General features: G+C 35.6%; 5 protein-coding genes, 5 long non-coding RNA genes and 1 pseudogene across 27 annotated transcripts in view; 4 read left to right on the top strand and 7 right to left on the bottom strand.

The window, feature by feature from the left end:
• Positions 1 to 8,184: 8,184 nt before the first annotated feature.
• Positions 8,185 to 11,897, bottom strand: LOC130728046 (cationic peroxidase 1-like; annotated as a pseudogene).
• A 14,946-nt stretch (positions 11,898 to 26,843) lies between these two features.
• On the bottom strand, positions 26,844 to 31,321 carry LOC130728045 (uncharacterized). 10 transcript variants are annotated; one of them, XR_009015538.1, is made up of 6 exons: positions 30,920 to 31,321; positions 30,757 to 30,845; positions 30,556 to 30,657; positions 29,572 to 30,402; positions 28,028 to 29,317; positions 26,844 to 27,209 (listed from the first exon to the last, which is right to left on the bottom strand). It is a non-coding gene; the product is annotated as an uncharacterized LOC130728045 (long non-coding RNA). The 10 variants fall into 10 exon arrangements; XR_009015536.1 differs by having other exon boundaries at positions 30,757 to 30,836; positions 30,920 to 31,320; XR_009015542.1 differs by lacking the exon at positions 30,757 to 30,845 and having other exon boundaries at positions 29,572 to 29,765; positions 29,856 to 30,402; positions 30,920 to 31,320.
• A 114-nt stretch (positions 31,322 to 31,435) lies between these two features.
• LOC130728044 (uncharacterized) lies at positions 31,436 to 33,190 on the top strand. The gene is made up of 2 exons (XR_009015532.1): positions 31,436 to 31,777; positions 32,458 to 33,190. It is a non-coding gene; the product is annotated as an uncharacterized LOC130728044 (long non-coding RNA).
• Positions 33,191 to 33,478: 288 nt separating this feature from the next.
• LOC130728043 (cationic peroxidase 1-like) lies at positions 33,479 to 36,554 on the bottom strand. Its single transcript, XM_057579372.1, has 4 exons — positions 36,257 to 36,554; positions 35,024 to 35,215; positions 34,656 to 34,821; positions 33,479 to 34,032 (listed from the first exon to the last, which is right to left on the bottom strand). The coding sequence occupies exons 1-4, from the start codon at positions 36,461 to 36,463 to the stop codon at positions 33,647 to 33,649; spliced, it is 951 nt and encodes a 316-aa protein (XP_057435355.1). The 5' UTR covers positions 36,464 to 36,554; the 3' UTR covers positions 33,479 to 33,646.
• Positions 36,555 to 43,087: 6,533 nt separating this feature from the next.
• Positions 43,088 to 46,175, bottom strand: LOC130728041 (uncharacterized). 6 transcript variants are annotated; one of them, XR_009015529.1, is made up of 5 exons: positions 44,824 to 46,175; positions 44,628 to 44,736; positions 44,295 to 44,464; positions 44,162 to 44,209; positions 43,088 to 44,087 (listed from the first exon to the last, which is right to left on the bottom strand). It is a non-coding gene; the product is annotated as an uncharacterized LOC130728041 (long non-coding RNA). The 6 variants fall into 6 exon arrangements; XR_009015531.1 differs by having other exon boundaries at positions 43,088 to 43,855; positions 43,977 to 44,464; XR_009015527.1 differs by having other exon boundaries at positions 43,088 to 43,550; positions 43,977 to 44,464.
• A 411-nt stretch (positions 46,176 to 46,586) lies between these two features.
• LOC130728039 (uncharacterized) lies at positions 46,587 to 51,553 on the top strand. Of its 3 annotated transcripts, XR_009015524.1 has the most exons (4): positions 46,657 to 47,264; positions 47,344 to 47,589; positions 51,207 to 51,267; positions 51,389 to 51,553. It is a non-coding gene; the product is annotated as an uncharacterized LOC130728039 (long non-coding RNA). The 3 variants fall into 3 exon arrangements; XR_009015523.1 differs by having other exon boundaries at positions 46,661 to 47,264; positions 51,207 to 51,553; XR_009015522.1 differs by lacking the exons at positions 51,207 to 51,267; positions 51,389 to 51,553 and having other exon boundaries at positions 46,587 to 47,264; positions 47,344 to 47,671.
• Positions 48,375 to 49,203, bottom strand: LOC130728040 (uncharacterized). The gene is made up of 2 exons (XR_009015525.1): positions 48,914 to 49,203; positions 48,375 to 48,863 (listed from the first exon to the last, which is right to left on the bottom strand). It is a non-coding gene; the product is annotated as an uncharacterized LOC130728040 (long non-coding RNA).
• A 4,510-nt stretch (positions 51,554 to 56,063) lies between the features above and the next one.
• LOC130732266 (non-specific lipid-transfer protein 1-like) lies at positions 56,064 to 57,264 on the top strand. Its single transcript, XM_057584354.1, has 2 exons — positions 56,064 to 56,488; positions 57,005 to 57,264. Exons 1-2 carry the CDS (start codon positions 56,139 to 56,141, stop codon positions 57,012 to 57,014), a joined length of 360 nt encoding a protein of 119 aa, XP_057440337.1. The 5' UTR covers positions 56,064 to 56,138; the 3' UTR covers positions 57,015 to 57,264.
• A 4,355-nt stretch (positions 57,265 to 61,619) lies between these two features.
• Positions 61,620 to 63,054, bottom strand: LOC130732265 (uncharacterized). Its single transcript, XM_057584352.1, has 4 exons — positions 62,886 to 63,054; positions 62,654 to 62,782; positions 62,339 to 62,509; positions 61,620 to 62,082 (listed from the first exon to the last, which is right to left on the bottom strand). The coding sequence occupies exons 1-4, from the start codon at positions 62,961 to 62,963 to the stop codon at positions 62,008 to 62,010; spliced, it is 453 nt and encodes a 150-aa protein (XP_057440335.1). The 5' UTR covers positions 62,964 to 63,054; the 3' UTR covers positions 61,620 to 62,007.
• Positions 63,055 to 70,800: 7,746 nt separating this feature from the next.
• LOC130728038 (EP1-like glycoprotein 3) lies at positions 70,801 to 73,619 on the bottom strand. Of its 2 annotated transcripts, XM_057579370.1 has the most exons (3): positions 72,753 to 73,619; positions 71,450 to 72,085; positions 70,801 to 71,341 (listed from the first exon to the last, which is right to left on the bottom strand). In XM_057579370.1, the coding sequence occupies exons 1-3, from the start codon at positions 73,152 to 73,154 to the stop codon at positions 71,072 to 71,074; spliced, it is 1,308 nt and encodes a 435-aa protein (XP_057435353.1). In that variant the 5' UTR covers positions 73,155 to 73,619; the 3' UTR covers positions 70,801 to 71,071. The 2 variants fall into 2 exon arrangements, with proteins under 2 accessions (XP_057435353.1, XP_057435352.1); XM_057579369.1 differs by having other exon boundaries at positions 70,814 to 72,085; positions 72,753 to 73,617.
• Positions 73,620 to 111,080: 37,461 nt separating this feature from the next.
• LOC130728037 (alanine--glyoxylate aminotransferase 2 homolog 3, mitochondrial-like) overlaps positions 111,081 to 115,715 on the top strand; it is a 7,169-nt gene continuing 2,534 nt past the window's right edge. Inside the window, exons 1-3 of the mRNA XM_057579368.1 lie at positions 111,081 to 111,464; positions 111,576 to 111,806; positions 113,927 to 114,097. Coding sequence (XP_057435351.1) covers positions 111,204 to 111,464; positions 111,576 to 111,806; positions 113,927 to 114,097 — 663 coding nt within the window. The 5' untranslated portion in view covers positions 111,081 to 111,203. The remainder of the gene's footprint in view (positions 111,465 to 111,575; positions 111,807 to 113,926; positions 114,098 to 115,715) is intronic.

Below are 115,715 nucleotides of genomic sequence, written 5' to 3'. Positions count from 1 at the left end.
AAAAAAAAGGTTCTCAAAAATTTTGAACACAATTTACACTTTTAAATTTCCAAAACAAACTACCAATGCATATAATAACTAGTATTTGTCCTCGAATGATAGCTCAAGTGGTAAGAGTTATGAGATATACAGGTTGAGAGGAAGAGGTTCAGTGATCAATTACTGGATGGTGCAATTTATCTTTCCGATATACCAAAATATATATATATGTAAAGCTCACTTGATTTATAAGTATTAAATGCATTAAACAATGAAATTAAACAAATTAAATTTCTATTCAACATTTAATATAATGTAACTTTTGAAACTTTTTGTTTTTTGACTTTACACATGCCAATATAACTTTTTTGAAAAATACATGTAGCATCTATAATTGAAAAAAAAAACATAATAATTACATGCCAATTTTTTTGTTTTTTGACATTACACATGACAATCTGCATCATATGACTTTGAGAGAAATCTTAACCGCATGATAATTTCTTATTATAATTTTTAAAGTTAAAATTACTTTATTGTGGATATCCAGTGTAAAAAAATATGTCATTATAACTTATTTATGACATTAAAAATTTATTACTTGATTTAATATATTTCAAATTTACATAATAATTTTTTATATTTTTAAATGAATAAAATATTAAACTACTTCAGTGCTAATTATTTAATATCAATGATTAGGGAGAAATGCATGTGTGTTTAATAATAAAGTTTTTGTTGTTGAACATATATGAGACTATTGCTTGGTTCGTGTGTTTTGGTGGGTCAATGAGAAGTGGAATGACTGTCCATATGATTTGGAATAGTTTGCTAGAGGCTTTGAGCGTATTGAATGACCACTGAAACAAAAGATGCCACGAACAGTGTATTGTGAGCCACCGCCAGCAATTGTTTTGAAGTTTAATGTGGATGGGGCGTCGAAAATGAATCTAGTGGTCAGTGGTATTGGCAGAGTTTTGAGGGATTAAAGAGGAGAGATGTTAGGTTACTTTGCAAAAGGAACTAAAATGTTGTGGCATGCGGGCTTTTGACGAAGGTTCAAGTAATGTTACATGCTTTGTTATTTTTTCCAACAATTTAAATTTTCAAATGTGGTGGTTAAAAGTGATTCCTCCTTAGTGGTCGGGTGAGTGTCTAAGAGAGATAGAAGGTCATTGAAATTGAAACATGTATTTAATCATATAGATCATCTGATATCTATAATCCAATGTGTTGGTGTAGTGTATGTATTGCGTGAGGGAAACACTGGAACAAACTTTTTGGCAAATCAAGGGTGTGGTAGGGAACAACATATATGGGTCTATTGTGATCTAATGTAATTATCTAAATGAGAAGGTTGTTCTCAATTTGTTGTGTTTCAATAAAGTTTTCTTAAAAAAATATATCAATTATTAAATTTGAGTAATATTAATTATTTAGATTTAGAGAACTCTAATTCTATTGAATGAAATGTCTCACCTCCATTATTATTTAATTTATTATATTTTGTAATAATCATATATAATTTTAAAAATATTATAAATAAATATGTGCAACGCAGGGTATTATTTCTAGTTAAATAATATTTTGTACCCGTGCTGGTCGTTTACAAATAAATAATGATACAAAACAAAAAATATAGCAAATTTAATAAATGATGTGAATATATAGAAAATTTATGCATATGGTATTTTTATGTTACTCTGTTAATCTGGGATTCCAAGAACTTTGGGGGATCTTCCATGGTATAAGGATTGCCTTAGCAAGAGGATTCTCCAAAATTTACATTGTGAGAATTTGAACACACTCCCATGTAGGCTTTTCAAAGGAAGACTTCCACTAGACTAGGCATGTGATTTGGTAATAACATTACAATCTATTTTTTATATATATTTATATATAAAACAAAAAAATCGATCACTAATGATAACATTATAAAATTCCTTATAAAGTATTGTTTATCACGTAAAATAATTAAAACCACTATCGCAAAGTGAGACTTCCTCCGTCCCCTATTATAAGTCACTTTTTTTTTGAGATTTTTTTGTCGCAAAATATAAATCACTTTTCAATTTCTATAAAACATAATTATTTCTTTCCATATCTACCCTTACGCTTAATGCTTCACATTAAAATAATTTTTTCACTTTTCAAAATTTTCTTTGATTTTCCCTCAAAAGTCCGGTGGGACAACCCCTAGAGCTTTGGCTAAGGCTATCTTTGTAGACATTTTTTATTATTATAATAAATAAAAATGCCTCGTACTTGAATTTTTAAAAAAAAAGACCACTATCATTTAGAGATAGTGAAATATTAAGAAGGAGAGATAATTTTCAATGAAGGCAATTCAGGATAATTATTCAAAACAACTACAAATGTATTGCTACTAATTACTTTTAACTATTTTTCTTAATTTAAGAGAATTGAGTAAAAGTGACTTATAATAGAGATGGAGGAGTAATAATTACTTGTGCTCTTTATTTTAATATATATCATATTTAAAAATAATTTAAAATAAGTAATGTGTGCACTTTTTACTATGAATAAAGTGTAGAACCTATGTTTTTCATGATATTTTTAACTAAATAGGTATTTGTGTCATGAAAATAATTTTAGCTAGTATTGATAATTTTAAATTTTTTATAAAATACAACGAGTGAAGCAATCGAACCAGTGACTCAATGGTCAGACCAGTGTCCCATTGACTCAGTGCAACCCTGACTGAGTCGATCATTAGGTCGAGTTTAATAACACTGATTCATATGTTTCGTCCCGTAACATAGCACTTCAATTCAATTAATTGTTTAATTACTACTATAAAAAAAATTGAATATTAGAAAGAAAATCCAAAGAAGTACTCCACACAATCTCACAAAATGGAAGGATTTATTGGAGTTGACTGACTTAGGGATAAATACAAATCTCAATAAAATAAAGAAAAGATCCCCCCAATCAATCAATTGCATTCAAGTTGCAATCAAATTATAAAAGTTAAGATCACAATCTGTAAGGCTGCCACCGGAGTTCCATTTTTAAGATGGTCGAAAGGGATTGAACACAGCTATTCGGCTCGAATTTTGTTTTCGTTAAGTATTTCAACAAGTAGGGTGATGAGATGTTTGGTGTTTAATTTGAACGCCCCTATGGCAACATTTAGTGTTGAAAGAAAATAATTAAAGAATGGTGATGAGATGTTTGGTGTTTAATTTGAGCCAAATATTAAGAGAAGGAAATATAACATTTTGTTAGTTAGCAGGAAGCATGTAGAACGTGTGTAGTTTCGGGTCTTGAGATTTGAATCATGTGACTTAATAGTATTTGTTTTCCTAGAGCTATTTGATACTTTGGCTTATGCGTTTTTGTTTTATTGTTTTGTTTCCTCTCTATAAATATATTATATTGTATGATTTGATTTGATTATGATCAATTTGATTTTAAAAGTAGTGTAGTCTTATCAAGCAATAATACTTGGTTGAGAAACCAATTTTCTCTCCATCTTATGAGCCATAGTAAATATAAGAGAGAAATGAGAGATATCATAGATGATGTAATAAAATACAAAAAGAAATAAAAATAAAAATGTGTGAAAATAAGAAAAAAGAGAAAGAAAAAAAAAGTATGAATGAATCAATATTCTAGTAGTCTGATACGATCTAACTTAGTTTAACATAGTTTTAAAATTGGTATATTTTTTTTTGTTACACAGGAAAAGAAACTAAGCAATCACATTCAAACAAAGAAGAGGAAGAGGAACCTCAAACCTTCCAAGTTCCAATCCCAACCCTCCCTCAATGCGAGCTCAGCTTATGCGTCTGCCACCATATTCTGCACTCGGGGAACATGAACGAAGGTCACATATGCCAAGTCCTTGACAACAAATCTCGAATGGAAATAACCTCATCCCTAGGCCAATAGTCCTATACAAAGGGGGAATGTGTTATTGCTTTGAAAATTAATAAATATTTATTAACAATATGATATTTAAAGCATTGATAATAATTAATGCTGAAAATTATATTACTTATTAATATTTTTTTTATCACTTTCCTTAAAAATATATTTCGAATTTGGTGTAAAATATTTATGACAAAATAATTTGAATTAAAGTAGTATTTTGTGGAACATCCACCATTATTATTAATATCAATAAATTAATATATATATATATATAAATAAAAGTATAATTGACTTGACCTATACATTAATAACAATATTAATTAGTTATTAATAAAATTTTACATGAATAGTTATAATAATTACTAATTTGTTTTCCGATGTATAAAAACATTACTAATTTAAAAAAATTAGTTTCACAAATTTTAAAATATTAATAATTATTATTATCTAAATTTTCATTATTAATGCAACTTAAGAAAACAATTTTAAAAAAATAATAATAACAAGTAAAAGTAAAATTGACTTGACCTTTACATTATAAAAATATTAGTCAGACATTAATAAATTTTATATATTTTCATTATATTAAATACTAACTGTAAGAGTTTAGATGAGTTTCTCATTATATTCATGACAACTTGTGAAAGAATTAAAAATAATAACGATAATAATAAGTAACCGTAAAATTGACTTTACATTCACATTAGTAACCGTTATGTGTTTCGAACTTTAACAAGTACACTAATATTATACTTAGCTTCTAAGATCACCTAAGATCTAAAGCTAAAGCTTACTAATTCTCTCAACTTACTAATATGCTAATAGCTGGGTTTTTCAAGTGTCACAAAAGTCAATATGGGTGATGCTCCAACCCAGGCCAAACCAATTTTTCGTATGCTAATTTGGAGGTAGATGTTTTACAACCACACCAACCCCCAACTAAACGCTACGGAATCTATTTGGATGAGGAATGATATTGTTGAAATTTCACAATTGCAAGCTACACCCATCAACCACAGGTACACAGAAGTGTCTCGAATCGATGAAACTAAGCCTTATATAGACTTGCTGGATAAACCCATCAACAATATGTCTGTTAATATCATTGATGAAAAATTGAATCTAAAACTAAGAGACTGTAAAGCTCTAATATCCATCATTCCATTAAATCCATAGAACCATAATCTTAAATTTCACTTTTTCATCAGCGATATTAACATACACATCAGTGTTAATGGATTTATCCAGCATGTCGATATATGGCTCAATTCCATCAATTGGAGACACTTTTATGTACCTATCATGTATGGGTGGAACTTGAAATTGTGAAATTTCAACGATACTATGTCTTATCCCAGTAGATGCCATAACTTATTTTTGGGTTTATTGGTGTTGTCAACCAACATCATGCAAGTTACCATACAAAAATGAGTTTGGTCTGCAGTAGGGCATGACCTAAGGTGTTGGTGGTGATTCATGAAAAACCATGCTATAACATAGTGTATAGTTTCTTGTAAGAATAGAAGCCTAAAAAAGTTAGGTTGAAAAAGTTTATGTATAGAGTCTCTGACTTAATGTCTCCCTTGAACAATATGAAAATAAAAAATGGGCATTGAAAAAACAAGAATCAAAGAATACTTGGTTGCACCAATATGCATGCGATATTTTCCTTTTAATTGTTATGAATGGGGTGTTATTCATAAGCGAAAAGAAGAGCCTGACTAATGTTGAAAAATTTATCAGATCAATCATGATGGTGGTGGTTTTGGGAAAGGGTGTGGGAAAGCATTGTTGGAGCGATTCTTAGCATGTGCGTCTGCCACCATATTCTGCACTCGGGGAACATGAACGACGGTCACATACCAAGTCCTTGACAACAAATCTCGAATGGAAATGATCTCATCCCTATGCCAATAGTCCTATACATCGATGTTATTTATAAGAACCTCCATCGCCTCAAAACAGTCCATGTACGTACGTAGCACACCACCTCCCGGTAGCCAAGCTCCCAAGCGTGCAAGAGGCCCCTTCGAGCTGCTCGTAGCTCTGTCTAGAACGCATCCCCAGCACCCATACACTCTACGAAACCAGAAACCTATCACTCATCCTTATCCCGGATCACCCCACCTCTGCCCATCCTCCATATTCCTTGTTGGCACTCCCATATGTATGAAGAGTAACATTGTTAAACCCATCATTAGTTATCACCGAGGGCTTTGGCACCATCACCAAATTTCAAACAATGGCGCAAAACAGAGCATTGTTGGCCAGTTGTAGATGAGCAAACAACCAATGACGAAAGCAAGCCACCTCTAGACAACAAGGAAGGGCTGACAGAAACATACCATGCACCCCCACTGGGCCCGGAGAGTGACGAAGAACATGCTCGAGGTCCTCGACTGGAGCTTTACATCTGATACACGCTACTGAGGTTGCAAGGGTACTGCGAAGTCGTTCATATTGGCGAAAAGCGCCCGTCTGCCACAAGCAAGATTCAAAACCGCACTTTCTCTGGAGCATTAGCAAGGAGATGATATGCAGAAGCCAAAGTATAAATTCCATCTCTTGTTCCCTGCCATAGCAGCTTATCCTCCCCGGCCAGTACACTAGTCACGTGAACACGCGGAATCTCCTTCCACACTTCCTCTTGGAGTTATGTATACAAACCATCAAAACACCATATTCCTTGGTGCTAGACACCCGCCACCGTCATCTCTATATTAGTAATATGCACAAAGAGGATCTGAAATATCCGAGCCAGTTCGAGTACCAAAGCGAAGAGCTAGCAGCCCCAAGCCGCGGGCCAAACCCATGAACAACTAAATCCTTAGCCTTAACGATTCCTCGCCACACAGACAAATCCCTTGGTTGAGCTCGCTCAGTCAAAATAGATCCTGATCTGAAATATTTATGTGATAAGACTTGAACCCACAACTTCTCCTTCTCATTCATGAAGCTATGAAATAAATTCCCCAAGAGGGCTTCGTTGTTCTTCCGTGTATATCAAACTCCCAAACCTCCTTTGGCCTTTGACCGTGCCACGTCCTCCCAAGCAACAAGGTTCCAACTACGGTGATGGCCACCCCTTCCCCAAATACAATTGCGGATTATCTTACCGACGTGCTCACACACAGACTCCAGGAGCCAAAGTGATTGCATATCATGCACTGGTAAAGAAGAAAGCACTGATTTCGCATCCAATCAAGCATGTCCAGAATAGTATGCATCAAAGGGTTTTGTACATTATTTGTCATTGGAATCACTCCGCCAGATTCGTCGTTCTCGTCGTTGCCGTAATGTTCGGGGGTGCCAAAATGTTCTCGCAAGGATCTAGGGATCCTTAAATCTAGAATTTGTGTAGCTGCTTTCTTAGTCAAGAAGATAACCTGTCTTACCAAGCTTTGGGTCTAAGCCTTCTATAGTGGGGCTAATCCCTAACCTAGATCTATTACATCATGGGGCTTACAATTGTTACATAAGCCTTAGATCTGGTCCGACCGAGACACTGACGACTCGTCACAGTAAATAAAGGGCCTCGCGCCCATTCCCTATGAGTTTCCTAAACTAGGGCGCCAACATAGGGCCTGACACCATATCCAATCCACATGGCACAAGACGTTGGATGAAGTGCGTCTTTATCAGTACTCGTGGATCCTCTTCCCTTTCGCTCAAGGCGTGGTGCCCAATCTAGTCCATCGATCAATGCTAAAAAAGACACGAGCTGAGTTAAGTAGTATAAACTAAAACAAATAGTTTTTAATTGACTTTGTCAATGTTTTTTTATTTGGAAAACATAAAATAAGACTTCTTTAGAGACATAACAATACTAAATTGAAAATTCACTTGAACAATCAAGTTAATAATACCAATGCTAGCTGGACCAAAATCATCGTAGTCCATACATTATAGTAGTAATATTGATAGTGATATTGTATTTATATATAATTACCGTTGAGAAAGCATTGATTTTGACCCTTATAATGATATTCTTCTTTTATTTTGTAAAATATAATATAACTGCAATATAATAAAATAATTATTGATTACGTCAATATTATCTGTCCTCTTTTGGGCAAATGATTACATTAAAATTAATACACAAAGGAACCCCACAGCCTAGTTTTTTCGTTTTTTAAATCACCGCCACAACCTTGTACTATACTTATAATATCAATTATCAACCAAAATATTTGATTTTTTTTTCGACCAAAAAAAAAAGCTATTTGATTAGTGTTAGACGAGACACATCTGGTCATCTGGACCATTCCTCCAGCTGTTATTGTTCTCCTGCTCTGTGGATGTAGTTGTTTAGTTTGTTGCTTTGTTTGTTTCTTTCCCATTGTAACAAAAAAAAAGACGAGACACATCTATAAAAGTCACAGTTTCCAAACGAGTTTGCACCTCTTAAACACAAACAAAATATAAAACACTTATATATATATAATACCAGAAGGCCCAAATTTTCAGTTGGTCTTCCTACAGTTGGTCCTAATCTGGCCATTGGACCCAGTGAGTGGGCTTAGGTTCCCCATTTTAACCATTGCATTGGCAAAGTCAGTTCTGAAACTATCAGGATCAGTAACATAAGAATTCACTTGTTGACCAAAAAAAAAAAAGAATTCACTTGTGAGTCCGTGGTTCCTCCGTTGAAAAGCTCTTGATCTGAGTGTAATAGACCCTTTTGGCTCTGCAGATTCTTGAAGTAAATATTGTCAAAGGTGATTTCACTGGTGGTGTCAAGAGGGGACATATTGCTATTACTACCTACGCTAGGACAATTTCCTTGCAAGGATTTTGCATAAGAGGAGTCTATGTTTGTCTCGTCACGCCTCGCTTTCCCAATTGTGTGTGATCCTGAAATATTTCATAAACAAAAAGTTCAAGAGTATGCTCTGTAAAACTAATTATAATTAAGATTTGATCTTAGGCATTTTAATTTATATTGGTTTTGATGCGTGCAGGCCCAAAACTATACTCAAGGTCAAGGAGTGTTTTAAGATTTATGGTTGTGGCTGGTTGTGTAGTGTAGTTCAAAAACCTTAAGGTATTTAGACTTGGAAGTTGGAACACTTAAGTATATATACACTCATTTACTAGTTTGGTGAACCCATTGATGTTTACTACCTTCCTCACTCCCCCTCAAAACTAATTGGAGTAATCGAGTTACTCGTGCTTTGTCTCAGCTTGTACTCAGGCGAATCCTGAAAAGTTATGCTTCTTTTATTTGTACCAGAGTCTGAAGAGGCCATGACTTTTTTTATGGGAACTAAATTTCCCACCTCAAGCAACCAATTTCCCACCCCTCCCCAAAATTTAATACCCTAAAATACCCCTTCTTCAAAACTATCCTCTTCCACTTCTAACTTCCCACCCTACTCTTCATCTTCTTCAAACAACCATTTTTCCTCCCACCACTCCATCTTCTTCAAACTCCCTCTCCATTCCTCTCACTCTTCATTCCCTCTCATTCTCCATTCTCTCCCACTCTTCATTTCCTTTTCATCTTTCTCTTCTCTTTCTTTTTCTCTTTCTTTTCGTTTACTACGCTGTTAATTTTTCTTCTTCTTCTTCTTCTGAGATTTAAGTTGTTCCGGGAATTAGAACTCGGAACGTTCCGGGAAATATAACCCGGAATGCTTTTTGAAATTGGATTATGGTAGTTCCGGGTTTTAAAACTTGAAAAGTATAAAATAGGTTACGGGAATTAGAACCCGAAGCGCTTTTCAATTGGGATTATGGTTTTTTTGGGTTTTAGAATCCGGAAAGCATAAAATAGGTTCCAAGAAGTAGAACCTGAAAGTTTTCAGGTTTTAAATTCCCGGAATATTACTCAGAACATGTTCCGGGAATACAAATCCCGGAATGCACTTAATGCCAGGGGCACTTTGGACAATTACTACATTAAAGTAGGGTGTTAAATTGGTTGGGTGGGGTGCCAAATTTAACACCACCATTTTTTGATAGTTTAATTTTTTTTTTATGCGCCATTTTTTTGGTTTAGTTTTATTTTCCAGACTTTTTATTTTCTAGGTCCTGAATTGTTGGTCAAGTAAAGTCTGATACCACTTATTAGATTTGAAGCGATGAGGCCCAAAACTAAGCTAAGAGTCTGGGAGTGTTTTGGGATGGGTGAGTGAATGTGTAGTATAGTCTAAAACACCCAAGTATATATTATATATACATTCATTTAGTAAACCCATAGATCTGGGACTATTACTTTCACCATTTTATAAGCCAAAAATTGAATTAACATATAAAGAACTATACAAAGATCACAATATGTACCCAAACTAAATTACATCATAACACCTAAACTATGGACATAACCAACCAGCTAGAATGTTAACAGAACAAAAAATGTACCTGAAAGAGCAACCATTTCTTCAGTTATGAAACCTTTGTTGGTGAAAGCAGTGATAAGGCCACCTAAATTTAAAAAGGGTGCTGGCAAGTCTGAATTAGCAGAGCTGAAACTTGCTGTAGTTGAATCTCTTCTTCCCAATAGCACACTCCAACTAGGTCCACCAAGCTGAGAAAATTATTTCATAATATTACTCTCAAACTCCTTTATGGGCTTTATATAATTTTTCTATTTCATTGACTTCAAACTAAATATACTTACAGAAACAACTGAATCTCTTGCTGCTACAGCAACGATATATATCAGCACATGATACAACACCAGGGCATAACGTCTCAACTACAGATTTGATGTTGTCTATAACATCATAGCCTCTCACTGAATTATTGTTTGGAGCTGCTGTCTTCTCACCTGTGAAACTCGTTGTGTCATCCAATAGTATTGATGCATCACATCCCTGAAATAAAAAACAAAACCACAATATTGAGAACAAAATGAAAAATTGATTTTCTTGAGAATTAAATAAAGTTATTATGTTCCCTTCTAATTACTAAAGACACTGGAGCTGATCATCAAGTATTGTTGATTAGATCCCCTGCAGTTTTAAAATTAAATATCTGCAAGATGTGCAGTGTTACATCTCACCATTCAAAATCATCTTTTTAAAATTAAAGAAGTTAATATTGATTTATATTTAAAAGTTTACCTAAAAGAGTTGTTTTAATTTGCAGATAATCCTTATCCGTATCTAACTAATGAACTAGTCTTTAGAAAAAGATCACTATCGTTTGCAGTTAAAAAATGTAACTGCATGGGTCTGAGCTACAGAGAAAGTTTAACAAATATTAAAAATAGTAGATAAATATATAATTTAGATTGAAATGAACCTTTGGATCATAGCTGCACCACCCTGCAGTTATTTCACTACCCTAGGGATCTAACTTGTTAGCTAGTGGAAAAACTCAACCTTTTATACAACATTATATATACATGTTTGCTAGTGCATACGTATGGTGAAGTGTGTCTTTTGCATATCTAATAACTGATTAATTATTTGTGTATGTGAAATTGTGAATATACGTACATCGGTACATGCATGTATCTTTATGCTCAGCTAATACTCCTGATTTGGATACAGGAAATTATTAACACAGGATAGTGTGGCATACAATTGACATCCACATTTCTAGTATCGTGACGGCCAAAAATGTGTTTTCGTGTTTTTTGAAAATAACTTCACGAATTGTGAAGTTTAAAACTACCACAAACCTGTGTCAATTGTATCTATCGCAGCGTACGGTATACATATTATTAGATCAAGAATTCAATAGTATACGCTAAAAAAAAATATTTAATAAACAAAGAAGGAAAAGTGAAAGTGTTGACTTGCTTGAACAAAACAATCATGGAAATGAAGACGAAGCAGAGAGGCTCCCATGCGAAGCTCCTTGGTCACAGCAAGGGCTACTTGTGTTTTAATGGCTGTAAGCGCAAGAGGACACGTGTTGGCGTAAGAATTAGAAGACAACTGAGCTGAGCCAATCCCAATAAGGCAAAAGAGAAAGAAGAAACGAACTTCCATGCTTGGAAGGATCATGGCAATTAATGGAGTTTTTCTAATTAAAGCAAGATGGAAAGGTTGAGAGAGTGGCTTATGATTAGTGCTAGCTTGTGATGGTTTAGGCCTAATTGATGTGTCCTGTATTTATAGTTGCCTTAAACTAGTGTGTATCCTTTCTCTTGTCAATATGTTCAGCTACAAAGGATTAAGAAACTATATATTGATTCCAGAAAAGGAGGAACTGACCTAGTAGGTGTTATCTGTCACAATAATAATTTAATTTAATTGAATAGTTAAACAGAATGCATTGCATGTTTTCCTAGTATATTGACCTGTATTTTTTTCCAAATAGATTGAAGTGAAGGGTCAAGGGTGTTCCAAGGAAGGTGCGTGATGTTATGTGGAAGCTTGTATAAAATAAGTAGCCTCCAAAGTAAACATAGATGGTATCAATTTAGAAATGGAGGAAATAAACGTTATGTATGGTTACAGATTATAAGGAGGAAGACATTCAACACTTATTAGTGTGGCATCTAAATTAAATTTGGAATGATTCCTTCGGTTGGTGGGGAAATAGCACATTATTACCATTTTCATGTGTTGAAATGTTTTGGATAAACCAAATGCACTACAATACTTCAGGCTTGGGTCGCGGCAGCAAAACCGCGATCTTATGTGAAAAAATTGTGGGTGAAAACTTAAGGCACAGTTTGGTTACGGTCTCCTAAATTATAAAAAAACAACCATTTTAGCAATAAAGTTTAACGTCGGTTCCAACAATGATATAAAATATGCTCATTACTGTAAGTCAAACTAAGGTAAAGCGCTAATTTTACGTTCCATTCAACTTAAAGATAAACCGACGCTAAGTAGCGCCAACTCACCAACCATTAGCGCCGATTTCGTAATCGAGGCTCTAAGAACCAATAAATTTTGCGCTGGCCCACCATCCATTAGCGGTTATTAGAGGCCGACGCTAAAATCACCGACCAAATTAACCAGTGCTAATTGGAGTCGATCCCTATAAGGTCGACAAGTTAGCATCGGTTTGATGGGCGCTAAACTTTTATGATTTCTCCACCCTTTCGTCTTTATAACCTCCCACTTCTCACACTCTCCAAAACCTTCTCACTCTCAAACTCTCTCACTCTCTAAAAAATGTTGCTGCTTGTAAGACTCAGACTTTCAAGAGAATAAACCTATTTAATTTTCCGCTTTTATGTTTTTATTCGCATTTGCATAATATTGTGTCTAAGAACACTACTAAAAAAAAGCTATTTAGCGACGGGCAAAATCCGTCGCTAAATAAGCAAAAAACCGTCGCTAAACATATAACGACGGACCTGCATCCGCCGTGCAAAAGGGCGTAGCTAAAAAATTAACGACGGAATATGATATCCGTCGCTATTAGTGACGGAAATATACCGTCGCAAACGTATTACTTTCCGTCGCTAACGTGTTTACATGATTAACGCATGTTTCCGTCGCTATTAGCGACGGATGGTTCCGTCGCTATTTACGACGGAATATATATGACGTCGCTATTTGCGACGGACCGTTCCGTCGCTATTTAAGACGGAACGTAGCTTTCCGTCGCTAACTTCCTGTAAAGTTCCCTCTCTAATTTATAATTGTTAGAGATGGACAAAATCCGTCGCTAATTTCCCACTGTGTAAATGACAAAAAAAAAATTTTTAGCAGATTTTTTTTTCCCTGTGCAATAACAATTCAATTTGAATATTTTCCCCAAATAGAAGTAATTCAAAATATAGGTGCCCACTAGGGTGGACCTTTATTATTTTGGTCCACCGGTGCACCATTGACTTAATACCGTTAGATCTAAGATTCCTAGAATATTCTTCAAATGACAATAGAAGGGTAAAATTGTAAATCGACCCCCTCCAAGTTCAACAGAACTGTAGCACCACTGGGTTGATCCTGCCAAGAGCCTTTGAAATCCTTGCAACGGTGAAATTGCTGGGTTGGGTTTCCATAAATCGAAGCAGATTGAAGCGGAGCTTGCTGCCTCCGAAGCATATCTTGCCATCGATCGAAAAACCAACCTTGGTTGTTGGGAAGAGAGTGGAGGGAGAAAGGTTGGGATTGGCGTTGATCTTGCTGGGTTTGGTGTTTTCCCCCTTCTAAAAATCTAACCTTTTTTCATCTGTTTTCAATTTTTGTGTTCTGATGCTTCTTATTCAGTCATTATGATGATAGGGGCAAGAAAGATGGAGGCTTTCTTGCAACTTCAACAAAAAAATGGGAGGAAGGTGAAGATTCAGATTGGTTTGTGAGGCTGGGAAGCAGGGAGAGAGTGGGAGGGAGAAGGAGTGGAAGGGACAAAGTCTAAAACATCTCTGTTCTAGTTCTATTTCTGGTTAGAGATGTATGGGTTAGTTTGCCACTGTTTTTTTTTTCTGGTTGTTTTGCTCCTGGGTATTGCCTTTGCTAGTTCAAGGAAAGTGCATTGAGGGTGTGCCTTTGCATACCAGGTTGGGTTAATTTCGTTGAAATGTTCATCTGGTATTCCTTGGATGCGTGAACTTATATTGGGGGAAATTTTTGTGGCTTTATTTGGGAAAAGTATTTAATCCTTTCAAGGCACGGATTGTATCTATATGTCCCTCTCATTCAGATGTGAAGAAGAGATGGAGCATTGGGTGAGTGGTTTGTTTAGGAAGAAGTGGACACAAGAGATAGTGGCCTTGATGGTGGACTGGTGGCTGGTTGGGAAGGGGAGGAAGAAGAAAACGGAAAAGACAGGGAAAAAACCAAAATTGCCCTCTGGTCCACCGGTGGACCAAAATAAAATTAGCCCACCCTAGTGGGCACCCAAAATATACTATTGATTTGAAGTTTCATATTTAAGATCATGTTCATCAACATACATAACCATAGTAGTGAATCCATACATAGTCATGGTAAAATGTCAAGTATAATTAAAAACATAGTATCAAATACATATATTCATCTAAATCAAATGCCATCCAAATCATCCTCTAATTCTTCATCATCTATGTTATGCTGATTTGTAGGTGATTGTTCAACAGAGCGTGAAGCCATGCTTTGAGGAAAGCTCTCCAAGAATCTGTCCAAGTTTGCAAATTTTTCATCATATGTCTCCATTTTTCCCTTTAGCTTCTTGTTCTCCTCTGTTAAAGTAGAAACAAGATTTCTCATTGTCTCATACTCTGAGGGTGAGACGACATGAGATGACGTGGCCTTAGAACGTTTGAACTTTACAGCCTCTGCACCTAATCCATAAATCCGCCCCTTCTTGTTCGCACCCCCAACAACCTCCAAGTAGATTTCATCATTTGATTTTTTGTGGGCACCATCTTCATTCTCCTGTGAGTCTCTTGCAGCAATTTGTGTTTCAAAATCAACGTTCACATAAGATTTAGATATTAGACATCATGAAAACTGAAAACTACAGCAGTAGGACGACTTGAAAAATCTCAGCCATGTTTAGATATTAACATCTCAGCCATGTTTTGGATGACAAACAATCTGCCTGTCAAATACATGCAGCTATTTTTGCACCTATAAAAGGGCTGTGCAAAACTAACAGTAGCTAGACCAAAAACAGGCAGGGAACACAAAAATTGCAGCAACTTATAACATATAATTGCAGCCCACAAAATGTTAGATAAAGATGGCTAATTAAAGAACAAAGATATAGTAACTTACCGCAATCTTCTCTGCTACTGGGGAAACCCATTTTGTGGGATCATTTTTGAGTTTGTGAGTGATTTCAAATAATTCCCAATTTTAAGTTTTCTTTTCACTCGATTTTTCCTGCATAAAAAATGTAAACTTGTAACTTATCGCACATATCCAAGAGACACTATTTGTGTCAAAAAAAAGGTAAGAGTTACTTACTAATCTCCTAAAGTGCTCAGATGAAGGAATGGATCCTCCTGTATGTAGGGGACCACTAGATGACTTTCTATTATTAGCATTTATTGCTGCCTTTCTCTTCCATTCGGCGTCTTCCTTCCAATTTTGTTCCATCACCTTACGGTTTTGCTCGGGAATCTAGGTTCCACTATCTCTCTTAATACGCACCCTATACAGTGAGTCCCCTAGCCCAGTAGATGCTTTATGGTCAAAAGACTTCCGGATTTGGATGTCATGCTCAGGTAGCCATCTAAACTTCCTCTACATAACAAATATTCCAAGAAGGAAATTTGGTAAAACAAATATGAAGGCAGATTGTGATCAAAATCCCTACATAACATACAAATATGAAGGCAGCTAGACCAAACATATGAAGGCAGCTAGACCAAACATATATCGCTTCTCCTTACAAAACTTACAACTTTGCAGCATCTCATCTTCTTTATAATACAACATACAACCCCCCGGACAACATTCAATCTTCACACATGCTAGCCCTAGTTCAGCAACTGATTTCTTCGCATGGTATAAATTTTTAGGCATACAATTACCATCGGACATTGCATCACCCATAAATTGCACCCATTCATTAAAGCACCCCTCAGATAAACCATAGTCTGCCTTCAAACTTAGGGCTTTTAGAGAAGCTGACAGCATAGAATATTTATCACAACCATCCCACAGAGAAGAATTTGCGGCGTTCAGCAAATTAAAGAATTGAGATGCTTCAGCGTTAGGATCTTCGGTCATCATGTCCTCTTGCTCAAGATAGTTACCAACTACTGGTCCAACAGCATCCATCACCAACTGCTCATAAGTATTATACATTTCCCTTGGCCCACTATTACCGTAGTAAGAGTGATCATCAACCATTGGGGGCATTTGAGGAATAGGTTCTCCATGATTTGTCCAATGGTAATAATTAGTCATGAAACCTTTCATACATAGATGGACTTTCACCAAGTCTGTTTCTTGAAATCTCATGCACTTGCATTTCTTACAAGGGCACCTGATTTTCTGACCTCCGGCAACAAATTGATCTTGTTCACAAGCATACTTAATAAAATCATTAATTCCTATAATGAATTCTGCAGTCACATGCCTATCACAATCCAATCTATTATCCATCCATCCATCTCCTAATGGCGACGGATTATTTTCCGTCGCTAAATTCCGTCGGTAATTCGCGTTTTTTAGTAGTGGAAAGTGCTTGAATTAAATCAAAGAGCAAACAATATTCATGAGTCACTTAAAATAGAGTTATAATTCGATTGATAAATTCATGTTGCCACTGAAGAGTTATGGTTATGTTTGGAAACATTTGAAAACAGTACGCTGCCTTAAAAACCATAATCATTTTCAGAATATTATATTATCAAATTGGTAAATTGGATTTTCCTTATCTTTATGATGATATGTGGTTGGTTCCGTGTATTTTGACTGTAATGTTGCTAAGGTTCATTTTCGATGCCCCGGTAAAGTTTCTTATGCAACGTGGAGGTTTTGTATAAGAGAGACCGCTTTGGGAATTCTGAACAACATGGAATGCTTTCGAATGTTGTGAGGATTCCATTTTTTAAAATATTTTTTTTCGATACGACGAAGTAATATTGGGTTGTAAATGAGACGTTCCGGCGTCGCACCTCACGATATTTTCAAGGCTAAGATTAGGGACAATGAGGGCGAATAGTGGCTAGACCATATGGACACAAAGTTGAGACAAATAGTGTTGCATGTGGATTTGAAAATCTTATGGCTTGGCCGTCCTACTCCATCATCTCTCACCATCATCATTTGGAACTTTTCTAAGTGAGAAAATTAAAGGGAAAGAAAGAGAAAATCCAAGTAATTCTTCATCTTCTCCATTTGCCTCCCGAAATCGCCCGACTACTACAACACCCCTAAAGGACTCCATTTCTTCTTCTTTTGATGTCATTATCTTAATAGAAAACGTATATCATCTCAAGAGATTGCTATTAATGGTTTTTGTTTCATGAAATTTTTGAGTCTTGTAGTTCATACTTGGTTATAAACTTCTTTAGTATTCACAAATGTTGAAGCCTCTTGTCATAAGCTTCATAGTGATGTATTTTGTTTTCAAAAGTTTTGACTTTTGGTTCTTGAGTAATTTCTAAAATAGTTTTCTTTCAAAGTGTTTTTTTAATGTTGTATCCATGATGATGATCTATTGAACCATGTTATTTGTTTCTAAAGATGTTGAGTTTTTGGTTTTTAGAAAATGTTGAAACTAGAGTTTTGATCAAAGTCCTTTTATTAATGTTGTTGTTGAGGTCATGAGCATGATAGAAATGTATTTTGTTTTTTATAAAGATTGTGAGCCTAAGGCGTAGTCATGAATTTTGATGTTGTTTTCACCATAGATTTACTTATTTGGAGCCTATGTGATACTTAATTTTTGAAAACAAGTTCATCTTGATAATTAAAAGGGTATGACCGAAACATTGTGCTTGTTAAAAGGTAGGAAATTTCAAGTTAAGCTTGTTTTATGTGGTAGGATGTGTAGGAAATGGTGTTGTTGTTAAAAAGTTTTAAAAGAAAAATGTTGGTTGTTTTGTTAGTGTGGCCATGGGCTATGTGTGGGGAATGGATGGATAATTTTTAAGTACAACTTGGTTTTGAAGTGTTAAAAACATCTTACAAAATTAGAGAAGTTGCAAAAGAGTTTAAGGAAAATTTTCAGGTGTTTTTTTGGGTTTGGAACCATCATCAAGGGAAAAAGAAGAAAAAAATTCTGAAGTTTAAAACTTTGTTTTTGGGTTGATAAATGTGTCACAATGATGAAGGAATTGCAAAAGAATTTTGGTGAGAAAATATTCTTCGGGGCTGTGAGCTCTTTGTGGAAAAGAAAAGAAGAAAAAAAAAATATTTTGACTTGAAAAGTACTCCCTCCGTTCCCTATTATAAGTCACATTTTTTGAAAAAAATTTGTTACAAAATATAAGTCACTTTATAATATCTAGGAAGCATTAAATAGTTTTTTCCAAGTTCACCCTCATATTTAATATGAAAGAGATGATAAACTTTAAAAGTATTAACATGGAGAGAGAAAATCATAGGAAAGTAAATATGGGTAATCTAGGAAAGTAAATCATTTTTTTTACAAATTTATTACTAGTAACTACTTTTCTTAATCTAAGAGAATTAGTTATTTGTGACTTATATATAGGAACGGAGGGAGTATATGTTTTATGGAATAGGAGTGGAAATAGTGAAGTTGGTGCAAAGTTTTGAAACGACCTCAATGAATTAATATCCTAAATGCAGTTTAAGGATCCCAAGGAGAATGAGAGGAAAATATCGGTTTAGATGCTTTTTGATGTTTTGTAAAGAGATGGGTAATTAACTTTTAAAAATTTCTCTTTAATTAAGTCAAGAGTTTTCTTGGGTCTAATTGGTTTATTCAAGTGTTTAAGAACCTCTTCTTCCCTTTTGAATTCCTTTAGGGATTCTAGTTGTACTGTATTTTATGTGTTAATTCGTGGTTGTGCCTCTGAAGCTTCGAGTTCCAATGGGCTATGATTAGGAATTGCGTTCTGATATTGCAGAAGTGAAGGTTGATGGAAAGAATTGAAAATAGGAAAGTAGAAATGTATGGATATCTAGTGGCTATGTTTCTTTGTAGCCCGGTTCTGTTGTGCTGCCAGTGTCCTGTTTCTTTAGTTTTTGCTTCCTTTTTCTTTGTATTACTTTGGGTTGGGCTTGAAGGTTATAAATATGCCAGAACACTATCACTTGGAATGAAGAGGGTTGTGGTCATAAGTAATATGAAGAATCCAATTGCCACTCATTTGAAGTGAAAGTGCAGGGTGAAATTTGATCCTGAATGAGATTTTGCTTCTGATATTCCAAAATTCGCATTGGAGGTGAGCGAAAGGAGGAGGAGAGGTTTGGGGGAGAGGAGTGAGATGTGGGGAAAGGGAGGAGGGAGGTGGAGGGAGGAGGAAAAAGAAGGCGGCAAAGGGTAATGATGGGTGGGTGAAAGGAAGAAGAGGAAAAGGATGAAAAGAGAAAGCAGAGTGAGTGACTAAAAACAAGAAAATCATATATATAGGGGAGAAATATATCGCTAAATACCCTAAAATCTGTCACAAAATTATCAACGATGGATTTTGTCACGAAATCAAATCCATGGCAGAAATTAGATGCTAAATATTTAGACAAATATTTTATCTTCCGTCCCAAATAGCGATGGAAATATTCCATCGCAAAGTATTGAAACTCCGTCACTAACATATTAAGTAGTTTGATATCAATTTCTGTCGCTACGAGACTAGGCATTTTCATGGGGGATTTATTATTTATTTTTTTAAAAAAAAGTAAAAGAAACCGCATTTAAGATAGCACAAAGGGTACTAAAACCTAAATACAATTGCGAACCCCGATCTCAAGCAGCCAGATCGATGAGAGCCCAAGATGAGAGCCAGGCAAAAGAAAATAAAGATCAATGGAAACAAAAGGAAAAGGAATTAGAGACTAAGGTGAACGATAGACAGATCCCTTTATCACGTCCATCTAGCAAGACTCAGGAAGGAATACAACCCGCAGTTAGCCTCATATTCCTTATTTTCATGGAGGATTGTATTTCGTGGAACAATCTGCGAGGGAGATTTTTTTTGCCTTATATTCCTTGTCTTTATATTAAATGCAAGCAGTTCACAACACGCCAACGCCAGTATATACAACACCCCAAAATTTAAATGCATTGATCTATGTAGCTTCTATAGTACATGAAATTCTTACAAATGAATCAGTTTCAGCTAATTGTGAAGATGAATGAACAAATAAATCAAACAGGGGCATATATATATATATATAGTTCATCAACATCATCATCTTACCTATTATGAGATATATCCACACACACACAATAAAGACTAAATGTCATGATTCTTCGCTTCAATCATCTTATTTATATTTTTTTAGTGACGGAATTCTTCCCCTCTCTGCTTGGCTATAGAAATGTCCCTCTCAAAATAGTTTCCAAAATTTAGCGACAACTTTTGCTACGGAACATTACTGATGAGGGAAAAAATTAGTTGTAAAATATCTAGCTAAAACAGAAATATAGAGACAGAGTTAGTGACAAATTATTAGAGAGAGAACTAATCCGTTGCAAATTCCCCCGCTAAGTCACAAAATGGCAACTTCATAATGGTTAATATATCGCGATGGTTATTTTTCTCTTTCTAAATTCGGTCGGTTAAATTCTGTTTTTCTAGCCATGACAAAGAATAAAAAAAAGATAAAGTGAAAATGGAGCTAGAGAAGAGAAAAAAGAAATAATTAAGGAGAAAAGAGAAAATACATATGAGATGTTTTTTTTTTGGAAGGCATACATATAAGATGTGATAAATGATATAATTAACTGGAAAGAGAAATATATATAAATGAAAATTAAAGGTAGAAATGAAATGAAACTTTGAATGAATTATAGCTGTAAAAACATGTAGAGTTAAAAAAATAAAAGTTTAATTTCTATGCACTGACCGTCAACCAATCAGATTTCAAGTGTGAGAAAATCTATCTTTTTATTTAATTTCATTAATTGACGTGACACATCCTTAAAATCTAATTGATTGACGATGTAAAAAAAATTTACATCATCGATGCATTATCCTTTTTCTAACAAAAAAAAGTACTCGTATGATTAGTGAATAACATGCAAGAAGGCGAATGCGACTGTGCCAAATTGATGATACATTGACATGAGTTTAGATTTGGACCTTAAAAAGATTGAAGGATCTTTTGTAGAAGATTTTGTTATATAGAAACTCAAGCATATTTAAGCTAACTTCTAAATGTAATATTTATTGGAATATAGTAAGAGGTCAAAGAAGCCAACATGTTGTCTGGCTTTTGTGCACAAATTAATCAAACAAATTGTCAACGTACTTCGTCTCTTCTGAGTTCTGACCAATAACGCGTCCATGTTTGAGAATGAATCGTGCGCACCACCCCCACGCAAATTATAAACATGACAACAACATGAGATGATAACAAACGGGATTCTTAACTAGTTGGGAATTATTATTCAGACCCCCCCACAACTATTCAGATCCTTCATTAATGTATGAAAAGTCCTAAATACACTTAGTGAAAAAAAAATATAAAATAATCCTCACTCTCTTCACATTCTTTCTCTTTCCTCTCTCCTTACCTCTTTCCTCTTTCTTCCACCGCCACCACCCACCGCCACCCACCGCCGCAGCCGCCACCACTGCTGCCACCACCGCCGCTGCCACCACAACCTCCATCTTTTGTCGTTTTTGAAAATATCCAACTTTAGGGAGTTGTTTCTGTCGTTTTTTATTTTTTTCTGCAAATAAACGCACTTTAAAAGTGCGTTACACACACACTTTAGAAGTGCGTAGTTAACGCACTGTTAACGTGCGAAGTAAACACACTTTTAAAGTGTGTTTTGCTGCAAATTTGTACATAACTAATATTAGATGATTTTTAAAAATCGTGTGACTACTAGAAGGTGTAGGAATTTGGAGATTCTAACTGCATATTTGAGCTTAGAATGATCCTATTACCTTAACTAATAAGTGACAGTCCAAAATTCCGTCCAGAAATTAAACATGAAAAAAAAAGAAATATTTGTATTGCGCTCGCACTTTGAAAGTGTGTGACTATCGCACTTTGAAAGTGTGTGACTATCGCACTTTCAAAGTGCTATAATGACAGACTTTCAAAGTGCGAGGGAAAAAAATTTATAAAGGGCTTTTTTGGATTTTACAAATTTATCAGGGTCTGAATAGCTGTAGGGGGTCTGAATAACAATTCCCTAAATTATTATAGCCATTTTCATTAACATTCACTTTCTTTTAATCTCATTTTTATCTATTTTTTTTGTCTTTCATTTTTCTTATCACATTATTAATCATGTTTCTCTCTTATGTAATGATAGTTTTATCTAGCTTTTTCTTTTTTTTTTAAGTTTATTTAGCCTTAAAAGCCGATGGAATTGGGGGTAAAAAAATTATTTTCAGTAAGTTAAGTCAATTGTTATAAGCATGAATGGAAGTGCAGTTATGTACCAAAAAAAGAAGAATGGAAGTGCAGTTGCAGCCAGCTCACTTCCATATACACGTTTTGTCATTCAGTACGTGATGATTTCTTCTTTCCTAAAGTTATACTTAGTTTATGATGGGTCCTTATGTACTTATTTTAGAATAATCAGGAATATACCATGTGGCTGGAATTGTTTATGAAAAACGGTGTTTTCAAAAGCTCTTCAATGAAGTTGAAGAAGTCATTATTTTTCAAAATGACTAGTTCAAACATGCATTATTTTTTTTTATTAAAAGCACACAAATATTTTGATTTGATTATGTATAGATCTTATTTCGAGTTTGTTCAAGTATAAGCAGAAGTCTCTGGTTCGAGTTGATCCTGTGAATGCGCTGAACTTATTAAATACTTGGTTGGAAGAGCTTTAATGCCAATAGAGGTCTTATCCACCTCGAACATGATTGCTGCAAGAGGATTGATATATGATTTAAATGAAAAGTATATTTAGATCTTTTTTCGATGCAAATATAAATTAAAGAACACTTATTAGAACTTATATGCTAAAAAACAATTGAATAAGTTCTAATAAGCGTTAAATTAAATTTGATTTTAGTCCAGTACATATATGACTGAATCAAAATTGGTCTCTGGAAAATATTCGCATGCCTTTTGGTCCATCAATTTTTTTTATTTGAAATAAGAAAATAATTTCACATTAATTTTTTCTTGTAAATACATTTAAGACCATTTTGAGGAGTTTTTTCCCCATTGCAAAAATCTAAACTATTTTGTGAGGGGCGAAGGTTGACGAAGGAATGTGATGGGAAGAGACATCAAAGTAAGATAAGGGGCAAGGGGCGACATAGGACCATGAGGGAGAGGGGAAGGAGAGTATGGAAAGGGGCGACAAAGACGACGACCAAGCATGGAGAAGGGCGGAAAAAGGTGAAAGCTAGAGTATAATGAAAATAAAGTTTGGGGAAAAATGTAGAAGAGAGGGGCTTATAATGAAGTTTGAGTGGAGAAATCAATGATTATTAGCGTCGGTCTGGCTGATGCTAAAGTTCCCGCCCATGAAAGGGTTGCCCACATGTGGAATTAGCATCGGTTAAGCAAACTATAAGTTGGCCACTGAATGTAGCGTCGACCTTTAGTTGTCGCTTTTTGATTGCGGACAGTCACTACTTTGCTTAGGGATATTAACATCTGTCTAAACGAACTCTAGGTGCTACTTAGCATGCAGACGCAAAGTAGCGTCGGTTATCTCAATGCTAATTTGAAATGATTTTTTCCTTCCGCTTACGTTGGTTTCATGGACACTAAAATGTAAAATTTAGCATCGGTGATGTGGCTGACGCTAGCTAGTTTTGAATGCTAAAATAGCATATTAATTCTTGTACTTCTATTCAATATATTTCTAATTGCCTATAAAAAAATATTAATTCTTGTAGTTAAATAACATTGACACTCCTAGATTTTCCGCAAGGGTAAACCGAATTGTCATGGCTAGGTGACTCTTGGAAAGAATAGGGAATTTATAACATGGACGCGCGTGCTCTCCAAAAGCGATAATCCCTAAGACTCCGACTTTCTATTCGGCTTCATAAGCTTCTGATCCATGGTTATCTACCACTTGATCTTTCCTTTCGGAATGATGTTCCGAACACTTCGGCTTATCAGTCGATGGAGATAGGCTTCCCCCTATGGCTGAAGAGTTCCCCGTGGAAACTAATGAATTGGGCATCAAGTTTAGTTGAGGTGGCCGTGGCAGAACATACACCACATTTTTGGATGTCAATTCCAAAACCAAAGGCATCGCTTATGATTTCGGCCATATTGCGTTCTTATTGTATTGAAGTATTTTGCATGCTTCAGGTAAGTAGTAATCGTTTCTGAGTATTGTCATTTTGTTTCTGCCATCATGGTCAAATATTCATATTGGCATCCCTCTTCCTTGTCTTAAATCTAAATGTTTAGTACCTAACAATTCATAAGTTTGTTTTGACGATAATAAGATAAACGTTATAAAAATATTAACTAATCTTGCACAAAATAGCGATGTTTTTAAATTTCAACAACTATATTTTCAAGTATTATTTCGTGTTAGAGCCTATACAACATCGTCTAACAAAGTTGGAAGACATTGCCTCACAATCAAGTTTGCATTTTCTTACCTAAATGTGTGAAGACATCATCTTATGTAGTGCTTGTATCGTATATGGTCTATCATCTATGGTCCAGAATGTTCATACATAGGGCATCACACCATGACCTTGTTCAAGTCAGAGTTTGATGGTGACTTCTATCTCAGTGATTGAAAATCATCTTTTAACTTATCCTACCACCAATGGACAAAGAACATACTCTCTCCGGTCAGCTATAAAGCTTTGACAAAAATGGAATGCTTCATACAAGGATCAAGTTAAACTTGTTTTTATAAAACACTAGTACTTTTTACCCGTGCGATGCACGGGGATATTCATTTTTGGGTTTTGTGTATTTTTTTGTTAAATCTGTTTTTTTTTTTGAAATATATTTTGTTGATTAAAAGATATGCATTTTATTTTAGAATTATGAATTCTTTTATTAAATTTTGGTTAAATTTGTTTCTTTTTATTAAATGTTTGTTTTTGTTTTTGTTAAATCTGTTTGTTTCACCTCTAGTGTTTTTACCTGTGGGATGTACAGGGATATTCATTTTTTTTTGTGATTTTTTTTTTAATTTGTGTTACTTTTTTAAAGATATTTTACGGATAAAAAGATAAATTCTTTTTTAGATGTAAGAAATCATAAATTTGTAAGTTTTTTGTATTGAATGCTTGTTTTTTTATTTTTTTTTAGTTGCTATTTATTTCAAGTCTTTTGTCCTTGTTATCAATTTTTTAATTCTACAATTTTCTTTTTACTTTTTCTATTTATTTTATTGTTCTATTTTCTGCTTTATAATTCAAAAATTAAATGTAGTACCATGTTTAGATCTTTTTTATAAACTCTATATAATAGTAAGCACATGTTAATGGAATTGTAGAAGTGGTAAAGTTTTTGCCCAATGGATTTATTTCCTCTATTACAAATATAAACACTATGAATTGTGGTGAAATATTTTTTGTATTTGGTGATGTATTTTTTATTTTTAAATTACATTTCTATGAGTACATGAAGTTTCCTTTTATAAATTATTTTTTATATAATAATGGAAATCATATGTGAATATGGTTGTAGAATATGAAAGGTTTTATTACCATTATTAGGCAGTTTCAAGTTGGACTTAATTGTAAGGTTATAAAGTTTTAAGCTTTAGAGGGGCATAAACCAAAAAATGGGTTTCAGATCCCTTTAAAATCCTGGTTCGTTAGTTTAGGTCCCTCTAAGGACGGAAGGTGACGGAAGGAGCTAAAACCTTAGGGGGCGTTTGTTACATTGGTATGTAAAACATTCCCGGGAATGATGGGTGTGGGAATGCAGATTCCTTTGTTTGGTATAAGATTAGGAAAAAAGATACCCAGGAACATTCCCGGGGAAAAGATTTTAGTTCATTTCAGCAACTCAGGATTCCTGGCTTCAAGGATGGCTATCTTGCATTCCCATGGGAATGGAAGTTATTTCCCACTAACAATAATTTTTATTTCAAATTTTATATTTTTAAATATTTTAATTAAATAAATTTTAAAAACATACCTGGGAATTGAATTTATCAACCAAACACTTTTTTAAAAGATGCCCGGGAATAACATTCTCATCATAATATTCCTGGGAATCCACTTACCCGGGTATGATTTTTGATAACTTGTAACAAACGCCCTTATTTTCCAAATAAATTTTTTGAGGGACCTAAACCAAAGAAACCTGATTTTAGAGGGACCAAAAAAATATTTAAGCCTTATGTTTTGACACATTTTTGTGCTTAGTAACCAAAATGCATATTTAAGACATAATTTATTTTTCATATAATAATAGAAAGCATATATGAATATATAAGATTATTGAATATGAAAGGTTCTTGTGATATTTTAATTTGGTGTTAAATTCAGAACTAACCAATACAAAAAGAAAGGAAACGAAAAACCAAATACAGAGAATCTCTGCGTTTTTGTTTCCACAAAAAAGAAATCACAGAAAAAGCCAAGTTGAATAGGAAAATCTTACATATTCTTACCCTATTAATGCTATTGAATAGAAAATCAGAAGTTACTTGTCATGGCTTTAACAAAGATGACTATGGAAGCCCATTTAAGTGCAAAAAGGAAGATAAAATGGAATGACCCTTTTCACAAATACATTTGTATATAAAGAAAAAATGCAGAAGAAAATTGTCGTAGTGAAAACCTCTTATGCTCTCATACTCATTTTAACATTTCTTGTGAGTTCTCAATTCACCAACATCATACTTGACTTTTAAATGCTCTTCTATGGAGATGAAAGTCAAAAGAAGAGGAAACCTTCAAGCTCTAAAGCCTCCAATTAAAGGAGAAGATTCTGCAGCAACAAAAATCAAGAGATGATTCCTATCATTATTTTATTTGAAAAAATTAACATCAACATATAAGCACCCAAATTTGAACAGAACAACAAACACTACAGTATATGCAATTTTTCCTAATGACAATTAAAAGCATGGAATTTGAGTTGAAGAAATGCAAATGTCAAGATATCAGATAAAACACCTAAATGAAAAAAACAATTGTTTAAGCTAAACACAATGTTCAAAAGCATCAGAAAACAAAATCGACACCCCCTAGAACTCGAGCTTGGCCCCCCTCAATTTCTTGTGGTTGTTGACATGAATTTAGTCACAGCCTGTGCAAGTTCAACTCAAGTAATGTCAATGCACCATCATTAAGAAAACTTAAAATTTTCTCATTGTGACTCACTTCTCTAAACTCATGGCAAACCATGATAATGATGAAAGTTAACTATTTTTTTTTTTTTTTGAAGTTATGAAAGTTAACTATGGACTTGAAATGACACACTCCTTCTAGAGTGCAAATGGAACCCCCCGGATACCTCTTGACGCCAGATTAAATAAAGTCCTTTGAAACTTATTTCTTTCCTCTATTCTCAACATGAAGGTAGTAAAGCAGTAAAAGAACATTGCCAGAAAATTAGAGACATCTGAAATAAGAAAAGACATTTTCAATTTCCACTACAGCAAGACAAATAGAAAAAATATCCCTTCATAAATAAATACAAAAATCTCATTAATCCTACCTCTCAGTGTGAAATACACTCAAAAACTAAATATATAAACTAAATTTAAGCACAGATTAGCATTCAATTTAGGTTGTTGAGAGTACCTTTGGATATCACGATGCAGTTGAGGAATGACCATCAGACAGGAGCAGAGCTTGGCTTGACTTCCATTGACGGATGGAAAGAAATCTTAGAGAACTGCATAAGGAATCATGGAAGGAGGGTGCCCTTGCTCAAATCCACTTAATTAGAAAATGAATGTAGAAGAACATGGGGAAAAACTGGCCTGGAAGACCATAAATCATCCTTAACACAGCATTACAGACAAAATAATGACCTTTGCAACTCCTCTTAAATCAACACATAGGTGAATAGCACATAAATAGTTCGAGAAATATAGCAATTCCTCCTTGTACCTCAGGTCACACTAATCATGAAGCCTTTGAATTGATTCTTGTTTGTTCACCTTTCCTAAAGGACAAAGACAATCCAGGCCAACAAAACAGCAAATAAAGAAACACTTATATATTACTCCAAATTAAAAGAAAACAAATAAAGAAAACACACACACACTCATGAACATAACAACACTTGACCAAGAAAAAACTCTTCGTATAAACTGCGAAATATTATACTAATTATTGTTTCACACTGTTATTTGTGGTTGATTTCTCATTTGTGTATACTTCAACACACTCAAGTCTCTCATATAGTCAAATTGCTAGCTTTCATAACACAATCAAGAATATTATCCATTTCAGCAAAATTTTAGTAATAATTAAGGATTTTTTGTGCCTCTACTGTTTTTGAGAAAAAAGAAAAGAAAAGAAAAGAAAAGCTATGCCTACTGGTTTGTTGAAGTAAGTCATTCCAAAGGGATCAGATTCTGAAGGGAAACCTTGTTCTTCACCGAGAGAGCAACATAACAGAATTTGATCATAAGAACTAAGTGTGACCTTATGGCAATTTATAAGCCTAGCCATAAAACATAAGTGAATCTCCTTCATACACAAAGGAGGCAAACATCTAATTAATCTCTCATAGATGAATTTGCAAATTTGATAGAAAGCTTCATATAGGTTCAAACTGCATTATAAGTTTGGGGAAAAAGGAACCCTCATCACGTCATTAACTGCAAAGGGCACAAAAGTCATGTTAATCAAAGTATTCACTATAGATTTTGTTATAAACGAATTTTAGAGAATAGTAAACTTGGTTCTCCTAGTCTGGTAAAAAGGTCAGCAAAAGCAAGAATTAAGCAACATCCAAACCATTATTCATAAGTTATTTGTTTTCACATCTACAACTAATGCTAGTTATAAGCATCTGATTCTGATCCTTCCAATGCTGCTCCATTACACCAACTGTTGCAACTTGGTTTGAACGAAACATCCCTATCAGGTTGTCATATCGAGTTATCGACCATAAGCAGCAATTGAACCAACATGTATAAAAACTATCCATCCCTAGATATAAGCAGAAACTTAAGTTTTAAAATTTATTTAAACAAAACAGACCACAGTATATGCACAAATCGGACTCATAAGCCTACACACTACACAGAGTAAGCAAACAGTCATGAATCATCTGTAGGCTTTCTGAATAAGAAATATTGCAGAAAAAATGAAGAGAAAGGAAACAAAATTACCTTCAAAGAAATATGTATCCTAGAATAGAACCAAAGCACTGCAACAAAGAAATTCATACATAGATGTTATGCAGCGAGCAAGATATCATTCAGGTAGCACAGGAAGGAAACTGAAATCGCAAACCCAGGGTAAGCCCCAAAGCATGGAGAAACGACGCATAGAGCAAAAACGTAGACTTTCTGCAACTTTAACCCTGGCAAGCAATAAACATCAAGATTAAAAAGAATGGGCCAAGAATGAGATCGAGACAGAAAACTATGTTTGGTGTTGCAAAATCAGAAACCATGTTTGGTGTCACAGGAAAATTAGCATCAACCCCACCACCTCCAAATGACCAAATGCACTATGTTCCATTTTCTGATGATCATAACCACCACCATGTTCCTCCTCCTCACCGCACAAAATAAATCTAACGAAAGAAGTTCCTTGTCATCATATTGCTAAAATTAGTTCAGGAGAAATGAGAACAAATAAGAAAAAATGGAACAAATTATTCTAGTTGTAATACTGATTTAGTAGAATGCTTTAAATCAGGGGAAAAAATATTACAAATCTGCGATGGGGATACATGAGAATATTGGAATATAGAGCCCGAAGGGATCTGAAAAATACATACTCATACTTCATCATATTTTAAGGATATCTTATATTCCATTCCAGAAACAATAATGACCAAAAGTTCAAATCAAAACAGTGTAGTAGATACCTGAACAAACATGCTCCTGATGCAACTTTTGCTTATATTAGGACCACCATGCAGCCACTTGACCCTGATCACTTTTCCATTTACATAGAATAATTGTTCATCTTGATTACAAACTATAGAGTTCCTGATTCATAAAAAGTTAAAAATCAAATCCATAATATGATGACAGCATGTCACATGTGTGCGTATGCTGCTACATGTCTACCCCTTGTTAGATGTTTATATCAACAAAAGTGAAGAAAAAAGTTGTTGCAAAAGGAACTCAGTGATATCTTACCTCATGAAAACCTTAACAATCCTACAAATTCATCCATGAAATCCCTTCTCATTGAGGACTGGTAGTAGGAAAAAACTCAATGAGGCATGAAATTGGGGCTATCTGGATGCAAATAGGAAATAGAAAACATTGGGTCAAAATTCAGCAGAAAGATAAGTTAGCTTCGCGGGGTAGAAGAGCCACCCAGTAGAAGCGATATACCTTATGTTGATATTCATAGAGTAGAATCAAAAGACCAAATATATGTGTAAATGTGTAATATACTGCAACAGAATAAAATTCTGCAAAAGCTGGAAGATGAACATGAGATTTCTATTAAAGCAAAGATAAATATAAAAAGGAGTGTCATTCAAGATTGCTTTACTGATTCAGAGGCAGTGAATTGGATTGAGATGCAAATCGGTGGCATGGAGGGGAGCGAGGGTTTGAAAGATGTGAATTTGATGCAGAAAACCCTAATTCTCGAGACTTGAAAGTAGTAGCATCAAGGAGAAGGAGATATATGGCATAGAGTTTGATCCCAGATTCAACTGCGTTCTCGTTCCCTCATCCAAGACCAGCGCCTGCATTGTCCTCCCTTGGTCTCTACAGAGCGTCGTATATAGAAGGTTCAGAACCACGAAATGGGGTTTAAAGAGAGACCGACAAAATAAAATTAAGGAACCGTTGGCAAAGTTTATTATGGAGAAGAAAGGTTGAGGGCGTTACAAAAGAAAGGAAATGAGAAACCCAGAAGAATGAATGAAACGGTGGAATAAACAAGAGCAGCAAATTTAAGCTCAAGTGTTGCCACAGATATAAACGGCCAGGATTGAATCTTAGCAAAATAATGTGTATTTTTACTAAAATATCCATGCAGAAAATTCAATTGGCTTGCAATCAAGTTTTAAATTACTAATTTGCCCTTAAGGCTGCAAAAACTCTCCCTTTATATAGTTTATAGATAGATATCGCTTGTACTACCTTTATGCCACAGTTTTTGATTCCATGAAGGAAACGTTGTCTAATTAAAAAATGTCCCCCCTGAGATTTTATATTTGCACCCAGACCCCCACTTACTCTCTCTCTCACACTCACAGTCACGCAGTCACGCTCTCAACCTCTCACTCACGATTCACGCTCACCCGTCACCAGTCACCACGCCCTCACCCTCTCGCACGGCGCACCACCACCACCGACCACCAACCACCAGATCAGCAGAGGCTCTGCGGCTCTACCCTAGGTATGGCTGATTTCCCTAACCCTAAATTGATTTCCTTTCTCTTCTCAAGCTTGATTTCCCTAACCCTAAATTGATTCCCTTCTACCCATCACCTTAGCTTGATTCTCACTTTGTATTTTGTAGTATATTTGCTATAATCATAGGTTTTAGATGTTCTCAGTTTATGAGGCTAATGGGATTTTACTAAAGTTATGTTCTTTGCAAAGAAATTTTGAAATTCTACTATGGGAAACCAAAATTTGGGATTGGGAGTGTAAGGTACCAGACCAAGTTTATCATTCATATTTCTATTGTTCATTTTTGTTAGATTTCTATTCTGGGTTGTTCTGAATTTTATGTGTCTGAACAATCTTTTGATCTTCTTTTGTTTAATTGTTAAAACAAGGAATAAGCACAGGGCTGCTTGCTTTGTCATAATCAGGCTCTCTGTTCATTTGCAGCCACATTTTAATTACAGCTGCCACTGCCTAGAAGGGGGTTTAGAATTCTGTTATTGGAAGAGAAGTTGATTCATTTTGTGTAACCGTTGTTTGTCTTTTGCTTGCTTACCTATTTTAGTTAAGCAGTTGAGCTTCTTTCTTGTAATATGCTTATACGTTGAATTTTGTAGGTATAATATTATGTTATGGTTTAGTTTGTTACATAACACAAAGTAACATTTGGAGTTAATGGCTATGCAGGAATTCTTCAGATGCCTTGCTATATGCCATACTGTGCTTCCCCAGGGGGATGAGTCCCTTGAGAAGATCTGCTATCAAGCTGCATCACCTGATGAGTCTGCTTTGGTAATTGCTGCGAAGAACTTCGGTTTTTTCTTTTACAGGTTCAGACTTCTTTACTATGTTCTAGTTTTCTGTATAATGCTTGTATCATTGTGCCTCACCTATCTTTATGAAACAAAATTTATTCTATCATTTAAAAGGGTATGTGTTTTAAATGCCCTATCCTCTGAAGCCTCTTATTTGAGAAAATTGGTAAAACTGTAGCCTCTTATTTGCTGAGTATCTCTAGAGATGCCCCTGTAGATGCTTTGGATCTGCGCTGCACAGAGAATTTTCCTCTGTTTGAGCATTGCTTTCTCAAGATGGGACTCCACAATCATGTCTTTTTTACAGTTTGAAGGGAAAACGGATTCATTGTGGTTCTTTTAGTACTTTAATCCTTTGTACTACTTGTTGTTTTTTCTTTACTTATTTCTTTACTGTTGTTATCTCTTGTACTAGCCTTGTGCTCATATCAATTAAATTTGGCTTATAAAAAAAATGAGCTTCTCGTCTGGTTCAAGTGTTCAAGATTTGGTAAATTTGTCAAATGAGTTTGTAATACTTTGAACTGATTGAGTTGTATAATTTTTGAGTTGTAGTATGATTGAATTGTATAATTTTTTAGTTGTAATCTGATTGAGTTGTATAATTTTTGTTTTTCTTACTCATATCCTTCAGTATTTTGAACTTTCAGTGTTTTACTTTCATGTAAAAGATCCCATAAAACTTGATCATTATATAGTTCCATTGATGATTTGTATTCCACTATTCATCCCGTGAAAGAATATCTCTGTATGTATTACTTGTTTGACTTGATGAAAAATTTGAACCCCCTGACCCCGGGGTCCTGGATCGGCCACTGATCATATATAATTATCATACTCATGTCTAAATGGTATAAATTAATTGGTGGAACAGAAAATGAGAAATCAAACCGGAACAAAAGATCTCAATCCATAGTATTGATATTGATGCTGATATTACAGTTGAGAAAGCATCTTATCTTATTTGTTCCTAATTAAAGTGCAATGATGCTTGATTGCAATAACTAAAATAGCCAAGTAACCTTGCACTACACTTTTATAGCACCAGAAGGCCCAAATGTTTAGTTGGTCTTCCTACAATTGGTCCTAATCTGGCCACTAGACCCAGTAAGTGGGCTTAGGTTCCCCATTTTAACCATTGCATTGGCAAAATCAGTTTTGAAACTTGCAGGATTGGTAACATAAGAATTAACTTGCGAGTCCGTGGATCCTCCATTGAAAAGGACTTGATCTGAGTGAAACAGACCCTTTTTGCTCTGCAAATTCCGGTAGTAACCATTGTCAAAGGTGGTTGGGCTAGTGGTGTCAAGAGGGGACAAATTGCTATCACCACCATTGAAAGGACAATTTCCTTGCAAGTTTTTTGCGAAAGTGGAGTCTATGTTGGTCTCGTTGTAAATCCTTGTTCTGAAGAATAAACACCTCGCTTGCCCAATTGTGTGTGATCCTGAAGTATTTTATAGGCAAAAAGTTCAAGAGTATGCATAGTTTGTTTTTATTGGTCCAAAAGAGTATGCATAGTAAAACTAATTATAATTAACATTTGGGCTTGTTTTTCATAAGCCCAATGTGAAAAAAAAGTGTACAAGTGTACCCAAATTGTTATAAAATAACACATAAACTATATCAGAGCATCTCCAATGAGAGTATGTAATGTCAAATACATACTCCCACCAATATTTACTACCATTGAAGCAAATTTTTAATTCTAACATGACTAGTGAGGGTATGTGAGAGTAGATACTCAATTTAGTCATGAAAAGTGGGTTTGCATTTATTATTGCTTAATGTAAAAGGTTTAAATAAAACTTGCAATTAATAAAATAGTTTTTTTATATAAACTTTTAAGAGTTATTGGGTTTGAGTAAAAATTAATAAAATATGTAGATGATGAGACATTATTGAGAGTCGTAAAAAGTAAAATGTAAATACTTTAGTGAATATCATGGTTAAAGATGCTCTCAGAACAAAAACATGTAAAACCAGAGAACACCATATTCTATAAGATAAGATAATGTTCGATAACATTTAATGTTTAATAAATATGCATCTATATATCAAGCTAGTTACCTGAGAGGGCAACCATTTCTCTAGTAGTGAAGCCTTTGTTGGAGAAAGCAGTGTTAAGGCCATCTAAATTCGAAGATGGTCCTGGCAACTCTGAATTAGCAGAACTTAAACTTGCTGTGGTTGAGTCTCTTCTGCCCAATGGCACAGCCCAACTAAATCCTCCAAGCTGAAAAAAATCGTTCAACAATATTAGCATCCAACTCGATTATAAGGGTTTTGTTACAATAACAATTCTTATAAATAGTGCAAATACCTGATAGATACCTAATTTTTCTCACTACGAGGTTTGTGAGATATCTTTAATGTATGAAAATTTATAATCATTTTCCTTTTACTATATTCTTCTTTGACTTAAAATTTATACTTACAGCAACAACAGAATCTCTTGCTGCTACGGCAACAATGTCAGCACAAGAGACAACACCAGGGCATAAGCTCTCAACTTTAGACTTGATGGTGTCTATAACATCATAGCCTCTTACTGAATTAGCATTGGGACCAGCTGTCTTCTCACCTGTGAAACTAGATGTGTCATCCAACAGTATTGATGCATCACAACCCTGAAATAAAAAGCAAAAACTGTGTAATTAGAACAAAATGAAAATGATTTCTCTAAAGGATATTAAATTAAATATTGTCATTTCCCTTCTTGCCAAAGAAACTTAAGCATATTATTGATAGTCGATCGACAAGTATCATTCAATCTCATCAATAAATAAAGCAAGGCTTTGCAAACATTTGACACAACTGTTTGCTAGTTGAAAAGTCAACCTTTTAGCCACTATTCTGATGTGGCTCCCACGTTTTGTTTAAATCTTTTAAGGTTAAATTAATGTGCAAGACGAGTGTTTTTATTTTTCTGAAAAATTCTTAAGATATGTTTTTGTAATTTCAGTATTTAGCAATTAACTAGAAATGGTTCAGTTAATACAGCTTTCAGATATACCTAAGAAAATAAAACATACCCTGCATATATAAAATTCGAACCATTATAATTATTTGCAAAGATATATAACTTGATTTAAGCAATCAGAAGATATAAATCATATAAAACAGTAGGAATTGTTTAAGAGTATATGTCTAAGGAGAAGAGTTATAAAACAAAAACGCGCGTGCTTCACTTCGCAATAATAGTAACAAAAACTATGTGTGAACAAGTGGAAAATATATAATTTCAATTTTTTTTGTTGCAAACACTCCACGTTCATTCTTCTACCACCCTAAATTTTGTTATTTGAGAATTTTTTTTAGAAATTCTTAAGAATTGAATGATAATGCACCGTTAGTGTAAATATATTTTATCCAGGCGTCCAATGATAAATTGACAAATCAGAAAATAATATTTTAATTAAATTAAAAAAATGAACATAAATGCTTTTAATATGTGACGCTTAGTTATTGAACTTCAGTGTAAAATATTTTTACACTTACAATCATTAAACTCAATTCTTAAACAAAACGCTTTAATAAATTATATATTAAATACGTAGTAACGTAGATCATATTTAATACGTGTCGATGCATTTTTAAAGGTATGTGGATATTTTTTGATACATTGGAAAAGTGAAAAAACGCAAAAAAGGAAGAGAAAGTTGACTTGCTTGAACAAAGCAATCATGGAAATGAAGACGGAGCAGAGAAGCTCCCATGCGAGCCTCTTTGGCCACAGCAAGGTTTACTTGTGTTTTAATGGTGGCAAGCACAAGAGGACACGTTTTGGCGTAAAAGGTAGAAGACAATTGAGCTGAACCAATCCCAATAAGGCAAAAGAGAAAGAAGAAACGAACTTCCATGCTTGGAAGGATCATGGCAATTAATTAATGGAGTTTCTAATTGAAGCAAGATGGAAAGGGTGAGAGGCTTATGATGTGTGCTTGTGGTTCAATTCATTAAGCCTTGATCTCACGTATTTATATGAGAGTTGTCTTAGACTACTTTGTACTTTTTCTCTTGTCAATACCTAAGGACTAATTAAGAAACTATATTTGATAATAGAAAAGGAGGAAGTGAGCTAGTAGGTATTGACTTCATCACCAATAATTGAGTTCAAAATTATTGTGTAGCCCCATATATATTTTGACAAACATTTGTAATTTGTGGCGATTTTTAACACTCACAAATTATAAAAAATTATACAAATTAAGAAATTTTAAAATTTATGGCGATTCAGCACAAATTATAGATGTCTACCAAAAAATATGGTGCATCAATCAGCGCCAAATAATTGTTGATTTTATATATAACTGAAAGCATTGCATTTTTTAACGTAAAACCCATCTCTCAATATTACAGAAGAGAAGTTAAATATATTCCTCTAAAACCTCCTGACCAATCCAAGCCAATGATATTGCACCAAGAGCAATAGCTGATTATGAATTCAATAATGTTTTGTTTATCAATTAAATCCACCTCTTTTGAAGATAGTGCAGAAATGAGAGAGAAATAAGAGAGAATGATGATAAATGATGAGGTAATTAGAAAAGAAAAAAGAGATAAGAATATAAATGTGTGGAAATGATATGAAAAAGAAATAAAAATGTGAATAAATCAATACCCATAATGAATTGGACTGAAACTGATGTTGCATTAACCCCTCAAGCCAATCCTAGCTCTCTTCCCAAAACTTATACTCTTCTAGTTCTTACTTCCTGGATCACAACATTCGTTTTTTTTTGCTAGTACCACACCACCGCAGTTGTTACCACCACCCGAATTGTTACTACCGCCGCCACTACCCTACAACACTACCGTCACCACAATACTCTCCACTGACATCATCTGCCATTACCCTCCACCTCCATCGCCACCACCACCTACCGCCACCACCACCTACCGCCACCATCCACCACTCCAGAACCACCGCTATCGCCACAACCACCTCCCTCCAGAGCTACCTCCACTCAACATCACCACCTTCCATCATCACAATCCGCCACCACCACTAGTACCGTTGTCGCCACTGTCGCCGCCAGCTGGCTGGCCAGCACCATCTTCACCACCAACTAACATTATCCTCATTTTTATGCTATATATCATTATTCAATATTTCATGAAACATATGATTATATTAATTTAAACAAATGGTATATAATTGTTATATAGTGTATGACCAAACGTTGCATATATTAAATTTTTATCAAGTCTAATACTCTCTGACACAATACTATCAGGCCTTATACTTTCATGTCTGATACTATACAACAAACCAAATTAACATGCCCTTAGAAATTTATTTATATCCTGTTTTTTTTTTTTTGAATTGTATTCTTTTCAAATTCTTTTCCATCAAAGAACATGTAAATACTTTAGAGTAATCATCAAAATTAGTCTCTATATTTATATGAGAATTTGAGTTTAGTTCCTCCCCTAAAAAATTTGGTCCATAGTTATCCCCACGATTGCGGCCAGCTTGATTTTCTACATATAGAATTAATTCATAACTAAATTAACAAAATTAAAAAAAAAACTCTTAATCCAAAATTAACTATACTAATATATTTTTCAAACTAACTAAAAAAACATAAAGACAACACTTCAATTTCATTAACCACATAAAAGTCAATTTGAGAAACATTTCCACCTTAAAAAAAATCCTTCATCTTCCAACTTAAAAAACAACCCAAAACCAAATCTAATTTCAAAAATGTAAAACCATCTTCATCTTCCTCTTCTTTTAACACTTCATCGTCAACTTGGGATTTGGAGTTTGATTCGTAGGATGAGGGTGATGAGAGGGGTATCGTCAGTAAGAATTCAAGGGAGGATTCAGAGTCCCTGCAATTGTTCCTTGCAACACCGATTAAATAGAGATTTGGAGTGTTTTCTTATGCATCTGATCTTCTTTTGAACTGGTAGGGATCAGATGAAGACACAAAGATGAAGAAAGAAAGGAAGAACAAGGAAGGAATGAGAGATGGACAGAGAAGATGTTAAAAAATGGCAAATTTTATGCCTTATTTTGGGTGGTTTGAAGGAAAAACTATTTGTTCGCATTCGCAAATCTGAAGACTCCGCACGTATAGACGTCACTTAGAAAAATATTTCAGACGAGTGTTAGCTTTTTAAATTATAAATTAATGACAATAACTACAATAAATGTGATGATGTGTCCGTAAAAAAGTGTGTTGCTAACACTCGTCTGAAATATTTTTCTCTACGCCCATGGATTTAAGGTGCCCTACAATTTTATTTTATTTTCATATTGGAATATAGCAAAGAAGGTCAAAGATGCCGACATGTTCTCTGGCTTGTGTGCCTAAATTAATCGAACGAGTTGCCCACTTAGCTATCTTTTCTGACTAATAACGCGTCCATGCAATGCTGAGAATGTGATCGCGGCCCACCACCATGAACATGAGTATGACATATATGATTCTTTGCATGTTAGCTAAGTCAATTGTTAAGCATGCATGCAATTGTAGTTCCAGCCAGCTCACTTCCAGATACTAATTGAAGCTTCAGAGTAGACTCTTTCATTTGTGATTAAGACACAGAAGTCTATCCGAATGTGTTCTGATGATAAACTTAAGGGTTTTTAAGTATATGAAATAATATGTCCGGAAATGCTATTCTCACATATAATTGGTTCTTGTGTAAATTGTATAAATACGTTTGGTAGATATTTAATATTTATAAAAAGAATTTTAAGCTTTATTTCATTCAAAAATTAGAAAAATTAGAAAAATAGAAAAACAGATAAATTAGAAGTGGGTAATTATTTTTAAATGCAATTTTCATTTGTATGGAAATGTTAGATTCTCATCTTTTTTTTACCTTAGAAATTAGGATAGAATGATGACAAAATGTTCTCAATTAACTTTTCACGAAATAATTTTTGTCCAAGAATAATTTTACCAAATACATGTATACAACATTCCCTGAAAATGTTTCAAAAGACCTCCCTCTTTCAAAAAAAATATTTAATTACTTAAAATGGTTTTTTTTCTTTGGCCACCAGTCTCCACGGGAAAAAGGGTCCCACGTGTACTTAAAATGGTTTAAACGATAATTAATTACATTTTTAGCTGAATTTTTAATTATCGTAATTGAAAAGTGTTAACTACATATATAATATTGAAAAATTGCCAAAAAAGTTTTTTTTTTTTCTTTCTTTTTCTACAAACTCACTTGGAAGAGCTTGTTTCTAAGATTATCTTTAATTTTATCTATGTGATTCTCTTTTGTCTTTTCTAAAAGAAAATTTTGAGGTTAAATATGTTTTTAATCTCACACTTATTAGCAATTTAGATCCAATCCTCGGTTTTCTTTACTAGATAACTTAGTAAGGAAACATTTGGTATTATTCAGTGTTCAAGTGGCCTCATGACAACCGAGATACAAGAAAAGTGTTTATCAGGGATCAAATCTGATGAAGAAATTTTAGAAGGACCAAAAGTTATAAGAAATCTATGTGGACAACCTACGTTTGATTATGATTATTACGTGGGCTGGTAACTAAGCAAAAAATATACTACATATACATTATGAAATCACAAGTCCTTATTTTGATTTTTTTAATAGGACGGAAAGCTATGAAAAAGAAATTAAGTGAAAAATTAAAATCCATCCTTATAGCTTAGAGAAAAAAACTTATTTAACCCATTTAATATTTAGTAGATGGGTTGGGAGGGAGGTTCAAGGATCAACCCTGGATGACTAAAATTTATCTTTCCGATGTACCAAAATAAATAAATGAAAATATTTAGTATATGAAACTAAAAATTGAATGACTATTTTTTTATATCAAGAGGTCAATATTCAATTTATTTATATATATTTTTTTACAGATGAAGGGCTATGCCCCAACAAAGCACAAAGTTCGACTCAAGAGCGATAACAGGATTATTAGGCACAACTTCTAAGTTATTCTCGGCAATGATTCTATGCCAATCTCCAAACGGATAGTTAAACAAGTGCAACTCCAAAGGAAAGCGAGTAGCCACTCGAGCCAAGTAATCTCCAAGCGAATTATCCTCACAATGAATACATGAACTTTCTTCAAATGAAAGATATATCGTGCCAAACTCGCAAACTGGTGCGAAATGTCAAGAGGAAGCGAATCACCTACATGGAATCACTCTCAATCGCCACTCTAGAAACCTGGTGACTCGTAACCGCCTCAATTGTGTTAAACACCGAATGAAGCTCAACTAGAAACACATTAGAGGTGACGGAGTTCATGTTCCCGCAGAAACCTGTCACCCACTGACCATAAGATCCTCCCAAAACACTGTCATAGGTAGCCTGATGGGAACCATACAAGGTGCTATCAACATTGAACTTCGACCACCCCTCTTTGGCGCCCTCCACAAAATCGCTCGATCTCGCTGGATGCAAGAATTGAAAGCAGAAACTCGTTCGCCATGAAACCTGGTTGTGTGTGAGACAACACCCGCAACCTGCGTCTCCATCCCAAGCGAGCAAATGAAACCCCAAAGACAAGAAACAACAAGTTGCACATTGTTTAACACAAAGTCGTTCTGAAGACGCCAAATAGCCCAAAGAGCTGTTGCAAAAAACCTTTAGCTTATCCAAACCTAGAACCGAGGTTCGCGGCTTAAGGTTCATTCCAGCCATGTCTACCAAATGCAGGTGAGGAATTTCGACCTAAACTCCGACCCCACGACCGATAGCCAAAACGAAGCTGCCACAATACAATCCCTGAACCGATGCAAGTAATCTTCTTGTAAGTCACCACAAAGTGAGAACTCAGGCGAATCTATTATATGTCTCTGATACCGCTAGAAATTAATTAGCAATGTGGTTCAAAAACTGGCACCAGAAAAACGCAAACGTGCTGCAGTCCCTTAAGACGCCACATTTTCTTCCAAATCTAGTTACCAAGGCTCCCGATTGAAAGACTTACAACCTAGTTGTACTCGGACTTCGTGGAGAATCACCCAAGGCTTCGCGAGCCCACACGACCTGATCGAAGCCTCAGGATACAACTTGAGCAGCATCAGCCAAAATCTCCTAGATAAAACCTGTAATGAATGTTAGAGAAAATATAGACTTCCACCCTTGATCCTCTTCAATGAAGTGAGCAAGAGGCAGATTGTTTATATCTGCAGGGACCTACTAAACTCCTACTTCCTTCAACACATGCCCCGATCCTAGCCACAAATCCTTCCTAAATCTCAAAGTGTTACCATTCCCAACCTTCCACCTACACCCCGAGTACAAAACATCCCAAGTCTTCCTCACTCCTTGCTAAATTAGGGACCATCCCATTACTACACCCATATTTTCCACGCAACACTCGTGCCAAAAAGAATCGCTTTGACTAATTAAACCCTACCCAATCTTCATCATCAAGGCTTGATTGAAGTCATACATCTTTCTAAACCCAAAACCTCCTTGATCCTTAGGGCTACACACCACATCCCACCCCACCACTACCAAAAACACGGGATTTAGCGGCGGTTATTTTTGCTTTTAGCGGCGATTATAACCGCCGCTAAAAAGGGTTAGCGTCGGTTGGAAAAACGACACTGAATATGGCGACGCTAAATTTTAGCGGCGGTTATATAGCGACCGCCGGAGCAACCGCCACTAAATTTAGCGGCGGTTTTACCAAATATTTTGCGGCGGTCATACTTGCCCCTAGACCGAAAACTGTCAAATTTTTCTCAGTGTTTAGCGGCGGTTTCAACCGCCGCCATTGACCAAAATGAAATTTTTTAAAAATTTCAGTGGTTGTTTCAACCGCCCCTGGTAGTGTCCTTTTAAAATCAATGCAGTACTACTCCTTTCAAATACAAAAAACATTTTATTTAAATTTGATTCTCATGGATAGATAATAATGATAAGCCAATTTACCTTATCAACCAGATATATAATGGCATCATTAATAGCACAACAGCCATATCTTAAAGCTCTCTTTCTCAGTACGGTGAATGAGCAAAATAGCCAGATCAATAACAAATGCGAGTAATCTTTATATGCATGTAATATAACCTATTTAAAAACTATATATATACTGGAGTATATATATAGTTTTTAAATAGGTTATATTACATGCATATAAAGATTACTCGCATTTGTTATTGATCTGGCTATTTTGCTCATTCACCGTACTGAGAAAGAGAGCTTTAAGATATGGCTGTTGTGCTATTAATGATGCCATTATATATCTGGTTGATAAGGTAAATTGGCTTATCATTATTATCTATCCATGAGAATCAAATTTAAATATAACAAACTGTATTCTCCAATACTATTTGGTGTCAATCTTACAACACATGATATAAAAATCAAAATAAAGATACATATCTAGCCGTGAATACTTCAGATTAATAATATAATATGCACAATCAAGCTTGAAGCATCAAATTATGCAGTACTAAACTTGAAGCATCAAATTATGCACTACTAAACTTGAAGCATCAAATTGTTACACCAAAATAGACTCTAGTCTCTAAAACTTCAAAAACTTAAACTCAAAATGCAAGGACAGTTTCATTCAGAATAAACACAGGAAAATATTCTACAAGTACATGCATTCCCTTATAGCCATGTTACTCTGCATTTAAGCCATATCAAACAATGAGAATCAGGGAGCAGAGAAAAGCTACCTGGTCAAAAGCTTTTATAATTATCAATCACATATCCTTGTATTGTATACTTTTCTAATCTCTTTCTTTGCTCTGGAGCATAACCACCACCATAGCTTTGAGCATAACTACTATAGTGAGGATTTGCGGCTTAAAATGACAATAATAATCATAAAGACCCAACCTTGTGTATATACCTTCTGAATGTGTGGGTTTGATGAATATCCCCATCTCAAGAACTCTCTGTAGAGATCACTAAGGAATCAAATCCAAACATTACAGAGAGTCAGAGATAGATCTCAGTTCTCTGCTCCTCTTTCATAATCCGTCACCAGCCTAAATTCTGTATATGTAACATAATCCGTTAACAAAATACCAATTAATATCATATCAAATTCACCTAGGACACAACCAAAAAATGAAATCATGTAACAAAGTCATTCACTCGATCTAGGACATTGTAATCAAACCATGTGGTCCCTCAGCACAAAGTAAGTACTATTTAGCAGAGCAGAAAACAAAAAAAAATGTGATAGAAAAATTAACAAGTTCTTATAATAATACTTGAACTATTGGTGAGTTGTCATTAACTTCATAGTATAATCCAGAAGGAGGCTCATAATTCTCAGGGAATGTACCAGGAAAGATCTAGAAGAACACACAGGCAACAAGCACACATAAGATGATTAAAAGAAGTATTAAATTTTTAGTGACACCAAGACATTCATACAACTATTAAAGGAGAAAGGAAAAAAAACTTGATTGACACCTGGGCGGACGAGGCAAGGCTCTTGCTACTCTACCAGATAAGGAGACCTATTGGTGAGATCATGAAAGCATCCATAGGAACCTTGAACAAGGGAAGTGGTTACCCTAGTAACTGAATAAAGCATAAACTCAAATGAGACATGAGATTTACATTAAGAATGAGCAAAGACAATCATAGCAACTTACTCGCGCTGCTTGGAATCCAAATGTGTACATTTATTGGCAAAGATGAACCTAATATTACCAACAAGCCAAAGAGAAATAAAGCTGATGGATAAGGCCCAAGGTATGACAAATCAGATATATGGGAAAACTATACCATAGAATCAGCTGCTTGCGCTAGTTCAACTCAATACTACCCAAACTATTGATGGTTGAGTTCTCCTCCCAAGCTCCAAACTCTTCCGCTAGTTCAACTCAATGCATCTTCTCCTTGTGCAGCTTGCTCACCTCTGTCCTTAGCCTCTATATATGCCTATCTTTCTCATCCTACAAAACCAAAGATGTTGTACCTAACATAAATTTAAGGTAGACCATAGGTGTTAGAAAAATATAGTGAAAGGTAAATTACTTAACAAATAACATTTAGGATCAGATATCAACAAACTAATTAAAACAAATAACATTAAGAATCAAAAATAAAAATAAAAACCTTCAAGGCTATCAATCCTGAAGTTGTTGTTCAAAATCCACAACTTAGCTTCTTACAACATGAGCACTTTACATGGTTCTGTTGGGAAGAAGCCAAATCTTGTAGATCCCTGTTAAGTGATATTATTTATTTGAGAATCCAAACAGAGAAATTTCAAACTGTTAAAGCTGATTATGATAAATGAACAGAAAATGACCTGCACATAGTAAAATTGGCAGCACTAATGAGTGATAGTACCGTGGCAACAATAAGCTGACTACTTATACTTTTTGAACGAATATCTGAAAAATATGTCATCACATCGATCATTATTCTAACACAAAATATGTTAAGTGAAAAAAAAACTTATCCTGCTAAAAGCAACTAGTAAAAAATACTAGAAACTTACTTTGAATTAAGTAATACAGTATATATAGTACAAGAGTTAAATAACCAACTCTGACTTAACTGTAACTAGCTTTACTACTATCACTAACAACAAACTAATGTTACTAATTACTTAATTACAATCATCAAGCCTAACAGGCACCCATGCCTTAAATTTACCATACACATCCTAACACATCAAATATGATAGCCAATATATTCAATATTGTGGTGAAATAAGAGTACTAATTATTAACACATTTTCAAATTCAGGTCCAATTCTTCTCTTGTCCAATTCTTGAACTGTACCATTCTTTCATACCCAATACAGCACATACAAATTCCAGCAAAAAGTTTCTATTCCATTTGAGGGAGAACAAATCAGTGAAAGAGATTGCTACTCAACAAGGACCTTAACAACAAAAATGGAATGCCAAATCAGATATGATGCTCTCAAGCACAACTTGTATGTTCTTCTTAGTCACTTTTACAAAAACCCAACATAATCAAATAAATATCATAATAAACCAAAAATTGAAAAGCTAAAAATTTGGGTGACAAACCCTAACAAAGAAAGAAGAAGAAACAAATATGTCACTAGAGAAATACAATCAGACTCAGACAATAGTTAAAGCTTGAGAAGAGTGATGCCGGTGCGGGAAGCAGTACAAATTAAATAAGCTTCCGTCAACGCCCCCTTTCTACCCCGGCGAGAATGAGGTGAATCCGATGGCGGTGGAATAGATCGACGGCGGGAAGTGAAGGTGAATGGGTGGCATGGCTCATCGATATACTCCATGCCTCTTAGGGGCTAGGGCGAAACAGAGATCGATGGGTTAGAGGTTAGGGATGGGTCAGAGGCTGGGCGGTGGGAGAAACATTGCAAAAGAGGGGAACATTGAGGCGGTGCAAATGAGAGGAAGGGAAGTTGAGGGTTTACAGAAATGTGAGGGAAATGGGAATTAAACCGCGTTAAAGGGCGAAACGTGATTTTTTTGCAATTAAAGTTTAGTGGCGGTTTCACTGACCGCCGCTAAAGCCCGTGTTTTCTGTAGTGCACTTGGCTAACCTTCCCCACCCCATTCTCCATCCCCAGATGAACCTCCTTTGCATTCCGTCCAACTGTTGACAAACACCTTTAAGCAGTAGCATAGTCTACATGCAATATGTCGGTAGGGCCGAAACCACAGATTTTGCTAGGGTTACCCGACAAGTTAACCTAAGAGTATAAAAGTAAATGCCTAGTAATAATAAATAAAATAAATTTTGCAAATATATGAGGATCAATGAAAATATTTTACTATGCCGGCCTTCTTTTGCTCAAATGAAAATTTATTATCAACGTGTGAATTAAAAACAATTATCTTTACTAGATAAATAAATAAAAGTTAGAATGAAATTTACTGATGGTCATTTCTTGTTAGTCAATAAGTGACTAACAGTCACTACGCCAGAAATTACTTACTAAAGCGCCTCTTTTAAAGCGTTTATTATGTCAAACGCTTTAACAGTTATGCATGTGTCTGCTAAAGCGCTTATATTTGAAGAACGCTTTAAAATATAAGATTATCTACAACGCTCCATATCAAAGAGCCTGTTAATAATGATCCCGTACAAGATAAAAAGTCTTTACAACGTTTCTATATCAAACACGCTTTAAAGAAAGTGTGTCCTCACAGCGCCTCACATAAATAAAGCGCTTTAGAAAAACTTCAATTTTTTTAAAAATAAAAAATTGGTATACACGTTCTCTCACATCCCGCACCTCCACTCTCCCTCATTTGCAGGTTGGTTCCAAAAACCCCCCAAACCTTCATTCTTTCCAGCAAGTGTGTTTGGGGGGAAAGAGGAAGCGAACCAGAACGGATTCCCGTGGAGGAACAACAGCGACGAACGTGGCGGCGCGTGAGAGGAGAAATAGTGGCGGATCGGAACCTCGCGAGGGAGAACGGAGTGTCGTGGCGGCACGAGAGGAGCAGAGAGAGGACGCGACCAAGAAGGAGGAGTGGAGTGTGGCGGCGACACAACAGATCCGACGAGGTGCGTGGCGGTGGCTGGAAGAGGAGCGTGGGGGAGGCGATTTAGAAGGAAGGAAGGAGGTGGTGACGGTCAAGAAGAAGGAGGAGGTGGTGATGGTGGAGCAGCCATGGGAGAGGAAGGGAGTGGCGGTTGTGGTTCCCACAGTCCTGACAACCCATCACTCCTCCTCGGCTCCTCCTGCAAAGGCCCCAACCTTAACGCTGCAACGGAGGAGTATAGATCAGCTTGCCGGTTGATTTTTGACCTCTTATTCTTGATTCAAGATTTCCCTCATATTTGTTCCCTTCGATTCATAATTTCTCTCTTGCAGGAAGCTCCTCACCGAAGCCACGATGTCTACTGCCTCACGCAAGCTTCTGGAAAATGAACCTGAGAACAATCAAGCTTGATTAGTGATTTCTCAGAACCTCCATCAAGGAGACTAAACACCTGACCTGAGCCCTGCCTCTCTCACCAAATGCAGAAGCACATCATTGATAACTGTTGGTCTCTCCTTTGGGGCGTTCTGCTGCAATATTTTCTTTAAATTGCTAACTCTCAATACAATTATCTATTTGTAAGTCCAGAACTCCCTCTTTGCCCACCTCTTTTATTTAAACAGTTGTTCTTAGCAAAATTAATACCAATGACTTGATATACATGTTATGCAGTTGTTCTTGTCTAATTTCTGCATCTTTTTTTTTTAATACTGAAAAAGTGTATTTATTAAGCATTTAGTGAAACACTTATGTGTCACCCGTCTCTGTCCCAAAGTACTAAAACTGGTTTCATCCAGGGTGCATCAACACATAAAATCAGGTTTGAGCATCCAATGACATCTACGTCATCGCAACAATTTTATAAAGATGTGAAGAACACGTTTTTTTTTTTTGGCTTAAAAGCATTTTTTGCCCCTGATGTTTCATGTTTGTGTAACTGACACCCCCCATCTATTTTTGTCCATGTTTGTACCCTTAATGTTATTGAAAAGTGTAGCGAGTACCCCTCCGTCAAAGTGACGTTAAAAAATTAACGGAAGGGGCTGACGTGGCTTTTTTTTTATTTTTTAGACCTACCACGTGGAAATAACGTTTGAAATTGGGAAAAAAAGGGTCAGAGAGATTCGAACCCAGACCATGTAAGTAGCAAAACCAACACTAAACCAATTGAGCTACATAAATAATTATTATATTTAGCAACACAATTTTATTTATATCATTTATACTCCTGTACACCTATACCGAGATCTTCTTCCCATCAAGCTTTTTATCTTCAATACTCTTTCCAAAATCCAAATCATATGAAAAATAATAAAAAAAATTCCCACAAAATCATAAAATAATTAAGTTCAAACGAGAAAAATTCAAGGAAATCCCTGAAACAATCTGTTGGCAACATAAAAGTAGCATTCTACAGTTTTAGGTCCAAGATCAATACAAAAACAGAATATCAAAACGATTCTAACACTTTTCCCTCTAGAATTTAAGCTCGTGAGGCTTCATGCTAGACTTCAAGGAGAACCTGGAACCTAGGTAAGCCTTCAGGTCTGGAACACTCTCGATGGCGTAATTTAACAATGGTACCAGCTAGTAATTTAACCTGAGAGTGAAGCCAAAATTAATTACAAAACTCAAAAGGGATTGATTTTGAACAGCTAGCGGATACAGTGAAGAACCAAGGAACAACCTCAGACACTCCTTGAGCTCTTGAAGTGATCCTCCAACGCTCCATCAATTTGTGCTTCTCTTCTCAGATCTGGAAACAAAATCCAGAAATCGAACTCATAAACAAACCCAGAGATCTAATTTTTCTGCAAAATCAAACCTTCTCAAACAGCCACCGCAACCCAACCTCACTTCATCCCTACCGCAAACCTTCTCAAACAGCCACCCACACCCAACCTCACTTCATCCCTACCGCAACCCACAACCGCAAATCGACCCCCACCCCCATTACGGAGACCTAATCCACAGCCTCACCGTCGCGCCGCTCTGCTCCACCGCCATCACCCAACGCCCACCACCGACTGCTGGCCACCACTGACTGCTGGCCACCACCGCATCCCACCCCACCCCCACCCCAAAAACCAGAAACCCACCCACCTCCAACCACCACCGCAACCCACCCCACCCCCTTCCCAGAAACCCAATCGGTAAACACTCAAAGGGAGTTTTACCATAAATTGGGGGTGAAAGATGAAGAGAATGAGAGAGGGGGGGGGGGAAGGATGATCTGAGATCTTTGCACATCGCAACTTGGATCTTCACACTCGCGGGCTTGATTATGGGTAGCTTCAGGTATTTGTGAAAAGGAAAGGGAGAGAAGAAATTTGCACATCCCACTTAGGCTCCTATCGTTTACTTTGGTTATGTCTGTTGCCAGAATGTGAGGTTTGGAGCTTTGGTTAGCAGTGGGAAGAAGATCTGGGTATAGGTTTAGAGGAGGGTAAATGATATAAATAAAATTGTGTTGCTAAATATAACAATTATTTATGTAGCTCAATTGGCTTAGTGTTGGTTTTGCCATGTCCAGAGCTTGGGTTCGAATCTCTCTCACAATTTTTTCCCAATTTTCAACGTTATTTCCACGTGGCAGGTTTAAAAAATAAAAGCCACGTCAGCCCTTTTCGTTAATTTGCTTTTCAATAACATTGAGGGTACAAACATGGACAAAAATAGATGGGGGGTGTCAGTTGCACAAACCTGAAACATCAGGGGCAAAAAATGCTTTTAAGCCTTTTTTTTTTATAAGCATGTGAAGAACAAATTAAGTTCTAATAACAAATATATATATATATGTGTCTTGAATTCCAGCACATGAAATCATTGTCCTTTATCCTTTCCTAGAATTTGTTTCTCCGTGTTTGTTAATAATCAACTTCTTTTTACATCATTAAGCCGCTGGAGCTAGATATCTTTGACACTGTCTCTTTCTACTGAGGTTTCTGTGATAATAGAAGTTCCATCTTGATGCTTGTTTGAAATGTCCCTTGGCTCTATGTTGACACGAGCAAGCACGAGAAACAAGATTCTCTGAGTTTTGGGGGAGCATGAAGTTAAAAACTCTTTGAAGTTTCATGGTTCAAAATTGATTACAAAATAGTTTCGTATTTTGGGTTTAAGTAACTTCTTCAAGTTGTTCAATCTAAAGAAGAAAAGGCCACAATTGGGATAGAGTTTGCTCATTCTATCATCTTTACACTGTCTTTGATCTCCAAACATGGATTCAAAAGTATCCAAGAGATTATCCAAGCCCTCGTAACTCTCCCCAACTGCCTTCAGAGCAAATACAATGCTCTCAACGGTGGTGCTCTGCATCTTTTTATTTATAGCATAGTTCTGTTGGATCTTCGGAGAGTGTTGTGTGCCAAGTCATTGAATAGTGGAGTGTTGGCTGTGTTCTAGGTCCAATTCGTGATCAGTTTGCTGGTTTTTGGTAGAAGTAAAAGGGCAAAAAAATTGCAGCAATGCTGTTGTTAATATGGATTGTTTGTAGCATAATTACAGTACCTTCACTAAGTGTTCGATGAAAGCTTCTTTTGGATAGTATTAAGCATTTGGATTCTACTTCATGGTATTTTTAGGGATATGCTCATAAATGCATAGCTCTGCCCTATTGATGTTTTTTATTTTACTTTTGTATTCTTTTTTTAGGTAGATCTCTTTCCTACAATTCCGTTACAATCCTATCCTTTTATTGATGGATGTCTTATTTTATTACCCCCTGCAAAAAAAGAGTAATCAGTTATATCCTCTAATTGCATTACAGATTCGGTAATCCCGAGTGCATAGCCATCTACGTTGATAATCTCCCTCCTCTTCTTCCATATCTAGTTCTTATTAGACAATGAAAAGGCATAGTGTCTTGTGTGAATGCATTTTTTCTATCTATATATTTATCATGGTATAAAGTGTTTTGTGGATACATCCTCTTGCATCTATTTCCAATTATATGCTAATCTGATGTGAATACTTAACGTGTGGGAGTCAATCTATCCATTTCATATCTTGTTTAGTTCTCTTTCCCATTCAAGCTATGTTCTCATTTTAATTTCACTCAGATCTATTTATCCACCTTTCATTGGGCTTTTTTTGTCTTACCTTAATTGAGGTGATCATTTGAATTTTGAATCAGTTAGTATTAAATTATTTCATTTTGGAGTTGTAAACATCAACGTACATCTTTGTTGAACAGGCGGATACCCTTGTTTGCCAGTTGCTGCGATAAAAATGGACTTTCTGTTGATATTCATCTGGTATGCGTTATGAATTGTTATGTGTTGATGTGTAAAAATGGACTTATGTTCTTTTTCAATAGATAATTCTCATGTTAGCTAGAATGTTACAATTTTCATTTCTTTATTTTAATGGTAACAGGGGCACATTGGGAAGTCTTGTAAGGGTGTTTTTCTTTGTATTGTATTGGTGAAGCAAGTAAATTTGTGGTGGTAGTGATTCTAGTTAAAGGAAATAGAACTTCCTAGGTCTTGAGTCCCCAGAATATGTCTTCAGACCGCCCATAAATATATATATGTTTAACAAGTGCTACATCGCTTCTGTATAGGAATGTTTTAGTATGCACTTATATTAAAACGCTTTTTGATGGGAACGTTGTAGTAAACACGTATATGAAAGCGTTTCATAATTGAAGTGCTTAGTAGAAGGACTTATTAAAGCGCTTCTTTCTAAAATTCGCTTTAGTATATGCATTTACTAAACCGCTTCTTTTATAAAAGCGTTGTAGAACATGCCATGTTCTACAACGCTTTTTTAGAAAAGCGCTTGACAGTACTAAAGCGGTACGTTCTACAGCACTTCTTAAGCGTTGTAAAATCGAAAAAATAAGCGCTGTAAAATGAAATTTTTGGTGTAGTGAGTATTATATAAAAAGGAAATTGTTATTCAGACCCCTCCTATATCAATTCCAAACTCCCCTTAAAGTGCAAAAATACTAAAATACCCTTAATGAAAAAATTAAAAAAATTCCTCACCCCCTCCACACATTCTCTCTCCTCTCACCTCTTCCTCTTTCCTCCACCACCACCGCCGCCACCACCACCACCACCACCACCACCGTCACCACCACCACCGTCGCCACCACCGTCACCACCACTGTCACCATCACCACCACAACAACAACCTTCATCTTCTCCTCCTCCTCTCTCTCTCTCTCTCACTCTCTCTCTCCTCTTTTATGGTCTTACAGTTCGTTTTTAGAAGTTTTTTTTTTCTGCAACCTATCGCATTTTGAAAGTGCGACCCTAACAAACTTTCAAAGTGAGACAATTGTCTCACTTTCAAAGAGATGACTCACTTTGAAAGTCAGACACTGAGACATGTGTCTTACTTTGAAAGTCAGACAGTTGTCTCACTTTGAAAGTGCGTCAAGTGTCTCACTTTCAAAGTGTCTGAGGTGTGATATGGGTCGCACTTTCAAAGTGCATTCGACAGAGGTATTTTTTGATTTCTAAAATTGTTTTGGGTACAAATAGATTGGGGGGTCTGAATAACAATTCCCTATATAAAATTATATTTATCTTACATCTTAATAAACATTTTATATTCCTATTGGTTAAATATTACTTCTCAAATCCCCTTCTTGTTAACTTTTACTTCAGAGTTAAGACTGTGTAATGATAATGAAGAAAATAATAAAATTAAAAAGTGGATGGTAAGATTCAATTCACGTGTGATAAAGAAAAAATGCTCTAAATGTAAAATGGATATATGACAAAAAAGGGGGCAACAATTTGATTTTAAACAATAAAATTCTCACAATGTCAGTATATGCATGCATTTTCAAAGGTTGGCTTCAAGTCGCTGATGATTAGTGCTGATAGTATATATGTTCCGCAAAAAGACAATGCATAATCGGCTCAATTAATCGGGACAATTTAATTATTCTGCTCGATTTCGGAATATTTTGGATGTTTGTGTCGTTTTTGTTGACTTAACAAGTCATAACAACTTTGATTTTAAAGTAAAAAACAACTTTCAATAATCCACCGAAGATGTAGATAAACTAGGGTGTCATTGTTCTAATTTAAACAAATATTTTGAATTTTTTTTATTTGGTATGATCTTCTCTATTGGAAAAAAAAAATTAAATATTTTGAATTTGTATCTATTAATATAATTGCGTTCATTAACTTAAAGAAAATTTCCGATGTACCAAAAAAAATATTTAATTTAAGAGTTTTATCTTATATGATGTTACTTATATCAAACAGGATTGCTTGAGTGAAATATACATATTTTCTATTTCATTAAGTCCCCATCATTAAGTTACTAAACTTAATTAACTTAATGATACGTTTAAAAAGAATGGGTATGCATGCACTATGTATCTAATCTAATCAACGACATGTTTGTCATTGTGATTACATTATATTTGTAATAGTGTAATACTTTCACCATTCCTATTTATCTGTTCAGGAAGAGGAAGTTTGCATAAATTAAGGAAAACAATTAATTATGTTGATTTTCATAAAAGTATTATTTGTTTTCCTATATCACCCTTTAAAATGTATTTTATCTTTCTTCATTGATTGTTTCTGTAAGGGTATTTCTTGGAAAAACATCAATTAATGCTCTCTTAAAACTCTAAGTGAACAGATATATAGGAACAAATTTTTTTCTTCAAAGTGGACAATTAATAAGGAACGGAGAGAGTATGTGATAACTTTTATCACATATTATGTGAGGTAGGCAATGTTACTTATAATAGGAAAAATATAGTATATGCTAAGAAATATTTCAGAATATGCTGAATAATAATAAATGAATATCCTATAGGATATTATGCATATTTATTTCTAACACCCCTCGTTAAACTTATCGTTGAATTAAGACCAACTTAAGCTTGTATCGAAAAAGGTCAAACAATGGACGAGGAAACGCCTTAGTAGAAATATCAGCACACTAGAGTGAAGTAGGTACATAACGAATATCTAATTGACCGAAGGCACTAACTCACGAACGAAGTGACAATCTAAATCAATGTGTTTGGTATGCTTATGACTCACCTAATTTACATCATGATTTGAGTTCACTCACTCTCTCACTCTCCGTTTTGGCCCTTCAACTTATGACAGCCAGCAACAGGAATTACTTTTTTTTTGTTGTCAAAGGTGAACATTTCATTGATAACATGGGTCAGGCCCAAAACCCAAAATGGTAGTACAACTGGTTGGGCAAGCCCACAGAGAATTACAAGTCAGTTTCTTACACTTGAGCCCATGACTCCTGTCTACACCTAACCCGAAGTTAGAACTAGGAGGTTAATAACAACTACTTGCAAAAACAAACAAGCCCAATAGCACTGAGCCCATGAACACTGGGCCAGACAAACCCTAGCCTTCAGGGTCTCCAAACCCTAACCAGGGTAGCGGAACAGTAGTAGTGGTAGCGGAGGATCAGCGGCGGCTCCATAGCTCAAATCCAAAGTAGATCTGCTGCAAACAGAAGAGAATATTTGATATTCATAGCTTTAAACGTCACTTCTTATACCTTGCCGGCTCTGCCATCAGCAATCTCTGCTACAAGGCTATCATAAACTCAGGTGTTCAACACCTTTAAGACAGGGGCAAGCCCCGCAGCAAACCAGATCTAGAGGAATGAAAGGATGAGACCAAGATACTGTCATGAGCGATGGAAGCCGCAGTTGGTGGATGGCGGTGGAGGTCACAGTCGTGGCGCCATAGGCAGCAACAAGAAGCAAAACAGGGGTGAAAAACAAAGGCGATTGTGGTCTTCAGAACAAAGCCAACAACAGATGGAGATGACAGTGACGGAGGAACGAGTGGAGTCACAGGCGGTGGTAGAGACACAGAAACGGCGGTAGAGGCACAAGGCTGCAGAACGGTGTGCCGGTGGCGGCCGGTGAGTGGAGGTAGGCGGAGAGGACGGTAACATGCATAAAAGGGAAAATAACCTAAAAGAGAAAACAACTCACTTATTGGGTAGCAAATCCTCCTATTGTGGAAGGGAACCCACCTACTGTGGGAGAAAACTACCTACAAAGAGCAGGAGAAACCTCCATGGTGGAGGAGGAGCCCCCCAAAGGGGAGGAGCCTCCAAGGGGGGTGGCGGCTAGCTTTTCTTCAAACCCTAGCAACAGGAATTGCTTAAGTTGAAAGCAAGCCTACTCTAATTTTGGGCCGCAAATCTTGAGCTTGTTTGCATCGCTGGCTGTTGTAGCCTTTGGGCTTTGTCTTTTGAACCATTTAACTTTGACAAAACAAGCATCTAACAAAAACGAGAGCGGTTATCCTCTCCTCCAATCAATGTCAGCCACCCAATTAAAGGTTTTCGTCGTAATTATATATCCAAGGTACAAAATAATAGCCATCTTGTTATTTCATACTAAGTGGCACTTAATTGGTGTGATAAAATAATTAACAAGTACATACCAACAAGTCCAACACAATTAGTAGATAGTTAGATTTTGAAGCATATAATTGAGATCAATTGAATTGTGTATATGGTGAAGAATTTATTAAGAAAGACCTAATTATTTAATATGATCAATCTTAGTGCTGGATAAGTTTAAACCAAAAATACTGAACTCATATATAACTTGTTTAAATCAGCATTTTTTTTTTCTAAATAATTTTTGGCACCGTAAAACAACTTAGAAGCTTATCTGGATTGATTCTGAACTTTCCAATTAATAGGAAGATTTTGAATCATCTCGTATTCATCGAATATCGGTGCCGTGAATATGGTGCCATTCAAGCATTGTTGTGGTTAATTACTGGCCGGTTGGCTAGTTTTACTTCAAAACAGCAAGATAGGTAACGCCATACCTACATATTCATGTGACGGGTGGCCAGTTTGAGTAAATTGGAGTAGCTTAGGTAGCTGCAATGATGTATCCATCATTTCGGCCTTAACGATCTAATTTATTTAAAAACAAGATGCAAAATCAAACCTCTATTTTCAAGCCATGTGCTCATGAAGGGTGGGATAGTGAGTCCTATCACCTTTAGTGTATTCTACTCTCTTCAGCGTCCTATATAAACACCATTCTCCATCACTTGAACTCACCAAGAGCAAAAACAAACTAAGCAACAACAACTTAAGCATTTTGGTTTCTTTCTACCATATTTGTTCTATATCCAAATCAATGGCAATGGTTAGCCTCAAGTTGACATGCATTGTGATTATGTGTGTCGCCGTGATGGGTGCTGCACCGGTGGTGCAAGCCATCACATGCTCTCAGGTCACAGCGAACGTTGCACCGTGCATTACTTACCTCACAGGGGGCGGAGCTCCTTCCCCAGGGTGCTGCGCCGGAGTGAAGAGCGCCTTTGCTGCTGCAACCACCACCCCTGCCCGGAGGGCCATATGCAACTGCTTGAAGTCTGCTGCCGGTGGTATTCCTGGCGGCATCAACGACAACTTCGCTCAGGCACTCCCAGCAAAGTGCGGTGTCAACATCCCTTTCAAGATCAGCGTTTCCACCAACTGCGCTAGGTATGCACGATTTTCTTGCTAGGAATAAAATATAAAACTATTTTACCCAATAGCATAAGCTTTTGAGATATTTTATTCATGAAAAGTTGATTCTCGCATTTTAATAACTCATGACTTGGTTTGATTGTCCACAAAAATTTATTGATACAATTTTCTTGATAAATTGTCATCACTTAATTGTTGGGAAATCATATGTATGTAAGAAGTCTCATATCAGAAAACAATGTATGTTAAACAGTTTATAAGTAAAATGACTCATAATCAAATATATGTCTTAAAGTTTTCGGTTGAAAGAGTTCAAAGATATGGTTCCCTAGTTTTCTCATTGTGTAGTTTTTTTTATTAGCCAAAGAAATGCATTAAAGGGAATAGAAGGAGTATTCCAACCTTAAATAAACAAGAGAAGAAATGCCCAAAAAGCCAATTCTAAGTCCCTCATTGTGCAGTTTTGGTTTGAAAATTGATGAAAATTTACATGATATATTAAAATTTCATGTGCTGTCTGTTATATTGCAGCATCAATTAAGTTCTGAAGAAGTGGGAAGAATAGCAGAATTATTCTGCTGTGGGATCTAAGAATGTTGCGTAACAATTATGAGAATAAAACGAAGCGAGTGTGACTTAGCCCTCTTTTTTAATTGGCAATTTGGCATCTGTCTTTTTATTACTTTAGATTTTTATTATTGCGTGTGATTTTCCATCATAAAATGTACTAAAGTTGGTTGTTAAATTTAGCAATAAATGAGTTCTATGCGACTCTACATTATTTTTTTATTTCAAGGGTTTCCTTTTTCTGCTCTACTCTTAGGGTTTGTTAACCGTATACGTATCAACTAAGAAACACAATATATTTTTTTCAAAGCAATGTGAGAAAAAAACTGAGGAGACCTTTGCAAAAAAAAAAGGAAGCTAGCAAACCCAAATAAAAAAAAAGAAAACAATTTCTAAATAGAAAAATATAAACGCCCACACCCACAAGAACCAAACAAGAAAGGGGTGGAAGTAGGTCAAGCGGTCTGGCCTGGTCTGGCATGTTTAATAAAAAAGATAAGGCTTGGACTTTTTAAAAAACCTGTTTTAGTTATATAGGATAGACTCAGGCTATAAAAAATTATATGTTTAGCCTGGTAGGTTAGCCCACTTAAAAAATCTCTTTTTATTTTTTGCATCACTCTCGATTCCACATAGGCCAACCCACTTACTTTTTCTAATCCATACAAATGTTTTTCGTTGTTCACCTTCCTAGGTCAGCTCACTTGTTTTTTTATAAGCCAAGTCATTGCATTCAAAACAACACAAGGGGTGCTAACCCGAATACAATGAAAAAAGAACCGGTAAGAGAAGACTAAGTCCACGAAATAAAAAAAGCATGATACAAGAAATAGAAAATAAAAGGGAAAACAAAGAGGTGCCAAACTGTGACAGTAGGCACATTCCATAAGAAAATAAGGATCCTCATCCTCCAAGCATGCTAATTGCCAATATATAACTCCACAAAAGAAATAAGAACCAATCTTCCTCAAAGCAAACAAAATTCTCTAAACTCCACTGTCACACCAATTCACCCCCCACAGAACCCCCTAAAATCCACCCACCAAGATAAAGAACCAGTTGCGCAAATCAAGAAAGAATCCAAGATAATAATATTCCACTTAACTAAGAAACCACTAGCAGCCAAACACCAGACAATGAAAAAAGAAGTTGTTACAACATCTTGATGCAGGTAACCGGATTCAAGCTCCAATCTGAAGTTGATACTGAGAAGTCCCTTCGCTTTGCTTTCAACCAAAGCCAAAATTTGAATTGAATCAATTCCACTATTCTTTCTACCTCCGCACTTTCCCCTGAAAATTACCTTATTTCGAAAATACCATAGGAAATTGATTGAAGCAATCCAAATTAAATAAGTTTCACGTGTTATATGTTTACCTCCCCCAACATAAACCCAAACTGAAGGAAGTGGTCAGCTCACTTGTTGTGTTGAAGTATAACCCTAAAGTTTTTTTTTTGACAAATAAAAAGTCATTAATATTTACCATAATGTTCATCCCCTTAAGGACTAAATTGACTACATTGCTTAAAACATGAAGAAAAAAAAGGGCAGTCATGATTACGTTTTAGATGCTGGAAGAGGTGATCACAAACATAGCGAGAAGTCTCAGGTCCACCGTGACCATCCTAGACACCGGCGAAAGTACCGTAAGGGCCACCACCATCGTCGATGAAGCTGAGCGGATCAGACTCAACCTGGCTCTGGTCCTCAAGTAGGTTGTAGGTTGTCAGCCTACACCACTGCCATAGAGTACTCACCAAACAAGTGTTGCCCGGTGTCCTTGTACCACAACAACCCTTCTTGACGACCGCCGCTCACCATACATAAACATAAGCCATGGTGATTTTCTAGAATACTCTTCCTTCATAGCCAACAATTTTCTCTATATCAAATGCTTCAACTTTTTCCCTTGAAGACATGGTTTTGTTGTGTTAGTGAAAATTGAAGATGAGTGGTTCAGGGGTTCGTGGGAAGGGAAGTGGTTCAATGACCCACTGAGCATTTGCAAACAATTTCTACTATTGACGGTGGGGAGGCAAGTACGACTATGACAGTGGAAGATGCTACTCTTGTAAAGAGTCTGGGCATTTGCAATCGAGTACAATTTTCTTTTTTTCACAGTGTGTTCTTTTTTCTAGATCTTAATGTTTTTGATCAATTTTATGGAACTCAATTTTAAGTTTCTAATTATAAAATTATGTTTGGGTGAATTTTCCTTTTCACTCTTAGATCTCTACTGGAAATTTCTATTAGCCTTTTATAAAAAATAATCATTCAAACTTCTGAAATATGAACTCACCGGATAAAAAGGCAAAAGAGAAAAAAAAATGGCATATAAACAGGCTCACAAGCCGGGGCAGACCACCTGAGAGGTTAGACCAGACCATAAATATTGGCCTATGACAGGTCACAGGCTAGGCTTAGGCCTAAAAAATATGAGGTAGGCCAGGCTTAGGCCATGTAAAGTCTGGTCTGGTCTTTCCCATTTCCACCTCTAACTGGAAAAAAGTCTATAAAAAGTTGCATATAAAGAGAGCTCTTAAAAATCATGAAACAAGCAGCCAGATACCATAAGGACTCTAAGAAGAGAACATTATCCTAAGTTCTCCTTCCCACCCGTGAATAGGTTTTAAGTCGTTGTCGACGTGTTCAAAACTCAAGACTTTACCAAAAAGTCACGTATTCTTAGCTCTAGTAAAATAGCAACCAAAAGAACCTGCAACTGGGGCGAATGAGCTATCATCACTAAAAATGTAGAAATTAAACAACAAGCAGACCATTCCCCCTCCCCCGCCAAAGACAAAAGCTCGGAGTCTAATTCCTTCTTCTTCCTACCTCTATTGAACACTTTCTTAGGCCGCCCTCTCCTTCTGGACCCAAACACCCTTAAACACCCAAAGACACCAACTTTGAACTACCTACCTCTCCAAGACTGTTTGAAGAATTGCATCCTTTAAAAATAGAATATGCAACATCTCCATGACGCCCAAAAATGAGTTGCACGCCCACTATTAAAATTCTCATTATTTTCTCAAGACTCAATCCTTGGATGTGTAAACGCGCAGCCTCTGCACACTCATAAGCAAGATAAGGAGCCAAAGCTTGTCGAGCATAAAAAAACAGCCCCAGAACAAGGAGGGACTGTGGTATTCGATCCTTCCAACAAACGATCAAAGTTAACAACACATGGAGTGTCGCTAAGAACATAACGAAACACCCCAAGGTCCGCAAAACTAGCCCAGAACATGGACCTTGCACCCTAAAAAAGATTTGAAAGTGATTTTTAAAAGAATCTTGCCTCCATAAATGAGACTAGTTTGCCAACACCTCCCTTATAACCAGTAACCGATCACCATCATGCACCCTCTCTCCTTCAAGCACATGCATCTCTCTCAACATTTCTGCAAATAGAACCTTGTTTGAAAATCTAGAACCAGAACGACTTACCTTGGGAAGATCGGAAACCATCATATTCACTAGTCCACTGAGAAAAATGTTTGGTGTTGATGACCCCTCGCTTTCCCCAACAAAGCATTCTTCCAGGCGATGGGGAAGGAGTAAACTTAGTCTTGTGGGAAGGTTATGTCACCTTCACGATCAGGAGTTTGACGCTAGAGAGGTTAGGCCCTGAGGAAATGTTACTAGCAACACAGACAGGAAAACCCCATTACCCCGGTGCCATCAAGGGCTTTAATGGCTGGAGAATTTTTTTCTAGGTCATAAATCGAATGAACCCAATGCAAAAAAATGAACACATTCTGGTTCGTGCCATGCTTCTCGGACAACTCTTTGATTTGATGATAACCAACTGCTTTTGCGATGCCGCCAACAAAGAGCTTAGAAACAGACTAACCACCGTCGCCGACCTGGTGCGCCCCTTCTACATCGTATACTAGATCCCCTTAACCTCCCTTGACGCTGTTGTGATCTAGGCCACATCATCAGTCGTGCCGGCAGTTCCTTTCCCAAATCCAGCCACTTCCCAAGTTAGCTAAGGGAAACTAAACCCTTTGAAGAGACCAGTTCTCATATTTTATCCTCATGCAAGGCATCGTGGTTGGTGTGGGCTATGTGTTATAAGTGGTTGGGAATTGAAAAAGCTTTGCCGGATGATGCTAGAAGTCATTTTTTGCAACATTGCTCCATTCGCTGGTCTCAAAACACAAGAAATGGAGCTCCTGGTTATTTGGATGGCTGTTACTTGGTCAATTTGGGCCTTGAGAAAATTAGATAATTAATTTTCAGGGGCGTTTGAAGCGTTATTGAAGAGTTTGTCGAGTTGGCAAAAATTCGATCATAGAAATGGCTTTCAGCAAAATGTCAGTATTTTATGTGCTATGTTTATAATTGGTTTTCCAATCCACTTATTTTCATTGAATCTTTATAGATAAAATGCAGCAAGTTTCCCGTTCTCTTGAAGTGATGCAGGTTGTGGAGGACTCAAAGATCTTGGCTCTGTTTGGTGTAAGCATAGACAGTGTGTTAGTGTATCACATGAGTACTCGCATATATTAATGCATGTTAATATATAAGGCATGTGTTGGAATTAATTACTACGTCTTCTCTAATCAATGGAAGTTGGTTACTAATTGGAGTAACATGATACATAAAAGTGGTTCATTAATTATTGGGCTCAATCTGTGTTTGCATGATTGCTTATTACATCATCAATTTCTCACTATCCTAATCTGAGTGTCATCAATCCCCGGCCACGTACTGAATGCCAAAATAATGCAATTCATTCTCTTCTCATCTACCCAAGAAGACGTTCATGATAATAAGCCATTTCAATTCAATTATGTAAGGGCCATTGAAGAGCTAGCTAGGTACCTCAGATTTTGGCAAAATATGCAATCACAAATTGTCTCACATTCACATGAATGTGCAAATTTTAGGCTTAATAAACAAGACAAAACAACGGTACTGGATATTTGGATTGAGTCATCGATCCGTGGGCTTTCTTTGATTAGTCCGTGTTCCTGATTGCTTGCAACACTGCTTCCTTCACCACATGCGCGTTAACACTGTGCTTCTTGTGACTCTGCAGAATTAATGAACAATCGTTTTAATTTGTCAAAGTTTTAATTGTCAGAAGAGTAATTAGAGAAAAATATTATATATTTGTCTAAATCACCCGAGCTAAATATATATTGAATAAATTAAATCACAGCAAAACAATAATATTTTGACTTCTGAGTTAGAATTTCCTAAGACACATGGTATATTATTATTGAACATCTTAACTTAGTTTTACCCGATATTAACAGTATATGTAGAAATAATATTTATTCACTTACTTCTCTTGCCACAGTTTCTAGTTGGAAAGTGTCTTCACAAGAAGCCCTAGCATCAATCACATCAAGTTGGAGTTCTTCGAAGGCTTCAAGTATTGAGACTAGCATGCCAGGACAACTCTTTTCTAAAAGCACTTGAATGAGGAAACCCTTTTCTAGGGTTTTTACACTTACCTGAAAAAAAATTGTTTTTATTAGATGTGACAACAATATTTTATTTTCGAAAGCAAAGAATCAGATTATCCATCCGATAATTTCTGAGAACATCTCAGTCACATAAGATTAGGATAATTAATATAATACAGCAACAACATGCACCATAGGTAGTTCATCGATTTGTGTGGTTGATGATTCAGTAACTCCAAGCTCTGAGTTCAGATCCTCCACTTTTTGCTTCAACTCCTCTATGTATTTGGAGGCGTCCGCAATAATGGATGCTTTGTTTACCTGCCAAACATAAAATAACAAAAAAAAAATATTAACTAAATTAAAAAGGTTGAATAGTTTTATTTAAGAAGCAGAAGTAGAAGCTTAATCTTTTTAAACATACAGCACTGGAATTTGTGGCATCTCGCAGTTGTTGCAACGTGTGTTGCAAAGCCACTCTTCTTCGCTCCCTTGAACCCATTCTTCTGCTCCTTCTTATAATCAACTTGTCTATTTTATATTGGTTTTCTCTCCCTTTTTGGCTCTGGCGGTGCCCTTTCTTTTAGCCATCTTCGAATTGGAGAACTTTCTTTTTTATAGAATGACTGTTCTACAAACATTAATAGTATATATGTGTTCTCTTGTTTGTTTGCTTCACTACAACCAACAGTTTACCCATGATAAATTATGCTTTCCACAGGTGATTTACAAAATTGATTGTGAAAATAAAAATGGTCTATACTAATGCCATGAGACCATTCGAGAGGAGTCTATTCATTACGAAAAGTTTTTTTCAATTTTATCTGTTTCACGATACAAGGTACTGTTATTTTGTGTTTTTAACTTCATAAGTCATATTACAATCAATGAACGTTATACATTAATAATTATCATCTTAATAATGAAGTTAAAGCATTTCAGCATTCAGCTCAACCTACAGCAATAACTAAATCTATATTGCTCAGTTTCTCCAACTCTACTTTTATGTTTCGAATGATTTAGCATCGCCCGCTGACTGACACTAACTTTTTTAACTTACGTGCTAATGAATAAAAGAATTGGATGTAGTGCAAATTGAATTATTGAGTACTGATTTATTCACACTTCACTCTTTGTTTCATCTCATTTTCACTCACATTCTCTCCTTATCTCTCTTTAGTCTTTTCTATTCAGATCACGTCTTTCATTCTCTTTATTCTTTTCTTATATCTGACTAGTGGAATTGTTTTTAGTTTGAGAACAAAACATTTGTTCTGACATTATAATTGGAGGGTGACCATTGTAATTGGTTTTATTATCACACAAGTAAATTCGTAAAAATTCAATTTCTAGTGCAAAAAGTATAGCTTAATTACAAAAGTCATATTGAGGATCAAGGTGTGCATTCAATGTTCTGCATTTACGATTTATATAAATGAGCTAACATATTCTTTTATGTTAAATTCTCATTTGTTCCAAATTGAAATAAGGAGTTAACAAAGTGAAATTCTCATGAAATTAAACAAGCCAATTTTAAAAAAATTATACTTTCTTCTATTTTATTACGGTCCCCTCAATCGAAAAGCCCGCCACTGCTTGTAGTGATCCCTTTTAGCAAGTAGAGAGTTCGGAGTCCAAAAGGGATATGCTGCCCCTTGCATAATCTGTTGCACCTTGCTTGATGTGAGAGTTGAGTGTCACAGAGTGACATCCAAGTTCACGGGATAGGTTCTAATTCTATAACAAAACAAATTCTTTTGAACTTAATTGATTCAAACTAGGGGAAAAAATGTGACAGAAAATTCCATGAACATATGTAGTACAAAAATGCTTTGTCTCTTTTACTCACATGTTGGATAGAGCCACCGATACCTACTGATAGAAACAAACAAAAGTGCAGCAAATGGAAACAAAAGGATCATTTTTACAAAGACGCACCACGTATTTTTATCATTTGGATAATTACACAGGGATCATTTGCTAGCATTCCTCTTAATCGGAAAAGAAGAGTTAGCAACCATTCAAGGCGTTTCTCTTAGTAGAAGAACAGACAAGGCTGGTTTTGATCAGTGTAACAGGAGCGGGTGCAGGTTTACTGGCCACCCTCTTTTAAAAAATTTGCATGCATTTTCTAGCCTCTTCTTGAAAAGCCTATTGTTTCTTTTATATGATAGAAAACAAAAAAGGGTGACTAAGCAGATTACACTATTTTTGAAAAGTAAATGAAATCCACTAGTGCATGCAAGTGCATTTCCCCATGAAAATTGGAGATGGACCAATGATTTTTTAATTAACAATGGCTTATTTGGGATATGGTTGTTGCATTTTTGTGTTCTTCCTTTCACAATGTTAAACATCCACTAATTCAGAAAGGGTTGTTTTAGGGTAAAAAATATGATGTTAATTTTTTTTAGTGTCACCTTGATCAACGCAAGATGATGCAAGCCGAAGGTAAGTGTTGATTTAAAATGTTGGTCAACTACGTCGATGTTCATTGGTGTTGGGTTGTTGTCAATTAGTGTCGGTCATTATCGACACTAGTAACACCAACCAGTTTAACTTCCACTTATCATTCATTAGCGAAAGTTTCGAGCAAATGGATGCTAATATTACTAGCTAACTAGAATTAATTGGCCTTAGCCAACACGAATGCATGTGAAGTCGATTTGGCTCATCGCTTGGGCCTAGAGGTTAGCGTGGCCTGCACAATCATCCTTTTAATCTTCATCACTTTCTCCCCCTTCACACTCACATCGTCACATCCTCCATGTCACCTCTCAGCTTCACCACCCCACCACTCCTCTTCGTCGCTCTGCTGCCCTAGCCCTTAACGCCTTGCCACCCCCACCTCTACCCCTGCTCCTCGCTCTCCCCCCATTTACTCCACCACCCAATCGTCCTAATGTCCCCTCTACCCCTGCTCCCCCTCTGTCGCCCGTAGCTCGACCCCTAAAATCGTCACACTCTCAAACCCTTACCTCCACATTTTTATCGATGATTCCACTGCCCCACCACCGTCCACTCCTCCTCCCCCCATCGCCCATGCTCTCTATGCCCCCACCTCTAGCTCTCCCAGGCCGGCCTCAAACTATCACACTCTCAAACCCTCATTCTCGCATTTCCGCAGCACCCGATTGTCACACTCTCTTCCATACCTTCATGCTCCTCTGCCAAGCTCTTCCTTCTAAAGCTTTGATCAACACAATATCTGAGAATTCAATGTTGGGTTTGAAGAGGGAGAATAACTTGATTGAGACTTCCACGTTGTGACACCAATGGAGACGAGATTGGTGGACAACTTGATTGTCCACCAAATCATGACAATTTTTCCTAATCCAAGGAGTTTGACTCAACATACTTTGCTTCCGCTGTAGACTTGGGTATAATTTCTTGTTTTTTAGAATACCATGAAAAACCTCCAGAGCCAAGGGTAAAACAATAACTAGAGGTGCTTCTCATGTCATCAACACATCCTGCTCAATCACTATCAGAATAACCATGGAATGAACATCATCGGGTGACCCAAATATGAGAGGTCTCCACAAAAAATGGATCTAGAATAGTCTTATAAAGAGGAAGACCAGATGATCACAACAGTAGCGCCGCAACCCAAAGAGGGGACAAACAATGCAATCTGTCACACCGGAGAGCTAAACAATGCAATCCTTCACCAAACAAACGAATTACCATTTCCAATTGCCAAGGAAAAGTATTTCAATTCTTGGAATCACGTGGAACATTCAAATAAAATCAATGGTGTAGCAGCGCAATACAATTAGATTCAACCAAACGCTTCTACCACTCTCTAAGACATTAGAACAAACTGGATTATGGAGAAATAGGAAAGTAAAGGAACACAACAATCTGAATCGGAGTATATAATACTACATTAAACACACTACTATTAAACAATAACCATAGAAGCATCATTCTCTGATAGAACCTCCATCGGACCAGTGACGAACAGGGGAAAGCAATTGTCGGAGGTGGTTAATTGTGGTCTCTATTAAGATGTTGAACAATGTCCAAAACTTAGCTTCCCCTAAAGCTAGATCATATATGTCATATGCATAACTTGTAACAAATATAATTAACTCGAGAAGTCGTTGCTGCCAAAGAGAGAAATTCACTAAAAAATGGAGCACACAATGCAAAGTAAATTATCCACTTCAAGAGAGCAAACATTTTCTGTTGGTACATGTTGCCTTGCATTTTGTCAAAACAACCGATTGTCGAGCCAGATGCCGTGGCATCTGATTCCGTGAAGCTAGGGCATCGGTCCTTAGCTTGAGTTTCTGTTGTGGGCCCTCTGAAGATTTGTTTTTAGTTACTTGAGGAGCAAGTAGCTATTCCAGAAGGGTTTTAATTATGGGTTGTTATTTGTTGAAACAATCTTTGTTAAAAGATTGATTTCTATCTTTACTTGTGCAATAAGCAAACTGAATCTTTCAAGATTGCGTTTTGATTTGTTGTTACTGCAATATGTTACTTCAGCACATGCTAACCCTAGAGCCCATGCTACCGCTGCTGAAGTCTATAAAAGGATGAAGATCTAAAACTTGAAGACGACCGAAGCTAAAAGAGAGAGATCAAGTGTTTTAGGATTTGTGTTTGTGCTTTGTCCTTTGTTAGTTGTGAATCCTCTTTGCTCACTGATTCTATAAAGCAAAGAAGGGTTCTGTGTGTTTGATTACATTCAAACTCTGATTGTTCGTTGTATTCGCCAATCACTGTGGCAGTGATTGAGAGAAAGTGAGAGGGGCTCTCATACTTAGGTTGAGATTCTAAGTAGAAATACACTGGGTAGATTAGGAAGTGAACTATGAACTGTTGTGTTCATGAGTGTCTGTAATTCCTAAATCTTGAGATAGTGGATTTCCTTTCTTTGGGTGCAAACCCTCCAGACGTAGGTGAAAGTTTTTCACTGAGCTAGGTTAACAATTCTTATGTTTCGTTGTTTCTGGTTTAAGTTCTGTTTTTACTATTAAGCGATTGTCGAACCTATTGTCCTAGCATCGTGCAGGACATTCGTACTACAGGAACCTGTATTACATTTTCCTACTTCAAAAAACCACAATCCATGCTACTAGAAATATTCGCCAAGACATCACGATTAATTCCAATCGCCAATTCAATCCAGAAGCAAGCACGTCTCTCTTTCGCATGAATTTGATTGCATCCCCATTTATATATCATCAATTGAAACTCTTTTCTTTCTTACTTATTGACCTTAATCACCAGCAAAAGCTACGGTCAAGGTGCTGCAATGACATGAATTCAACACAACCAATCTCGTGATGAATCAATAATAAACCCACTAAATATATGAATTGATGAATCACGCAAGGCACCATTCTCACTCTAGAATTATTTAATCAATTCTCATGATTCTTTCGAATCACAAGACCCCATTACTGAATCAATACAATCATGAATTATTGACCACGCCACACGCCATACTAACAATTTATATTCCATTCATTGTGCTGCAATAGATAAGTATGAACGGGAGGTACCGTGGGAGAGACAAAGATATTCCTACCACATATTCTTAGTGTCACTAATCAACGAGACTCACCCACTCAAGGACCAACCTTGCTCAAGCAACATGAAAAAATTTATGTACCACTAAAGGCAAACACGAACGAACGCAATGATCAGAAATTGTAGCGACTTGATATTTTCCTTCATCGCCTACTCCCAAAGATTAGGTAAAGACTTTACCATTTCGCACGATAGAAAAAAGAGAATGAATCTACAAAATCTGAAATCGCTCAAACTGCTGCGTGAAGAAAACTCAACCTTGTCTTGAACCAGAATTGAAATGATGTTGGTCAAACACTCCATCATTGTGAACACATGAATTATGAAAAACTTATTTTGAGAAATCGCCACAGATGTAAGGATCTTTTTGTGGTTTTCACGCCAAAAACTCAGCATCTGAATTGGTAAAGAAGGAAATTGACTAAGAAATCAGAGGAGAAGATGATCGGTTATAGGCAAGCATCGTGACAAAAGAGACAGTTTGAAATCACATGCTGCAACCCAACAAACAAGGACAACAATCATCCAGCAAGAACCAAGGGCTCAAATAAGAGCAGAAAAACAACACCAAGCTAGACGAAAAAACGTACAAGACCAAGGGGCTCCAAGAACATCCAACAATACTTCATATCTGGGCAAAAGGATCCCTGGAACATCACCAAGAGAGGGAGGTGACCACGTCTATGCAATCGCGACGGCGAACAGATACTTGAAGGGAGCGCGTGTTGATCACGTACCAGAAGAGTCGTGAGTGGAACTCACTCACCTAGAAAAAGAAGTCGTGTGGTGGCGAGTGTTTACGTTTTCGTCGATAGTACTTCAGGAAAAAAGGTAGATCGAGTTACGGCGAGTCCAACGGTGGTTCCTCAGTCTGTTCATGGGAAACATAAAAAACGGCGGTGAAATGGTCCAGATCATCACGACAGTGGTTGTCAAGAACACAAAGGTCACTAGGGTTCCAAGAGAAAGGGAACCGTGCATAAATAGAACGATGTCGTAATAAAACAGTTAGAGTTAATGAGCGCATAAGCATAGGATGAGGAAAATTAAATCCAATGAGATTTAGAAAGCCCTATGAGGGGGACGAACCCCCTCACAACGGTTAACTATATCTCTTTGAGATAAGAATAATAACAAACTTAATCTTAAGAGATATTCAACACTCCCCTCAAGCCACCAATGAGGAGAGGGGACGAACCCCCCTCACAACGGTTGTGCCAATATATCGGAACTAAACTCTGATACAATATTAAAATTTGGGAAGCCTAACTGAAACCCAAAGCTAGCTCAAGATTTAAGGGTTGCTTCACCATTTATAAACACTTATCTAACTATATCTCTAGTTAATGTGGAACTTCCAACAATAAGAAAAAAATGTGGTCACGGAAACTCATGTTGGTCTCTATTTTGACGATGATATTGAAGTAGAAAGAATGGTTTTTATATGTGAAGTAGAAAGTGTTAATCTGATTCCCTCCCCGGCCTGTCCGCTTCTAGTGATAACTAAATGCACATGTTCCTTGTCTAATCAACTCAAAGAGTGTTACCCTTCTATGCAACCATAATTGCGGTCACAACATAATGGGTTTTGAAGCCCCTTCAAGTGTGAGTTACCACCACATTCTCATGGCCCCTTTTCACGGAAGCATACCCACCCTTGTACCGTCGTTCGGTCCAATCATGTGCAACAGGACACTCCATACTGACCACACAGTCAGGGAGACTTTTCGATACAAGAAGTCGTTACCATGGTCCCACGAACTATCAACTCTTATACCACTTGTTGGGGGAGACAGGGGAGCCCATGGACCGAGGAGCAAGACACCCAAGAGATATCGACCTCACATCTTAATCCAAAACCTTAAGGCTAGATGTATGAATCACATCTCTTATAAAGTCTTCTCCTCACCCATAGTTAACCAATATAAAACTCCAACTCACACTTGAATTCTCAACACTAAGGTACGTCTAGAAGCTTCTCCACATAATTAGTTTCAGCTTGAGAATTAATTGTAAACATACTATAAGTTCTCTTTTAATTATGACTAAGAACTATAGTTTTTGCAAGATAGTTGAACCTAACTGTTATGAAATAACCTATATAATTTTAGTATTACTTGCAAGGGGAACTAGTAAAAGGAAAATTATTAATAATCCCCCTGAGAAATGTAATGAAATCCAGAAAGTATCTAACTCTTACTACAAATGTTAGATACCATTAATCAATGTCAAATGAGAGAGTTACCTTCTCTGTAGAAAATTCCACCCTTCAATTCTCTGCAATGTATGAAAGAACAGAATAGGGTTGTCTTTCAACCCCAAATTGAAGATGGAAAATAAACAAGGTAGATCTTCTTAAATCCAATTAAACCTAACAAAAGTCTTCCCTTTGATATTATTCTCCATGGTAGTAAGATTTAGTAGAGGAAAATAATTACTAGGTCTAATTACCACAACATAAGAAGTTAGAGAGAGATGCTATCAAGGTTCTAAATTGCAACCATAATTGAGGCCGCAACATAATGGGTTTTGAAGCCCCCGCAATGCATTGTAACTTCAATTGCAGCAGTTCAAATATGCATCCGCAACGCAGCAGCAAGCGTGACTGCAATTTAAAACTGTGGCTGCTATTTGACACCAGAAAGGCAGAGCACAAGATGAATAATCACGTGGCGAGTTTGGAGGAAAAAGGGTAGTGAGTGAAAAAAAACTACGTGATTATGATCAAATGGTTCAGATTATTCCGTCTCTTTTCGTTCAAATAGTGCCCTGTCATATAGGATTTTCCTGGATGACTAATAAAAAAGAAAAATCCATTAACAGGATTCATGAAGACACCAAGCATGTATGCAGTAAACTTTGGAGATTATATCTCAGAGAACTTGTATATGTTGCAAATGTGCAACACTTTGTATTCATCAAGAATTCTCAATTACTTTGATAATCTATGAATTCTCTTCAATCGACCAAAACTGTGTTTACATGTTTAAATAAAATGTTTCTGTATCTCTTTTTTTTCACAGATGAATTCAGAAACTAAACCTGGACATGACTTTTCCCAAATCCTCATGAAGTTCTGGCCTGAGAATTATGCAAGGTATGGCTTCTCCTTTTGATCAACCAATACCCAAACAGTCCAAAAAGAAGTAGAACTATAATCCCATCAGCAACTCCTACTGCAACCAAAATCCATGTTTTCACATTATGTTTCCCATGATTTCTAACAGAACCCTTTGGAACCTTAACCATATAACTAAATCCTGTGCCTTTATCTACTTGTTTGAGACCCAGAACTAGTCTATAAAGATAACATTCTGCTTCATCAGCGCTTTGATTCTGAAAATAAAAGGCAGAAGCACATTTACAATCCTGTAAGCACAAATTTGCACATGTTTCTTTGCTAACATTGACCATTTTACGAACATCCTTGAGCACACTACTTACATTATCTAGTTCTAGCATTTCTGCCTCTTTACCACTGCAAAACCCGCCAGAAAATTCGCCGCCACAATCACCACTATTCTTGTTTTCATTCTTGTTTTCATTTGTCAAAAGCTGAATACAAGAGCAGGTATTGGACAATGTACACACACCATAAGGTTTACAAGCAATTGGAAGGTCACATGTGTTGTTAAGGGCTTGAAAAGAGGCATCAAATTTTCTTATCTCAGGTGAGTAGTAATATAGGCCTAAATTTCCTGTGTCATTCTTCAGTGCTAAGAATTTTAATGGGTGAATACTCTGAGACAGAATTTGTGCTATTTTCTTGTATTTGACATCAAACAACACCAACCCTTTTGAACTCAGCTTAACATATGAAATGCTTCTATTCATAGATGGCTGAAACTCCCAGTAAGAATACTTCAATTTATCAGAGTTTAAGTACAGAGAAACCTTCTTGTTCTCGATTTCGAAAGAGTAGAATAAAGTTGAGTTTCTTCGGAAAGATGTTAAGTGAGTTGCCACATCAAGTTGCTGGCCCCTGAGAATTACATCAGTTGGAAAATTGAAACTCTGCCACTTTATGTTGTTCATTGCATCTACAAGTACTAGATTGCCTGTACTCAGTATTTGCAAACTCTGCATTGAGTCAATGCAACATATAATCTATTAGACTCTATGTAATGCAGCTTATAGCATATTTGGATCAATTTTTCTTTCCCGGAATCAACTCTGGCAACAAAAACTACTAAAGGAAGCTTCTCAGTAGAATTGATTTTAACATCAGAATCACTTGTAGAAATACATGCACTAAATTGACTATGAGCAATAATAGTGTTTCTTTTGGCCTACACAAGTTTTGCAAACTGAAAATGAACAGATGAACAATTATGATACATTGACGCCAAACAGTATAAACACATCATTTACACCTCATTTTTTCCAAATCTCTTACATCATATATTACATTCATTATTCTTCTCTTTCTTTCGCACTATCAGTATCTAAACTCATTTGATGTTTACTCAACATTTCTCTAAAACCAATATATTATACCCCTCATTTTCTTTATTTTCTTTTTTTGAGAAGTTCAAATGAAATGAAAATTTGTGTAACTACTATTTTTCATTGACTAATAGCATGTTTTAGAAAAATGGACATAATCAATTCTAAAAAAAAGGCTCATGTGAGTAGCTTCGGGTGCAATAACTCATTCCAAGAAAAAATGAGCTAATCAGAATTTTATAAAATATCTATGCATAGCAAAGGTAACACTAACGGTTTGTGTTATGTGTCAGAATTTTACCTTCACACCTTGTCCTGAAGTCCCAGTCTTCCATCCCACAATCCCTTTTGGACCTTTTAGCCTTAAATCTCCATCCTTTGTCAGCTCCAAGAAACATTTCTCAGAGGTATAAAACTTAGAGTAATGGCCAGAGTCCCACACCTTCACATCCCCAAGAAAAACCTCCAATGAGCAAGAGTATTTTCCATTGATGCCTTCTTCAACGCCCAATGCCACTCTGAAATGTGGTTCTGTCTCTTTGGTGTCTATGAAAAATGCTTTCCCTGTGAAACCCATTTCATGCCCATCAGGAACTTGCATCGTGAGGTTGTAGCCAATGTCAACACCAGGCTCAGAAAAGCCATAATTGAACAGAAGAAGAAGAACAAAGAAAAGCAGCTTCATCACTTTTTGGATTAACATTTGATGATTTTGGGAGGTGGGTTTTCAGTGTGGTGGTGTGCTCAGGCCAGAATTGATGAGAGCAAGTGAAGGAAAAGTTAGGCATGATTACTGAAACTCTGCAAGACCCACCTCACACCACCCACTCCCAAAAAGGATTTGAGCTTTCATGTTGCTCCCTTCCTTAAACAGGAGAAAATAGTTTGTTCACACTCAAATTTCACTCACACCTAAAGAGCAAAATCGGAATAGAACTGAGAAAAATGAGATACATGACGTGTGCGGAAAAGAATACAAGAATCTCAAAAGAAAGTTTGTGAAAATAAAAGTGGAGGTGAATGTATCCAAACATTAAACAATTAACATTGATCCACCAATGTGGTGGGGTTGCTGATTACAAAAATGGGCAGAAGAAATTGTATGATTTTCTTTCTTTCTCTCTTGCACAAACTGTGCCTCCAACTTTATGATGTTAGAAAATTGAGTAACGCACCACTGTGATGCCTAGACACAGGCTTTGCCCATGTGAGAGTTTTTAAATAATGATGTTGATTCGTTACATTTTTCAAAGTTTTATATTGATATTATTAAAGAAATTCAAATTTTTAGCATTGAAGTTACATATTTCCTGACATAGAAAAGTGGGGCATTTATGATTTCTGCACCAGATTGGAGTTTTGCTAAACAAATTTAATATTAATAAAGTACTACAAGTTTAATGTTAAGATATTCCTGGTGTTTCATTTCAAAAAAAATTCCTGGTGATTAACTTCTTTTTTTTGAAACCTGGTGTTTAACTTTTTTCTGATACATTATCTGATCTTTTTTTTTGAAAAAAGAAATTCTTATACATTATCTAATCACCATTCTCGCAGCTTTGAATAAAATGTTTTTTAATACTATTGTTATTAAAAATAATATTTTTTTGACATAATATTATAACATTTTTAAATGGTGAGTACTGATGTAAAGTTAACGGAAAGTTGACCAATCTTAATAAGAATTTATTGGAATTCAATAGTCATTAATAAATAATTTAATGAATATCACTAATTCTTTGATGAATCAACAACAAATTCCGTTCAGCAATTTATTTGTAAGAAAGGAATGTGCTCTTAGACGCTAAAATACGTTGAGATTTGTTTCCTCCATTTCATTTTAAGTACTCTAGAGAGAAAAATTAATGAATTTATCCAATTAGAAATTTTTTTTACATTTAGAAAGATAAATTACATCCTCTAGAGAAATTGATCAACAACCACTTGAATAATTTATCTACATTTGCATGGTGCAGACATTCAACTAACATTTAAAATGTGAAATGAAGAGAATATAGAAGTAATGAATGTGATAAGACAGACATAAAAGTTGTGTCTTTGTTATTTAGGTTATTAACTTTAGAATTAATTTAATTATGACAATTTCTCTAGTACCCAACTAAAAATGTAGGGTTGATACTTTTTACCATAATTTGTCATGCTTTCCTCAATAATAAATTTTAATAATTAACAATTTAGTCATTTTCATTGTAAAATATAATCTAAAGGATAGTATACTATCCCAATTTAAATGAGTGTCAGAGCAAGACCCTTAAATTACATTGTAAAGAGTTTACATATGTGTTTTATCGATCACATTGCTTCATTTTTCATTTTAAATATGGGGTTGTCTAAATGACCCATGATAAAGTTTGGGTTAAATAACCCACCATCCAATCACATTGGAGATAAGTGAGTTGGAATTTCTATATTTTATTTATTAATTTATTTCCAACTCATTTATCTCCAATGTGATTGGATGGTGGGTTATTTAACCCAAACTTTATCATGGGTCATTTAGACAACCCCTTAAATATTTATGAATTCAATTTTAGTTATGACACGACAAATGAAAAATTGAATAGTTACTAATTGAATGGGTGTGTAAATTTATATTAATGCATAGCAATATCAAACTCTGCTTTTAAACCAATAAGAATTTGTTTAGATTTCTGTGGAGGTGTAAACGAATTTTTGAGAAAGAGCTCATTTGACATTTCTTGGATCGAAGAATGAGCTTTTCGATATTCTCTAAGCATTGAAAATTTAATAAATTTAAACAAATGATAAAATAGATAGGGTACGCACTAAAATTAACTGAGAAGGAAATAAAATGTTGTATGACATTGCAGATTTAAAACAATGATCTTCTCTAAGAAAAAAAAAAGCGTGTGATTGCAAATAAAACTTAAAAACAAAAAACATTATGTGATTAATATTGTAGATTCTTGACGTTAAATCCATGCTTAAAAATTCTTAGGCAATTAATTTTAAAATAAAAATAAATGAGGAGAAACTGTCCAGATTATTTGAAAAATAAGAGTTGGTCCAACATATTTAAATATTGAAACAGTCACTTTTGATAAAACTATCAATATTTAATGACTGCTAAACTCATTATGTATCAAACTATCAATATTTAATGACTGCTAAACTCATAAATTAAGTATTCAAAAATATTAATGAGCATTCATGTGGGGTTGATAGTGGCAGTGAGTGAGTGGGGTTCTGTTGAAGGGTTGGATTGACCTTGAGCGTGGGTGACCGGGATACTGATGCGGGACCCTTGTTCCTCCAATGCTGTTGGTTCAATTGAGTGCCATTCTTAAATCTTTTTGAAGTGGGCATGCAAATTGCAAAAAGTGTCGTATGAGATTTTGATTGGTCTTAAGAAATTGGTCCTGTCGTGAATACTGTACACGTGGATAGGAATGCTAGTGACACGTGTGCCATTACTCATGCTGACACTCCTTTTACGATTGGGTGACATGTTTAAGTTTCAACAAATGTATCTCCGATGACGGATCTAGAAATTTTATCTTGTGATGACAATATTACATGTGATTTTAAAAAGGGTAAAAGGTTCACAAACAAAAATATTAAACTTAGGTAGCTCTTGTGAGTGAAACTCATCCTACAATCTCAAGGAAATCATCTAATACAAATAGTGCAAACAAAATTCAACTCATCGATCTTTCATGTAATCAGTCGGTGATTCTATTAGGTTCTTATGAAATATGAATGTATCCACTCATGTAAAATTCTCGCATGTTCTCTCATGTTGATATTTTATGTCCATGTCTCTTCATAAACATTTAAAAGGTCTAACCTATTTCTATTTAATACATATCTAATACATATTTAATACATACATGTGAAGATTAGGTCTTTGCGCTTCCTCTTTGGGTGTTTGATTTTGGTCTTTTTTTTTGTTTTTTCCTTTCCCTTTGGGTTGTGCCTTCTTTTGATTATTAATGAATAATCTCATTTTTGCTCTAAAAAAAAGGAATCGGGAGAGAAATTTCTCATGAAAATTGTAATGCATGAGGTGACTGAAAGTCAGAAGCTACTCTAATACCAATAGAAAATATGACTCGTGAGAAATATCTCATATTAAATTAAGCGTATCAATGGAACATATGTAATAAACAATCTTGAATTTCTAAAACAACAAAAGAATTAGAAAATATGTGAAAAAATTAAAATAACAACTATTTGGAATAGAGGGAGTGCACTCTCGTCGTACTTTCCAAAAATTAGAAAAATTAGACGTTTATCCGGATCATCTTTTGAAAATTCATTTCACTAGCATTCCATGCAACTAACTTGATATTTGACATACCTATTGTTTTAATTGTGTGGAATGATAACATGACTTTCATAAATAACATGATATGATTATATGTTAGTGTTGCATGTACATAGCAATGTTATTTATTGTGGCTATAATGATACAATGTTGTGCTACTATATACTATTATTGGTAATTTCACCCTTGCACGTCTTGTTTGTATGTCAATGTTTGGGCAGTTGGAAATCTACCAGACTATGGACGACCTTGGATGGGAAATCGGCACTCTGGCGAATTTGCTATGAGTTCGTGGATCGTGACAATCTCGTAGCTAGCCTGGGTGATAAATCACGCCACCAGGCGAGCGACGTATATCGAACATGTGGTTGAGGATGTGTGTGATGTGAACAAGTACTTGTTGCGGAGGACGCTACGTCTGAAGTCAGTGAGGACTAACCTTCCCCTTCTTTGTTAGGACCAGAGTAGGAGCACCTCTTGTCGGGGAGATTACCACCATCAAAAACGATCCTTCTGAGGTGTCTTCTTACTTCGCTATAGCACCTTAGATGTCAGTTGTTGTACCATCCCCTGATCCCACTATCATCTCATCTACCTCGAGATGTGTTGTTTTCAATCGAGATCCATTATCACCACTACCTTCACCGTACTATACTCCTACTTCACCCTTGCGATGTCGCATCGAGAATCTAGTGCACATTGAGGAGCAAATCTTGGAGATAGAAGTCACGAATGTGGAGACGCGTGATGTGAGGATGGAGGAGCAGATCGACAAAAGAGAGGTATTCGCCCTAGATGCATAGGTGATTAGGATTGAGGACACTAACGACGAGTCAGATTTATGGAGCGATGAAGAGATGTTGTTGAAAGATAAGTGCGAAGAAAACGTAGACTTGTTCAAAGCTTTTGATTGGACTAGCGATCAAGAAAAGAGGGCAAGATACAACAAGTGTTTCTTCATGTTAGAAGATGTTCCTGAGTTGCAAAATGCTAAGCTTCTATAAATAGTGATGGAAGTAAGGCTTTTGCAGGAAATGGCACTACATAGCAAGGTGGAGAAGGTGAACTTAAGTTGGGAGCAAATTCCTGTGTTGCTTGATATAGATTTGAAGATAGGACTTATGGGGGTTGTTCCTCCTTAGCTCTATGTCCAAGGAGATGTTGGACTCACTTTGTTTTCCTAATTTTTTTTTGTTGTCTTTGATTTGGAAGAACAAGGTGAATATGATGAACAAGGTAAATATGATTAACATATAGTTTTTTTAGGGTTTTGAATTTCTGTGTTTAAAGATTTAAGTTATGGAGGAAGAGGAAGAAGGTGGAAGAACAAGGACTAAAATTGATTAAAATATTTTCAAGAGACTAAAATTGATGTAAAAAAGTCAATGTGGTCATCCTCAGCTGTCTAGGCTTGTCACTGGACCGTTGAGCGGTCAAATTTGAGCAAAATGACATAATTTGATTAAAAAAACATTTTCTAGGGATCCAATTTGATGCAAAAAAAATTCAGAGAATCAATTTGATTCCCTTTATAATTTCAAGGACCAAAATATTATTTGAGCCTTTCAATCAAACAGACCCTTAGTATTTATGTATGATCTTATACATTGTAGGTTGAAAATCTATTTCGCTTTGAAAACGAAAAAAAAAAAATCAATTTTATGAATACTATTACATATTTATTTTTAGAAAGGTATATTGTGACCCCCGAAAATTAGGGTGTTACATTTTTAGTTGGCAAAGATATTTTCCCTATTGGTTAATGAAATTATTTATTTGAAAATTGAAAAAACAAAATTTATACTAAAAGTTACTACTGGTCTACTGTAAATAAAATGTTATAAATGAATATATAACTAATCTGTAATTAAAATAAAAATTTATTATGTAATAATTCTTAAAAAATATTATTTTAGGTAGTACAGATATTTCCCTGTGCTGGCTTGTAGGAACCTTGCGGCGTTCATTTGGTTTTGTTTGTTTTTGGAGCTTGTTGATGCTTTGATGTTGTCTCTCTTTTTTATTCGGTTTCGTCTTGCTTTTTTTTTCTCCTTTGGTGGGGCGTTGCTTTTTTGTACTCTATTTTTAATTATTAATAAATCATTTTTCTCAAAAAAATATAATAATAACCCAAAAAGAACAAGAATTAGAGTATATTTTGTACCCAAAAAAAAAGAGTATATCGATTGATTTGAATTTGAGTTGTGTGGAACAGTTTTTAAAAGCAACGCCCCATTAAATGGCCCAGTTACTCCAGTTAACCCGTGGTTCAGACCAGTTGTATATGGCTAATATTTTATGGTGGCCCAATTTAAATAACGAAGGAAGACCAATGTTCACAGCACGTGAAGGCCATATAGCCCAGTATAAATACTTCAGCATGAAAAAAATGAGGAATCATTTGACCAAAAAAAATAATAATAATAATGAGGAATCACGAAAGTATTTATATCATCATGGATACGGGTACGGTACCGGTACCGGTACCGGATACTGGTACGGGTACGAGGTACAGTATTTTTTGAAAAATCAGGGTACGGGTACACCAGTTATATATATATATTTAAATTAAATAAATATATTGCACGAATTTGATCATATGTGGTTATTTTTCAAGAAATCATAGTTTTTTATTTCAATATTTTTCTTACAAGATTTTCTTTTTTCAGCAAAGATCATATAGTCGAAGGCCCATTTGTACCTTTGACACGACTCAAATTGATAGGGATTAATAATCACTATTCGGGATGATAAAATAGTCAACTCGTCTCGTCACCATCTCGCAATGGAGGGAGGGGAGGATTGACCCGTAATTGAAATATAGTTTAACTTTACAACCCAACCCATTTTTTAGATAGGTTGAGAGGTTGACCCGCTAAAAAAGTAATTGTTGTGAAATAATCTCTTAAATTGGGACGTGTTTGCGGGTTGCTTTATCGTTCGGCAGGAAGTGAGTGACCTGATCAGTTGACCAAGTGGCCTTTGATGTGGGCTCACCATCATCTACCCACAGATGCATATTCTCCAATTTCAATGATGTCCAATAAGTCAATATGTAGAAAGCTAGAGTAAGTTTAGAACTTGCAGAAGTTTGTATCTACAGTCATTTTCTGGTAAAGGTTTAGTTAGGAGAGGCAAGTACAATGCTACTTAGGATTAGCTTGGAAAGGCTAGGTCAATACTACTCAGACTTAGCCGGGAGAGGCAGAGTAATATACTTGTTGTATCTTTGCGAAGATAATAGGAAAGCCCTTAGGGAGTGAGGGGACTGGACGTAGCCTAGCTAGGTTGAGGTGAACCGGGATAAATTTGTTTGTATAATCTTCTTTGTCACTCTATAGGGAATTAAATTGAAGATATAAAAAGATATTATATGTTGCCTATCTTCTAAAGGTTTCACTGATGTGCTGAACTTGTTCAACACGTGTTGATCTTTAGAATTGGCTCTTATGCTGATTCAAATTAAACTTTCAGCATCTACAGAAGATCAATTAGACAGAGGTAGAAAAAATTTGAGGGAGCAAAACGAATTTTAAAAATTCAATTCAACCCAACTTCCCTTGTTACCTTTGTTTATTTCAGACTAAAGCAACTCGAAGTTCTCTTCTCCAATAAGATCCAAGTCCCAGTCTAGGTAGTAGATCTTTCCTTCGTAAGACTCAAGCAAGTGTGCAACTTCAGCATCAAATTATTCCTTGAACTGAGTAAAGATGTCTTTTATGACGTCCTTCATGAAGACTTTCAAGCCCTTTAACAACCTGTGCAAGGAGTTCTGCAAGATCTCTTTCGTCATTGTCCTTCCTTTTCTCAGACTCTACCTTTTCGACCCCATCATCACAATCAACCTTTGATTTCTTCTATTTCATAGAGAGCTTTTTTATTTTTCCTTTTTAGGTTACATGCAGACGAGCAGGCGCAAGCGTCACGTGCAAATGTCCTAAAACCTGAATTTCAAATTTGGAAAAAATCTTAAACCCAAGGTGGTAAGGAAATAGTCATATATAAAAGAAGTGATTAAGAGAATATCACAGCCTGAATTCATCCCAACTTGGGAGATGTACTGCTCTACAAGCTTCCTGTCCACCAAGACCCTCAAACAATGACCAAAGGACTTTAACTCATCATCTGAATTAGCATTGTAAAATAAAGCGTCTTTGAAACCTAAGGAGAGAGTATGAGTGCACCTTGAAGAAGAGGTAGAAAAAATTCATCAAAGCGAATAACCTTACAGAGAATCATTCTGTTTGGTTTGGAATTCATAAAGATGATCCACACGTTATTCATGTTGGAGTCATGAACGAATTAATTCCGTGGAAAAATTCTCAAACCAGAAGTCAATTATTGAAATTTTGCGGTTGTGTTTTTATTTTTCTTGGTGGTTAACAATTAGATAGATTGGATTTTAAATCCAACAATTTTGTATGCTTCACTAGAATGGGGTGTTTTTCCACCAGAGATATCTATTGCGATTTTTAGTTAAATGTTCTTGCTTTTTGATAAATATATTATACTCCCTCCGTTCCTATTTATCTATCCACTTTGAGAAAAATAATTTGTTCATATTTAACTGTCCATTTATCATTTCAAGAGAGCATTAAATGATGTTTTTACAACTAATACCCTTATCATAACAATAAATGAAGAAAGATAAAATGCAATCTAAAGGGTAAAAATGAGAAAACAAATACTACTTTTATGAAAACCAACAAAATTAATTGCACTCCTTAATATGTGTGTTTCTTCTCTTTCCGAACAGTTAAATAGGAACGGAGGGAGTAGTATTTTATATAAGCGAATTATTATTGCATCCTTTAATTTTTTTTACCCATTCATATTTATTTAGAGTCTAGGAATCCATATTTTCCATCCTATTTTATAAGTTGTAAATTGTGTAAACTTATTTGGAGATAGGAAAAACGAAAATAAAACAAAAACAAAAATCATACAATTTATTATATTATAAACAAATTAATCAAATAAAAAATTATATTTATTTTTCATTTATATAAAATAAATTATTCTATATATTAAAAACAATTTATTATATACTCGGAAATATGTCCCCGTGCATCGGCACGGATAACCATACTAGTAGTCATATATAAAAGAAGTGATTAAGAGAATATCACAGCCTGAATTCATCCCAACTTGGGAGATGTAATGCTCTACAAGCTTCCTGTCCACCAAGACCCTCAAACAATGACCAAAGGACTTTAACTCATCATCTGAATTAGCATTGTAAAATAAAGCGTCTTTGAAACCTATTATAAAGTTGACATAATATTAGTGTCGATTGTGGGACTAACGCTAATTATGAATGATCTGTGTCAGCTTTCTTTCTGAGTGATTAGTGTCTAAATAGTATCAACTTCGCCAACATTAATATATTTGTGTCGATGACGTTAAAGCTATTTGTGTCACTCATATTAGACAAGCTTTATTTCAAGAGGTAATGTAATAGAACTATAGAAGCATAAATCCAATTGTTCCGGTATAGAACCTTAAACGTGGGCTAATCAAACTGAGAGCAAAACGGAGTAAATGAAAAACTAAGAAAATTGCGTGAAATGATAGGTCCTCCGCCGCTTGGGCGGTACCTGTTATTTATAGCTTGGGTTTCAATCCGGTTGGATCATGGGTTACCCGGCCCATTTGGTACATAAGTTCGGTCAGCCCAATTATTAGTTACATTGATCCGCCCATACCAGACCACAAGCCCTCAAGACACTAAGACTTAGTATAAGGCGAATGTGTCTTTAATAAGCCCTCAAACGCTAAATCACATACAATGCCAACAAAGGCGTGTAAATTCTGATGCTTGTAAATTTTGATGAAACAGATAACGATAATCAATCTTTGCGTGTTGAATTGGGCTTGTCAGTTCTCCTCAGCTGTCACTTCATATGCCCTTACCATGGCAAATTTCAAAATCATTATTGCTTTACCTGTCATAAGTACATCAAGGAGATATCTGCAAATATTTGGGAACTTGTGCCATAAATGCTATCATGAGTCTTTAAAGCTCACTAACCTCATCATCAAAGTACACACATAAATATGATTTAACAATTAAATTCGCATACAAAAAGTCACAACTTTTTCTCAATGTATACCTCCCCAGATCAAGGCACCCCCTCTACTCTATGAAATTTTTACTCGTCTTTGAAACGTCACATCTAATTGACTAAAGTGTCCTTTCAATTCAAAATCACCACCGATCACATCCCTTCGAAATCAGATCTTGGACCAACGTGCCCCTCGAATCCAAACGTCAAACTCCATCCTTTGAGTACGCATGCGAAAGGACGCGTCTGCTTAGCATTTAATGCCACAATTAATTCACCCTTTCAACTCACCTTTTCACCTTTTCTTACTCTTCTATATAAAGTCTAACACTTTTCCCTTTTTCTTCACACTTTACTTTCATATCTCTTACCTACATTCTCTCTAATCACTCAACGCAGTAGAAACCTTGTTGTTTCCCACCGAGTTCGCTCAATCTTCAACACTTCTCCCTGCATCCACCAACGTCATTCCCAGAAATCGTCCAAGCTTCCATCTTTCTAAGGTAAATTTCCCCTCTCTTCTTCTCTTAACTTTTTGCATTTCTCATTCTGCATTTGAACTTTCAAGCCCCTAATGAGCATCTTATCCTACTGAACCCAGAAACCCAACAACAATGTTTTACATTTCAAACCCAGAAATTCAAACCTAATTTCTCTCTTCATCTCACACTTTGAAACTTCTACTTTCAGGAACCCTTAAAAATGGTCACTAAACGTACACGTAAAGAAGCTCCTGCCTCTACCATTCCGTCTTCCGCTGATTCTTTATGGGTTTCTAGCAAAATCAAAAAACAATTTTCTAAAATTTGTACCCCAAAAGCTGTCATTGATTTAGTCACTAAATACAACTTTATGAAAGATGGCCTAGATGCCCACCTGGACATAATTCCTTGCGCCCCTGATGAACCATGTTGTTTTGGGAAAACAGATGGTCAAGGGCGAAACTTCACCTATCTATTCGAAAGTTTATTCTCCGATCTAAAATACAACCTGCCATTCTCTGACTTTACCTGCTCTGTACTAACCCTTTTAAACGTTGCCCCCACTCAGCTCCATGGCAACGCCTGGGCTTACCTAAAAGCTTTTGAAGTCCTGTGTCAAACCTTACACATTATACCCACCAGCAACAAATTCTTTTACTTTTTTGAAACTTGTGGACGAAATGTGAGGGGCGAATATGTCTCACTTGCCACCGCTAGGGGTTTAGGATTATTCACCTTGTACAAAAGCCATTACAAACACTTCAAAGGTAAATTTTTTAAACTTCGCGAGTCTGACGCCTGCAAAGACATATTTTACTTTGCCGATGGAGGCCTAAAATTTCCCTTCTATTTGACGAACCAATACGAGGGCATCATCAAAATTCCCGATGATGCTCTTACCCCAGAGGAACTAGTAGATTGCCAACTTCTATCTGGCCTAGGCTTGAACCTTAAAGATTTTATGGTTGCTCTCTCTAAGAATGCAGTGGGTAAATACGTTGGTAAGGCATCTTAACTTATTTCGCCCCTTTCTTAAATTGTATAAGAAACCTTTCTTAAGTTCTAAATGTTTTCACTTATTTGCAGGCACAATGGCTCGCCTATCTGAGGAAGACATCCTTCGATTTCGCCACGAACAACAAGCTGCCTGCGAGAAAAGAAACTCTGGGAAATCTGCGGTCGAACATGACACCAGCCACTCCGGTACTTAATCTGGCCGCCCCTCAAAGAAGAAAAAGAAGAATGAAGATCCTGCCTCTGTCAAAAGAAAAGCTTCGAACCAAACCTCTCTGGAAAAGTTCATGAGCAAGGGCGAATCCGCTGTGGCGAACAAAGGTTGTTCGTCGAGTACGCCACCCCTTTGCTGGAAAAGTTTGCTGAAAGAATTTGAGGAATTATCCTCGGATGATGTGACCTCAATTTGGGATTCCAAAATTGACTTCAACTCTTTGGTGGAGACAAATCTGGTGTTTGAGGCGGATCGTGACAAGATGAGGAAACTAGGCTTGAAGGAAGCTTGTCAAGCCATAATGACAAAGGGCTTGGAGATTGCTGCTATCTCCAAGATGATCGACCTTGAATCCGCCGGATTCGATGGTCTCGCTTCAGCCAAGCTTGTTGAGGAGAAGGAAAAAGAAATTGGAAAGATGAAGGCTACACTCAAGTTGCTGGACAAGTCGAACAAAGCTAATGAAAAGAAAGCCGCGGATTTGGCTTTAGAGTTGGAAAAAATGAAGAAGACTTCTGACGAAAACAATGCTTCCATCCAAGCATTGAATGAAGAGAATGAAAAAATGAAGGCTGACTGCGCTCAACTAACTGCTGTGCACAATCAATTGCTTGAAGAAAATTCCCAGATGAAAACCAAAATCGCTGATTTGAAAATTTCCGTTCTGGATCAGTTTGAAGCTGGCTTTTCTAAAGCAATTACTCAGGTTACTTTCCTTAATCCTGGCCTGGCGATCAACTTGGCGGGAACAGACCCTTATGCTCGCATTGTGGATGGAAAATTGATCAGCCCGGATAACGCGGATGAGGAAAGAGTTGGTGGAGAAGAAGAAGAAGAAGAAGAAGAAGAAGAAGAAGGAAACAAAGGAAATGAAGAAGGAGAAAATGAAGAAGGAAATGCCAACAGCAAGGAAGGAGGTGGCGAAACTATCTAAATGATCTAGGCTTCTATTTTGTTAGCCTTCTATCTTTCAACTTTCAATGTAAAAGGCTGCAAGCCTCTTTTGTTTAAGTTACTTTATGTTCCCTGCCTTATGTAACAAACTTTCCTTTAACGTTATGAATTTCCTTTCATAATTACATGAGTGCTTTAAATTCTAATTGTTTCGCCTAAAACCTACACATATTCTAATTGTTTCAACTAAAACCTGAAACTTTCATATCTTCCATAATAACATTATCCCCTTATTCACCCAAACAATCACCAAAAGAACTAACTCTATGGCTAGGCATAAGTTTACTCAATCATCTAAGTTTTCAGCATAACTTTATGCAATCATCTAAGTTATCATATAACTTCAATATATGAAAATTCAAAACATAAACTCAACATAAGTGTCATTCACTAACCTTTTCATCAAAATTGATACGCCTTCCTCATTAGTCGAGCACATTGCTTTCACATTTTACTGAATATAGTAAAATACTCTTGAGTGAATCTATTAAATTTTATAAAGTTTAAACTTAATCAACTACTTTGGAATCACAAGGCCTTTGTGTATATAACTTAGTCAAATTTTTCATTTTTGACATAGTTATTCATGGAAATCAAAGTCACGATATTTGATTTCAGTAGTATGCTCGCGTGGAGACTTGTGCTTATTTTGGACAAGCTTAAATCCAATTTAAGACTGTGCTTATGAATTCGTGGTCAAATGCTCTTGTTTTAAAAGACTTACTCGTTTCTCAATTGTCTGACATCGCCCAATTGATAGACCTTAGTTGATATAAGTTTCCGCTATGGGTAAAATGAAATGTCATGCCCTTGAACATTTTTAAAAAAGGTTATGCCTCGTTAAAAACTCTCCCGCCTGGGGTAGAGAAAAGAGTGCATACCTGTTATTCATTAATAGTTGATGCCTCGTTAAAAACTCTCCCGCCTGGGGTAGAGAAAATAGTGCATCAAACTTAGTCTTACAATACAAACATAGACTTAAACGATACAAAGAACAAACGTAGTCTTCAACGCACACAAACTGAAACAACTAACATAGTCTTCAACACACATAAACTGAACCAAACTGTACAACACAAAGCAAACCGGACGAACATCCTACACTTCAACTGTAATAGAAACGGAGATGCTGGGCATTCCAAGCCCTTGGAACCCTTCGTCCTGATAATTCCTCCAAATGATAAGCCCCTTGACCAAGCTCTCGAAGAATCCTATAAGGTCCTTCCCAATTAGGTGATAACTTCGAATCATTAGGTCCCTTTGCCTTTCGACGTAGCACCAAATCACCAACTTTCATTTGCCTCAGAACCACTCTGGAATTGTATCGCCTTTCAGACCTCTGTTTTACCATTGCTTGCCTCAGACGAACTTTTGCTTGCGTTTCCTCTGCCAAATTCATATCAACCAATCTATTCATATCGTTCTGGTCTTCATTATAAGTTGCCACCCTGAAAGTTACATCCTGCAACTCTACTGGAATCATAGCATCTACCCCATAGGTCAGCTTGAAAGGTGATTCGCCAGTAGTTGATTGAGGGGTAGTATTGTAAGCCCAAATCACTGTGATCAACTCCTCAGCCCACAATCCTTTAGCTTCGCCTAGCCGCTTCTTAATTCCATTGAGAATAACTTTATTCGCTGACTCTACCTGACCATTTGTCTGAGGGTGCTCAACTGAGGCGAAGCGCATTTCAATTCCCATTTCTGCACAAAAAATTTTCACACTCCTACTAGTAAACTGTGTTCCATTATCTTAGACGATAGTCGCTGGTACGCCAAACCTGCAAATCAATTTTCTCCAATAAAATTTTCTGACTTTTTCCGCTGTTATCTTCGCCATTGACTCCGCCTCGATCCACTTAGTGAAGTAGTCTACTGCAACCAAAACAAATCTAATCTGAGAACCTGCTGGAGTAAATGGTCCTATGATATCTACTCCCCACATTGCAAATGGCCACGATGAACTCATTGAACTAAGAGTTTCAGGTGGCGCTCTATGTAAATCTGCATAAATTTGACATTTTTCACATTTCTTCACATATTCCATACAGTCCCCCCTTAAAGTTGGCCAATAGAATCCTGCTCTGAGCACTTTCGCCGCCAAAGATCTGCCTCCCACATGACTTGCACACACGCCCTCATGAACATCAAACATAATTCTTTCCGCCTCATCTTTAGAGACACATCTCAATAAAGGAACTCCAATCCCTCTTCTGTACAATTGATCGCCCAGCAGCGTGTAATGACTTGCCTCACGGACTTGATCCTTAGAAAATTTCAGCAAATTAGAGCCGTCCGCTTCCAAAAACTTTTTGATACGCCCTATACAGTCAACACCATCATTGTTTCATCCTCTTCAATACTTGGGCTGCTTAAAACCTCCTGGATAACTGACTTATTATTCCCTGGCTTCTTGGTGCTTGCTAACTTGGACAGAATATCCGCCCTTGTATTTTCCTCCCTCGGAACATAATTGACCTGCACTTTGCCTATCTGCTTTATCAATCCCTGAGCTTTCAGCAAATACTTAGCCAACTGTGCGTCCCTTACCTGATATTCACCTTGAATTTGCCTGGAGACTATCTGAGAATCTATTTTAATCATTATGCTCTTGACTCCCATCTCGATCGCCAACTTCAATCCCGCAATTATAGCTTCATACTCTGCCTGATTATTACTTGCTTTAAAGTCAAACTTAAGTGATTGTTCAACTTTCACGCCTCCTGGTCCTTCTAGAATTATTCCGGCTCCACTTTCCTTGACATTGGATGAACCATCTACAGACAAACTCCATTCGCCAGCTTCCATAGTTTTCTCACTGGAAGACATTTCATTGACAAAATCCATCAATACCTGTGCTTTAACCAAACCTTTCCTTTCAAAAGTGATTTCAAATTCTGACAACTCAACAGCCCAGTAGACCATTCTTCCAGCGAGATCAGGCTTTTGCAAAACTTGGCGAAGTGGCAAGTCAGTCTTTACCACAATTGGAAAGCCTTGAAAATAAGGTCTTAATTTCCTGGCGGATATGATTAAAGCTAATGCAGCCTTTTCAATTTTTTGGTATCTAACCTTAGCTCCTTGAAGAGCGTGACTCACAAAATATATGATCCTCAAATCATCTTTATTCTCTTGCAGCAAAACTGAACTAACTGCATTATCAGATATGGAAATAAACATTGACAGTGAAATACCTGGAATTGGTTTGGCTAAAATTGGCGGGCTGGACAAATGGCCCTTCAAACTTTTGAACGCCCCTTCACACTCTTCATTCCACTGAAAAGCTTTGTTCTTCCTTAAACATTGAAAAAATGGTGCTGATTTTTCTCCAGAACACGGAAGAAACCTGGACAAAGCTGCTATCCTTCCTGTTAATTTCTGCACCTCTTTAACTGAGGTTGGACTCTGCATGTCAAGTATCGCCTTACACTTATCAGGGTTTGCCTCAATTCCTCTCTTTGTGATCATGAAGCCCAAGAATTTCCCACTTTGAATTCCAAACGAACATTTTTCTGGGTTAAGTCTCATGTTATGCTTTCTGAGTTCGCCAAACGCCTCTTCAAGATCAGAACAATGTGCCATCATTTCCTATGACTTGACCACCATGTCATCCACATAAATCTCCATGTTCCGCCCCACCTGCTTGTCAAACACCTTATCCATCAGCCTCTGGTATGTTGCTCTCGCATTCTTCAGCCCAAACGGCATAGTCTGATAGCAAAAGTTCGCCTGATTTGTCATAAAAGTTGTCTTCTCTTCATCTGGCTGATACATTCTTATCTGATGATACCCTGAATATGCATCCATGAGGCTAAGCATTCCGAATCCAGACGCCCTATCCACAAGCTTATCAATATTCGGTAAAGGATAAGAATCCTTAGGACAATGCTTGTTTAAGTCTGTATAATCTGTGCACATTCGCCACTTTCCATTAGCCTTCTTCACCATTACTACATTCGCCAACCATGTTGGATACTTAACCTCCCTAATGAATCCAGCTTCCAGTAACTTGTTGGTTTCCACCTTTACTGCCTCTGCCTTTTCTTCGCCCATATTTCTTTTGAATTGAACAATAGGTTTCGCCCCGGGATTTAAAGCCAATTTGTGACAAATAAATTCCGGATCGATTCCTGGAAGGTCCTTTGCACTCCATGCGAATAAATCCATATTCTCAGATAACAACTTTACCAACCTGTCCTCCTGACTTGTAGTTAAATTGACACCAACTTTCAAGTTTCGCTCACCAATCTGGATCGCCTTAGTTTCCTCTTCTGATGTCATCTTATGCTCAATGAATCCATCACGAGGATCCAAACTAATGTCTGTCTGATCTACATTCACCTCATAAACCCGATGCCCCTCTTTCACTGCCTTCTTTCCCATGTGCCCATACTGCTTGAAGCTTTCTGAATAACACTTCCTGGCAACTATTTGATCAGCCTTTAAAACTCCAACTCCTCCTTTGCTCAACGGATACTTAGCTGTTAAGTGTCGTGTGGAAATGATCGCCCCCAATCTGTTTAGTGAAGGCCTCCCAATGAGTACATTATAGGGCGAAGTACATTTTACTACCAAAAACTTAATAGCAAATGTCTCCGCATTTTTCCCTTCTCCAAAGACAGTCTTCAGCTCCACATAACCTCGAACAAATACTTTTTCTCCAGAAAAACCCACCAAAGAGCCATCATAAGGCAACAAATCAGATTCAGTTAGCCCCAATTTCTCAAAAGCGTCGCCATAAATCAAATCCGCCGAACTTCCTTGATCCAGAAGTACCCTCTCAATTTCATAATCAGCAATTTTCAGCATTACAACAATTGGATCATCTTCATGAGGCTGAACTCCCTCAAAATCTCGAACAGTAAAAGTTATATCGGGTTGATTGGTCGCCCAACTTCCCCAATCGTTAGAATAAACAACATTAATGGAATGAACATACCTCTTACGAGCTGAATTAGTTGCTCCTCCACCGCGAAATCCACCAAAAATAGAATGAATCCGCCCCTTTGCTTTCCCTTCTAATTGTCTGTCTTGACCATCACTCTCAATTTCTTTTCCATCTTCAGTTCGCCTTATTGAAGTTCCTGCCTCATCTGAATTGCTTCGTCCTTCAAGCTGTTTCATACATCCGGCCTTCACCAATTTATCTATCTCCTTCTTCAGAGTGAAACAATCATCAGTATTATGTCCTGAAATCCTATGATACTCACACCACTTCCTCTTATCCACATAACCCGTTGACGGCTTTGGCTGCCGAGGAAAACGGATAACGTTCGCCTCTAAACACGTGTGCAAAGCTTCAGTCAAATTAACCGCCAAAGGTACTGCACGATCATTTTGATTCCGAGTCCACGTCATCGAATGTCCTGGCCCACGCACTCCATACGGTTGAGCACGATTTTTGAAATTAGAACGGTTATCAAATCGGCCGTCATAACGGTTGCGATTGTTATACCCTGCGTTGCCACGTTCAGTCCATCCCTTCGAATATTGATCCGCAACCGCTCCCTTCTTCGCCTCAAACTGCTGTTTCTGCCCTGTAACCGCTGCATTTGGGCGGTTGTTTTTGATCTGATCGCTCTGCTCCTCCCTGATGTACCCTTGTACCCTTTCACGTAAATGCGCCATTGTCTCCACATGTTTTCTACTTAAGTTACTGTTTAAGCCACCCGGCTTCAAACCCAATTCAAAAGCTGCAATGCAAATTTCCGGCATTTTATCCTCCAAATGAACAGATAATTGATTGAAACGCCCCATGTAAGACTGCAAAGTCTCATTTGGTCCTTGACGAACATTGAATAATGTTGCCGGAGTCACTTTTTGTGCACGACTGGTAGAAAATTGAGACAAGAATTTTGTAGATAACTCCGTGAAATTGACAATCGACCTTGACGGCAAAGTTGTAAACCAAATCATCGCTGACTTATTAAAAGTTGATGGTAGCATTTTGCACTTCAACACGTCTGATGCGCCTACAATGACCATTTTTGTGTTGAAATACACTAAATGGTCCTTTGGATCTGAATCGCCATAATAAGAATCAAGCTTTAACGTCTTCAAATTATCTGGGACGGCGGTGTTCGCTATTTCCTCTGTAAAAGGTTGAAAGTCCACCACCGTCTCAGCCATTCTTCGATCGCCCTCTCGTAACCTTTGAGTCTGATTGAGATCAGTAAGTTGATTTTGTAACTGTTGATTGTGTTGACGAAGTTCATTGAGATCATCCATGATCCGCTGAAGAACATCGGGAGGAACATCATTTTGTTGAACGTGATTCCTCTCTCCGTTCGCCCCGGATCGAGTCACCATTGCGGTAAAAAGTGAAGCCTAAGAAAGTATCCTTCGGCCCCACGGTGGGCGCCAATGTTCCGGTATAGAACCTTAAACGTGGGCTAATCAAACTGAGAGCAAAACGAAGTAAATGAAAAACTAAGAAAATTGCGTGAAATGATAGGTCCTCCGCCGCTTGGGCGGTACCTGTTATTTATAGCTTGGGTTTCAATCCGGTTGGATCATGGATTACCCGGCTCATTTGATACATAAGTTCGGTCAGCCCAATTATTAGTTACATTGATCCGCCCATACCAGACCACAATATTTACCACTTTCATGAGTAGAGGGGGCCAAAAAAAAACTTTTTTTTTGGATTTTATATATACATCATACGGTCATGGAATCCAAATCATATTGCAAAAGTTCGTTAATGATTCATTCTCTAATCTCTATCGTCAACACGTTACTCGCCCATTCGTGCCTTTTGATTCTGATGTGATCAGTTATAATTAATGCTGCTACTAGTGGATGACTGGAATGTCCATGCTTTGATAGATAATGTCTACAGATAGAGACAAGTGTCACATGTACTGGAGAAATTAAAAGTTGTACTTGAATCATTAGGCAAGCAAACAGAACAAGATAAAAATGACATCCAAAAGCAGCACCTAAAAAAACTAGAAGCCTAATATATAAAAAAAAATACTAGAAGCCAATCATATTTTTAGAAGATTGCTTACGGGAAGAGGAACTATGAGTAGGGGTGAAAATAGGTCGAGCCTAGCCAAAATTTGCGTCGCCTAGGCCTAGCCTGCATTCTCTTTTCGTTGCCCAAGCCTGACCTGTGGTGTATCAATAGGCCAAAGTTTATGGCTTGACCTTTTCTAAGGCTTGTCCTGGCTACAAGCCTGCTTAAAAGCCTATTTAACAGATAATTTTATCAAAAGAATGTCATTAGGTTGACGGACTAATAAGTCTTTTATATATCATTGCACTTTCTTTTCAAATAAAAAAACTGTATCATTGCATTTCAAAAACCAAACTTGTATCGTTGCATTTTAAAAAAACGCAAATAAAATTAAACATGAACAAATTGTGTAATAACAATATGTCTCAAGTCTTAAACAAGAAATAAAAACAATAATAAGTCTCAATCCCAAATAAATCGTAACAATGGAGAAGAGAGCACGACATTCAAAATTCTGCTACTTGGATCTCAAAATCTAAATCCCAAAACAACGTAGCAAACAAAAATGTAATAGAAGTTTAAAAATTATAAAAAACACACACACACATAAATTCCAGCAGCAAGGGTCATCAAAACTTCAAGTTGATCTCTTCAAGTTTCTCCTATAGGTTAGGGTAGGGACTTAGGGTTTTCTTTTATACTAAAGTTTTATCATATACTTATATTATATTTATTTATATTATTAATAAAAATAATATATAAGTCGGCCGGCCTATCATGCCAAATAGGCTTTTTAAATTGTTTAGGCCTGACCTTTTTAGTTAAACAAGCCTTGTAAAAAGCCTAAGCCTGATCTTTTTAATAAACGAGTCAGGTCAGACCGAGCCTCAGACGAGCCGAGCCATAGGCCCCTGACGAGCCGTCTGACCTATTTCCACCCCTAAACCACGAGGATGCATGAAGATGGGTAGAGAGGTTTGATCTTTGAAGAGAATAATTGTATTAGAATTTAAGAAACCTAACTCAACCCAAGATTAACTTAAAAGTTAAGGTTACTCCACCTTTTATAACTGATTCTATTAATTAAGATGAATATTTCCTTTCTATTTATGTTATATTTTTAGTCAATGTAATCTATATACTTATTAAAAGAAAATCCTTATCCAGAAAAAATTAACACATGGCACTCCCAGAATGATTTTCCTCCCACCCCTCTCTCTGGCTGACAAGTGTCACAGCTAGAGAGACTTGAATAAATTAATTACACAAACTGATTAGCCCATAATTTTGATTCTTTGTCCCCTATTAAATGATCTCTCCAAAGTAGAATTCATGCACAGCCCAATATAAAGGAGCTATGGATCAACCAAAATCCCACAACAATGAACTTTGCTATTCCTTGGCTAAATCAACTTTAATTCAGGGGAAATACTTTGGGCATTAATGTTTGATTGATTCCAACCCATAATAAAATAATTTGGTAAATAAATGTGATATTTTCTCTAATTAACCAGTATTTCCTTAATTAAACACCAATTTCGAATTAGTTATATTTTATAAAAAAAAACTGGATTAAGGTTTGTTTTTTAAAAAAACTAAATTCTGCTTGATTTATTTCAAAAAAAAACTGAAGAATTGAAGGAAATAGAGCAAACTGAATTCATTCCTCCATATTTTCCCAAAATCCGAATATGAAAAGCTAAATTGACGGAGATTTTAAATAAGAAATGATTTAAACCAAATTGCAAATCGTTATTTCCATCAAGTTTTCAAAAAAGGAATGATGGTAATATTTTTCCAAAACAAATTTTAATAAAAGTCAAATAATTAATAGTATAAAAAAAATTCAAGTAAAACTGAATAAAATCTTAAGTTTTAATTAAGTTTTGTCTCGAGTCTTAACGGATGATTATTAGTTATGGAAAAAAATTATAATGAATTAGGTGTCAAATAAAATAAATTGACCTGATTAAAATTGACACTTAAATTAGAGAGAATTAGTTTTTTTATTATGTGTTAATAATTGACAGCCAGATTAGTTGACACTTAATAATTGAAAAAAATAAATTTGACAACCAGATTAAAAATTGACACTTAAATTTATAAATAAAAAATTATTTATGTTTTACTTTTTTTATTTTTATTATCTATAGATGAGAGAATTAGTTGTCAAATAAAATATAATCAATTATGGTAATATGATGTAATTAAGAAAATAATATGGAAGATAAAAAATTGTTTTCTTTCCATCATTACCTAATTTAAGTGCAAACTTTTTCCCTTATATACGGTCTTGGTTTCTTTTCCCCTAACATATTTCTAACCTTCTCTGGTCTGTTAAAAAATTCATCCACCATGAAAAATATTGAAGACTATCCATGGCTGCACTACAAGCCTTGGGTTCCTATCCTAAGTTACAAGTGACGGGTTTGTTTATAATCACAACTCCTATGAATTTCTCTTCCCTTATCGTATCTAAATATTTAACCATCTCTTTTATTTTACTTATGCAGCGTCATGGAGTTATTTCGAAATCTTTTGTGGGTGATTTCAAGGATGAGCTCAGCGACCAATGGACGTTGATCGACCCTGTTGGGAATACTCATGTTGTTGTATACAACATGAATCCTTCGGATCCTAAACTGACAGACAGATTTTATGCGTTGCGTGACATCTACCAGATTGAAGAAGAATGTCTTTTCGATCTCCGGTTTGTTGGTGACTCTGTCTTCCATTTCCAGGTTAAAGATTATCTGGATAAAGAAGTTCTCTATCCCACCACTGAACAACCGAAAAGCCCTTTGCATGTTGACAATCCTGGCATGAATGATGTTCGGGTTGTCGACGTTTCTCAAGAGGGGGCTATTGCAGACAAGGTGTTACCCCTTCATCAGAATGAAGGGCCAAATTCTGAGCCCGTCATCAGTCCAGAATTCAATGATCAATATGAATTAATATGGACTCACACCCTTAGCACATGTCAAGCTAAGCGGTACATGCTGGTGTGTTTAAAGTTACATTCAAATATATTTATCTTACTTGGACAGTTTGCACGAATTCTTTTTTTGTTAATGTATTAACTTCCATTCTTTTTCCGTTACATGTAGCATGCTCCTAAAAGGGTTAAGCAATACCTTATTCAAGCTGTTGTTCAAAGTTGGATTTTCATTGGGAGTTCCGGTCAGAGGTAAAGTGTAATGTCATCATTCCTCGAAGTAAGAAGTATGCAATTTATGCGAAAATAGGCAGTGGTTGGAGAAGCTTATGCGATCTTAATAATGTCCAGCCGTTTCAGGAGATTACCTTCAAGTTTACAAATCCACAAGCCAGGATTGTTCATGTTAGTTAAGCTAGCATGTGGAAGTTGCACGTTCATGGTTTGCATATTTGTTATCCAAATACAACAAGAATAAAGATTGATGATGAAACATCTCTCTTTTACAGAGAGGGTCTGGAGAAAGTCCTGTCTTCCCGGCCACAAGAAGTTTGGAGAAAGTCCTGATCTCTTTTATGTGATGTCATTTTATATGACAGAAGGAAAACACTCAACATTCTAGGTATTCAATCATTTATAAAAATGTTTTGAATGTAATTAATGCAGTTAGACTAAAAATATTTTGAATGTAATCAATGTGTTATTAATGCAGTAAATTTGGTATTTTTTTTAATAAATATGGTTTTTTTTACGCTACAAAGGTTGAAAAATACCTTTATTTAAATTTAAATTTTTAAATTCTAATAATCATAAATTCGTTTGATTATTTATTGAATAAAATTTAATTCAGAAAAAAAATCATTAAATGCGTGATTAATACTATTTTTTGTAACCGTGACTTAAATTACATAATTAAATCATTGTAATTAAGTAAAATAAATAAATTTTGTCATGAATTTTAAAAGATAAGTCAACCGAATTAATGAAAAACTTTAACGGATTTATTCTAAAAATAATTGAACGTAATTAATGCAGTTTACCTATTTTGTTATTTTAAATTTCGTCTACAATAATTCGTTATTAATGCAATAAATTTGGAATATTTATATTAAATGATGGTTGTTAATATTTTTAACTCATTAAAACCTAATTAAATTATAATTTGTTTGGAACACCTTATCTGCTACTTTGCGTTCAAGGGGCCTTATTGTGTTAAATGTCGCATCCAGCGGAATAGCATCGCTGTTGTTACCCGGAGGTAGTACTGCTCATTCCAGATTCTCTATTCCTATTTCAATAAATGAGGTATCAACCTGTAATCTTCGTCAAGGTTCCCCAAAAGCTGAATTGTTGAAAAAAGCAAGCCTAATTATTTTGGATGAGGCACCTATGTTGAACAAACATTGCTTTGAAGCTTTGGACAGATCTCTAAATGACATTATAAAGACTAGATCTAAATATGGTTATGACATTCTATTCGGAGGGAAAGTTATTGTACTAGGAGGTGACTTTAGACAAATACTCCCAGTTATTTCCAAAGGAAGCCGTTCTGAGATTGTGGGATCTGCTATCAATTCTTCATATCTATGGAAGCATTGCAAGGTAATGAAGTTGACTGTTAATATGAGATTGCAAAATGCTAACTCATCTTCTTCAACAACAGAAATAAAAGAGTTTGATGATTGGTTGCTTCAAGTGGGAGACGGAACAGTTACAACTATTGATGAAGCCGAATCACTCATTGAGATTCCTCTTGATCTCCTTATTGAACATTTCAAGTAAGGATCCCTTACTTGAAATAGTAAATTTTGCATATCCGAAACTTTTGCTTAATTTGGAAAAAAATTCATTCTTTCAAGAAAGAGCAATCCTTGCACCAACACTTGAAAGTGTAGAGGAAATCAACAACTTTATGTTAGGTATGATTCCTGGTGATGAAACAGAGTATTTAAGTTGTGATACTCCATGCAAGTCAGATGAAGATTCAGGTGTCAATGCGGAATGGTTTACATCTGAATTCTTAAATGATTACAAATGCTCCGGAATTCCAAACCATCAAATTAAACTTAAACCCGGTGTCCCTATCATGCTCATTCGAAACATTGACCAAGCTGCAGGGTTGTGTAATGGCACTCGAATGATAGTCAACGCTTTGACTAAATATATAATTGTTGCTACTGTTCTAAACGGAAACACGATGGGGAAACAACCTTTATTCCAAGGATGAGCTTAACTCCATCTAATTCTGACATTCCATTCAAATTTCAGCGCAGACAATTCCCTGTTACCCTATGTTTTGCAACGACTATAAATAAAAGTCAGGGACAATCTTTATCTCATGTTTGACTGTATTTGCCAAGGCCTGTCTTTACTCATGGACAATTATATGTTGCACTATCAAGAGTTAAATCTAGAAAAAGTTTGAATATACTAATCCTAGATGACCAAGGAGTAGTTTCTAACACTACCCGCAACGTTGTCTATCAAGAAGTCTTTGAAAATATTTGATATGTAAGTGTTGTTTTTTACTACAATTTTGTTGGGTTTATATTTTTTTAAATACCAAATCTGATATGTCTTTGTTTTAATTGTTGACAATATAAAAAAATGTCAAGCAGCTTATTGGTCATTCCTGGACTTGAAGGATAATTCTGTTGCTATAAGGTTTGTTTTTAATTTTCAAATGATATATCAATTTCATCTTTGTTTTGCTTACTAATTATTACTCTGATATCTACTTTTTCCATTGTAGGTTATGATGCTCAAATATTGAATTGGTAGCAAAATTCAACTTCAAGTCTGAAGTCATTATAACTGAACATGGACATCGATCATGTTGTTGATATTTTTGTGATTTTTTAATTTTTTTGTTTTTTCAACGCATTCCGTAAAAACTTGGATTTATAATATTGTTAATGTGTTGACATCGGTAGGTCATACAACGAATTCTATTTAACAATTTTACGTTGGTCTATTCACATACATGTTTGAACTTATTCTCTGTTATTTGATATTCTACAGATATATCTACACAATAAATTTAATCGTCGTGCAACGCACGGGTGAAAATGACTAGTACTTCTAATAAAAGAAAAGATGTGTTTATTTCTTTTCCAAATGCACATGATATATAATATAGTGAATGGAAGTTAATTGAAAACATCCATTTCAATAAGGATACAAGAAAATCTAACAAATAAAATACTAAGTAAGAATAGGGACCAAATAGAACTTACCCTGAGATACCCAGATTTAACTAGGTAATCCTGGATGTTATTTATATATATAATCCCATGACCATTAATCTCAAAGATAAGCTCATCAATGAGATTTAAGTTTAATGCCTATTTTCGTTATTCCTAACTCATCCCACCACAAAAGATGATTCACTTTCTATCAACACATGTCGAAGATAAAATTGTTGACAACACATTAAAGCTTGAAGGTATTCCCTCGACTTCAATATACATCCTCTGGTCACTATTATAAGGAAAAGTTAGCTTTGTAGATTCGTTCAATAAATGATGTATGTGACCATTTTAATGACCACACACATCATTTATTGAATGAATCTAAAAAGCTTACTTTTGCTTATAATAGTGATCGGAGGGTGTAAGTGTCAATTTAGAGCAAAAATATTTGTTTCATAATAGCTGTTCATTTAGAATTTCAATGTTGCATTAATTGATGTTTTTTCATATAATACCCTTATGAGAATAATAAATGAGAAAAGATAGAAATACGCATTAAGGGGAAAACTAGGAAAACAAATAATTTTTTTTAAAAGTTAACAAATATTAATTACACTTCTTAATATTTGTGCATCTTTTCTAAGTGGACACTTATTCTGAAACGGAGGGAGTAGATTTCACTTCCGCTTCAAATGCTCATAGTTCCCCTATTTCCATGGAAAACACCCTCAAAAATTGCTTATTGGGATTTCAGATTACTCCACCAATGCCCCGCTTTGTCCTGGATTCCCACGAGAAGAGACATCTACATTAATCTTGATCACACCTCGAGAGGGGGACCCAAACTTAGGATATTTGATTCTAATCACACTAGTTTTAATCCTCAAATCCACAAAATTAAGTGAAAATCACTTACAGTATGGGCATTCCTACCACCAAGCCTTTATCCACCACCTAATTCGTTCAACTGAATGTCCCAAATTGAAAGATGGGGTTAAGTTGCTGAAAAGAGAAAGAGTCAAGTTGATCAAGTGAAGTTGAAGGAAGAAAGAAAGTTTTGAGTTTGGAGATCAAGACCCAGTGCTTACGCGCAGGGATATGACACATGAGCGCCAGGTTGCTACGAGTTACTAGAAGCAGGGACGTATCTAGGGAGGGCTGGCAAGGGCCACAACCCCCGCAAGAATTATATTTGTTCACCGACTATAGGTGTTTTTATGTATTTTGGTTTATGGTCCTATTCCGGCCCCTGAAAAGTTTTGTTGTTGTTGTAGAATTTTAGTCTCATCCCTCAATTATCACAAATTGATTCTTTACAACGTCCTGATGAAACTAGATGAAGTTCTCATTTTAAATTAATAACAAGTTTGATAAACTTATTTGGTGAAATTGCTGAATTTTTGAAAATATAGATGAGAATGCATTTAATTCTACTGAACGAAGAGATACAAGAGCAACTTCTAAAAAATTGTTAAGTTTTAAATTTTCTTTTATGTTAAATGTGATGAAAGAATTATTTGGAATCAATGATACCCTTCGTTAGTCCTTACAACTATGAAAGAAATTTGCCATTTCAGCTAAGTCATTATCATTCAAATGTTTCCCGAGATCTTAATTTAGAAAAAAATTCTACTTTATAGCGATCTTTTTGTCTTTCAGCTTGATTGATGTCTTGTTTTAGAACTTCCTATTTCAATAGTATCTATATAGCGACTTTTTCTGCAATGAAAGTTGTTAAGACTCAAGTTCGCAACAAGATTGAAGATGATCTTCTCATAAATGTTTAAGTTGTATATATTTAGCGAGAAATTGCTGAAAAATCATAGTTGATGCAATAAAATTTAGTATTATTAATGAATGAAGTGTTGTATTCAAATAAATTTTTGTATTAGTTGATATAATATCCATTGACAATTTTTTAGTCTTTCATTTCGGCCTCCGTCACGAAAAAAATCCTAAATATGCCCCTGAATGGAAGCTACTGGAGGCATTTTATTTGAAGGACTTGAGCGCTAGTACCAACGCACATGCGCTAGGCCCAATGCACATGCGCTATGCACTAGGCCCAATGCATGTGCGGTGCGAGTTGTTTTAAACTCGTCAGATTGCATTTTTCTAAACAAGATTGCAAGGTTTGAACTTAATTCTTGTGATTTCTCTATGATTATATGTGGCTAAACTTACTAGTGCTAGAGATTTGATGTAGTTTCTCTTTAAGCTATGTGTTGAACCAGTTTCAGTTATGATCATGAATTTGTTTAGTTATTGAATTTCTCCTTTGATTTGATTGAATCGTTCTATTGCAATAGTTTGCCATGTAATTTTCTATGCAATTCGAAAATGGTAGAGATTAGGGATTTGATGATGAATCGAGTAAGAGTCACCTTAGGGGTAAGGGTAAAAATTATTTGTTTTTGTTTGAATTGAATTGAACTTTATCTCGGATTAATTAGGATTAGGTACTAAGGAATTAGTTATCATTAATTAATTGGAGGAGACAATTTTACAATGAATTGATGGGATTGTCTAAATGACCCATGATAAAGTTTGGGTTGAATAACCCATCATTCAATCACATTGGAGATAAGTGAGTTGGAAATAAATTAATAAATAAAATATAGAAATTTCAACTCACTTATCTCCAATGTGACTGGATGATGGGTCATTTAGACAATCCCTGAATTGATAAGTGGACATAAAGATTTAGCACCTTGACAATTAATTGAATTCATAATTATAACTGATTAGGGAGATACATAGGGAGAAAGCTAACGAAGTCAGGATCCCTGGTGCGCTTCTAAACTGAATTCACACAAATAGTGTTATTTGCTTTAATTTATTTTATTGCAATTAAGTTTCATACCAAAAATCAACCATCACCTATTTCATTCCAATTTATAACATAGAGCATAAACATACGCAATCTTTGTGATTCGATCTTTTTATTACTTTGATAAAATTGTGCACTTACAGAGCCGCTATCAAATAAGTTTCACATGCCACACAAGTTTGGTAATGAAGAGGGAAATTATTGAAGAAATCTCACATTGTATAAGATGGTGCAGGAATGAGGAGACAAAAACTATATACCAACAAGTTCTATGTTCAATATGCACCATATTTTTCAGAAGTAAATTGTTTAAGAATACTACGAATATTAATAAAATTTTGAGATTTTGCAACCGTACATGCTTCTTAGGTCATAAAAATTAAATCAATTTAGGATGCGGTTAGGTGAAGAACTTAGTCAAATGTTTATGATAATCAACACTTATCATACAATTGTTTATTCATAATTTTTTTTCTCCGGTGTGAATCAAGGTATCTAACTAGTTTGTAGTTGTGAAACTAATTTTTTATCTCATTGTGAGAGCAATAAATTAAATAATAGGAGACTGACAAATGATTTTTTTTGCCATTCACTATAGTTGCAAATCAAACTTATGGTTTTTAAATAACTAAAAATAATTTAAGTGGTTATAAGTGTTTTTATAAGTTAATATAAGAAGTTTATAAGATTTTTTTGAAAGTGAAGTTTATAAGTTAAACAAAAACTTATAGTTAAATTATAAACTATTTCATAAGCTTAACCAAATATTTTATTTAACTGCTTATTAGTACTATAAGTTAAGTTTTTTGTTTGTTGATTCACAAGATAAGCTTAAATTATCAAACTCTTTCAAACGCAATGTTAAAAGTTTTGATAAAACAAAGATTGAAGAAGCTGTTTTATCTCGAGGATTCCGTATATAAATTTGCAAACATATAACTTCACATCAGAGAGATGCTGACATAGTGACATGATTTGGCCTTTCCAATAATGTTGTTTCGTTGGTGATAGGTTTCAATGCTAAAAATATCAACACATTCACATCATAAATTGTCATTTGATAATGGAAATCATACACAACAAGCGCATATAGAAAGAGGTCCTGTCATTAGAACTAAAAGCGACGATGCTGAAAGCTATTTATCTTCTTCAACCCATAATTTCAATTTTAGATTTTTTTTCAATTTTTTTCCTCTGGTCAAGGCATTTAAATATATCATGATTGTTAAAATATGAAAAATATATCTTATAAAATATTTTTTCATATTTTTAGATTATTTTTCATTTAATTTTCTCATATAAGGAATCTAAAGATGAATTTTTTTTTCTAATAATGTCTTTTTTATATATTAGATTATTCCCTACTTAATCGGATCAGGACTTCCTCTGTTTGGGTTGCAGGAATTCTTGATCAATGATAATGCTGGAGTCTCTTATCTCCGGCTTTAGTTTTTCCTTCTTATAGCTCATGTACCAGTAAAAAGGATCAGGAGTCTACCTCTAGTGCATTCCGCTTCCCTTTTCTTTTCTCCCTTCTTCTCTTTTTCTTTACATTGCTTCTCTTTACATGTTATCGAGAGCTTTAATATGGTTTCAAGAGCATGTTCAATCCTTGACATCTGTCATTAGTACTCCACTGTTGAGAACTTTGTTATGTGTCCAATTGACACACTTGAAGCAATCACCAATGTGAATGAGCCCACGCGCCGCAACTCGCCTTCTCCGCGGGTACCCGAAGCTAGGTTGCTAGAAATCGCTGTCTTCTCTACGCATGCATCACTTATGTTTTGTCACTAAATATAAGCTAAAGTTGTAAAAGCTAATATTTTTTTACATATGTATCCTTGCATTTATTGGTAGTGGAGCACTATTAGTAGTATAATGATTAAAAAGTGTTATCTTAAATAGGGGTAGTCATGGAAAGTTGTACCTTTTTTTTGAAAATCAATGCATCAATTAAGACTTTCTTAATAAGCGTGATTTTTATAACTTTAGCTTATAATTAGGGACGAAGGGAGTATAAAAAGGATAGAAAATGAGTGAGTGAAAATAAGATGAAAGTAAAAGAAGTGTGTTAACTTTCACACGACCATGTCATGTGAAGATCTGACCCTTTAATTTACTTTAATGAAATATGAGCCCTTGATTAATATTTGGAGGGAAAAAATTAAAATTATATGAGAAATAACATTAACCATCAGATTTCATGTAAAAAGTAATTAACAATTCAGATCATGTTATGTGAGATTAACAAATGAAAGGGATCCAAATCCGTAGATGATTAATAACCCTTATTCGTTTGTAGTGATAATTGAAGACTGGTTGAGAAACAGGTCAGATACATTTGAATCAATAAGATCCGCATTCTGGTCTAGGTTCATTTTCGGGTTTCTTTATTGGCATATAATAATTGATTCATATTGATATTGGTTTTTTGTATAGATTGAATGGGAAAAAAAGGTTTCGTAGTGTGTGCAGACTCATTTGTTCAAATTTGTGCGCAAGGTAATGCCATTAGACATCAAGTATTTACAAATTTGTTTTCACTGCCAATCTCCACTTTCTTTTTCTTTTATCTAAGTGGGAAAAACTGAGATACAGTGGATATTTTTGAATTGTAGGAAAGTTATCTTTTAAACTAATATATATATAGGAAAAGCAATGTCATTAATAAAAATGCATATGTCCAGAATTAAAACTAATGATTCAATCATCTTGTAATGCATATATGTCTGTACCACACACAACTCATGTCAAGCCAGCCGTTTAACACCTCATCATCATGATCATTATCATCATCTCAAACGTGAAAGTTTATGGAGAGATGATTGACGAAATCGTCAGATCGATAAAATGGTGTATGAAACCATCAGTTAAACAAGAATGATGGATAGAACTATTAGTCGGGCTAAGATGGTGGATGAAACCATCATAAAAACAGGATTAATTATGAAACCAACGATTAGATATGGTGGATGCAACCATGGATCAGACAAATCATATGGTGGAGGAAACCATCGAGCGAGTGAATTGGTGGATTGAACCATTGGATCGGGCTCGGAAGGGTTTGTTATCCCATGTCTGAGTTGTTGATGTTACGTTGCATTCAGTTCACCTGGACAGGACGTCGACCAGTGTGTACAGGCATGGGCATAACAACTATTTGACTTAAGTTTTGTTGGTTGTTGTGTGGCTGTAACAAGGAAGTTTGAGTTATGTTCTTGTTCAAGGTTGCGTAAACTTCTAAGACGAGTGTCTTAGTTATGAACAACATAGTGAGAGTAACTCGTCTAGTCTTACCAGTTATATTTATAATTGCCATCTTGTAGATATCACGCCTAATCAACTTAATATTAAGGATGACATTCGGAATCATAGCGGGTGTTGGGCTATGAAAGGAACGTTAATGGAAAGTGGATTTTTCTTGTGAAAGTGATACAGAACCAGACTACTGGAGATGCCACGTGAGAACTAGAAGATAAGATGAAGGAACAATACTTTGAGTTGTTTGTGGATCCTTAGTCTTAGTTTTGAGGGTGAAACTATTTTAAGAGGGGTGTTAGTAAGACCCGATTTAGAGCATATTAATTAAAGAATTATTATTATATTCTGTTAATTATTTGTCCTTATGTGTGAAATAATACCTTAAGAGGGAAAGTATTTGATATATGCAATATTAGGCCTTAGTAATATTTGAGCGTTGATGAACGCGGTATGACTAGTGTTTTGACCGTAATGTTGATAAGGTAATATTATAGCGACTTTTAGGTCAAAAAATGCTCCGACAACAGCAATGAATGTCAATTTCTAACTTTGGGGAAATTTTTGTGGGCCCCACCATATGGGGAGGTGTGGGGCATGATTTTGAGAATATTCCATGGGAGAATATTCTACTTTCTCCTTTGGGGATATTCCATGGGAGATTTTGAGGGCATTATTTTAAATTAAATGATTTTATTTAATGATAAAATGCAATTAATTATATTAAAAATTTAAGAATTAATTAAATAAATGGCTAAATCACACTTTTGGCCCCTGATGTTTCAAGCTTGTGAAAATTCTGCCCTTATTCTATTTTTGTCGATGTTTCTACCCCTCATGTTTTCGAACAGTGCACTGTCTACCCCTCTGTTAGTCAGACGTTAAAAAACTAACGAAATGAGCTGATGTGACTTTTTTTTATATATTTTTTGGACCTGCCACGTGATAATTACAAGTGAAATTTGAAAAAATAGGCAAGGGAGATTCAAACTCAAGACCCGTAAGTAGCAAAACATGCATTATATCAGTTCAGTTACATACATAATTGATATATACATGAAACAAATTTAATTTATATCATTTCCTTGATCATCATCAACTTCATATACTCATCTTCATCTCTCCAATCCACTGAGGAACCTCTCATGAGAAAACCTGACTGACAGAGGGGTAGACGGTGCACTGTTTGAAAACATGAGGGGTAGAAACGTCGACAAAAATAGAGTAGGGGCATAATTTACACAAACTTAAAACATCAGGGGCCAAAAATGCTTTTTAGCCTAAATAAATAAACTTTGAAAAATATTCTAAAACTTTGGTCGAAAATGAAGAGAGAAGGAGAAGGAATTTTAAAAAATTAAATTAAAAGTAAAAAATTAGGAGTTATTATTGATCGTAGCGATTAGGGGAGATGTTGAGTACAGATTCTTATAGTACTATTCGGGGGTAGATAAACTAAATCATGTGGATGTTCTCCTTTGTCTTTCTTTAATGAAGGGACTTTATCTTTGATAAAATATTTTATGAGGGCTCTTTAAAAGTAAAATCTATTTTATTAAAGTCCTTAAAGGGCTGATTTCATTAACTCCTAAATATTAGGGTTTAAATGAGATTTTTAAATGGAATTTTATCTCAAAACAAGCCAAAATTTGAGGACCGAATAAAGGAAGGTTGGAAGAGTCTAGAAACCCTAAAGTAGGCTGAAGGTGGCCACGGAAATGGGTTGCTACTTAGGGAGAAAAAAAAAACATTTAATGTTTGGTTCTCATCCCTCACTATAAGTAGAGGTTCTTGCTCATTATTTTTCTTCACACCAAGCTCTCCTCTCTTCTCTTGCTTCTCACATAATTCTAAGCGTACGATTTCCCACCAAATCCAGAGGTCAGGATTCAAATTGATCGTCAATCGAGGGAAGGGAACTTCGGCTACGACCTAGAAATCTTGATAGTGTAAGTTGTGGATGTGATTGATTATGTATGAATGTTGATGATGATATATGATCATGATGTTTAATATGTTGGCAAACTATGTTTAGAACATGCTATATATGATATGCCTTGATTGATAGTTATATTGATGATACACGCAAGTTATATATGATTTGTGACACGTTCATTACGTGGACATGATGTGCCAAGTACGTTGTTGTCAGATTGACATGTGGATTAGAGCTTCGGATCGTGAGAACGACAAATCCGTTAGCTGCTTAGACGAATGACTTGCATGGCATAAGTGTCTTACCAAGTGACCGTGATGGGCTTGGTGGCCATGACTAGTGACCGTGATGGGCTAGCCTGTGGTGTGTTTTATCAAGTGACTGTGAAGGGCTTGATGGCCATGGTTAGTGACCGTGATGGGGTAATATGTGGTGTTAAGTGGCAAAATATGATACGACGATGCAATAGCATTTGGTTAACCCCGATCGTGGAGTAGCGGTGCGTTAGCAGAGTTGGCTAACCCCAATCGTGGAGTCGTGTTTTGTCCTACTCATCCCTTAGTGGATCTAGCATTATGGATATTCGAAGCGTCTGCATGTATTGTGCATGAGAATTGACTAATTAAATTTAGAACTATGAGATAGTTCCCCATACATGTGAAAAGACTTGTGATTGTTAGGGTAGTTTTCCTTACTTGTGATACTTGTATTCTAGAAGTTGACCTTGCTTGTTTGTTGTTTGGGGCGGTTAACGCCAAGACGTCAAGCCCGCATGTGATCATTCGGGATACGACCTTGTACTTCTTGACATGGATAACGAAACAGCTTGGGACGTCGACCATGCGACTGATAGTGCAATTATGGGATCGTCAGAAGCAGATGATGCAGGATGACGTGCTACGAGCTTTGGAGGAGGCCTTGGCGGCACATGGACTATGACTCGGGTTGGAGCAGTGATAATCGAGTCTGTCCATGGGGGTGAACCGAGTTTGCTTGTAGGGTTCGAACCTAACCTAGAGACTTTTTTGTTGTGTTCGCTCAGGGGCGGTCGAACACTATTTTAATAATTCTATCTTTAATTTTGAAGAAACACTTGAACTCAAGCTTTTACTAGTAAAATGAAATTATTTAGTCTATTTACTCCTACCATTATTTCTTTGATTGTTAAGCTATGTTTTAAAAAGGTTTTTATTTCACCCAAAATTCACCCACGTTTTTGCAAAATGTTACTAAAGTGACTCTTAAGAAATCGGGGCGTTACATCTTCCAATTAAATTGATAAATTTCAACAATACTACAAACTGATCCAATTCACAAAACTTGACTTCCTCACATAAATAAGCAAACGTATGGTTAAACAAAATACGTGTAAGGAGTGGATAACACCGATTTTCAGGTACGTCGGGGATAACAGGCTGATGACTCCCAAGAGCTCTTATCGATGGAGTCGTTTGGCGCTTGACATGTCAAAATTGAGACACCAAATGGGGGGCTCCTGTGTCGGCCTACTTATAAGCAAGAATTCCCAATAGACTCACAATTGTCCCAAAGGACTTGCTCTTAAGCCTCTACTATAAGGGCGAACTAGATGACTTATTCAAGGAACATCTAGAAGCACCCATGTTCTAAGAGGTCATGCAAAGGCTTAGATACAATAAGAAAAAGGGAGGTAGGCTAAAACCAACCATTTCTCATATGCTCCCACGTAAGGACTTCCCTTGCGAGGTAATGAAGATGTGCCCCGAGCCAATAAGTATAGGTGTGGTCATTCATCTAATTAACATTATTCTATTCATTCTCGCATATAAATATGAATTCTTCTAAGAATCATGGCGGATTATCCCCTCCACTCGCCATGATATGCAAGAAGCATGCACCACAAGCTAGCCCATGTGGTGTACCTCCGTAAAGATGAAGAGAATCTCCTAGTTTGACTCTCTACACTTGATCTGAGTCACTTTACTTTTGTTGATTGAGGCTAAACCTTTATATACACTTTTATTTCCTTTTAGCTGATTCTAATCCTAATTTTCTCATCTTCTTTATCTTCTTGATGCGCATTGAACATGTTTTTTGTATAAATATGATCCAATTAATGTAATATAAAGGAAACATTACTAGTTACCCAAACAATATTCTGTGGGACAAAGTGATAGTTATCTTTCACACAAAGCGCCATCACAAAAAATAAGTAAAAGAAGCTTTCTAATTATTAGAAAAAAAAGAGTTGAGAAAAGTATGTCATGGCAAAGAACAACTGCTCCTTAAGGTAATAAAATTCCTGACGATCTCCCGTGAAAATTCTAAGAGCTAGTTTTTACCCAAGTTTAACACAGTTAAAATCTGACATCGGCACATGAGACAAAAACTAGGAAGCCTTCACAAAATATTGTCTAGATAAGTTCTTGTACAAGGACATGGGATATATAGCTTCATGTGTCTATCCCAAAAGCTCATGCCGCGATATTGATCGATTCAAATATTGGTTCAATTCAATAATTACTTTTTAATGAAAAATTAACAATATTCAAATGGAATGTATGCGAAATAAAGCTAATGGAAAACATCTTTTCCACGGATGACAAAACAATCAATGGTGAATCATTTCGAATGGAAAATGCTTAATGCTTGGTAACCAATATCATAAAAGTATCATGTTTGGTTGGCGGAATCTGAGAATTTTGTTAACTCAAATAGGAAATGGAGGTACACTAATAATAGCACTTGAATGCAATTATTCAACAAAAATTGCTTAATCGGAGGGGTTTCAATAGAGTTTCTTTTGAATCATATTATTCGTGCCTTAATGAGTCTAAAGATATTGCGCTAATTTAATTCATAGCATTTGAAATTTGATGGATCAGAGAGGCCACTAGTTTACTTGGAGACATATTTTTCAAGAAGGCAGTTAGAAAATTGATGCTTTGGTTAAGTATCTCTTTCACGACGAGAGGAGATTAAGATTATGGAAGAGGTTTTGAGTTTTTCAGTTTGTTTTGTTTAGTTTTTTTGGCCTTTTGTTCATGCAGGAGTAAGCCGTCTTCATTCATAAAAAGAAAGTCTACATTCATGAGATTTTTACCTAGAGCAAAATTAGACACTTTGCAAAGAACGTCTTCATTCACAAAAAAGAAAAAGTCTACATTCATGAGATTTTCACCTAGCAAAATTAGACACTTTTGCAAAGATCAAATAACTAAACATAGGAAAGATTAAAATCAAAAGACTATCTTTGTGTATAATCCAACAAAGTACAAAGGTTCCTTTTCAGGTTGTAATTCTGAAATAACTCCAACCGGTACTTCTAATTCAAGAGTAATACAAAAATTCATTTTAAAATAATGAATGAAATCAATTTAATCGACAAAATATTAGTAGTGAAAATAATATATATATATATTAAAAAGTTAATCTAACTAATACAATATTTTAATAATTATTTATTAAAATTAATGTTGATTTAATTTTTTTTTGTGCATCGGAAAATTGATTGAATATTTTTTAGGCTTAAATGCACTTTTTGACCCTCATGTTTTAACTTTTTTGTGATTGTCAACCCTTATCTTTTTTTTCTACGAATGAGAACCCTATTCTTTTAAAACGCTGCATCGTTTACCCTTCCGTCCAAATCCGTCAAAAACTTGACGGAACACGCTGATATGGCCTTCCACGTGGATAAAAGGGGATTTAAAAAAATTGCTTAAATGCACTTTTGAACCCTCATGTTTACATTTTTTGCGATTGTTGACCCTAATCTTATTTTTAGTTTGAATGGAGACCCTAATCTTTCAAATCGTTGCACTGTTTACCCTTCTGTCGGAAGGTTAGGTAGGTGGGTTCAGTCAAGTTTTTGACGGATTTGGACGGAAGGGTAAACGGTGCAATATTTTGAAAGATTTGGGTCTTCATTCGTAGAAAAATAAGATCAAGGTCAACAATCGCAAAAAAATATAAACTTGGGGTCCAAAAGTGCATTTAAGCCTTTATTTTTTAATAATGATTGTTACAATTATTATAGCAAAGTCAAATGTATTTAAAAGTATTTATTATAGTAATGAAGAAAGAAAATTCAGGAAAACATTTTTTTTTACATAAGGAAAAGTAAGAAAAATATTTAAAAGAGAAAGAAAGAAAAAACCTTACAATTCAACTTTTATGAATGAAAAATGTTCCTTTGGTAGTATAGTCAACCGTAAGTAATCGCAGAATCTTTCCTTCACTACCTCGTAAGTCACTTAACTCTCACCATTTGAATTATTGTTTATGACCGATGTAATATTTACAAGTATTTATGGATTACTACTAAATTGCGTTTAATTCCATCACGTTACACCCTCTTCTAAACGTACAAGACACCTATTTTAACCTTGTGTAGCAGTAAATCTAACCAATAACCTGACTCCACGTCATCACCATTGCCCAATTACAGACGATCCATTTTCATTCTCTATTTAAACCTCCCTCATTCTTCTCAATTTCTTCCAAATTCTCCTTCTGTCTTTCACCCTCTCCCCTCTATTTCTCTCTCTCTCAATCACCTCCAACCGCGTCGGGTCGGGCCCTACATTGCCGGAGCCGCCGCCGCCGACGTCCGGTACAAATGGCGGGATCCCTAGCATCACGCCTCATCCTACGCCGATCACAACCACCTCCACCGCCGTCAATCCAATCATTCTTCCGACGCGGCATTTCTCAGCCGGCGGCGGAGAGAACTAAAGAAGCCACCCTCCCCGCTCCGCCGACCGAATTTCCGCCGTTCGATTACACTCCGCCGCCGTACTCCGGTCCCTCCGGCGAAGAAATCATCGCGAAACGGAAGGAGCATCTCAGCCCCTCGCTCTTCCATTTCTACAAAACTCCGGTGAGGATGCGCCGCACCGGATAACAATAACAATAATTATAACCGTTTTTGATTCTGTTATAACTGTCTAACTAACTAACTAACTTACGGTGGTTACTGTGGAGGTTGCAGTTGAACGTGGTGGAGGGGAGGAGGCAGTACCTGTTTGATGATACAGGGAGGAGGTACATCGATGCGTTCGGAGGGATTGCGACGGTGTGCTGCGGCCACTGCCACCCTGATGTGGTGGCGGCGATCGTCGAACAAACGAAACGGTTGCAGCACTCGACGGTTCTTTACCTGAACTCTGCCATCTCAGATTTTGCTGAGGCCTTGGCTTCTAAGCTTCCTGGTAATCTTAAGGTAAGCCTTGATTAACGTCACACTAATCGGAATCGTGTCATTTTTAATTGTTAATTAATTTTTTCCATGAAAATTTAGTTTTTATCTTTAAAATTAAAAAAATTAGCTACGCTCATTCTTATGAGACATTTGAACTTCACCATAAACCCAGATTGGAATTACGAGAGCCAGGAGCAATATTTATCATATTAAAAGCAAAATAGTTACACCAAAAATAATTAGTGATAGTATTTTTTTATCGTGTTATTTAATGTATGGTGGAATACTAGAGTACTAATTTTTTTATTATATTATCATATTAATATGTAAACACTAAACATTATCAACATGAAAATATTATAATGGTCATATGAAATAATGAGTTACCCTTTAGTCAAAAGACAAATAATAATAACTCAAGATTTTGCATATCATTGGGAATTAAGGAGCTTTGAATAAATTGTCAGTACTTGTTTGGAAACTAGTGTGAGAATCCTAGATTACGGTTCTTATAAGAATCAAATACTCCAATAAACTTAGAGTAAATAAATAAATAAGTAATAAACTTAACCTCGAAATATAGTTTTCTTAAAGAAAATATGATTAATATAATTATTAAAATTAAACTCAATTTATACTATCTCTAAAATGATAGCTCAAATAGTAAAAATTAGAGGACATATGAGTCGGGAGAGAAAAGTACATAGATCAATCTTTATAGCATGCAATTTATCTTTTTGAGGTAAGAAAAACTATTTCTCTTTTTCAATCAACATGTCACACTTTTCTATTATTGTGAGCGTAATTCAATTATTTTCTATTACTTTCATTAGATATAAAGGATATGGTCCTTATAACATGATTGGTAGTGTAAACCTGTCTAAAGTTTATTTGTGCATATATATACTCAATTGTTTTCAACCAAATAAAAAAAAATGATTACTTTAATTAAAATAAAAAATAAATATTACTGCTCATCCTATAATATGATCCCACAAGGCATAACTTAAATTTCTTTTTTGGGTTACATGAAGGGTTAAGCCCAAAACAGAAAGAAAACTATACTAAGATAGAACGTGGGAAAGTAACTCTCATCTAATCAAACAGCAAGACATAACTTAATTGAATATCAGTGAAATATTACTTTACATTAATAGTGCAAATTATACTCTTTAGTAGTGTCATGACACCCAGCTGCACTTTTAGTAGTGTTAGATAATTAATTAAGATATTTTTGGTCAAAATAATTAATTCAATACAAAATTCAAATTAATTCTTATAAAATTGACGAATAAACCCCGATAATTGATTCTTATAATTAGAACCTGAAGTAATATTTTTCTTTTCATAATGACGACTGACGAGTTGTAAGATAAGAATATATAAGAATCTGTTAAAATAGAGTGCATAAGATTCTCTTGTGAGCTACGTACGAACAGATGTCAACCTAATAAACTTTCTTTGATTTGGTACACAACCTAATTAACGTTTAAGTGTAGTAGTTAGGTTCCATAGTAAGCAACTACATGATGAATAAAAAAATACTGTTTAGTCCATATCAGATAACCATGTTTAATTTCCAAATTGTCAATTTCCATGTGCTATTATCGTCGTGGGACCGCGGTTTAGGTTGGATGATGATGGAGCTATACTTGACGTGGAGGGATATAGATGCTAACAACTGGTTTGGCGCGTGGCCAAATTAATAATAACTTTCATTTTTATACACAAGAATTCGGATTCAGCACTCTTTGATTATTGAATAACGTGGTTTTTTTATTAATCAAAATTATATTTCATTATAATTAATTGACTTAAAAAATAATAACAATAATAATAATAATCTTAGCACACTCAGACCAGCAAGGTCTAACAACAGGTAGATAGCTGATCATTCAGGATTAAAATCCCTGGACGATACGTATAGAGAAAAATTTGTTGGAAGAGACATATACTGATATACATGTAGCGTGATTTCTGAGTCTTAAATGATTAGTCTCAAAGCTGCCTAGTGTGAGAATACATTGAAAACTAAAAATAATATCATTAGAGAAAGGGTTGATAATAGACCTATTTTAAGATAAAATAAAATTGTATTATTTTTAGTGAGAAAGGCTTTAGTCTGTTTTTACTTTACTCAGGTGGCGTTTTTTACAAATTCTGGAACGGAAGCAAACGAATTGGCTATGATGATAGCAAGGCTGTACACTGGGTGCCATGACATTATATCTGTAAGGAATTCTTACCATGGAAATGCAGCTGGGACGATGGGAGCCACAGCTCAAAGTATCTGGAAATTTAATGTCGTACAGGTACATATTTAATTTCCTCCCAGTGATTTCTCTTATAATAAGTACATGTACAAATTGAGGACCACTAACATAACTTTTTTATGTAATTTTTTTTTTGTTGACATATATGTCTTTAATATTTTTGATTAAATTATTCCAGTACAATAATTATTTGTCCACACCTCTAAATTGAGGTGGAAAGAAGTGGAGGAAGAGAGAGATAGGAAGAAAAGAAAAAGTAAGAAAGAGAAAGTATAAGATGTGATAGATGATAAGAGGAGAGAAATAGAAATAAAAATAGGTGGAAATGAAGTGTATAAATAAAGAGGTATGTATATATCATTACTCATTCCAGTAGGTATTATACTGTGATATTATTATTAAAATATTTCTATTTTTAATAATTTTATTTTAGTTCCTGACCTAAGGGCCTGTTTGGTTTGTACGTTTTCTGTTTTCATTTTCACTAAAATTAGAAAATAGGAGTGAAAATATGTTTGGTTAATTTTTTGAAAATGTTTTCTTAGAAAATATTTTCGGAAATGGGCTCAAATATGAAAATAAGAAAAAGACGTTTTCATTGTTTTTTTTGAAAATCTGTGAAAATGGAAACAGTGGACACGCGGTGGCTGTCTCGTAAATAAGTGGAACTTTAATTTGTATTTGCTTTAAGTACTTACGCGTTCTGAGCTCAAATCCTGCGCACACCAAAATTTATCCTATTTAACACAATAGTACTTTATTTGGTTCCGTGCCATTTGTTACTGCATCACGAGAAATTTGTCATCATCCATATTTTATTAAAATCCTTTTTATTTTATTCAATTTGTTATTAATCATGTACTCAAGTCAAACTTTTTTCTTTTGAAATTAAGTCAAACTACTCATGTTTATCCATATTTACGTTATCTATACAAACAAACATAACGTCAATATTTTTTTTATCCATATTTATAATTATTTTGTTCAGAATGTTTTGTACTACTTTACATTTTTTTATTCCATTCTCTTTTTTATTTTTGTAGATGTTAAAAAATAATATTTTATTATCATTAATAACCCACATAATAAAATTTGTTCATAAATTATTCATATATAAAAGTTTAGATATACTCTTTTATTATTTAAAAGTTATTTTCATAATCATTTGAAAATAGTTTAACCAAACACATTTTCAATGTTTTCATTTCCAGAAAATGAAAAATATGAAGTTAAACCAAACATATTTTCTTAATTTCAAAAGTTTGAAAATGAAAATCATTTTTAGAATATGAAAACAGAAAATGAAAATAAAAAATATTTTCTCAAATCAAACAAGCCCTAAATTTTCACTTCACTTTCACAAATCAATCAATGAAGAACAAAATTGGTCTTAAGTTCACTTACGACGATGTTGACAAAGCTAGTGAAAGGGACTCCCATGCTCTAGATAGGTGACGCAAACTTTCACTTAAATTATATGTACGTGTTCTGATAGCGACACCAACGGAGTATGGGCTTTCTTGACACATACTTTTCTTTTTATACTTCAATCAACTGCGAAAGCGACCCCTTCATTATCGTTAGCTAGCATTTTAAATGTAGAATAATATTTGTGTTTGTATTTGTCTAACTTTTTTTTTATTTTTACTTTTGGTGA

The sequence above is a fragment of the Lotus japonicus genome, chromosome 1 (assembly GCF_012489685.1).
Source record: "Lotus japonicus ecotype B-129 chromosome 1, LjGifu_v1.2".
NCBI lineage: Eukaryota > Viridiplantae > Streptophyta > Magnoliopsida > Fabales > Fabaceae > Lotus > Lotus japonicus.
The sequence above is the reverse complement of the archived record's forward strand: the minus strand, read 5'-3'. Positions and strand labels throughout refer to the sequence as shown.

What these genes read in the sequence shown, in the direction of transcription:
- LOC130728043 (XM_057579372.1), bottom strand. Translation starts at nt 36,463, where the DNA reads ATGATCCTTCCAAGCATGGAAGTTCGTTTCTTCTTTCTCTTTTGCCTT. An exon ending in CAAGAGATTCTGTTGTTGCT is followed by an intron (nt 34,822 to 35,023) that starts GTAAGTATAAAT and finishes GATTTTTTTCAG; the next exon opens with CTTGGAGGATTTAGTTGGGC. An exon ending in AGAAATGGTTGCCCTCTCAG is followed by an intron (nt 34,033 to 34,655) that starts GTAACTAGCTTG and finishes AAAATACTTCAG; the next exon opens with GATCACACACAATTGGGCAA.
- LOC130732266 (XM_057584354.1), top strand. Translation starts at nt 56,139, where the DNA reads ATGGCAATGGTTAGCCTCAAGTTGACATGCATTGTGATTATGTGTGTC.
- LOC130732265 (XM_057584352.1), bottom strand. Translation starts at nt 62,963, where the DNA reads ATGGGTTCAAGGGAGCGAAGAAGAGTGGCTTTGCAACACACGTTGCAA. An exon ending in ATGCCACAAATTCCAGTGCT is followed by an intron (nt 62,783 to 62,885) that starts GTATGTTTAAAA and finishes TATGTTTGGCAG; the next exon opens with GTAAACAAAGCATCCATTAT. An exon ending in TAGAAACTGTGGCAAGAGAA is followed by an intron (nt 62,083 to 62,338) that starts GTAAGTGAATAA and finishes TTAATTCTGCAG; the next exon opens with AGTCACAAGAAGCACAGTGT.
- LOC130728038 (XM_057579369.1), bottom strand. Translation starts at nt 73,154, where the DNA reads ATGTTAATCCAAAAAGTGATGAAGCTGCTTTTCTTTGTTCTTCTTCTT. An exon ending in CTTCAGGACAAGGTGTGAAG is followed by an intron (nt 72,086 to 72,752) that starts GTAAAATTCTGA and finishes GACTCAATGCAG; the next exon opens with AGTTTGCAAATACTGAGTAC.